Genomic DNA, 144,179 nt, shown 5'->3' on the forward strand with positions numbered 1-144,179 from the left:
ATCCCAGAAGTCATACAACAGCTAACAGCTGGGTATGAACACAAGCATAGTGTGCACGCTTCATTTGAGGGTCAAAAAGCGCAAAGTAACCACAGTGATGAAGAATCGAGATGTGTGGTTTTAATAATCACTTCTGGCTGAGACCAGGGTATAGGAATTTAAAATCATGGAGTTTATGGAGTCTTGCTCAGACTGAACAAGTCTTCCAGTCTAGAGAAAACATAAAGCTTCCTAACAGGACAGTCAGGAGCTCCCTGTAAGAGTTCCCATTCCCACCACAGCTGGTGGTGCTGGGGCCATGCTGAATGGATGGCTCCAGTTCTGCACAGAGGCATCAAACATTGAACACTTTGGTGACCCTGAGCAGCTAAATGGAGCTATACCTCAGGGAGTCTGGCATTCCAGAGAGAAGCCCCTATTTCAAACCAGCCCTGTAAAACTGAGGACCACTCACCACTGTGACTTAGTGAGCGCATCCTCCTGTGACCATGAAACAAATGAGCCTGGATGATCCTAGACAGAAGTCAGTTGGTGCTAATACTGGGTGTGGGATTGTACTGGAGCTTGCTCATAGCCTGCTGCATGGATACTGCTAAATCAGGCTAGGGAATGGTGGCCAGAGGGTGCTGATAGTGCAGCATGTGACAGGAGGGCAAGTTGTGTAGCACTATCATGTCCACTGATATATGCTTCTCAAAGTATTGAATGGATAGAATTGGGTGATGGATGGAAAATTCTTTCCCCAGGAATTCACAATTCAATCAACCATGCTTACATTCTTTTCATCTACCTTAATGCAATTGTTTGTATAGATATTTGTGAACAGTCTTTTATTTATGAATAGGTATTGTTAACAGAGAAGTTAGTATATTGACAGCTGTACAAATGAGTTCTCAGAAACACAAGCATGCTTTCTCTGGAAGTGACTGCCCTGCCACCCTATACATACACATCTACTTGATGATAGTGTGACTAGAGAAACAAAATGTAAAGCATACAGGACTGCCAATAAATGTCATTTATGTGTCCTGGTCAGGAAGGAAATCAGCTATTTTTAAAACAGGGTTTTATAAAAATAGCCAAATGCAAGGCATGGTCTGAAGAGGACAAGCAGGAATCAAAAATGCTCAGTAGCTTTCCTGTAGTACATAGCTTATTCACATCTCTTCTACAGGCTCAGATCCAAGTAGAACAGAGCCTTTCTAACTCCTATTAATGTGCCTTCTCCTCTTTTAGCTAATAGCATGAGCACATTAAAAAAAAAAAAAAACTGTGAAAATATGCAGGACAGGGCTTAGGACTTCTGTGTGGCTTTGATTCAGATTTCTAACTCATTATCAGAAGGGTTGAGAGCAGATTTTTCCGTGTTTCTGCCTCATGGTGTCATTAATAGATCTTCACTCTGTCTTGTGGCATACATGAGCCCGAAGGTGGTTCTTCAGAGGGGCCAAAACAGCAACTCTTCATTTTTTTTCTTTCCTTTCTTTCAGGAATTCAGAGAAGACCCAGGTGCCTGCATGGGTCCTAAATCCCCATGCAGGCACCTGTGCCTGAAGGCTCATACAGCATTCTCCTGTCTCCAGCAAAAACTCCCCTGGAAGACCCTGCCCTGCAGCCCCTGGTAAGAAGGATGTCCTCTGGAAAGGTACCAAAACAGGATCCTTGGATGGGCATGTTGTCTGAGACTCAAGAAGCTAAGGAACTCAGTGCCTGGAAAAGTCTGTGTCTCTGTGTTAAAGCACAGGAATGTAAATAGTGCATCAAGATCTTGTATTTGACATCTGTGATCTCAGCAGAGGGGAGGAGAAGGAGGAGGAGGAGGAGGAGGAGGAGGAGGAGGTTGTCATGAAGAAAACATCAATGCATACTACCCAAAGGTTTCTGTTTCAAAGATTTTTCAAAAATGTTTTATGTGTTATTTGCAAAGTTGTATACTATGTAAACATGAACTGAAATATTTATGAAGACACTGCATATCCCTCTTGGCTCCCTCTCTCAAGCTTGGAACTATTATATCAGCTTTGGGAGGCTTGTGTACAACAAACAGCCCAGAGGCTTAATTTTGTGCAGCACTTCCCAAACTGCTACAACTGCAAGCTCTGCTTCAGCAGAGTGTGAGGCTGGAATATAACAAGATATTGCCATTTTAATGCTCCTGTCACATGGGTATATGAGGAATAGGGGGTAAACAGGAGATGGTTATTAAAAATCAATTTACTCCAGTGTGTAGTGGAGTCTAAAGTGCAGATATCCAGCATCCTAAGTAATGTAAAAACCCCCACCAACTTTATTGTGAATCTTCTAGTACATGAGTTACTTTTTTTTTTCTTGGAGTTGTAGTTCCTGGGAAAAAGGAACTCATTAGTGAATTCACTTTCTAGTGCATTTTCAGGTTTTCCTGTTCCACTTGCATAGACTTCATGCCATAATTGCCAATTACCATGATACTTATGTTTCAATGTGATTTTTTTCCACTCTTCCAAAACTTGAAGTCTTGATTTTAGTCTCTAAATTCATTCTAGCCCATGGTGTAAGTTTTTACTGGGACTATTCAAGAACTGTATTTTTAATATCTGTTTTCAGTCGTTTTAAGGACTGTTGAATTTCAGTGAGTTTGGGAATGCTATTTTCCAACTTGGGAGTCACTTTCCCTGAACAGTCTGGAAGAAGAGAGGAATTGTTTGCTTGCCTCACTGCAAAAGGATGATGTCCTTCAATAAAACTTATTGCCCTCATGCTTTGAAGTGACAGCTTACTTTCACACACGTAACCCTGCCATGTTTAAATGGCATTATAAAGATGACAATCTCCTGCCTCATGCCACTCATGTGAAAGGCCAGAAATGCCAGAATTATATCAACATATATTCTTGGGGGTATTCTTTGCGTGTTGTGATGTTGACCCTATGTGTAGGGTCATGTGCTATTTCTTTGTAGATGCTACATCTTGCCCAGCAAGTTGCTTTCACATGACTCAAACACATCTGATTTAGTGATAAATACTGAAATAGAGGAAGAGAAGCTTCTATCTTTTCTTCTGCAATGCACTGGACATCCCTTTTCATTATTCTTATGACTATCCAGTAGTGTTAGACCTTCATGTGTCTCCATTTATTGTGAAATCACAGATGTGCATTTAAACAAACGGATATTCAGTATTATAAGACCCAGATCATAACAAAGTAAAATTTCTTTCAAAGTCATTCTAGATCCACATTGGTGATAGTCTGAGGAGAGACAAGCTACAGGTTCCTTCAAGGCATCCTGAAAGCCCACAGCTTCAGAGGTCCTTTGGCTCGTGTGCTCTCCACAATTTTCTTTTTCAGACAAGGAGCAGGCACTGCAACCAGTGGCCAGATATTCTCCCCCTTCCTCTGCACTCCCAGCACACCACCAACCTGTCAGCTGAGCAAGAATTGCTGCTGCACAGGAGGGGTTTAGTGGTCAAGCGCCTGTTTTTTTCTCCAAAAGCAGTCTCAGACTGATCACGAGTCTGAATAGCAAAACCAAAGCAGACAAATTAATGCAGAAATGACAGGAACCTCACTCTGAGACAGAGCTCAGATTTTGAAAAGCAGCAAGCCCCTGCCTCCAGATTGAGGACTCTGTGGCTGCATGTGCATACTGGTTTTAACTGCACTCCTTCACAGAGGATTTTTTGCTGATCTTAGTTAAATGGCAAACAAAAGTCAAATAAGTGAACATTTCAAAATGTACCAAAACCCTACTATTTTCCAGATGCCTTGTGATTAGAACAAGAAGCAGTAGCAAAGGAAACAGGAAATTTTTTCTTCACTTTCTGCCCGTGAGTCAAGTACTGTAGTATTAATGTGGGAGGCTGTGGAAATGCCATCCTGGAGCATTTAAGGACAGGTTAGGAAAATCTTCCAGAAACAGGCTAGGAATTGCAGATCCCACACGAGGGTAGAAGAGCCTTCTGACCACCTGGGCAATGTTGGCTCGCGTTCAGCCACTGTGGACTTTTCACACAGAGGTACTTTTCAGAGGGCAGTTTTCCAGCCACCCAAGACTGACCTAACACTTGGCCTCGTTGAACTTCATAGCATTAGCCTCAGTCCATCAATCCAGCCTGCCCAGATCCCTTGGCAAATCATTCCTGCCCTCCAGCACTCTCACCCAACACTTCCCCCTCTCCCTGATTAACTTCCTGCTTTGTCACCTGTGCAACTGTGGCTGTTATGTGGCACACCCAAAGAGTTTGGAGACAATTACACCATGCTCAATTGTGTTCAAGAGTATTCAGCATCCACTGCTCTGCACAACATGACTGACTCATCACTGGAAAGAAACTTTGGAAGAGTGAGGTAAATCCATCTCACTTTGCCTGCAGACTGCACTGATTGTCTTCCCATAAGAACAACCAAAACTCTCTTTCAGGAGCTGAATTTCAGCAACTTCTTCCATCACTCTCCATCATCCCCACAACCACGGAGATAGCTGGTGGTGTAAGGAGGCATAGAAGCCTTAGTGCAGCTACTGTGCCACGCTAGAAGTAGACACAAGTGAAAAAGAATAGCTAACAGATTTTTTAACTCTATTAAGATCTCATTTTAAGATTTCACATCTCAACAGAAAAAAACAGTGAGAGTGTGGCTCACACCGTCTTGAGGGGACAAATGAGCTTAGACAACTCGGCAGCCAACGAGCAGAAGATGGGGAGCTACCGAGCAGGACAGCTCGATGCCAAGAGCAAGCAGGGAGCTGATGTGCCACCAGCTTCATCTGAATATTCAGGAAAGTAAGTTAAATGGTGACACCTTGTCCTGGCACGTATCCTATCCTCTCCTGTAAAACAAACCCTGGCACACAGCACATGTCGTGTCACTTTCTTTTTTTCTTTTGGAGGAAGAGTGAAAAAATTCTGCACATTTGTGAGACATCTGCACTTAAAGCCACAATAGCAGGGTATGTAGATGACTCTGCCCTTAAAAAAAAAAAAAAATCCTGGGGCATATTTTCATGGAGTGCTTTGTGCCCTGCCCTTGCTAAACCATGAAGTCTTAAGACTATGGTAACAAGGATTAAGGCAGAAGCATTGCACAGACTGAAGGTATCCACCACATTAGACAAAGATTTCTAAATTAAGGTAAGTAAAACCAGTGGTACCTGAGATGTCAGAATGCTCCTAAAATTGGCTATGTGAGTTTTCTGGCTGTTCATGGCATGGAGGAAATGCTTTTGAGGACCAGGGTGGTGTGTGTGTGAATCAGCAGTTCTTCCTGCCAGAGAATTTGAGGGGGGAACTCTGTAAAAGTGGGATGCATTTGGCAACCTATGGGGTGAGGTGGGAGGCAGCAATAGCTGATGGAGGAATGGTTGCGCAGCACACAGGGAGGCTGGCAGACGAGACAGGCTCCTTTTCAGAAATAGCTCTGAGGTGCAGGTCTTGGTGGGGCAAAGCAAGCACTTTGTTCATGCAAAGCGAGGGCTATGGGGAGGGAGGTAGCTTTAGGGGAGCTCACCCAGGCCTCAGTCCCCTTTTGCCTCATCCACCATTTTCTCTTGCAAATCTAGAAAGTGCTTGGCAGTGCCCTGTTGCCCCTCCTGCAGCTGCCCTGGGAGAAGCCCAGTCAGCAGCCACTGAAATGCCCCCCATAACCCCTCCCTGTCACTCTGAGTGCCCATGCATCCCCCAGTGCAGTCCAGCCTGCCCAGCTGGCCTCTGTGTGGCTGCACCCTGCGCAGGATGCTCAGTCACTGGAGCCTGTCACTCCACAGCAGCAGCTGCCCAGCCAGTGTGGACACCATCAGCAAAGTAGACTGAGCTCAGGAGCAAAGGGCCTGTTTTCCAAGGTTGTTATTTGGCACTTAGTGGTTTGCCTCTCAGGTGACAATATTGGTCATGGTATCAGGGACTGTGAATTAGCTAGCTTCAAACAACAATTTGCAAGTTAAAAATGAAATCAGAAAAGGTGATCAGAAAGAAAGACTCTTCAAAACTTAAAGGTCATGTCTCTGTCTTGATGGAGAAGTGGATGTTTCTCTGGTTGTAGGAAATTATTCTTCTCTGGAGTATATATTTTGTGAAACCTCATGAAACACGGGGTTCAAGCTTCCCCTAGAAATTTGTACTTCTGGCTCTTTATCCAGGCCAAATCCAAGCTGAAGAAATGCCCATGTCAATACATTTAAGAGGGAGGATCACAGCAAACATCTCATGACAGCAGCTGACCTTACAAGAATGCCCCTTCAGTGTGGCAGAGACTTGACATACATCCTTGAGCTTGCAAAACATTTGTTATTTTGAATGACTGCATTGGGACAAGGCATCCCCAAGCCTTGTTCTCTATTTGCTCTTCAACCTGAAATCCAGTCTGTTCAGAAGAATTCAAGTGGATGTTTTGTAGTATATATTTTCAAATATTTGAGCTGGCTTGAGGAAAGTAGGATATTTTCATCCTTACAGTAGCCATTTCTCAATGGAAATACAAGGAATTTACTTTTAAGGTAAAGGAATAGATTGTTTTCAGCTTGTTAATAATGAAAAGAAATTACATTGAAGAGTTTGCATTATCAAATCCTTCTATTAAGCATAGAGAGGGAAGAGTAACAGAGTACAGTTCCAGGCTGGGATGGTAATATAGCATTATTCCTATTCCCCCTCTTAAAATGATCCGCAGACTGCACTTCAAGAGAGCTTAAGACAAAGGGTCTCACAGAGCCTGAGATAAGCACCAGGTTTGATCACTGCAAACTCCTTTGGTCCCCTTGGCTTAAATAGATGTAATCTAGACTGGGAGCCTAATGCTCATGTACATTTTGATATCTTTCTGACTGTATAAAGGGACCACAAATGCAGCCTAAGTATAATTTATATTATGTAGCATATACAGCCTCACTTTTCATTGCCCCAGGGAAGACTTGCTAGCTATGAGGCTCAGGCCCAGAAAGCTCGCATTATTTCATCCATTTGTTGTTTCTTCAAAGTGTAAAATGGCAGTTGTGTACTGAAAATACCAGTGGCTGCGCTGTAGCTTCATAATGGGAAACAAAGAAAGCATTCAGAGTTCAGCATTCAGAAAATATTGCAAGGGCCTGTCTTGGTGAATCTGCTGACCACCACAGCATTCATCAAGCAAAGTCTTCTCAGAGAAAAAGCATCTGTGTTTGAGGCTTCTCATACATCTGGCAGCTCAGGAGGTGACTCACACACGGTGGGATGGGGGGCTGGTGTAGAGCTAAGCTGGCCAGCTTTGGTCAAAATCATCTCTGAGAGCAGACACATGAGTGGGAAGAAAGAAGAATGGCCCATTGTTAGGGCCATGCCCATGCTGGGGCTAAGGCAGCAGAGGGCTACTGCCACTTTTTGTGCCTCCCCCAAGAAAACCTGGGCTCCATATGTTTTTGTTTCCTCTCCTGAGGAGCAGTCAGTGCCACTGGGCTCTGCGAACCTCTGAGTCTGCACATCCAGGGAATCAGTGGTCAGCAAAGCAGGCACTGACCACTCACACCTCACAAAGGCTCTGCCAGGCGGTGTAAGGGATCGTGGCACTTGGTGATTTGGTGTCAGAAGAGGTAGGATGTATTTGTAGTCACTGTGCCCAACCTGTGCTACCTGAAGCAGGGACAAGGAGGTCCATGACAAAGGGAAACCCAAGTGACAAAATGAGGGAGCCTTCTGAGGTTTGATACTGCTCCCCTTAGAGCATCCATCTGATCCTTCATAGTGATCTGTACCAGAAATGTTCTCATTTAAGTGGTTCTTAAAGGCATGCGGGCTAACTCTGCTGTTTAACATTTGTTAGTAGCAACACAACTTCTCTTTATCTTCTTAATCTCATATTAATCCAGGAATGTGTGTTTACATTTAGGATTTCTAAGTATCATGCTTCTCATGTGTGCCTCATTGTTAATGACCTTCTGAATAATTCATTCTAAAAGCCTCTTTTTATTTTTTTTCTCTCCAGTTTAATTAACCTCTTGGTGCAGTTAGTGGGATTTCACCATAAAAGCATAATGCATTTTGCATTAGTGTGTAACTCATGCTGGAAGAATCTAAGTCTAACTAAAGAGTTAATAGCAGATTCTGACTTAATACCATTTTATTATGGATGATGAATAATAACAGATAATTTTCTTTATATGCCTGAGCACTGCCTTAGGATACCAAGGAAGGCATACTTATCCTGCCCAACACCCTGGCACACGTCTGCCACCTTGCACCGAGGCAAGGGCAGTATCCTGCATAGGTTTTTGAGAGAGTTATCCCTGCCCTTGCCAAAAGGCTGAAGAAGGCTCCCAAACATCTGCTGATCCTCTGCGAGTGCTTCAGGGCTAAATGTTATGAGTAACACAATGACAAGGTCAGGAGTCTCTTGACTGATGTATGAGTTTCCAGGTAGTGCCATTTCAGGTGCCTACCAATAGGCCTCATTGACCATCCCATCCAAAGACTTGGAATTCATTAGCAGAAAAGAGAGTGTCTCCTTTGTGCTGTAAGTTGGCAGTGCTTATCAAGAACTGTGAGCTAAAGCTCCTTGTCCAAGGATTTAGACTGCTTTCTTCAATAAGAAATCCTTTTTAGTTTGCAAATAAAAGTTGTTGTAATGTGGTAGTGCACAAGTCTTTATTAATGCCCATGTATGAGGTATCTTATTTCCAATTTGTTATCTATTCTAGGGTGTCTAACTCTGTGACTGCCTGCAAACTCACCTGCCTAATTTCACAAAGTTTGGGGATATTATACTCTCTCTTACAGAAGTTAGGATATGGTGATACAACAGTGAACAAAAAAAAAAACAAAAAAAAAGAAATTGTCTCCAGTTCTGTCATCTGGGTGGGGACTCACAGAGAATCCTTGCTTGCTCACCCTTCTCCATGGTACTTTACCTGCAAAGTAAGGTTTTCTGCAAAATGTCCCCTGTGTTCATACATGCTCTTAGCAGCTGCAGGGGAGCTCTTGTCTGCGGCTGCTTCAGTGGAAGACCTTCCTAATGCCATTTATCCCATCTCTGGGCAACTTTCCGTATCTATTTAAGCATAGAAAGTTGTACTTGGCCAAGTCATGGCTGGGTGCTTTAGTGCAATAATTCACAGTGGACCAGATAAGCATCACTTTTGTCCTGTGGTGAGGGATGACGCCAGGGCACATCAGGCTGTGCTGGGCTAGAACCCAGGAGGTGTGCAAGAGGTCACGAGGGCAAGGATCTGTGCTTTCCCTTGGGTTTGTGAAAGACAACCAACATTAGATAAATAGGCTAATGATTTAAGCCCCAGCTGGTTGGTCTGGACTAATTAATGCTGAGTCTTAAGCTGGAAAAAATGACACTGGATTAAAATCAGCCGTGCACCGTTTCAGGAAACAGATTCTCTCATGCTGCTTTATTTTGCCCCTAACTATTGTCCGGGTTCAGATCGTCAAAACACGCAGTGGCAGTTATTCACTGTTAATTATTTGATCCTTTCTTAAGACCTTATGCAACTGCTGCGTTATGCAATAAACAGCAGCAGGTTGGCACACAGCAGCCGGCGGGCCGCGAGGAAGCCGCCGTACCTTAGATAAGCGCCGGGGGTTGGCGGCCAGGGGCTCGGGGGCTCGGGCAGGGCAGCGCTTCCTATGCAGAAGCTGCTCCAGTGCTCCGGCTTCCTGAGCATCTGCGGCTCACGGGACACGCAGCCCCCACCGCTTTCCCAGTAAGGGCCGTTTGCTTCCTTTCCAGCCAGACAAAAATATAATAAACCACCTAGGTTTTGCAATGGGGCTAAACTGAAACCGCCTGCTTCGGGGTGGTTCTCTTCTTCCTCTCTCCTTGTGTACATGTGTGCGTGTGTGTGTGCGCACAAATGTACTCGGAAGAGCACGCTGTGGCGGTGATTTTCTCAGTGGTGGGGTATCATTTTGAGAAGAGATAGTCCGATTTCTACACTGTTTTTCTCAGTTTGAAATCTCTTGTAATTCTCTACACCAGACATTTTAGACCTTTATTCTTTCCTCACTGCACAATGTAGCTCAAACTTTAACCAGAGTGGCCACCACTGCCTCCATAAGAGAGGAGGCATTATTTTGCTCTACATTATTTTGCTCCCAAGGGTTTCTGAAGACATTTAAATGATTTGCATCCTGGCTTCTTCTGAACATGGATGGAAAGCCAACATTTTTGGAGTCTTTGATATTGCAGGCTGCAAAATGTCCCACATATGGACCACAGAGACTCAGAAAGGGACAGAATTGGCACTCTAGTGGCTCTGTTCCCTGGGATTTAAGGGAGCTCAGAGAGGGGAACACGGAAGCCAAAGCTGGGCTACCTTTTGGTGCTCAGGCTCTCAACACAGGGCTCTTTTACCTTGCCCTGGAAAGCAGCTGGCAGTGACACCCCAGGGTCACTGCCAGGAGATGGGGAGAGCCTGACTGCTTTCTGTCAGGTGCTCGTTCCTGGCACGTAAAGCCTTGTTTCCAGCTCATTTAAGGAGAACTTTAAAGGATAGCTTTATCTCTGAAGCCTGATGTGGTCTCTGGGCACCAGTTCCTGCCTCGCTCCTCACAGGAGACAGCCTGGGCACCTGTGGCAACCACGTGTTTCACGGGGCCAGCAGGTGCATCTCCAGTGGTCCCTGGCGCTTGTTCATCACACCAATCTGCCCCAGCCTGAACTTGCACCTCTCTGCCCTTCTGAGAAGAGAGGAGAGCCTAGCAGGCAGGGGGCATTGCCTAGGGGCAGTGTTTTTAGACATGTGCATTTGTCCAAATGTTTAATGCCAGGGTTTAGGTTGTTAGGATACCTATATGTTTAAAAAGGCATTTTATTTCAATATATTTTAATATTCATCTAAATGCTCGCAGTTCCTAAGATTTCTCCAAAGACTAACTTAAAACTTTTTTGCATTGCACATGAAGGTGATCATATACTTCACAGAAGGGAATGTACTCATGAGAATGTTATGATGAGCTGTCTCTTGTGGTGTCTCAAATAATTTTTGGTAAAACATTTTCTACTAATGCACATTAGTTCAAAAAACTGGTGTCCTGTACCTGGAGTTTCAAAATTAAGAAAGTATTGAAATACTATTTTCCTTTGAGAGTTTTATAATGATCCCAAGCAACGGTTCTCTGAGAAAAGAAACCAGAAATTTGTATTTTTAACATTTTTTTATTTTTATAATTTAAGGAAGTACAAAATTTAAGGGATAAACTCATTGACTCAACAATTAAAAGCTGAAATAGGCATAAGAAATATAGATGTTTTCAATTTTTTCCCTGTGTAATGAAGTAAACATCGTGCAACCATAATTCAATCTGATTGTGCTTTTGTCTTGTAATAAGATTCTTTTCTTTTCCCCAACATGCTAGCATTAGAAGCATATGCCCAAAGTATTGTTTAAATTCCAGCCAGTCTAGATTGCTTGTTATTTGTTCCAAAGCTTCATTCTCAGTCAAGAAAGCTAGATTTCTATGTCCTAGTAGATTTTGATTTTTTTTTATCAAAATTATTTGCACTGAAGGAAAACATACGGGAAATGCAAATAGCTCGTGGCTTTACAGATCAGTACGGAGGAAATTCAACATGCAATCTGTCTGTCCAGCTGTGACTTGCTATGTGTTGAAGCCTTTATATGCTAAACATACGGTATACGGTTGAAGTCTCCTCATGCTATGGATAGCACATCTTTGAAGGAGTGACTTTAAAATGTTCCTTCGCTTGGGGGATTTACCAGAGTGCAGCAGAACTCTTTGAGCCGATGGTCATCGAGTCTTTACCAGCAAATGAACTGGGGAGGGGAGCAGGCTCAAGCACTGCATTAGGATGGTTTACATGCTGCAGGGAAAGACCTATAGCCCAATCAGGGTCTGTTTTATAGAAAACCTCAAAAGCTGAGCAGTGCTGTTGTTTACATACTGAAAGTGTGAATTTTCAAAGGAAAAAAGACACTCAGAAAGTTTCCATTGCTGGAAAGCAAGTTTTCCTTACTGACGTATGTGTGCCAGCATAAACACTGCTGTGTTGTGTATTTAGAGGTTTTCCAGATCACCCCAACATGAACCTGCTTGCTGAATTTTCTGGCTGTAGATCAGCTTCCAAAATCTCTGACTACCCCATGCATTTCTTTATGGGGTAGTGTTGCAATGCTATAAGAAATGTCATATAAAGAGAATAACGCAATCCTCCACCATGAATTATCTTAGTCAGTCTTCTGGAAAACTGAATTGCCAAGGGCAAAACATCTCCTCTCTGCATCTGTCAAACTGGGGTAATAGTAATACTTACCTATATCACAAGGGTGCATTTAGGATTAATTACTCCTCTTCATGCCAAGGATAAATTTATCCCATGGCATTCGGTGCTGCCACCCATTAGTGGTAATTTGTATAACTAATTATTGTGATGCCTGCTTGCCTGCCAATGTTTTCACACACACACACACACACACCCCACACACCCCCCTCTATACCAACTTCCTTCTAGAAGACTTCTTGGCACTAGCACAAGTTCTGAGCAGATCTTTCCCAGCTAGGTCTCACTTATGTTTTCTTTATCTTTAAAACAGTCTTGACAGATGAGTTCCCAAGCAACCTGGGCTGTTTTTCCATAAGGCAAAAGTATTTCCTGGTGACATTTCAGGATACACTTTCAGCCATCTTTTAGAAAAGGAGTTAGAGCAGGATCCAGAGAGAACCTGTCCAAAACTAGGTTGTGAATCTTTCTGTTCTAGCTGGTGACATTAGGTTATGGCGTGCAGCTCAGTAAGAACGTACGTCTCTGCCATGTCAGGGCTGAGGTAGCACTCGGCTCCTCAAGTCAATTGGAAAACTAATTTCCATTTCCAAAAGTCATTTACAAACTGACTGAAACTGTTAATGTTTAACGGATTCACCTCCCACAGCATCAGCAGTAAAAATGCCTTCTTTGTAAGCTTGAGTGATTCATCCTGTCACAGGGTAAGCATCCAAGACAGGTGAAACAGGCTCTCTGCTGGCTGCGGAAATAAACCGGGGCAGGAGCTTGGCTAGGATGCCTAACGTTCAGACAACCAAAATTAACTGAAATTAATCCCACTTTAAGATGCTTTTGAAGATGGGAATTAGTTTGTAAAGTCACGGCAGCCTAGAACAGCAAAGGTCAGCGAGCACTTCTCTTGGGCTCTTCTCTCAGCTCTGAAAACATTCTCTCTGTATCACATGAAACTGGTGCTCAGTGAAAAATGCCTTCCCAGTTGTATATCTGAACATGTAAATACAAAGTCCTGTATATAGCACAGTACACTATACTGTTTGCATTTATTAAATCCTTTTCCACTGGAAAATTGGCTCTCTGGCTTTGGATATGCATGACACATAGGAAGGATGTCTGTAATCACTTACACAAATGTCCATATCCTTCTGTTCTTCCTGCTCCCTCCTTACTGTCTCTCATGTCCAACCAAACTGCACCTTAAACTGGAAAATGAAAAAGCCATGAAGTACTTTCAGTCAGCTAGAATTACGTCTGGGTCTTGAGTATCATAAAAGCCAGAAAAACTGCATTTACTGAAACCTTTTTCTCTGAAAATGTATTAATAATGTATGATCATACTTTGTAGATAATGCAGTAATTGCTTGCTTGATTATGTAGCCAAAATAATCATTTTCAGAGATGCTTGGTGACTGCATTTTGTAACGTTTTCAGGGTAACAGATGCTCAGCTATTTGTTCTGGTTCAAAAAACAGCCCTAAATTGAAAGTGAATTACTGTAAATCTTCCACAGATATCTAATTTTACTTTAAAAATACATGCAACCTAAATAGTCTTATACTCAGGAGAGGGAAATCCACACACAAAGCCCATGTTCAAAAGAACTCAGCACACTGCAATTAGCGTCACACCCTTCCAATCCAGACAAAATACGTACCCAGAGAGCACACACTCACACACACACACATGCAAAAACATGTGCTGTCTTTCAAACCTTGCTTTTAAATGTTGATTCTGCTTCTATGCCCCAAAATAACAGTACTTTAGGTAAGTTTGGTTTTTTTTAAGTATGTGCCTATTTCATTAAATAAATACATGGATATGTAAATAAAGGAAAACAAATACATATAAGTAAATAAATTACTAAAGAAAAGTTAATAAATAAAAGCTGTGGTCTTGGCTAGGCTCAAATGCATTTGAAAACCTGTTTGGGTGGGTAATGCTTTGGAAAGTAACAGACTACGCAAAACCTGGCCTCCAAAATGGAACCAGTCCAACATACATCTAGGGATAAAAAAAATTACTATTTAAAAAAAAAAACACTAAAAGAGCAAAACTTATAAGAAAATGAAACTTTGAACTGACTGTTTCCACCAACTTCATAGATTCAGAGTCATTTAGACTGAAAAAGACCTTCAAGAATATCTAGTCCAACCATTAAACCAGCACTGCCAAGATCACCACGAAACCACGACTCCATGTAGTCTTCTTTGCCATGATGGTAATTAATAAGGGATCATCATCCTTTATCTCAACCTTTTAGCTTTTCCATCTTGATTTGCTGCCCTTTGCCAGTACCGCTATGACCAAGGCTTTGTGAAGGTCCCAGTTCACAGTCTGTGCAGACCAGCTTTCTTACTAAGTACATGGTATCCTTTTACTCTGCAAATTCAAGAGCAAAACTCCCTGCAAAAGGAGCTTTCCCACCTCTGGTGGGGTGCCATGCAGCAGGAGTGTCAAGGAGAGCATGGTGGTGGTGGGCAAAGAGAGAGGGCATCCACTCTCATGCCAAGGGACAGCATGGCTAGCATGTCACCTGAGGAAGCTGAGCCTCCCACTTTACAGCCATTGCTGCCCCAAGGAGGAGGCTACTTGGAAATCAGATCTCCTCATGGACTGCTGATTTTTTGACTGAATTCTGAAAACTCCTGTTCTTGGTTTTGCCAGCTACTTTTTATTAAACAACAAATTGCTTTATTTCACTCTCTACACTCCCTGAAAGGGGGTTGTAGTCAGGTGGGGGTTGGTCTCTTTCTCCAGGCAGCAACTGACAGAACCAGAGGACACAGTCTTAAGCTGCATCAAGGAAAATATAGGTTGGAAATTAAGAAAAAGTTTTTTGCAGAAAGAGCGACAAAGTTCTGGAATGGCCTGCCTGGGGAGGGGGGGGAGTCACCATCCCTGGATATGTTTAAAATAAGACTGGATGTGGCACTCAGTGCCATGATTTGCTTGAGGTATTAGGGCATGGGTTGGACTTGATGATCTTGAAGGTCTCTTCCAACCTGTGAAGGTCTCTTCCACCAATTCAGTGATTTTTCACAAAGATGTGGGTACATTGTCTTCTCCCTTGTTCACACTGTCACTATGGCCAGGCCTGAGGTAGGAGACAATTAGGAAGAGAGCTGTGACCAGATGTAGCCAGTAGTGCAAATGGGCTCCCCACTACTCAATCCCACATATCATATCCTCATTCAGGGTGCTGCAATTAGATGAAGTAATGTCTGAGACTAAAAGGGAGAATGATCTTTTCTATGGTTAGTTTTGCAAATAAAACATTGAAATAAAATGTCTCACTGAAGAGGAAAATAGAAGAAAGAAGTGGCCAATCTGGTTAGTGATAGACTACTTCAGACCTGTTTTTAAACAGGAACTTGGTCTGGAAAAGCAGAAGAAAACATCCCATAAGGTACAGCTGGTCATGGCATGCAGACTAAAGATAAGGGCATCAAAAAGACAATTTGTGCTCAGCGTGGAAGAGGTCAGTGCTCAGAAATTACTCTGTATATTTCTTGTGGGAAGCAATGGGGAGACACTCTCACCCCTTTTCCTGTGGGTGTCTGTCCCAGCCTGGTGGCATTGCCCCCTCCTTGTACTGCCTCTGCCCATGAGGACATGGGAAAGACTGCAATAAAAATGCTAAATCTTGGAAGATAAGCTTAAATAAAAGAAAAGTAGAGGCACTCTACATGGTTATTAACCACCTCATTTAAGGGGTAATTTTGCAGTCATTATCTATCTGATTTTGAATCTTAGAGTACAATTAATATGGTTAAAAAATATTCCTTGATTGATCTACCTCCAATCACAGCCACAACTCACTGTACCCTGAACAACAGGCAAATGCAGATTAGGGAGCAAACTGGGAGGCAAGAGCTACGATATTCTTAATTTCAGCTGGTTCTTCATACCACGCAGCACAAAATCCTACCTGCTCAAGCACCAGATTCTGGTTTATGTGGTGCCTAAGCATGAACTGAAACTTTCTTTAAACAAAACACACTGGGAACTACCTTTGTTCCAATAAAGCCCTTAATGGAATGGCACAAGCATCAGTATTAGACCTGGGCTTATTTAATATATTTCATAATTCATGATGCAGAATTTTACGAAGTAGTGAATTAATTACAGCTGAAGAACAAACAAAACTGGAAGTTATATACTATGTTGCTGCCAGTAGTTAAACTGTTTTTCTGGCAGGAAGATTTTTTTCCTTCCAGCCAAAATTAGTTGGGCAATTACCCCAAATTGCTCTCTCTCCCTGTCCTGGGAGCAACTCCTCCAGGCAGTAGAGCTGGGTGCCATCAACCCTCCCAAGGGAGATGTGTGTCTGACGGTGGTGCCTGTGCCAGACTCTTTCAGGAGCTTGCTCAGATTGCGTGGACAAAATAGCACAGAATCCATGCCTTCCACACTTTTAGCCTATCTACTTTTATCCTTTCTGTATACTTCTTCCCACATACTTCTGTGGTAGGCATGGAGGAGAAGAACAGCTGCGCAATGTCTGCAGGTGGTATTGGAATGCACTGGTGAGGATGTCATGAAGAAGATGAGTTGGCAGGAGCTATCCTGGTAACAATGAGTATCTTCAGAAGCAAACAGTTAGTTTAGCAAGTTGCATCTGCAGGCACTTGGTAAAATAGTTTTCTTGACAGACTTGTCAAAAATAATCAGGTTTTTTCTCATGACAAAAGGCCTCTTGACAGCAAGACTAAAAATGCTGCACCTAAAGGGCAGGTGAAAGAATAATGCAAATTCCAAAGTATTTCTTCCTCTTGTAAAGTCTCAATGGTTAGCCTTCCATGCATAGTCATGTCATAATATGCATAATATGCATAAGTCATGATGCATAGACGTAGAGCTGGCTGTCACAGCAGCCCTGTAGAGCCTGCTTTCTACACTTGGGGTAAAATGCTAGCATCTATTTCGAAAGAGTGATATTGAGTCTGTCTGCTTGGAAGTGATAGACTTTCTGAAGCTCTACGGATGTTCAAGAATGGTCTTTTCAAGTTCAGCATATACTTAGTCAGAAGAGAGGTTTTGGGCTTTATTAGACAAAATGAACAGTATTCATATGGTGTTTATAAAATACACTTGGTTGTTATTTCCCATTGCAGCAGATGGTACCCAAAATAAGAAATGACCTGGAACCTCATTACCAACTGCATCAAGTCTGCACAACACTGCTCCGGGGAGTAGGGAAATATTTGACTAGTTTTAATTTGAAGAAGGCTTTTCTTACTTTCAGACTCTGAAAAAAGAAATGTAGTGGAAGAGATTAATCACAAATATTCACCATGACATTTGGCAGGATGGAAAATTAGAAGAAATATCCAGCCTTGTGGTGCAGAGTGCCAAATAGTGGCCACTGCTTTGGGTTAAGAAGATACATCCCTGCCATAAGGCAGCTATTCCCAAGGTGCAGGTGATGGACAACTTGTTTCCAACCTCCCCTGAAGCAGGTGATGGAGCTGTTGTCCAAGACTGCAATGCCAAATACCAGAAATAATTTTCCAGGGAAACAGATGAAGTTTCTATAGATGATCAGCTTTGAGGCTGGATCTCCCCACGTTTGGGATCTTTGTTGGGTGTCTGACACCACATTCTCAGGATGCCTCCTACAGCTCAGTCCTTACTGCAAGACTCCTTCACTCCTGCAAACTGCTGCTGTCTTGCCTTCCCCTTTCATGCCAGTTTTCAAAAAGTCTGTCCTAGCCTTCCTACTGGAGGAATGACCTCCAGCTACACTGGATTTCACAGCAGGTACAAGTGCCCCCTGAGAGGCTCAGCCCAGCCAGTCAGCTCTGACATCACAAAGCTTGGCTTTCCTGCCTCTTCTCCTTCCCACTTTTTGATGCATTGAGCAGTATCATATTTTGATATTAATTTGAACCTAGCAAAATGCATGCTAGTGTGCAATTCATGTTTAATCTCTCACCAGAAAAATTACTCTTTTTAATTAAAAATAACCATTTACTTGATGGTTGTGCTCTTCAGTTTTTACTGGAGGAAAAGATATGCCAGAGGATAATAATGCTTCAGTGTAGGAAAGCTGGTTTTAGCCTGTTTTCTAAAACTTGCACTGAGCCCAAGAGGCTGTTTACTTGTCATGAAAGAGAAACAAAACAGTTTTTTTCAAGTTCCTTGTGCAAAGGAGCAGATACATTTTCTTCTCCAGCTGATATGCTGTAGATCAGCTATAACCATATTTGCAGGTATTGCTGTGGTTAGGCTTGTATGAAACCACAGATTACAATTTGGTTGCCAAAGTATCTAGATAGCTCATCATATGACTGCAACGATCTCACAGCACAGCACAAGAGGGGTCTGTGGTTCTTTCTGCCATCTTTGCTCTAGAACTGGCTGCATGCACGTACAAAACTACAACTTCTTCCTATCTGTTCTTGACTGGAAGGAGAAGGCTTGGGTAGGCAGGCAAGGTGTGCAGATACTTGTCCACAGTTTTAATTTGTGCATATCCATGGGCTTGGGCATAAATCAGGCTCTGCTTCTGAGAGGCTTTTGATATCAGAAGAAAAATCTTGACAAGATGATGAATCTGCACGCGCTCTCTGGGCTGGTGATACCAGCCACATGTGTTGCTCGACAAGACACGTGGGCATCAGGCCAGGAAACATCCTTGGTGAATTTATTTCTGAAAATATTTCTCTTGTCACATAAGTGGTTCCTTGGACTGTCCAGTTACTAGATGGTAAATGAAAGCATTGAAATTCTTACTTTCCAACTGGTTAACAGATATTTTCTTCATCATTTGTAACTACATTACTAACATATACAGTATTTTGCATTCTATAATGCAAAATACTTTGACTTTCTATCAAGACCCTCATTTTTCTCTCTCTAACTCTGAACTAAGGGCAAAGTGTAATGAAGCAGGCATATCTTCAGTGTGAATTATTTTACTGCCATGGAAAACATGACAAAACATGGTTCTTCTTCATCCCTCCCTTCCCTCCCCTCCTTCCATTCAGGGAGGAATGCTCTTTGCTTTGCACAAATGACAAGAGCACATCCAAACCACTGTCACATGGCTGTTCATGCAGACATTGCTCAGGGCAGAGCTGACAGCACCGCTCTGATCCCAAGGAAGTGGATCAATCTATTTCTTGTGATTGGAAAAGAGCTGGGGTGGTGATCGACACACATGACTATCACACGGCCTCAGGATCCTACGTAATTGCAACAATAGCTTACAAAGATGATTAAAAGCAGATTTGTTCCTAAAGCTGTTCAAAGGAGAGGCCAGAGGGGCTTGGGTCAAACAAGCTGTCTGCCCTGGCAGTGCGTTTGCCTGCGGGACAGTGCGTGCTGCAGCTACAGCCCCACACAGCACACACACCCCAAAGAGAGAGCTGAGCCTCCTCCTGATGGAGGAGCAGCTTGCCTAAAACCAGGATCTTCCCCAGTATTGTACTCCTTCACAGAAAAATCAAAAATAGGGAACCCAGCAAGAGCTGAGGGTGGCAAGGCAACTTTATAAAGGAGCAATAAAAAAATCAAAGCAAACCAACCAAAACAAAACAAAACAAAACAAAAACCAAAAAACCAGCTAACAAAAACCCCCAAACAAACAAAGAAAACCACCAAAACAAAAAAAAAAAAAAGAATAAAAGATCCTAAAATTATTTTTTTTTCCATTCCAGCTCTTTGGGGCAGAGGCTGTAAAGAAGCAGACAATATGCTTCCTGCTGGGATTAACTGACAAAGTAACAGAGACTACCTGGGAAGCAAATCCTCTGGGTTAACTCCTCTCAGTGCTAGAGAAATTCCTGCTCCCTATCAAGTGCTGGTGGCATGTTTGCAAGGGCCAAAGACATACAGTGCAGATGTTCTTCTTGACCCTGGAAGTGCCACATGTGGCTCCACAGAGAAGCTGACTGGTGAGCGCTGGTGGGGATGCTCAGCCCTGTGGTGGAATCCCACTGCTCTTGCTGCCTCGGTCCTGCTGGTGCCTCCCAGAAGGAGCCACACAGCAGAGTGCAGGCAGTGCAATGCTACTTGCAGTCAATGGAGGAATCTTGAAAGAATGTTTTTTTGATGAAAAAAAAAGGTTTTGCTTTTTTATTCCAGTCGAGTGACCAAAATCAAATCATCTTTGTTCTTTTCCCTGCAAACTTACATGTGAAACTCAAAACTGCTGCCATTCAAAGGAGTCTGAGAAATGCTAGGAAATGTCTCAGGAGCAGTGGCCACATGGGATGCAGCAAGGTCAGCCATGTCCTCTGGCTCCTGAGGGAGCTGCCTCCCTGTAACCCAGTGCTCTACTTCTGAATGGCAACTCCCCACTACCAGGCTCAGGTATTCCCTGGTATTGCCCCAGGCCTCTGAAGTCTCCAGTAGTTTAACAATAAACTTCTGAAAGGTAATTACAGTCCTTGTATTCTATTAATTTCCTGGGGAGGGAGGGGTACTGCTCACATTTTTCTATTTTCTCCATGCCCCATAATGCTAGAAGCTCTGAAACGAAAAAATAAAACTTCAAATTTAGATAACTGCTTGTAGTGAAGCTATCAGATTTTATCCTACTTAATTTATTTCATCAATATAGTACAAAGGATGCTGACAAACATCCTCTACAAACATTTATTTTCATTATTAAAAGAGAAGGTACTGTAAAATACACTTAATTCCTTACCACTACTACCCTTTTTAGCATCAGTGTTCTGAGACTGAATAGCTGAAATGTATTACACCAGTCATTTCTCCCTCTTCCTTCAAAAGAGAAGCTTTGCAAACACCAGGATTAGAGAGGAAAGCTTTACATGCCTGGTTTCTGAAGGGATAAGGCCAACATTTCTTCTGCTTCAGCCAGCCTTCCCCATGTGCTGGTACCAGAGCAAGAGGCTTGATGGGCTTCTGCTTCTCTCAGCAATGCAGCAATTCCAGACTGTCCCCAGACAGCAGGGGCTGTGCAACTACTTACTGCTTTTGGCGCAGCATTTGCTACTTTTGATCTGTTGTTTCTAGTCCAACACCTTCCCTGGGTCCTTTGCTCAGAGACATCCTATTGACCAGTGACTTAAAACCCAAAATACGTTACACAAGAATATAGGAAATTTCAAATAGTGCTAATTTCTGGAAGTAACTAGCTAGTGTTTAATCCTAGCAAAAGAAGAAAAATGCAAACAGCTTTTGAATGGCTGAAGGGGAAAATACAAATATGCTTTAATCTCATAAATAAGTTTGAATCGGCTTTGCTATTTTAACTCAAAAGAGAAAATGCCAAAACCAGCATCTGTGAGGTTGTAATTGCCCTTTTTTATTACACTGCTGTGAGGAACTGATTTAATTTTAAAATATTAATGCTTCAACATTGTTTAGTTTCATTTCTTGAACTGTGGGTTATGAATCTGCTATTTGATTATCAAATGGAAAAGTACCAGAAGGACACACGCCTTGGCAGTAACAGCACACGCAGCACATGCCCAGAAAGGCTCTGTTGCCAAGAAACCCCGCCAGAGGGGAGGCAAGGAGCTCTCTCTCTAAGTGGGCACCCTCCTTTAGGCCATAGAGAAGGGTCCTGATGGCCACACCAGCTCCACCCACAACCACACATTAAGAGCAAGGCCTCCTGCCCAGTAATGGTACTTGAACCCGTTAAAAATACATGCAGTATAATTCACAGTAGAGCAGCCAGCCACTGGCATGCCTACATCTCAAAATGTACAAATTTGGCACTTTCTACAGCTGGAGAAATTCCTGGGGGTAACTTGTGCTACACACTGATGTTTACTGGTCTATGAGGGAAGCTACATGATGTGCCTTCCCGTGTGGGGACCTGATGGTTGGATAGCACTAAATGTGCCATGCAAAGCCCTTATCTGATGTTGCTGACAGCGCTTGGGGGCACCGCACACACAAAGCCCAGCGGGTCCTTTGGGTTATACTGGTTTCTGCTGCCTGTCACAACCTAGCTAAAATGATTTCTAGGGTACAGACAGAAAAATCAAGTGACTGGTGCTACTGCTGCTAGTAAATAATCTCTGCTGCCTGGCTGGTAGCTGACAGATAATGATTCTCACCAAGAAGAGTGAAAGATAATCAATTTAAGAAATATGGACAATCTTTCATGAAACATAGCTTCAGAGCAATTTCTGGACAGAAAATTACTAGTTACAGCATAATCTTCTAAGAAATTAGTGGACAGGAAACATGGCAATTGAAGGTCATCTTTAACCATTACTCATAGTTACAGAAGTTTCTTTAAGCCACAACTGAACTGCAGAATATAGTATCACATTTTTGTTACATCTTAGGTTCTAAACCAGAAGCTAAAAAGTCTGTGCAACTGTTCCTTCTCCTCTACTGGGACTCAGATCTCCCTACAGGACAAGTAAGAAGCTCCCTAATCCATATACAGGAAGAGGGAAACATTTCACTCTCTGGGTTTCAGCCTACAACACCTAGAATTAAGGATGCTGTTGTCCAACTTCTCCAGTGATCAGTGTGAACATTTTGGTCCAGGGTGTGAATGGTCATTCCCTGGTGAGTCAGCCCAGGAACATGTCTCCATTTGCCTTCCCAAAGACCTATGTAGAGATGTAAAGAACCAGAAACAAAAAAATACGTGGTGGTGATACGTATGATACTGATCACTAACTGCATGTACACCCTAGTGTTTCCATGATCTTTCCTCTTTCTCCCACAAAGCCTACAAGTATTTTCTTTTCTAGCTAGTAAAGGGAACAGAGGACAAGTCATTCTATTGTTCAGCGCAAGGGAGGGATTTTCTTTTTTACTCCTGACCAAGTGCATGTTACAGCTGAGATTCTCCAAAGTGCCCTTGGCTGACTGCAAAATCACAGAAGGGTTGAGGTTGTAAGGCAGGTCATCTGGCCCAACTCCCCTGCTTAAGGAGGGACACCTAGAGCCCCTTGCCTGCGACCATGTCCACATGGTTTTTGATTATCTCCCAGCACAGAAACCTCATAATCTCTGGGACAATCCATGCCAGCGCTTAGTCACCCTTACAGTAAAAAAAAAGGTGTTTCCTGATGTTGAGGGACACTTACACATTTCCATTTGTGCCCAGTGCCTCTGGTCCTTCCTGTCACTGGGCACCACTGTGGAGAGCCTGAACCAGTGTTCTGCACTCTCCCTTCAGACATTTGGTCCATGATAGTACATGGCCCTGATGGTCCATGCTGATAACATGGTGCTGGTTGCTCTTTATAGCTGGGTACAACAATGCTTTGAAGGGCAGATAATAGACATATTAAATGTCAGTATGTGCTCTGCCATGAAAGCTATTACTTAGAACTGGCAATAAAATAATTCAGAAGGAAATGGGCTGTTTGACCATGAGCAGCAATGGGAGTGGTAATCACTGCAAGCTTTGTAGTAAGAAAATAGGAGCAAGATTTTTTTTCAGAAAACAGAGATGTAATATCCTAGGGTGTTTCAGAACGGGAAACATTTCAGGAAAATAAAATTAATGATGTGCTAATCAAATAAATACATAAAATAGCTCCTTTGGCTATGCTAAATGAGAATTCACAAATTATGTGGCTGCAGGAATCCCTCAGTATGAACTCTACTCTGCTTGAATATGGGGGTGGACAAGATAGGGAAAAATGGTTCCATATCAGACACCATCTTCGTATCTTATGAAGCATTATTAAAAACAATGACAATGCCAATTGTAACAAAGCTTTTACTTCATGGCTCCTGACAAAACTAGGTTATAATTTCCTTAATTAGTTTTAAATAGCAGAGTGAAGACCTGTGTGGAAGAAAAAAGAAAAAAAAAAAGGAAGCTGTTTTACAAAGGAAGCTGAAGAAGGGGAGCTTTTCAAGGTGGTCTGCTGACAGAACAGGAATGTTTACGGACCAAAATGGTTGAAGACCTGTCTCTCGTATAAGTTAGTAGGGGTTTTAGTAGGGTAATTCTAGAGACTTATAGGCTCTGTAACTGCTATTAAATCACATACCAACCAGGCCAACCCTTAGGCAGCACAGGAAATAGTGTGAGCAGGGGAGTCATAGATTTCAAACCTGGAGTAATTACATCAGAGAGTGTCCCACTAAGACACAGAGTACCTGCTCAAGCAAGGGCAGCTTCCCCTTTACAACCCCTCCCACTGCAGCAGCCCCATGTGTCTCCCAGCCGGGCTACACTCGGCCAGCCCAGCCAGAGTTCTCATGCCAGCCTCAAAGAGGGACCAAGAGCATGTACATTTTTTTAAGCAAGGGTGAACATTCAGCATCACTGCAGCCTTTGAGTGGCTCCAACTGCCTCTGCAACCTTAGCAATTTCCTTAGCAATACTGAGAGATCTTCATTTTAAATACTAATCATGACATGCAGACTGCACCAACAGTCTACAAGATCAATCTTCTAACTGCAATTTTCTTCCAAAACAAAGCTGCATTGGAATGTTCAAGTATTTGTCCCACATATTCACAGGTAAAGAACTTACACAGCAAATAAAATTTTTGGCATGTATTTGCAAGTGTTTCAGAATGCCAAACTTGATCTATGTTTGGCCAGACACTGAGGTTTTGCTTCAACCCAGGAATTTATTAAGACTTACTTACATGAAAATATTCAGTTTTAATGTAATACACATAGTTAACATTTGAATATGTATTTACAGATTTATTTGAACATTTCTTAACTGCAATTCTACAACTGAGCAACATATCCATAAGTGTTTCATAAACTTTCAAACACTTACATATTTATACATATAGTTTTTGCATATATATATATATATATATATAAAAAATATTTTTGAGACTCAAGGACTGAGAATAGTCAAAAGGACATTATTGCTACATTTCCATATTTACAAAAACAATGCATAAACCTATTCAAAACACCAAGCCATTGCAAAATAAGTTTCAAACCCCCCCAAATTATAAAAATATAAATTTCATTAACGAAAAAACCCAAACCTCTTTCAGCTAAGTGTCTGTAAAGTACCGAGACATCTATAACAACTAGTTTGTCTACAGTTGCTCCAAAAGCCAACACGTTACAAAAGAGCTTTTATAGCATTAAACTGAAAATGCTCAACAACTAGTATGCATAAGAGTGCATCCAAACAAATGGCTAACTTTGGAAAGGTGCAACAGCCTAAGTAAGTTCAGTGCAAATGGCTAATTTTTTTATTAACTCTGAAAGACAGATTCCTGGAACAATAAACCAAATGCACAGTCATAGAAGGAGCGCGGTATTCAATGTAACCCAAAATATACTACCAGCGTGTGTATTTACAATTACCTTGTATTTGGGCAGTTAGTTATACATGTGAATTGCATGTAAACTCAACCAAAATCCTGGTAAAGTAAGTAACAGAGTGCTTAAGTGCATTGTAAATAAATAGGTACTCAAGTAGTACTCTGCCTCTGAGAAATACTTCTCTCATTGCCTTTACTTATTTTTACGGGTCAGAAACAAAGGAAGAAAAGAACCAGCAGTGTTCCTGGTGGGAAGAAAAGGGGTTAGAAAACACTTTTAGGCACAACCCTGGGCTCAACAGATGCTGACCCCCAAGCTTCATCATTTCTTTCAAAGAAGAATGAAAGGATTCTTTCTTTTATGCCATTTGTAAATTTGGCACTTCTCAGTTAACACTATTCTTCATTATCATCTCTGGACTACGAGAGAAACAACTTGGAGTGGAGGAGAATAGCCCTTTCCAGTTAACACTATCCAAGACTGCCTGTGGGAAAGATTCACCTGGGTAGGACAAGATAAAGAAAGGGCCCCCCGGAGAGCATTATTTTTCTCTGGTCTCCCTTAGATAAGATGACTCGTTAAACGGCCTCCTCTCCAGACACACAGTTTACTGGAAGCAGCCTTCCTCCTCTTTTTTGACCAGTTTAGCAGGGCCCACCTATCTTTGGTGAACACTTTTAGATGCAACTATTAGCAAAACAAATGTCAAAGTCTTTGGGCACCCCAGGCAGAGGGCCACAGAAGCTGTTCAAGTTCCATGGTGGAGTGAGACCCAGCAATGGGCAGCTTCATCCTGGCAGATGAAGCTGCCGGGATGCACCAGTGGAAAGTAGTGAATATATCCATGGAAACAGTGCAACTGGTCTGCAAGGGTGACAGCACAGGTGGGAAATAAAAATCCATGCTCTTCCTCCCTTCTTCTCTGGTTTAAATCCCAGAGCTCCCAGGAGGGTTTCCAGCTGTGCTGATCAGCTTTGGAAGGGCCTTGGTTCCTTCACCTCTTTTTCCTAGGTAAATACAGCACCCTCACTGGCCTCCAAAGTAAAATACCTACCTGGGAAAGCCTTTCAGGCTTGGCTGGATGTGGAAAGGGGTTTACAAAACAATTAACTTAATACTTGTTTATTTAATAAATTCAGAAAAACAAGATTAACTAGAAAATGACTGTATGCATTCCAGGCACAGATCCAGAGACAAATCACTGCAGATTTGGTTTGATCTACAGTCATCTAATTGCACACCCTGGCTTAGGATTTCTTTTGTCGGATGTTTTTTTTTCTTTCACATCTGGCTCTCTACTGCAAATACACACAATACAGCAAAATATATACAGCTTCAATTAACACTGCAATGATGCCTGTAACCGTGCTCAGCAGATTAAGTTTATGTATAACAGTGCATGGTAAAGGACAGTATTACAACAACGTTTCAGCTACACAGTGGTAGTAGTGAGTAAAAGAAAGAGAAATTACTGAAGTTGTCCCTCTCTCAGCCCCTGCACAATACAAACAGCTAACACATCATCTCCTCTTCTTCACATGCCACTCAAACATCTTTGCGTACCAGGAGAGGCTGAGTCGAGGAAGCACTGCTGCCCACGGAGTTAATCCTCACCGAGTGATCTGGAGCATTTCCTTGACTGGAAGGTGGGGTTGAGAAGTTGGCATAAACCTGCAGAAGCCAAAGACTGGTGTTTATATTCTGCAGACTGCTCCCTTCACACATTCTTGAAAAGCATTCCTTTCTTAGCCTTTTCCCACTGTGTACTATACACTGCTGTGGAAGCGTTCCAGCTCAGGAGCTTCTTTGCTAATCAAAACAGTGTCAAAAGGTCTTGGGGTTAACTACTATTTTAAAGAATCATGAAGCTCAATCTCAGTTACTAAAAACACTGTAGCTTCCAACTGCATGCCAAATTTCAGCTGAGCTCAAAAAAAAAAAAATTAGCTCAGGTTATTACTAAGCTCCCCCAGAAATCTCACTAATAATTCCTTCAGATTCTTGCTTTTGTTTTAGTAATGCCTGCACATGCCAAAAATACACTACAGGATGCAATCGAACACCAGCAGCTTTCAGTTTCCTCTTTTCTCAAATTGTCAGGAAGCCATGTACTCTGCCCAAACAAGGCATCCAGAAGGTAAAAGGAAGCTTTATTTTTAAATCAGGTTTAAACATACTTTCGTAAACCCTAGTAACACACAAAGTTATGGAGAGAGAAAATCCAAGCTTAGGATGTGCCTCCAGTTTTTCTTTGGACTGTTTTTTCCAGTTGCCTGCTCAGAATAAGTTTTCACTATGGAACGGTTGAAAGAGCAGCACACACAATTTGTCACAACGTACCTCCAAGGTTAGGTAAATGGTATTAGGGGAGGGAAGTGAGAAGATACAGAAGAGTGCCAAAGGCTCCACCCCTTCATCCAATGGCTTTCCTAATAAAAATTAATTATACTTTATTTCTGAGATGCTTCCCAGAATAACAGAATTTTTCATAGTTTAGGATAAGATGAATTTATGCAGTACCATTGCACTTTGTAACATCAAAATTGTTGTGACAAGTCTATTGTGAGTGAGACACATCAGTAATGCAAAAAATGTTCTGCAGCTAATAAATTTTGGGTATGGGCCTAGATAGATACTGTCGAATGGAATAGCACAAACATCATCCCTACTACCCAGACTGATGTGCAAAGCTACATAAGTAATACTAGAAATGCAGTGCCTGGGCTCTCTTTCTCACAGCTCTAGTGTAACATCCTGCTTGATGTTACACTAGAGCTGTGAGAAAGAGCTCACAGCTCTTAGTGTAACATCAAACTGCTTAGTCCATAACTTACCCGGGGGGCATTATCTGAAAGCTGCTGCTCTATCATCTGTACAATTTGTTTAAATGTGGGTCTCTGTAAGGGATCAGCATCCCAGCAACTCTTCATTATGTCATACCTGTAAAGATACCAAAATTAAGTATGGCTCATGAAGAAATCCTTAAGAGTTTTTATCTCTCCTGCATTATTATTTGAAACAAAAGTGTCACATCTTCTTTAAATGACTTTAAGAACAGGAATGGTGCTGCTAACACCTGTGTTTGTGACAACAGAGAACTCACCACTAATGGGAGGCTCTGGACACAGTGTTCTTTGACAGCTTGTTAAATGCCAATTCATTTACAAAATACTGAATTAGGAATGTCTCATAAAGAAGATCAGTAGCCAGTCCTCTTGCTGTCAGGAAGTACAGCACACATGCAGATGCTGTACAGTCTGGTGATACATCTCACTGACTTCTTTATCTGAAGTAAAAATGTTTAATTATGTTCTGTGATCTGTCAATAATTTATTGACAGAGAGCAGGTGCCATGACAAAGTGATCAGATGGCACAAGGCATGAGCGTATTTCATTGCTTGTAACAACACAGGCTTGTATTCTGCCAGTTAGAGTACATGAATTATTTAAAACATGAAAAGAACTTCAAGAAATTACAATAGGGCAGTGCAATAAGCCCTAGTGCAAGAACAGAAACTTCCTTTTTTCCACATCTTTACTGATGTTTGGATGATTGGAGGTGCTGGTTACTCACATTTCAGGCGGTGCACACTCAGGGCTGAACATCCTGTATCCTTCTTTGATCATTTTATAGAACTTGGAGTCCACAGGTATCCCTGGATAGGGGCTGCTTCCTGTTGAAAGAGCAGGTAAGCAACATGATTTCTGCATCTACAGTAAACCCCAAAATGAAGCAGATATGAAGTACAGATCTTGAAGGAGCTTACCTAAAGAAAAGAGCTCCCAAAGCAATATCCCGTAAGACCAGACGTCACTCTCAAAGGTGTAGACGCAATTGAAAATACTTTCAGGTGCCATCCACTTTACGGGAAGACGAGCCTTTCCAGGGAAGAGGGAATAAATTAAAGACAATGGACATAAGGAATAAAGAATTGACAAGGTAAAATCTACTTGTTCTGGGTTTTTTATGTGCATTAAATATTTTTAAAATCAAGAAGTATCCAATCAAAAAAGAAACTTTTAAAAATTTAAAGAGTCTCCAAGTGCTGCATTGCTAGCGATCCATTTTTTTGTGGGTCTACAAAGCTAATATTGTTCCTTGCACTCTGATTTTCTGAATACTGTTTGACTCCTTCCGTCTAGTTAATAAAGGATATCAGTAAGTGAGAGGATAATAATGTAAGTGATGCTTCCTTAAGCAAGTCTACTTTGGTGGACTGGCTGTCCCAGACAGCCAAATAAGATTCACATGGTTGAGATGCTTCAAGGCTTTAGTCAATACATCTGCATTAACTCCTCAGTCTACCAGCAGAAAAAATTAAATTCAAATTGAAGTAATATATATTTGTATGTATATTTTGGGCAGAAGTGTTGATCTCCCGGAGGGCAGGAAGGCTCTACAGAGGTATCTGGACTAACTGGATTGATGAGCCAAACCAATTATATAAGGTTCAAAAAGGCCAAGAGGTGGATCCTGCCCTTGGGTCCCAACAACCCTATGCCTTGCTACAGGCTGGGAGATGAATGGCTGGAAAGCTGCCCAGCAGAAAAGGACCTGGGCGTGCTGGTGACAGTGTCTGAACATGAGCTAATGAGTGCCCAGGTGGCCAAGAAAGCCAATGGCATCCCGGCCTGTATCAGCAATAGTGTGATCAGCAGGACCAGGACAGTGATGACAATCACTGTACTCAGCACTTGTGAGGCTGCATCTCAAATCCTGTGTCCAGTTTTGAGCCCCTCACTACAACACTGACATTTAGGTACTGCAGTGTTTCCACAGAAAGGCAACAAAGGTAATGAAGAGTCTGGAACATAGAGCCCTACAGGAAGAAGCTAAGGGACCTGGGGTTGTTTATCCCAAAGAAAAGGAGGCTGGGGGAGACCTTAGTGCTCTCTGCAGCTACCCAAAAGGAGGCTGTAGCAAGGTGGGGAGCTGTCTCTTCTACACAACAAGTGACAGGACCACAGAAAATGGCCTTGAATTGTGCCAGGGGAGGTTTGGACTGGATATAAGGAAAAATTCTTCACCAAAAGGTCTGTCAAGCATTGGAACAGGCTGCCTGGGGAAATGATGGAGTCACCATCCCTGGACATATTTAAAAGACATGTTACATGTGGGGCTTACAGAAATGGTTTAAGGGACTTGGTAATGCTGGGTTAGCAGTTGGAGTGAATGATCTCAAAGATCTTTTACCACCTGAACAATTCTATGATTCTGTGATTTTTCGTAAGTTTGTGTGGGAATAGAAACCTCCTTTATGAATGCTAACTGGAGCAGAAGAAAGGACACAGGAACCCTTTGCATTTGCTTCCACCTTCCTCTCCCTGGTTTGCCTTTTCCTTGTCTGATTGTAGGAGCTGGTCAGACCTCTGTCCTAAACCCTCTTCCTGCTTTGGAATAAACCAAACCTCTTTCTTCCAACGATCAGAGGGCTTGAACACTTCTCATGTGAAGAAAATTTGAGACAGCTGGGGTTATTCATTCTGGAGAAGAGGAGACCTCACTGTGGCTTATAAAAAGAGGACTTATAATAAAGATAGAGTGAGACTTTTTACTGGGGCCTGTGATCATTGAACAAGGAAAAGTGCTTTTAAACTGAAAGGGCATGGATTTAGATTGGAAACATGGAAAAAATAATTATGATGAGGATGGTGAGACACTGGAACAGGTAGTCCAGACAGGTTGTGGATACTCCATCTGGGCAACATTTCCAACACTGGAGATGTTCAAGGTCAGATTGGATGGCGCTCTAAGCAACCTGACCTAGTGAAAAACGTCCTTGCCCATGGCAGAGGGGACTAGATGATCTTAGAAGGTCCTTCCAACCCTAACCATTCTATGATTCTGTGATTCTATGAACTCAGGAAACTTAAAGGATAATCTAGACAAATAAAACTCAATTGCACACTTCCCTCCTAAGCTGCTGGTCTAAGCTTCCTACTCTCCGGACCCTTTATGATCAGGCAGCTCTTGACCTGACCCTGAGCCTGAAAGTAGCTTGGTTGCGCTAAACCCTACTCAATATTTTGTCACAGCAGACATTCACTAATTATTTCAGCTCTTATTGCTCCCTAACCTGAACTTCTAGGCAACTAGTGGCTGGTACTGACATTGTTTTGAAGAAAACCAATAAACCTGTCTGTCTCACAGCCTAAAATAAGGATGCTGTAGATACCTGAGGCATCATGGCCTACTGGGTAACAGCACAGCAGCAGAGTTATGTCATACCTGAGCTACCATGGATTGACTGAAGTTAATTGGGAGGCAAACCCCTTTGGTGAGAGATGATCAGGTGTGGCATTTTCTCTCTCTATCAGCTTGCCAAAGCCAGGACAGGTAAGCTTTAGTTCATGTATTGTCAAGCCCTAGGTAATGACCAGCCCCTCATGATCAGCTGAACTGGACACAAGGGCTGCCATGCTGAACAGGGATCTCCTCCTTTGAAAAACTGTGCAAGTGAAAGCATGTGTACTCTGAAGGCAGCAGCTGGCTGCACCTATCTGACACAGACTTAAAACACTAAGCTAGGCAGCATAAATCAGTTTGAGATGCAAAATATCTATACTTCATAAACACTTCCCCAGCTTAACCACAGAGAAGCTCGATTTTCTTTTGTAGTAGGGCTCTTTTTACTACACTGGCACTTTAAAGGGGACTGCAAGTGCTGCCAAGGTAATCTGCATCACTTCAAAGTGCCTTTGTACCCCTCCAGAGGTTTAATAGGTACTTGTGAGGTCGGTACTCTTCTACATGGGAGGTTTTAAACTTTTCTCATCAAAACATAGTGTCTTGTTCCAACCCTGTTACAGGGTTAAAACTACAGCTGCAAGCTAAAGCTGTGTTTGTTATACATATGAGGTCAGGATGTCTCTACTGAATCAGAGAAAACCAAGATGTTTTTGCCTCCCATTGATGCTCTAATCAGTAAATTCACACTTCAGTTTTCATTGTCTAAGTGCTCCCTTACAGAAAAGGAGAAGCTGCAAAACCCTGATTATTTAGATATTTTTTAAATAAGCTATTTCAATAATGGACAAATAGTGCAATGCCCAGGGAAAATGTTTCCAAATAATTCCAAAATTTAGGACTTGGATACTAGCATATTTCCATGTCAAAACTAGCAATTACTCACAGAGCAGTACCTTTGAGTACATTCTTGTATAATAAGAAGATTGGACATTATACTGGTGCAGCAAAAACACTTCTTCCACTACAACATACATTCAGCTATGAGCACATATTTTCCAGTATAACAAGTATAAACCAAGGATTTTGTCAGCACACACATCTATGTCAGAAATTTCCCCTTCTAGTCAACATGGATATATATATGTATATACCAGACCTGGAAAATCCAGACTTCCATCTAACTAAAAAAAACTTTTATTCGCACATCAAGACGACAGGAACTTGCCTAACTTAAAACAAGTGCATTAAGTATCATGTATACTTACATTTCCTTTGACCACATAATTTGAGTCATTCCTTATATCTCTTGCCAGGCCAAAGTCACAGATTTTTGTAATTCGACCATGAGTTAGAAGAATATTTCTTGCGGCCAGATCCCTATGAATGCACTAAATAGTAGAAAAACAAACAAAACTAGTTGATAATATCCCTAACAGGCTTGGTTACATGTTTACTTAGCTGTGTAACTTACTGTATTATGCATTTTAAGGCAAGCTGTAAATCACAATGAAGCCATGTGCTAATAAGCTTACTCAGATGAGTAAACATTCTGATCTCGTGTCTTTACAATAACTACATCAATCCACAGTAATAAAGTTGTCTATGCATTTAGTTTAGAAAATACCAGTCACAGTCATTGAATTTTGCAGTGTTTCACATTCTCAGCTAAAATTTAATGTACTTTTTTCTGGTTTATCAAAATCATCACTGGCTTGTTTCCTAATACAGGATAAAACAGAGGGGAAAATGTGGTTTGTTTCCAAAATATTCCCAATATTCTATTAAGTAGTTATTATCATTGACATAAGAGTGCCGAAAATCTGAAAATAGGGGAAATTATGGTAACAACTTCAAAGCATACAAACACAGAAACTGAATCCTGTAACAGAAATACTCATCTGGAAAAACTGAATTATTAAGTACCTACAAGAGCTTAAGCAGACTTAAGTATTTTAAAACAGTGGAAATTCTCACATGCCAGTATCTTTCAACGGATGGTCATGCATTCAGCGACCTAACCACCTTATATTCCAGGTTTTACTTCAGAAGTGGACGTGTGCTGGTAACTGCAGCTCCAGGAGGGTGCCTGAGTTTACCAGCAGCTGTGTTTCTTTGTATAAAACTGTGGAGCCCATGTGTGTTTGTTAGAGAATAGAGGTGACTTTCTAACAAAATTATTTCTTCTTTCATGGAGATGAAGAGTATTAAGCTTCAGCTTTATTGATGGTATTTACCATGGAGGCCACAGCTGTCTAAAAAAATAACTGAAGACAGTTCAATTTTTCTTTTTTCTTTGAAATACAGAACTTTTGGAACTTCTAACCAAAAAATGACCTAAAATATCAAAAGTTATGAAAATCAAGCTGAGAAAGTAACTGCAGATTGCACAAGTAACTTAATCTCTGTCCCTTTAGCATGGTTATACAAGGAATGATTTTCAGTAGTTCCACTGTTTTGGTAGACTCTTGTTCACATCTGTATACAATGCATTCTGCACTTTGCATATGTGAAGCTGTCATACAGCACTGGAGTAAGGCTAAGGAATGGCCAAGAGTCAGTATGGCTCTGCCTTGTTCCTCCAGAATCAGCGCAGTCTGCATTGAATAGAGATTTTGTCCAAGGGAGGAAGTTCTGATGAAGGCACCAAGTGCTTAAGGCAGTTGTGCTCCCACAACAAGCTCCTATCCCAACTCCTGCACAGCCCTGACAAGTTGTGGAAGAGCAGCTGGGCACTCTGTGTGCTGGTCTTCATGGACTCTCCTGCCTCAAGGATGTGAGGCAATCTGAGGCACCTTATCTACCAGCCCACCAGCCTACCGTTAACTATTTAATTGCTGGAGTCAAAAGGGTGTAAGTATTCAACAACTGAAGAGGACCAGTAACACATTAGTGCACTGCAATTTCATTCTGTGATATAGGTGTTAACGCAGCGCTGCCAAAACAATACCGCACATTACTTCCCATCCTCAAGGTCAGGTGATGTTACATTCTTTACTGCCTTTGCTATTTAATGCCACTGTGTCTGTAAAAATGGAAGGACTGTAAAGAAAAAGTCACCAGAAATAATACACAGTGGATCCAGGGGCTACTCTTCAGGAAAACAGAAGAAATAGAGAATGTGTGTGCTAAGCACTGCATGTCCTCAACAGTGAAGGATGCAGGAGTGTGGTGAATCTGTGTATCATCTGTAATATGATATGTTTACATGTCAGGCCTGTTTTGAATGTGTTGATAGATGAAAAATAAACTAAAGGGAAGCTTATGCTTTGGTTTGGAAGAAAGAACAGTGGGAGAAAAAAAAACAAGTGCAAAAGCAAGTTTTAATGTGCACTTTCTTCAGAGCAGAATTCAAGATACATTTCCCAGTAGTAACAGGACTCCAGGACTGTCTTCCTTTCCTTGAATTGCCTAACTTTGGTTTTACACTTTATTTAAGGTGCACCTGTAGTAGCTACATTAGTTATAATGTTTACATGTTAAACGGCACTTTTGCAATAAAATGCAAGAATAACCACAGGGAGATACTAATTATGCTGTGCTTAAGACTTCTTTATAAATCCCCTTCTGTTATGCAATACCTCTCCTATAAAACCCAGAGGAATGTCTATCATGTTCAGTGTAGCCACTGAAATTTTTTTGTGGGTCTCTCAGCTGATTTCATCTTTCCAGAAACTAAAAATCAAGACATCTCCTGTGAATTAAGCCATGCTTAAAAAAAGAGCATGCAATGTGGTATCTCCCCCATTTAAGGCAATACTCTGCATGAGAGAAGTAGCAAGTGCAGCGTTGTTGAAAACTGATGCAAATAGACACCTTTGCACTGATTCTACTACCCCCAGCAGTGGATATACAGTAACACTGCTTCAAATGACCTCTGTTTTAGGGGATATAAAACATCACTTTTGGCCAAAAAGCACAGTACACAATTCCACCACCACATAAAGCTCCAGGTATGAGAGGGAGCCTATCAGTGCTTGTTGAAAAGAACATAGAAATATTCAGCACTTAAGCACAGATCACTTTAAAACACTGAAAGTAAAAAAAAAAAAAAAATCTACTGATTCTGTCCCTCTCTGAAAATTCTTAACTTACGTTTTTGGAGGCAAGGAAGCTCATGCCCTTTGCCACCTGGTAAGAAAAGCTTAGCAGATCTTCTACATCTAAAGCAAGTTCATCATCTTCTGGCATAGAAAGGGTAACATCCTGATCAGTGTAGGATCCTACACAATGTAAACAACAACAGCTTTTGAGTCAAGCAAGTGTAATCATGTAGAAATCACGTAGAGTTGTTTTGACATTAAACAAAACAGTAATTTTAGTAAGTACCTGCCTAGAATCACATAAATAGCCCATCATCAAAAAGTAAAAAATAATCCTGATACTCCATTTAAGTGTGAAAAAATACAGGACACTGTAATTTAGCATATTGTTCTTTTCCAAGCCTTCTCACATCAATTACTGAGTTTTAAGTGTCCCCATTTACAAAAGACAAATATGCTAAAACTGAACAAATCCATGAAGCCTGTCTTCCTGCACTCCCATCAGCAAACAGAATTCCTTGTCACTGAACTCACCAGACTTCACAGGTCGTTTTTTGTCAGCCTTTGGTGGGACTGCGTATGACACTCCTGGTTTCATGTCCATGTATTCATTGGCAACATCACTGTAGAGGCAGCAGAGCAAAACAAACATAGTTTAGTGAAAAAGGTCTCAAAAGCTATCCAAACAAAAAGCCAACATCAGGTCAACCTTCTGAATAATTGCTTTGCAGATGATCAGTTCACTGGAAATTCATGGGTGTGTGAAAAAAATGAGGAAATGCCTGTACAGAAAGAGAGGTTTGTTGGTACAGTTAATGGTACACCTCAAAGTTTGGAGTTTGGCTCAGGTGAGCAAACAAAATCACTCACATAAATACTGTTTATACAGACTTCATTATCTTTAGATTAACATCCAGATGTTTCACAGGATCTGCTAGTGCTTCCTTTTTCTGCTTAGGCCAACTTCTACCAGACTATTTCAGCAGCTCAATTGGCAATTGAAATGCAGAAGACAAATGGTAAAAAATATGAAATTCAGAAATTCCCAAGTTCCATAGGGGATTCATATGTATTTCAATAAATCAGCCAAGGCTTGGGACAGCCATCTGCTAGATTCTCTTAAGTTTAAATTTTCTTATTGCTACATATAATTCAAATGTACAGATTTTCATACTATATGGTTTATAAATATACAGTTAGGCACCTTTAGAAATGATGGATGTACTTTGGCATTTTTCACTTCATTACCATTAGAATTCATATACTTCCTTAGCCTGAAACATCTGTTTAGTTTAAGAACAATAAATGCAGCCACAGAGCTAACATGGGAAGGAGCAATGAGATCACCAATAGCTTTAGCTACCACCAGAAAAACATCTGACACATTCAGCAGTAGTAAATACTAACACGAGAATCTTGTAAATACCCTGCTGTTAATAACTCAATTTACAATTTGCAGTTTGTAAACTCAATTTACAATAACTCAATATGCTTAAACAGCAAGATCCCTTCGCTGAACAGAGGGCACACCTCCAATGTCAAATCACAGCCTAACATTTATCACCCCAGTGGTCCCAAGCTCTCTGGGGCATGCCCAGCTACCCATTTATTGCCATGGCACAAACAGATCCACCAGCACGATGCCTTGCTGGGATAAAGAACTCTTCCAGATCCTTGGGTCTGCCTGCTTCTGTCGTGACTGCCAACACAAAGTAATGGGCCCACTGGGGCAATAAAAAGACTAAAATTTAGCATGGGCAGGTATTTTAATAGCCCCTAGGTTTTGGTAAGCTGTCTCTCATTTTGCAAACGGAAGGAAATCTGTTTGGAAACGCCCTTGGAAAGAACTCTGGGATGGTATATAAAATACAGCAGTTAAAAATATACAGGAGAATTAAGTACAAGAGCAATCTCAGAGTCAGACACAGGTTGTTTCACCACAAAATGCAGTGAGCTGTCAGTGGCAGCCTGCTGCTGACATTTTAAGACACTGGTTTGATTTTTTAAAAAGTAATTTCTGATGGAAGGAATTTGAGAGAACTCAGGGTATTAACGGCCTGACATTGGAGAAATTGTCATTAAAGCTGCAAAATAAGCACTACCAAAGTTTACTAACAATAAACACAAATACGTACAAAAATTGGAGCCAAGGAGGTGCATGAAATAACTGCAGAAAATTTGATAAAGAACATAAACAAAGACTGCATACAATCCACTCTGTATATAATGACACTGTTAGAATAAACCACCCCCTGAACAAATAGCCTCTTAATTAAATTGTTTTCTTGTGCAGCTGAGAATCTTCAAAGCCTGCTGCATTAAGTGTTTCTCCACACCTCTTATCCCTAATAAACTTTGATTTCTCTTCCTTCCCAATCTTCGAAAAACACAAGCACATTACAGCAGGTCATACTTACACTGCAGGCTCTGACTGATGCAAAAGGTTCTCATAAACAGCTGCATCTGCATGTTCTTCATGTTTTGGACAAATAAATGAATCTCGTTTCCGTCTCAGAAAATTTAACAGATCACCATAACAGCAATATTCTGTAATGACCAGAGTGGGACCTGTAGATGCATGTAAGGTTTAGAAAGCTGGTGAGTATTGTTTTTAAAGCAGAAAATCCTACATAAAGCTAGCATTCAGTGAAGCACAGAGGCTGGACTATTAAAAAAATCACACTGTCTAGCACTGTCTAGACTTGAAAAGTTATAGAAAAGTAACCCAGCATCTTCCCTTTCAAAGATGAACAACTATGGTCCAGCTAAAGCTGTGTCCCAATTAATGTTCAGCCCCTCAATAGCATTGCATTGTATAAAAATTAAACAAATAAGTCTTTTTCTCTTTTTTCATGTGATAATGTTTCTGGCCAGACACATCTGTTTGATTTTGCTCACTTCCTGAAGGAAGTTATTTGTTCCAACGTTAAGAGTAACTCAAGCTTCAAACATTAATCCTTTTGATTCACTTCTGTTTACAGTAGAGCTTCACACTCCTTCAGTAATGTTTTGGAAATGATGTAGAGTGTTATATTCTGCAGTATAATAGGAAAAATCATTCAAACAGAACAGCCTGCTGTGACAGAAAACTACACTGCACAAGGTCTTAGAATATTAAAATGAAATCAGAAAAGGGAATCAAGTCATCTTCAGCATGGATGTTTATAGATCAAATTCATGTCTTTTGAGTGAATGACTCCAGCTACGGACCTTGAATATGTAATTACACTGTATGTTACTTCATCTCTAAGTTTACTCTCTACCATAATTTCCTAACCTCACTGCTTTATTTCCATTTTTCTGCAGTTAAAAATTATAGCTTTCACAATAGCAAAAGAAGTGTTTGTGGTGTGATTTTCTTACAGACATCACATTTTTTCCACTGAGAGAGACATGCATTCGGGCCAGTGAGCTGACTTAGTTGGATGCTTGAACAAAATTTTTTCATCTTATTTTTAAATCATTAATTGTGAGAAATGTTTTGCCTTTGTCTAAAACTAGGAATTTTACAAGCTCCTTTTCTTTGAAAAATGTGTAAGAATCAATACCATCTTTCATATTAAAATGCACACAAATTAAAAATACAGGTTTCTATCAGTCTATTGACACTTCAGGAAGTTTTGTAGCTGTACGTTTTGTAGTTTTATTGTGTAAGAAAACAAACTTATGAAGTTAATACTAAATATAAAACATTATGGTTGTGCAATGCTTTTTTTTTTTTTAAATTACTTTTCTCAACTTTCTGCTGCTTAGAATTTGTACTTTTAGTGTTGCCTTAACAGATACACTTGCAGTTTAAACAGAAGGCTGGAAGACTAGACAAGACAAGCTTGTTGACTTCACCTTGGATACCAACAAGGAACCAGTTCTCATTAATGAGGAACAGTGTGGTGGAGGTAAAAATTTATACCATACATTCTGTCATCTCTCAAGAAGAAAGCACCCAACGGTTCACATGAAAGAGAATAAAAGAAACCTTCCTGTTTAGCTGCAGCCACATTGGTCTTACTACTGGTTTTACAGTGAGTGTAAAATCTAGATTCAGTAAATCACACGTGATAATAATGATGATCTGCAACCTGTCTAAGCATGAAATGTACAATTTTAAGATTAAATGTATCATTTCTACACTTAGATCTGCACCTTGGATTCTTCCTCAAAAAGTTCATCCTCCCGGCAATTAAAAAAGAACAGAAATAATCAATAATCTATAGATAACCCCACCTCCAATAGTGCAAGCTCCAAGCAGATTCACAATATTAATATGGTTTCCAAGGTAACTCAGCACTTTGAGCTCTGACATCAAGGCCTCTCTCTCCGTTAAATGGGCACTCGCTGCAAGGCAAAGCACAGCGCTCAGAATGTAACACACCAACCAGATGGAAGAGAGAAAACACGGTGCAGTATACCACAGCAACTTACTTTTCAACATCTTTACTGCTACCGTCATAGCAGCATCAGACTTAAATAAACCATAAGCTGTGGCTTCAACAACTTTCCCAAAAGCTCCAGCGCCAAGGGTTTTACCTAATAAAGCAAACAAAATACTTTGTAACAACTTTGAGTACTTCCTCCTGTAGGGCTCAACATTTTATTTTTTTATATCAAGGAAGCTATTGCAGACATGCCTGTTTGCCTTTTGTCCCAAGGCAAGAATGAGCAATTATCACTATCTGCATTATTGCGCAAGATCTTCGTGACAAAACCCTGCTGTTTGACCAAAGTCTCACATGAGACCTGAAGGTTCCACCTTGCAGATGAAGTTAAATAAATCTAAACTAACCAAAACTCAAACGGTTTCTAGGAAATTCCCATTTGTGATCATAAGGAAGTTGCGTGGGATCTATGTAAACATAGTTGTTTCCATTTATTTCTTCAACCACTTTCCACTGAACTTCATACTTGGGTTTCTGGAAAAGAAAGAGAATGGCTGTTACTACTGAAGACTCAACAAGTAGCTCATACACTTTTTTAATTCAGGCAAAGGTGTCTCTAATTTTACCTGCAAATATATGTACACCAGGATCATGACTATGATGCACATCAGTCCTGCAGCAACTCCAAATGCAGTTAGTAAAGGGGTGAAAAGGGTATGTGTACGGATTTGCTCTGAAAAGAAACAGAGAATTCTCCTAAAAATACTGAACAAGAAAAACTAAATTAAAAAGATGCAGGTGAAAACCTTTCCTTGTCTCTTCTTTGTGAAATACAGTTTGGGGCTTTGACTTTCCTAGATGTGCTTCAAGTATATGAGAATGTCTTTCCTGAGCGAGCTGTGGGAGATGGAGCTGGCACAGAAACCATGCAGTTTGATGCCTTCAGAGTCTCAGCTTCATTAATTCAGGAGGTTTGGCACTAAGTTCAGTTAGTGCAAGGGCTTTACATGATCTCAATCAAGTTAGGTTAAAGAAAGAAGCTTTTATCTGAAGTCCCAATTTCTTCTCCTCCCCTTTGCCCCCCACCGAGGTATGATCACTACAGCACAGTCTTTACAAGGAGAGGTTGTGCCAAGTAGAGAAGAAATATCATTCTACTACAACCCATCTGCCCCAGATCTGGCGTATTTGTTTGTATGTCATATCTGGGTGTAATAGAAAAAAAAAAAGAAGCAGAACATTTGGTTTTGCAAAGATAAGCACAGCTTTACAAACACATTTCAAATCATTTATGTTCTAGTGGGTTTTTCTTCTCCCCCACAAACCTACAAATACCACTACAAAACTCATAAGCCCTTTTGCAGTATGTTGTTGTTACTTCTTTTATAGCAGCAGGACACTTGGGCTCCAGGCAAGTTGGAGACCACATTTTTCCTGAGACATTGTAAAAACCTAAAATAAAATGCAATCTTTCTTTGAAAAAAGAAGTGATGGCCTAAATAGTCAAAACAGAAAAACAGGAAAACAAAAGGGAGAGACGGGGGGAAAGCCAGGGTAATGCTGTAGGTGGTTTTCCTCTGTGCTGCACAGACAAAAGAAACCCACCTACCTACTGCACTGCAGAACAGGTGCCATAAAAAGACAGTACCAAAATAGTAATTGAAAAATTAAAGCAAGACTTTGACAGGCAGAACATGCAATGTAGTATGTTATCATGTGATCAGCCACAGTACTGTACACCTTCTTACAGCTAAACCACTTAAAATCCTTTTCCAGAAAGAGCCACACACCACCCACGTTTTGTGGACATTACCTTTAATAGCAAAGTTGAAGAAAGCAGAGCTCCTGTCCCCGTTGCTGGAGGCCTCACAGCACACGGTGCCGGTGCTCCTGAACATGCTGGCGTTAATGGTGCTTTCAACCAGGACTCGTTCAAATGACGGCGCTGATGAATTTGTGTAACCAATCTTGACATCCATGGGGGATAGTGTTGGTGAATCAAAACACCTGGAGAGACAATACTGACAGTTACCTGCAATGGATTGCTACCTCAAGTGCCAGACCAACAGAGAACTGAACAGCTCTGGTAAACAAAGGGATTCAGCTGAAGATCTTAACCCTGAAACAGCCTACTCATGGTGACTCATGGTCTTGTATGTAGTGGGAGAAATGGATACATACACTTAGCCTGGCCCAACTGGAGACCACCATGTCTTTGCATTTGCTTTTGGTTAGACATACCTACACATCTGTAACTTCTCTATGGGTTTTACAGCATTCAACACACATTTTAAATTTAATTGTCAAGCAGTTGTCTATTACCCATTTCTGAAAATGTTCCCCAAACATCATCTTATTACAGCACAAAAGAAGTCCATGATATACATAAACACCATTAAGCTTATATGCAGTCAGAAAACAGCCAGTTATTTTCTCTCAAGACGTTGCTTCTCCTTCATATGTCACATATTACTACAAGAGCACACATTTAAGATTTTAAAAAAGGTACTATTTGAAAACATTACGGAAATAACAATTATTTTGACATACATTTTAGCCATAATAGTTTTATTTAGGCATAAAACAAATTACAGCAGTGGGAAGGAGACCATTGATTGCTAGTATGATATCTATAACCATGGGGGAAGTCAAGCAAAACCTTAAAACTTGCTTCACAAATGCTCACTCACTTCACAGTGAAACTCTACAATCTTCTTATAAACACCTGGTTTTAAAAACATCCAACTTCATCCATAACACTGGACTTGTTTACTTGTCATATGTTTCATGTGAACAGAAATCTAATTACATTATGTCTGGAAAAATTACTTCACCACACAATAAAACAAATTATAACAGGCTTATTCACAAGTGATTCTGTGATTGCCATTCTGTGAAATTGCATATAGAACATGTGTCATTTGGGACCAAGCTGATAAAAGCCATAGCTAGCTTGCAGCAGAAACTTTGGCTTTTACTTTTACACAGCAAAAGTGTTGGTTATTCCCCTTGCAAGGACAGAATACAAAGGAGAAAAATGAAATGTATCCCTGCATTCCCACAAAATACTGCAAATAATGCAATGCCAAAAATGATGAAAACCACAATGTAACATTTGAATGTAACTATTACCAAGTAATTTCACTTCATTAATTTGCAATTAGCAATTGGATGTGTTGCACCTAAAACAACCTTTGGAGACTCTTGTATACTTAACTTACCTCTGCTCAGTTCCTGGGCAAAAATACCAGTATATGGTAGGGGCTGGGAATCCAGCTGCTACGCACTGGAGAACACCATTGCTAAGTATATCCAGAGTGAGAATCTCAGGCTTTGCTGCAATAAAGAAAAGCAACAGTCACCCACTAGGGGAACACAGAATGTACACTGCTATTTGCTCTTCACACCAGCAACCTGTGTGCCTCAAAATCCATGGAATCACTCAGGTGAGCAAGACCTTCTTATGCTTAAGGATGTCTGGGTCTGAACTGGTGTCCTGCAAAAATCTAACATTAGTGAAAATATTAGCTCTTACACTGAATGCTTGGACTGGACATTAGAAGAATACCTTATCTCACAACTATCTGATTTGATGAAAGATCCTAAACCACCAAAGCTAAGAGCTTAAACAACCCAAAGAAGTGTGTCCTTGGAACAACAGTAAAGTTCCCATTCCTGCACAGCATGACTTTACCCATCTGTAAAAAGGACAGTTTCTTCCCAGTTAAAAGTGTACTAAATCTGTCAAACCACATCCTTCCTACATCTGCCCTGTGTATTCAATATTACCACTGCAAAGCAACCAGTGCAGACCTCCCAACAGAGGACATACGTCCCTCTAAGATACTGAACTGCCCAACTGCCTGATTCTCTGAAACATTCCAGGTAGAGGAAGCCAACACTGGGCTGAACATATTAGCTTTCCAAATGAGAATTTGTGATTGCTCTGGTAGTTTAAAAAGCAATTAATCTAGCCAAGGCCTTCTGTCACATCCTGCACAGGAATTAGTCCTGCAGTTGGTTTAGGAGCCCCTGTTTCAAGTATGGCAGGAAACCAGTGCAGTCAGGTGGACTTCAGAGTCATTAGTCCAATGTCATAGGCTTCAGCCAAGAGTACACCAACACAACACAGCAAGGTTGTTTTCCTGACCAAACTGAAACCTCAGTATTCCCTTAACAACCTTAGCTTCCTTGCCAATCACCCAAACAGAAGTTAATGAAAGAAACTATGAAAAACTACATTGCAATGATTCTGCTCACCTGACAGATACAAGTTCAGAGCCCATTATCAGTTACTATGGCTTTACAGAAATGTAAGATGAACTCCTAATTCTAGAAAGCAGTGAAGCTGTATAGGCTACAGTGGGAAAACAGATTTATTTCAGATGAAACCCATGTACAAAGACTGCACAGCCTTAGTTTTTAATGAATATTCTACTCTCTGATTAAATTAGAGTCAACAAAGCACACGTATATTCTCAATCACATACCACCTCCTCGTGACTCATGTTACAGGAACCGAATGTTCTTTCATTTCTAAATCCGCATGTTGTGTTTTATACAAAACACCAAGAACCAAACATTGTTGCAAAATGTTGAGACTGATTTTCAGCATTACTCATTTGGTGAGGAACTTTCTGAGAGTACACAGCATCTCTCCCAGCCTCAATGCTCACAGAACACATGTAATTCACATTTCTGAAATTCCAATCAAAATGGCTGGATTGTGAAATTGTAATTAGTTAAACTACAACCCATGTGCTAGTTGTTTAGGTATATGCTGTGTTTTAGGCAACATTACACCACAACGTAACTCAAGAAATGAGAGAACTCAGAAGTCATAAGAGGCATCTGTGCATTAAGCCATGGAAAAATACTGGGCCAGAGTTGGTCTCTGTGTAACATCTGAAGCTGAGTGAGGGAGATGAAATGCCCATATTAGTTAGGCTCTTTCCACTGTAAAAACCCAGCGCAATAAAAGACTGTCTACATGGCCACGAGCCCACATGGACTCACCCTGCCAGAGTGAGGAGATGAGAGGCTATGCAGCTCAGGCAGAGTGGTCCAGCCTTGCTTGAGCTGCAGCAGCCTCTGAGAAGTGCTGACCTAAGAGCAGCTCTGCCTGTCATGTGCCTAGTGAAGCACTTTCATATGGCAATTAGCACGATCAGCCTCTCCCCACCAGCACTGAGGGCTCCCAAGCCTCTCTGGCTCAGAGACATTAAGGAATGCATTTCACTTGAGGCAACAAAGAGCCCCACACCAGTACCCAAGGGGACTGAGATGGCTGCTCCTGCAATCGCCACCGGCTGCTCCTTTGCCAGCTCAGGCCACGCGTCTCAGCACCCTCGGCCCTTTCTGGCAGCCAGAGCACCTTCCTCAATCACCAGTGTAGGTACTTCAGGGGATGCTGGAGCAAAGATGGACTGGCTTTTGCAAACAGATGCCAAGCTGTCACCACGCCTCTTCTTTTAAAAAGGGATTTTACTGTACTAGATTCTATGACTTGCACTGCCTAATTACCCCTCCTGCTATCAGACTCCTAATGACTAGATGTTGCTAACTGTTCTGACTTTAACCCCTTAAATATTTAAGATTTTATTACACTGCTCAGCATATTTACATACTGCCTTCTGTAATCAGGCATTAAATGTCTTAAACTTCTAATTTCACTAAGTTGCTTTCTAACTTTTATTAATGTTGATTCTGAATATATCAAAGACGACTTATAAGAGGCCACTCCTATTTTAATTCAATGTTCTGTATAATAAAATTCTGTATTTAATTGCTTTCTATTGCCAATTTCCCTTCCTTCATTGTTAATGAAGTAAATGTCTAAAAAGTAACACTTAATAGGTATTGTCAGTCATCCCAGACAAAAAGAGAGTTTTTTCCTGCTGGAGCTACATTTTCTGGATTGTGACAAATCTTTTTACAATATCATGGTGATTCCTCATTGTTCACTACATAGTCCAATGACAGGAAAACAACTGAGCTTGGCTTCATGGGATCTATATTACCATGACTAGTTTTCTCTTTGCAGCAGGAGCCCTATCTACAAAGATAGTATTTTGTTGACTATAATTAAGCTGAGATATTGTTTTGCACTAAATTCAGTTACTAGTTGGAAGATCCCTCTGCTAATTGCTAGATACACAATACTCTGCCACTCTGGAGATTTCTACAGATTCCTAATTGTAATTGAGTACAGTATGCTGCTTGTCAAGCTGTAATTTTCTTTTTGGTTCCTAATTTTAGAGCTGCTTACCTCTATACATTTATTATTAATTACTACACTATTTTAAAAGCAATTTAGTATTGTTTCAGATTAGCATATGCAATTGCTAAATATGTTTAAATCCAAGCCAAGTACTTCTGCACTGGGTTTGTCATGTCTTTTAGCAAATGCTTCAGAATCAGTATTTGTTTACGTGAAGACATTCTCCTGATTATGAATCCTGTTTTACCTGTTTGGTTATTTTCTGCTGATTACATGCCCAAGCCAGACATGTAAACATCACGAGCTACATCTAAGCAATTTATGCAAAATCCTTGACAACAATGTCAGGTGAGGATACACCATTAGCTCAGGATCTGACCCAGCCACATATGACTCACCTTTGGCAGTCACTCTACTATGTCAAATAATATGGTACATTGTCATGCAGTTTGTGTTTCACAGCTAAATGATGAGCATTTTACAAGCCAGTGAAAACCCCTTTTCTAGGGGTTGTTGTTAAAAACAACCTCTAGAAAGACCAATCTATTAATCTCTCTTTTTCAAAATGAAAGAATGTTTAAAGGAGCTTAGTCAAAATGCCAAAAGAAACTTTTTGAGTTAAGTGCATTGCTTCAGCCATGGCTGCAATCCACCCAGGGCCACAGTGCAGGATAGCGTGGGATCTATGAGACTGCCTTAGTGTCCTCATGACATCCCAAGACTGATCTTACAAGAACAGCAGTTGAAGAAAGAAGGAAACAGACTAGAATGCTGCCAGTTGTATGGACAAGCCATTCAGAAGAACAAAAGTGTCTATGTTCCCTCTTGCCCTGTCCATTCCGCTTCTCTATTCTCTCTTCCTGGTCTGGTTTCCTAACCACGAGCCACAGGGGTTTTCAGCTTTTATTAGGTAGCACATGCCTCAAAAGAGGCAACATGGAGATCTGCATTGAGAACTGACACCTGATGATGCCAGAACTGTGAGATAGTGTTTTTTTAGTTCTTGTGCCCAGACTACAGGCAACCTGCAATATCTCCCATTCCTTCAGAGAAATTAGAACTTCTGGCTCAACATTTTGCTCCATTAATCTTTTAAAACTAGAAGTATCCCTCATGACTGTGACCCATGCTCACTCACTGAGACACAGGACATCTGAGATCACCAGTGCCCTCATCTCAGAAATCAGAGCTAGGAAACATAGAAGGTACAATGCAAGTGTCAACATTCACAGATGAAGGAAGAAATACCATGTTCTGAAAGGAGCCCAAGTGACATTTCTAGATCCAAACTATGTCACTGCTAATAGAGATGCTAAAAATGTTGATCTTCAATGATAAATGAGAAGAATTCAGAAATTAACAGCAAGGACTTGATGCATTTGTGGGAGCCTTGACAATCCTCTGTGTAAAACTATGCCTGAAAAAGGACACATTGCTGCTAAAGCATAGCAGCAACACAAAACTGCATTTGCAGCACATTCACTTACTTTCGATACGGTTCCTCCTGCTGGGCTCAAAGTCCCTCTTGGCTTAATTTTCCTTAAGCCTGGCCTTTAGCAGCAGCCAATATCTGTCGGCTGAGCGCATGAAATGCTCTAAGAGGATGGCTCTGCAAAGCACAGGGTTTTCTGAAGGTTTCACTGAATTAATTTTGAAGTTTGGCTTTTGTCTTGAAGAATGCTATTTGAAACTGAAGCCAGTGCTCTGTCTTAATAAGCATGTCCCAAAGATGACAACAAACACATTTGTAATGCTATGCAGATTTCTTTAAAACAATGGTGACTTATACTATTATACAGAAGTACTTAGATGCCAAAAGGCATCTAAATGTGAGTAATTCTCCTGACAAGCTTTCAAACTCTGCATCCAACTCAAACAAATTAAGGACAATTAAAAGCTTAACTTGGTTGCCAAAAATGCAAATTATAATCCCTGTGTATCCTGCTCCACCTGAAATTATAAAAGGTTTATGATATATACTTATTTTTGAGATCATGTTTTCAGGTGCTGCAGGTTTTTTCTATATAAACAACCTAGCTGCTCTCTGGTAATCTCTGGAATACATTCGCTAGAATATAAGGTCATGCTGGATAGTAGGTGGATTTGTGTGAGTACTCTGCACTTTTATATCTTGACATTTAGTTTTCCAGCATGTGCTTCACTTCAGAAAGCCTCTCATATGCTGAACCACACTGTGACATCTTGTGCATACATTATGTTGTATAAAATACAATGACTATGATAATGAAATATTTCAGACTGTTCACTTTACTTACTTTTCACATAGACATTAAATGTTACAGAGGAACTGGCATCAGAGTTGGACACAAAAAATGTGTAAATGCCTCCTTCTGTTCCTTTTAATCGTGTAAGGTGAAGTTCACTTGTGTAACTGCAAAGAAAAAATTTAAGCATTACTAAGACACACAACTTGCTCTGAACTGCTGCATGAAAAAGGAGGGAATTTTCTGCAGACATCATCCATGCAAACACTCCTATCTTACATTATGATTGCCATTGCACTTCCAACATCCAGAAGTCTGGCCACTTCTAACACCCAGATGTGAGCCTGCGTGGCAGCTGAGCCTCAGACTCAGACCATGCATGCATCACCACCTGCTCCTCTTCTCACTGAGGAAGGAACACAGATTGTCAACCCAGGCCACATGTTCTAGGTGCTTCACTGGATTTTTGGAAGACAAGGGATCAGGAGAGAACAGTGCTCAGTGGAAATAAAAGCATAAGCTTTTTTCCAGAGCACTGGGGTCTTCTGTGGCAGTGAAGGGAGTTTCTGCACACAACCAACCTTAATTCTCTTTTTTGCTTATTGGACAGGAATGTAGGTGAGTCGTGAGTAAACAGCATGCTGGTCCTCAGATGGTGCAGCTGGCTCCACGCTATTCCAAATGTAGGTCGGCAGACTGCACCAGTTACTGTGGCAAGCCACATGTGCTACATCTTTTACGGTCACAATTTTCTCACCATCCCCACTTTCCTCTTCCCAGAGCAGACCCTAGTCTGCTGTTCCAGAGTGAAATCGACACTACAGCCATGCACATTACCTGTTATTGCCCACAGTCTTGAACTTGACATCATGGTCTGAGGAATTCTGTAATGTTTCATTCATGTACATCCAGACTTCTTCTTTTGGTTTTGGATATGCTTCATATTCAACTGTTAAGTTTCCATTTTGTCCTGCATTTATATCTATTGTGGTATTCATTGTTGCAAACAAACGAACAAATCCTTTAGCTGATGGTTGTAAGAGGAGAAGAAAAACAATTTCAGGGCCATTTAGAAGTTTGTGAGTACTCTAACCACACTCACATGACTTCAAGATCAGTGATCAAACATCAAAATGTGAAACAAGAGACCTCATCTGCAAAGCAGTACTTAAACCCTCACCTGCCAAAACTAACATTACTAGCTACATATAGCATGAGGCACAGAACTTAAAACAGCCTTGAGTGCCTTAGCACCAATAATTCCATCTTCTGGTGACAAATACCTTCTATATGCATTTGGAAAAATGCAAGCATGTGTTTGATTCTGCTCAGGTATTTCTATTTTTCCAAAAATTTGACTTGCTAACTGTCTGGTGTGAAAGAAACATTATGAGAAAAGCACACTAAAATAATTTATTACAATATATTAGAGTATTAGAGGCATCTTTGTCAAGTGTAATTAAGAACAACATTACAAATGAAGCTATTAAAAGCTGTAATTAGAGAAAAATGTGCTAAGTCCACAGGCCTGGATACCAATCATCTTAAACTAAGGCATTTCTGTACATCTGCTGCTGGGTCTTAATCTTTCATTTGGCAGATAGCATTTATCACTGCGCAGTTCCGTTCCAAAATATCATGTCTAACAACATCCTTGCTGTAGTGGTTTTAATTTCATTAATAAACTCATCAGATTGAGGATTCACTTAAAAAAGACAAGTTTTTAGTCCTATTACAGAAATTCATAAGGGAATCATCAGTTTGACAGGCAGATTGCAATTACAAGGAAACACATTTACTGAGAGCTTGAATTTAGACCTAAAGTCAATCTCAGAGCCCTGTTTCTTCCCACTTTCTAGTAATCAAACTGCTGTGGCCAGCTGGGCACCCGAGCTTGGGAAAGCCAGAGCCAGTGGGGCTTGGTGAAAGCATATGGATCTGGCAGAGCGCTTGACAGATGCTTTGAAGAAGAAAGGATGAAGTAAATTCACAGCAGACAGGTATGCTCTAAAATAGTCTCCATCATTAGAAAAGAGGAAAAGATTTCATATCTGGAAACTGAAGATTTGCAGTTCCTTTGCAGTGCTTTTTTCAGTTTTCTGTGTAAACACAGGATGCCCTATGCAAGCTATATTCAAAATCAGACCCAATTCCCATCAAATAAAATTTTATTATAATGCTATCAGTCCCTATAATGCAGTTCTAGTACCTTCTACAGTTAAATTATCTGATAGAAAAAGCAATTAGGAATTTTACAAAAAATACACATTATTTCTTGTAAAACTTCTGGCTAATGTTAAAGCCACAGTGATTTAGTATCTATTGCAATCCCAGATCTCTATGCACCACTTCCTAGGACCCTGGGAGCTGGCACAGTTCAGGTAAATATAGTCAGTTTGACAATAAATAGTGAAAGGCATCCAAAAGTTGGAGCTCATTTAAGTCAAATTTGAGAGGGTGGAGAGAGAAAACTATCTCAGAAAAGAAAGATTCCACCTTTTCTCTGGCATTTTTTATTAAATACAAACTTTATATTTTACTAAAGAGAAATTTTATTTCCTACTTTTTATAATGCCATGCATTATTTTAAACCCCAGACTTTCCAAAGTCAATCCTTTTTAAAGCTACATTTGCATATGCAGTAGCAGTAAGAATTTCTGTAGTGAAGAACTTCCCTCCTCTTATAATAAAAGCTTTCACATTGATCCCCTTGGGGAGAAGATTTTCTTTCATACTTCACACTGTTTCATCTTTTACATATGAATGTAGTCTCTCCTGTAAAAAAATGAGGAAAACATCCCTTTCATTGTGAGCCCTACCCCCTCAACCAGCACAGCAAGGTTAAGGGCACTCAAACCTCTGCCTGTTTGCTGAAGGTCTGACCCACACGGGTCAAACACTTCTGTTTTCTTACGTTACCAGGGAAAGCAAAACAAGCAGTGTGGCTGGAGTGCGTGTCTGTGCAACAGAAAAACAGATTTGAAAAGGAAAAAAAGAATCCAGGGCTACACTTCCCTTAGTTACTACACCCTTGAATGGAACTGAAACAGTAGTAGCAACTACACAGACCAGAATGATCTTATTAACTATACCAATATGTCCTTAATTGTACTCAATTTATCAAATGAGTAGGTTTCAGCAGCTTTAACATTCAAAAGGCACTGTGCGTCACCCAAGTTAATATATAGCAGACTCTAAACACATCTGTTATTAAACAAGAGGAGGAAGGGAGTTTGCTCATTGTTTAGGGACATGATCCAAAATCTGTAGAAGTGATGGATAGTGGCTTTAACAAGCGGGTGACCTCTGAAACAATTTCATGCTGTCTTTGTGCACCACAATGTTGCTCACAGCATTATTTTAAATCGAGGTCCAACTACAGCTTGTATGTAAAAACCATTGACACATTGTCAGTGAGATTCCCCATGCTCGGAAGGCAGGTATTGAAGATGTGCTTTGCCCTTGTGCTGCCTCATTACTTGGGCATAGGGACAGTACCAGGAGCAGGTAAATTAGTTTCTTTGTCAAAACAGGTTTAAATTTTAGATTAAGCCAGGAAGGATGAGACAAACCAGAGGGACAGTGTTGCAGCGTGCCTTTATACTTTGTAATACTTTGTAATAGTTGGATTTTGTACCCCCTTATTCCTAGTATCACTTGCCAATAACAAGCAAAGGGCTATGGAAATTAAAGCAGTCATACACACAACTTCCTGAGCCATCCCATATTGTACCAGTCAGCAATAACCTTTACAGAAAACCAACTTAACTTGCTGAGGTTTGGGGAAAAGGAGAGAAAAGGAAGGCAAGACTCCCCAGTGTTCTCACTTTTCATCTCCTGCTCTCAGAAATGTTAAGATTTCTATAAGAAGTATTTACCTAGAGCTTTCAAGGTTACTGTGGCGTTGGTTTTTCCAAAAGAGTTTTCTGCTTGGCATGTAAATTCTCCAGAATCATTAACTCCCACTGAACGGATGTTCAATGTTAATTTCCTTTCGTATCCATAATCACCCAAATTTCTGCTTTTTCTTGTAACACTCTGTCGGTAAAAAACAATTAACATCTAAAACACTGTGTATGCATCATCTTTCCTAGATAAATTAAAAATAGAAGTAATTATAACTTTGCCATATTAATATTCATAACTTTAAACCGGAATAGTAAGCCAGCACGACAAACCTGTCACTAGAATCTCTCCATGCAAAATAAGTGTGTGATCAGCTGCCTTTGGGAGATAATGTCCTCTCTTAAGTCCTATCCCCTCCCCTTCTTCCTTCTTTTTTTTTTTCTTTTCTCCTCAAGCTCCCTTCTCAGGCAAGAATGTGGAAGGACAAGGGGTGGGGGTGGGGTGAATTTGGGACTATGTTCACCTGCCCCAAGAGAGTCAAATGGAGGAGACCAACCCAAGACAAAAAGAGCTAGACCTCTAGCTTCTTCAAATGTCCCCATTACCTGATGACAAAGCTGTCACGGCCAAGGTAGACCCAGCTCATTCAGACTCGATTTCCAACACTAAGGTGAGGATTGGTGAGAGGGTAAGTAACCAACTGAAAGTTTTATTTGCACAAACAGCACTTCTAACTCTAGGGCTTGATGCAAAATGACCACTGAGTCCTGACTTTACTAATGCTCAGAAGCTGAAGCTCTTGCATGAAGTCTTTGAATCTCAGAAGTGTGGTTCACCCCTCAAATGATGCCTGAAGTTCAGCAACTCTCTAATGGTTTCAATGCTTCCCAGCAAATCACAAGAGAGGATTTAACATCCTGGGGCTTCATTTTAATCATGTTGCACTATGTTCCAAGGCCACAGCATCTCCTGATTGCAGGCATGCTGCACGAGCTTTGCTGGCAGCAGACTATACACAGCATCCTCCCACTGGTACCCACTCAGATTCTAGGTCCACAGCAATATAAATTTATTAATCTTAAAGGAAACTGGAAACTTCATTCTCTTAAATATGTCATGATTCTATAGATTTGCACAGAAAAAATAAATGCTCTGAGATGCTGACTCTAGTCTCTCTGAGAACTTTCGGTATGGTTGGAAAGACTGATAAAATTTACACTGATTAAACCAAATGCAGACCTGGACATGTCAGGATTTTCTAACTGAATTATTGCAATTTTTGGATGTTCCAAGAGCTGCTAGACAAATTAAAGCTTCTAAATGCAATTTTGATTCCTCTTGACTTATAATAATCACAAGAGAAGTATATTCAGTATGGATGTGCTTGCTAATAGCCAGTCTCCTAATTTTCCAAAGCGGTGATAACTTCAGATACTTGGACAAAGCATTTTGGGTTTTTTTCTCTCATCTATTCAGGACAAAATTCTGAATCTACTTGAAGATGAAATTTATGTGTTCTCTTTCAATACAAAATTAAATTTGATAGTCAGTATTTCAAAGACAGCAGCTCCTACAATTTACTAGAAAGGACAGAAAAATCAAACTTATTGGGAAAATACTTTCCTTGTGGCTTTTACACATTAAATAATAAGTTATAAAGCACAAAAAATGAAGGGAAGGCCTCAATTCCATCAGTCTGTAACACAGGAAAGAGAGGGGAATGAGAAAAGAAATTAAATTCTCAGATGAAGGTCCTGAACAGGAATAAAAGCAGATCTGCATCTCCCAAGCCACCTTCATGTCACTTAGACCTTCTCAACATTCAGAGCTGTGGGGTGGAATTTCTGGAGCAGCGAGCACTTCCCCAGAACAGCTTTGCCAGAGCTGGTGGATTTGCTAAGCACAGCATGCCCAGCCCCAGGGAACAGGACTCCTGTTTATTATGTGCCTGAGGAGATGTGATTTATCCAAATACCACAGGAGTCTTCCACATACATGGACTGAGAATTACGTATTCTAGTCACTAACATTAGCAGTAAAAGATCAGTCAATTAGCATGGGAAAGTATATGGTAGGAGTTACTAAAAAGTCTTCACAAGGGCTTTTAATTAATTTAAATTTCAAGGTACACCCAGAAGATCAAGGAGCATTCTGAAGAACAACCCAATGCCTGCTGCTCATTTCAAAGCTGGCAGCACACTGGCTTACCAGGGAAGGGGATCTCTCTGCCCCTTTTCTGCAGAATAGCTGCACTGCCAGTATCAAACTCCTGGAGCACTGAGCCTCTCAATAATATAACTTGGTGATGCCAGTCAGTAACTTCATCTATCACTGGCAGACAGAAGCCAGTTCACTGGTTCATTTTTCAGAGCTTTTCCAGTTAGTGAGGCACACCATGTAATTTAAATGAATTAATCATTCCTATGAATGCCTACTACTATTCCTGTCACGCACAACCCCATGCTAATTAGCAGGTATTTTACTGTTAATGATAACAACTAGAATATGTAATTTGTAGTCCATGTGTTGATATTTGCAGCTCCCATTGATTGCAATGTGATGTGTAGGCACTCCACGCTTCCGTATTTAGGAAGCCCAACAGAGGTCACCTAAACTTCACATTGAAGAGCCTAACTTTAATTTCTTTTTGGGAAGAGAAACCCATGCAGATGCTTTTCCTCCCAGCCATCCTCAAGGGCACAAGACAATTGCTACCCTCTCACCAGTCTGTGAGATACTGAATCTTTGTAAATGCAACAAATCCAAATCAATACAGCATCAGGTACCCAAGACAAGCACGTGAATGTCTACAGAGAGTCTGTGTACTGTGCTGAGGCACACATGGTAGAATTAAAGGAACTTACCTCACTTTTGTGAGAAATCCAACTAGATTGTACACTGCTGTCCACATCTGTGATTATGCATGTAACTTCAAAATCTTCCCCTTCTTTGAGAAGCTCATAGCTTTTTGATAAGGTGATGACAGGAAGAGTTTTGTGAACTGGAAAACAATTTAGAAGTTTATTACTTTTCATTAGTCTCAGCTCTTCCGGGGGGGATAAAAATCAACAGTCATTAATTAACTTTCCAATAAAATCAAGGCTCTGAGATGTATTCAACATTTTTAACGTATTACACACTCGTTCATTTACAACAAGCACATTTCTGATTCAACCTGTAGGAATGCGCCCCCTTAATATCAACCTTGCTTCAAATTACACTTAAAAGTTAGATAATACTTGTTAGAGCATAGCAACTTGCATGAAGAAACCTGATTGATGTTGAACCATCAATGAGACAATTAATTTTGTGACAGTGATTAAAAAGTAGCACTCTGGAACTGAAAACATGGTGAGGATCAGTCACTGAAGAACAGCAGCCCAGCACTAACTGCAGATTTTAATTACAAAACATTACAGACAACAGAAAGTACTGTCTGACAGGTTCCTGAAAAGCTCCTGATGGACAGCCTAAGAAGGACAGGTACAGCTCAAGGAATTCTGCACACCTGTGCCTGAAAGCACCACAACCTCTGCTTACAGTGGTGGCTCACAGTTTGTCACTCAAGAAGCAGGTGGTGACATGCAGACGTGGGGTAGCCATACCCTGTTCTGCTTCACTATGTCTTTCGTCAACAGTCAGGTGAATCTGAGGACTATGTGTCTCCTGCTTCTGCAAAGTTCTTCAACTCTTCCTCTGTTCCCCTCACGGTTTGCTTTTCTATTTTCTTTATCCTTTCTTCAAATTTTCCTCTTTTATTAAACTCCAGTTAACTTTGCTCTAGGGCTTTCACACAGAAGACAGACTGTGAATGCTGTGAATGTAGCATGTATCAGACAAGGTCTTCCAGACTCTCCTTCTGCCTCTGACACAACTTTTGTAGTTATCTTAGGTAAATTGTACAAAGCTTAGGAAAACACCATGCTTCTCAGCCATTCGTACTCTAACAATAATGGTTTCCTCATGTTGCTGAAAGAAGCTATAGAAGAGAGCAAAGAAACATGTTTGCTCTCTTTAGATATAAAGGCTCACACAAAAATCCCCCTCAGCACTCAGCAGTACCCAAGTGACAGAAGGATGGCAGCGCAGAAGGCATTCTGTGTTCTCATCTGCCAGAAACATCTCTGGACATCCAGAAAAAAGCCCTAAGTCCATAAAGCCCCCCATTGTTTTGAGAAGGGCTGTACATAAACACACCCTGTGCTATCATAGCTGCTGTGTGTTTCAGTCCTCCTGCACAGCTCCCTGTTTCATGGATGTCTCTTCAGTCTTTCTGTACCAGAAGCTCACATCTGAGGGTCTGAGTGCTGTGGTTATAACTACAAAATCATTATCCACCAAAGCATCTCCAATGCATTTAAATGCTGAGCCAAGGAGAAAGTGAGAGTTTTACTTGATGAACTCAGCAAGGATCAAACTCTACAGCACAGTAATTACAATACTGAGAGTGACAATGCCGAATTTCCAAATGAACAGAACAAAAAGACTTAAAGTTGCCAAAGTAAAATCACACTTGAGACGGTCCTCACTCCTCAACCTCTTGCCCCACCTCCAAATAGAATGGGCAGGTCACAGAGACCCTGCCATGGAGCAAACACCAGCGTGTGTGTGCCCTCATCACGCCACAGGGCAGCCTCCCTCACCAGCACAAGGGACGTGCTGCTGTGGCCTGGCCTCAGCTCCCAAGGCCTGGCACGGCGCAGGCAGCGGGGATGAGCACAGCAGCCTGCTGGCCCCAGCTCTGCTCCCCCTCTTTCGGCAGCAGCCTCAGCTGCAGCACGAGGTGGCTTCATTCCAAGTGTCCAGAGCTACACGGAGAACAAACTCATTTACTTGCCCCTGAGGAAATGCCAAGCCAGCCTGGCTGGCTGAACTGCTCCCTCCACTTCCCTCCTGGGTATTTCCCCACCCAATAATGACACACGGGGCAAGTGCAGGCTCCAAACTGCCCAGACAAAACCGGCCTGTGAAGTCCAGCAGACAGACATCAGGCTTCTCCTCCTTCCCAAACCCACCTAAGCACCCAACCCTAGGGCACAGGCTGTGGCAAGGTCAAGTGTAGGGCAGCACCAACAGGTTTGCCAAGCGTAGTGCTGCATGTAGCAGCTCAGCCACAATGCACTCCCCATCATCATCTGTGCACACAGCTGCTGCTGTGACCATCTTCACTCAGTAATATGAAGACAAAAACCTTCTCCTTTCACAAGCTCTGCATCTCCACCAAACCTCTATGCGTCGATGCCATTTATCAGTTTCTTCTACTGTCACTTGTGTGCAACAGACACAGGAGTCAGGCACTAAAATAATTTTGCCTGCATAAACCTGTACAAACCTCAGGATGCTGGTTTGCCCTCAAAATTTAACAGCATAACCACACATCTTATAATGATGAAAAAAAATGTCTGGAAATCACCAGGAACAGAAAATAAAGCTCATCATGGCCAAACCTTCTGAGCAGAGCCACAAGCCAAGTGTCACGAGATCAATCTGTGCCCTGACACAACTTGCCCAAAACAAGCTTTCTAAGCTCACCACTTTCCTTTGGACAGAAGTGGGGTTTCACAGGTCTTCTCTATACCTCCTGGGAATCAAGTTCTCTAGAAGAAGGCAAAAATCCTGTGTTACCTGGTCTCACATTCAAGAAAATCTTCTCTGATATCTTCTGAACTCCATTGTGTTTGGCCAAGCACTGGTAGCAGCCCTTGAACGACCTCTGTACGTTCTTTATAACAATGCCTTTCTGGGGATTGGGAATGAACGTCATATTTTTGGGGAGACGTTTGCCATCACATCTTTTCAGTGTGAAATTCGTAACATTTGGATCTGTTAGTGGGCACACTAGCAGGATGTCACTGTCTTCTTTTCCATAGATCAGAGAATCAACAAGGAAGAGCACATTTGGATCTGTGAAGAAACACAAAGATCTGTCAGACAAGCTGGCATGGGAACTTCTGATTATCCTAACTCTACAACTGGGCACTTGTCAAAGAAAGTTTTACTTTCAGCCAGTAAAACTGAGTATTGCCTAATTCATGTTTACCAAGAGAGAGAAAATTTTCTCCTAAAAGAGCAGCATGACAGGAGACGTGCAGTAGCATTCAATACCAGATACACTAAAGAATTATGTGCACTAAAAATAATCTTACTGCTTTTTTATTTGGAGATGGAGGGCATTTTTTTTGCCTTGTTTAGGTCCAAAATATCCCCACAACAGTAAACAGATTTTCACAGACCACTAGAAGTAATTTGCTTTTAGCTAGTGGCAGGGCTGTAAGGTTTCATGCCCATGGGAGGATTTAAAAGAAATTTATGAGCAAATGGAAGTTGAAAAGCACCTAAATTATGGTTTTCACTTCTGTAAAACACATAATCTGAATGAACACACATTGCTACCAGAGGAAGCAGCAAACAACTTCTCTCTTTCTCTCCGCTCCCTGAAAGCAGAGATTATTTTTAGCCTCCTTAGAAGAAAAACTGGGCATACAAACAGCACATCTGATTGAAAAATAATCATGCAATCTTTTACAAGGTAATTTTCCTATAGCATTTCATCTCAGCCAACACAGCACACAAACATACAGTACTTTAAACACTTCTACAACCAAAGTTGAAGCCTATGTCCAAGCCTAAGCCATGCCATATGTCATGACCTTGAAATGCTAAGAAGCTGGCAAACACACAAATAAAGGAACGTGTGATGACAAACACTCCGTAAAGTTTATTTGAGATTCCATCTGCCCTCTCTACAGAGTAGAATGAATTTGAAAAACAAAAACAGAGATAAAAGTTTTCTTTCTTTTTTGCAAACATGCTTACAACTTGAATGATTAGAGATCAACAAACCATGGCTTATCGAGGAAGACTGAGAGAATTTGTTTAAGATGATGGACAATGTGCATTTGGTTTAAGACAAGAAGTACCAGACTGAAAATGAAGCCTGGGATGTTTATGTAAGCAATTCACTACATCAGTAACAGAGAAGTTACTGTCTGGTTTATAGCCTAGCATGAGGGCGTAGCTTTAGCTGAATTTGATATTACCACTCAAGAAAGCCTCCACAGGTTTTGAAGCATCAGTTTAGAATTAGAGGATGAAGATTACTAAGAAATGAAAAAAAAAAAAACCTAAATAATTTCTGAACAGAACCAAAATCTGACATTTTGCACACAGAGATCTTAAAAGAAATGCTATGATTAGCTGTCACTTCTGAGCAGGAAGAGCATGGATTAAAAGTACTCATCTAAATGTCCCTGCTAACACACATAACTGATTGCTCTCTACTCAGTGCCCCTTTCTCCAGTATGGACTGAACCAAGATACCTTCATTAGGCAGAAAGTATGGCTCCCGACAACTACCAAAAAAAAAGAAAGAAATTTTTGAAAATAGCAGGAACAAAGACCTGTTTCACTAACAGCTGAAATTGCAGGCAAGGCCTTGACTGGAGCAAGCAGAATTGCTGAGGTGCTCCCCTTGCATCCTCAATCCCCATCTGGAAGGGAACAGCAGAGAAAGAAGACATGAAAGGACTTCTTATAGAGTATCCAGTCAAACAAGGCTGCTCATGGTCATGTTCTTCCTTTCATGGCCTTCTACCCCATGGATGTCTTGGGTTTTACCTGCCTTCTGGACATACCACAGGTTTCCAACACAGTGCTTATCAGTGCTTCCATCTAAAAAATTTGAGATCAAAATTAAGAGATTTTTCTCTCTTATGAAGGACTCTGAAGTAGGCTTGCTTGGATCAGGAAAAAATATGCTTTTTAGATACAACACAGGTACTTTCTGCCCAAAGAGAAAGGTGAAGCAGGTACACATCCACAGTCTGTCATTGCTGTGTCATTCTGGGTCACAGAAACAGGAGAAATTTGGATTTAGTATGGTCAAAGAACATAAGATAGATGCCACCATTTTAGATGTCACTATGTAGATCAAGGTTCTTGGTCCTGCCCTCTCTTCACTCCACTTTACAAGCAGAAAAGTATAATGGGGTGTTTGTGGCAACCCCACAAGCAGCAGAGCATATGGCAGCATCTTACAAGTGAGGCAAGATGTCATTAAACCATGCCTGATGCAAAATGATGGTCAACCTCACAAACATACTTATTTCACTGCCAGGAACTTGACAAAGTTAAGGTTGCACATTTTGTACACAACTGAGAAAGAAGATAATAACGTGTTGCATGAGGGCCACACAACTTCACTGATGCTTTGGTAAGCTTGCTCAGGAGAGTTGCCTGCAATCCTGAAGTGAAAGAGTCATGAAGGAGTCACTCATGAAAAGGAAGGCAAAAACATCTCTATGACCATAGCTATCTGAGATAATTACCACAACCTTCCAGAAAAACAATCACGGTAGGTAAAGTGAAGATTGTTTACCACATGTAGGTAAAATACTTGTCAGATTTCCTTTAGTCACAGTCTCAGAGAAAAACAGAAAGTCAAGAAAACTTATCCATGGTAGCTGAATGGCTATTTGGAGAACTGAGGAGCAGTTAAAGGAGCACTCTTTAAATTATGTGGCCGCTATGCCAGACATCTTCCCTCATGAAAATAACCTGTGCTGTGCTTGTATCTCCCTGTCTTGGAGAACAACCTTGCAGTAATTCTCAAAGGACTAGTAGGGTTCAGAGGGGGCTCTTTGAGACAACCCCTGCTGATCAAGGAATGCTGTCTTCAAGAAGGATGCCGTAGGACTTTTTTCCATCAACAGGTTAGGAAGACCACCAGAGCTATGCGAAGGAGAAGCGAAGTAATTGTTTTCCTGGAAAAGTGCCAGGAACGGTAGACTGTGAGCTCTGGGGCAGCTGATGCAGACATACATCAGCAGAGAAGAAATCTGAAGAAAACACTGCACAAAGAAGAGCAATAAAGGATGAGAAATGTGTCAGAGCAGAAGGACTTTTTTCCCTGTCTGAGACATTTCTGATCAGTCACAAGGTAGATCAGAAGCTGAAGGCAGAGGAATCATCAATGTTTGCTAGCTTAGGCCTGGGAGCACAGTCTCCAAAGACCAAATCCTTCAGGCTGACTGCCTCAGTAAATTAAAAGCTTAGGACCAAACTTTACATGACTCCACAGTGATGGACGGCATAGAATTAAAAAGACATTTCTACGTATTTCTTGCTTCTTCACTGTATAACTGACTCATACAACAGAATCAGGTCACTTAGGTAGTATCTAGAAAGGGAGCTTGGATAAGCTTTACCACAAAATTAATGGGGATGTAAAGAGGAACTCATCCAGAACTTTGTGCTGCTGATAAAGACCATTGCAAGCAAAGCAGAGAATGAGGTTTCTTCCTACTGGACAGGGAGAAGGATTTATTCTACTAGATTTTGTTCTCCTGCTGTACTTCAAATTCAGCCCATCCTCCAACATTTATTGTCCTATTATTTTGGGAGTGGAGATGGAAGGGAGGTGGAGGGAGGGGTAAGGGGAGGGGTGAGAAACACAAATAATGCCTTCATTGATATTTACCTTTAACAAAAACATAATAAGAGGAGACAATACTCCCTTTGCTTCTGCATGTGTATCTGCCTATGTCTCTGACTGTTGCATTTTTGGTGTACCACTCTTTCTCGTTGGAACTCCTTGCTTTTGCTGATGGGTCTGAGTTCTGGAAATTCCAGGTCACAGGTCCCTCCTCATTGCACGGCAGCCTTAATTCCTCCCCTTTATTCACAACCCGTACATGGGACAGTGCACCACCTGGAAAAAAAAAAAGGCACAAAATAGAGTGTCTGTCAATACAACACTCTGCTTTTTTTCAGCAGTTAAATTATTATTTATAGCTGTATATGTGCAACTAATACTTTGGATTTCTTTCTTAAAAATACTAAGCTGCAATGGCACTGTGCAATTCTACAGACACCTTTTGGCTTGTAAGACCTTTGGCACACAGAGAAAATAACAGTGCAGGTGGAAACTGGCCTCTAAAAAACCTTTGGAAAGTAAAGTTTCAGATGCATCACTTTCTGCAATGTTTTGGCTTTTGAATGGGAACAGACCCAAGCTATTTAAAAATTAAATTCAAGAACATATGAGTCTGATCCTACATGGCAGCACTTTTAATCATTCTTTGTCATTTACTCAGTATGTTGCCAAGAACTAAAGTTTCCTTGCTCAGTTATCTTTTTATAACTGCTCTCTCATATATTCAGATGCTTCACTCATACTCTTGAATTAGAAGTGTCCAGTTTAATGAAGGCATCAGAACATGCTTTCCATACTTGTTTGTTTCTTTACCTGAAGTGCCAATTCAACATTTCTTACACAAAAAACCATGCAAAATGTTCTTCAAGTTTCCATCCCAATGCTACCAAATTAGTTTCACTGAAGCACCAATCTCCCAGTCACCAAAGCTGCTCTAATTGACTATTTAGCTTCTTTTTCACTGAACACCCCCTAACACAATGTTTTAAATGTTCTCACAAAATAAACTCCTGTAAAATTAGCAGCCCCAGTTCACAGCTCCCAACCACTTCCCAACTGTCTACACAGAGAAAGGAGCACATTTAGACTTCCTTGGCTCTACTGTCAGGGCAAACCAATCAGGGGGTTGCTGAGTTAGCACACCCATGATTTCAAAGTCTTAATGAGCCTACAAAAACGGAGTTCAAAGTCAAAAATCCAGATAAATTCTCACTGTTTTGGACCTACTTGAATATCAGAAGAACACAGGCAAGTATTGAGGTGATCTTGCAGTAACAAACCCTTCCCCTTTCAGACTAGCTCTTCAGTGCTACGAGTAATCCTTAGCTCACAATAACTGTGCTGCTTGCTCATGCCACACAGTCGTACAAGACTGTACAACATTTGTGTGTAGTAGCAGAGTCACGCCAGTGAAAATGCTACTTGCATGCAAAAACACACTCTGCAGCTCCATTCAGAGGCTGAATTTCCCTACCCACACAGATAACAACAGACATTCAGGAAAAACAATCGGATAATTAACTTGGCATGAGGTTATACACTCCAGACTTAATTCACTCATCTCACAGCTTTAGTGGTTCTTAAGGTATATACAGGATTAAGACCAGGTCAGGTAACTGCTCCTCTTCCTGACAAATCCACCACAGAGTAGGAAGCAAAGGATGGCCAGACCACCTGCAGAGACTAATTACTTTGTTTGTTTGTAGTCTGAAAGGACCACTCCTTGGAATTAGAATTTATCAGTGTTAAACTCAACTGGCATTGATTGTTCCAGTGTCACCAAGCAATTTTCCACATGAGATCTACTAATCCTGCAAATATGCTTCCATGACTGAACGCATAAACAACCATCCTAGAAATAAAAATTGACAGAAAAAAGCAACTTTTAATTTCAGATCTGCTACCTCAAAGTGCAGGTGTGTGTCTAAGCTGTGGTAAGTAGCTGAAACAAGAAGAGTGGAAGTCCACGATCTCAGAAGAACAAGTCCCAGTCAGCAGTGGAATGGTAAAGAGGAAAGTTGGAAAAACCCTTTGCCCTAGGCAAAGAGGTGCCTCACAGCAGGGCTGAGGCAAGAAGACCTCTGATTTTCAAACCCCTCAGATCAGAGCCAGGAACTTCTGGAATGTGAGAAGACAGAGGGCAATGACCTCTGATAAGGGCTCCTCAACAGGTCCTTCATGGGGACCTCTTTGGAAGACTACTCTGCTCACTCCCCACAGACCACAGGGCAGTTCAGGTGACAAATCACATGAGCTGCATAAAACAGCAAAAGCGTGGTGTGGTGTAGCTATCCTGGCACTACCTTAATGGTGAGTCAGGATCGAGAAAGCAGAAGATGTGTGTTGCAGTTCGTTTGGGGGGGCTTCCCGAAGAGTCCCCCCTAAGCTGAGTGTTGGCTGATGGCAGCAGGCAGGCAAAGAGATTCCACACAGCTTCCGAGGGTGCTAATTAGATGAGGGTTTATTGGGGGTCCCACCCCCAGTGTGGACAACCTTCACTGTCATCACTCCATGCCTGCAGCCAGCAAGGTCTCAGCTTGGGCCCTGCCAGGGAGGTGCTGGACTGGGATAGCCCCCACTGCCCAGTGTCTCGAGGAGCACAGTCCTGGGCAGGTCACAGAGACCCTGCCATGGAGCAAACACCAGCGTGTGTGTGCCCTCATCACGCCACAGGGCAGCCTCCCTCACCAGCACAAGGGACGTGCTGCTGTGGCCTGGCCTCAGCTCCCAAGGCCTGGCACGGCGCAGGCAGCGGGGATGAGCACAGCAGCCTGCTGGCCCCAGCTCTGCTCCCCCTCTTTCGGCAGCAGCCTCAGCTGCAGCACGAGGTGGCTTCATTCCAAGTGTCCAGAGCTACACGGAGAACAAACTCATTTACTTGCCCCTGAGGAAATGCCAAGCCAGCCTGGCTGGCTGAACTGCTCCCTCCACTTCCCTCCTGGGTAATAATAACACACGGGGCAAGTGCAGGCTCCAAACTGCCCAGACAAAACCGGCCTGTGAAGTCCAGCAGACAGACATCAGGCTTCTCCTCCTTCCCAAACCCACCTAAGCACCCAACCCTAGGGCACAGGCTGTGGCAAGGTCAAGTGTAGGGTAGCACCAACAGGTTTGCAGAGGAAAAAAGAACCCATTAAAGGTAGCAGTGTAAAGATTAAAGTCATAATTGACCTCCTGAGGATGGATTTGTCAAACCATACACATCACTGTGTTGTGTGTAAATGCTGACAGGTTCTGCAGTAACAAACCCTTCCCCTTATGAAGGCCAGCTCAATAGTCCTACAAATACTCACTGCCATGGACAGCACAGACTGGATGTGTAACAGCCATGCCTCAGCCAGGGGCGCCATATCCCTCTGATGGATAGCACAGACTGGATGTGTAACAGCCATGCCTCAGCCAGGGGGAACATTTCTCAAAACCCAACTCCACTTGCATGCAAAACCACACTCTGCAGCTCCATTCAGAGGCTGAATTTCCCTACCCACACAGATAACAACAGACATTCAGGAAAAACAATCGGATAATTAACTTGGCATGAGGTTATACACTCCAGACTTAATTCACTCATCTCACAGCTTTAGTGGTTCTTAAGGTATATACAGGATTAAGACCAGGTCAGGTAACTGCTCCTCTTCCTGACAAATCCACCACAGAGTAGGAAGCAAAGGATGGCCAGACCACCTGCAGAGACTAATTACTTTTTGGTCTGGGCTTTGGAGGAAGCCCTTGTTCTGTCCCCATCTCCCTCCAGTGAAGATTTACCAGTGCTAAACCCAACAGACAAGTCCAATACTGCATGTTTTTCCAGCACTACCAGAATTTTTCCATAAATTCCACTAATCTCCTACATAAACTCACATGACTTAACAGATGAAACAGTATCCTACAAAAAGTAATTGCCAGAAAGATTAGAAAAGCGTAATTTCATATTTTTATGGAATGCTTATGACTCTTATGTACTCTTTCCTCTAGCCCTCATCCTATCCATTCCGGTTAGGAGTTCAAGTCTTGGCAACACTTACTAGCAGGACTGTCCAGCAAGTTATTGGTAAGTTTTTATAGGTAGTAAACAACACAGCCTGACCTGTCTAGAGGCATAAGAAATACATTATGTAGCAGAGGTGAAAAAAAAAAAAAGAGAAAACTAGCACAATGTGAAGTATCACTCATATTTCGAGATTGTTTTGCTATTGTTCCTTTTGTGCAGTCTATGATTTCTCAGCAAAACGACTTACAAATTCAATAATGCCTTGTGTAAAGGATTCCCAGAGTGTAAAGGGTTTTTTTCTCTTGCCTTCTGAAAATAATGTCTCTTCAAAAAAACTATGACAGTGTAGGGACAACCGGTTGTAAACACAATGACTATTAGATTTGCTTCATATTACGCACCAAAATATCATCTGTCTTTAAAAAGAGAATTAAAATGGTATTTAGAAAGATGAGAATGACTTTGTACTTCTTTTTGGAGGAATAATTAAGTGACAGAAATCTGAGAGTTTAACTAACAACTTGTAATCCAGCACTAATCCCCACAGCATGTGTCCATCTGCTCTCTGCTCATCTTTTCTCAGACTCATGTCTGAGACTGCTCCATTTGCATGGCACCCAAGTGATGGGGCTCTTCCCAGGCCCCCTGTTGCTCTTATGGACTCCAGTAACATCAACCATGTAATCACAGCCACAACACCAAGATCCATAATTCAGGAATCAGTTGTGTTGGCAGTATATATGCTAGAGGTGGTAGGGATCTCCAAGTGTATCCATGGGATACAGTGAACAGGGAAGCAGTGGGTATGCATCCTTACTTTGTTATCTACCCCACACCTAGTAGGGATCTCCAAGTGCCAAACCCCATGGGATACAGTGGACAGGGAAGCAGTGGGTATGCATCCTTACTTTGTTATCTACCCCACACCTGGGCATGCCCCCACCCTCTCTCCACCTCAGCACACCTTGGAAAGGAGGTGGAATACTACTTCAATATTCAACTGAGTGTCCCCATCTCAGTGAGGCCCACCTGACCACAGGAACAACTCAGGACAAGAAGAGAGGAAACCTGTCATCTGATCATATGAGTCCTGCGGTCTCAAGTGGTGCTGATGATCCCTCTGTTGATCACAGATTGTGGATCCCACCGTGACACATTCAACATTCCCCACACACTGCACAGCCAGAGTACCACACTGGGATTCTGGATGACCCTCTAGAGTTGTCCTCAAGGACAACTAGAGTGTGTAGTTAACATATGCTAACAAAAATACACTGATAATGGCAAATAAGTCACAATTTTAAGAAAAACTAAAATAAACTAATAAGCTCAGAGTTGGACAGCCCAAGTTCCATTTTGGGTGTACTAAATTTGAGTCCTACAGCTGAAGAGCTTCACTTCTACAACCCTAACTTCTCTTTGTAATATAAAAAACTTAGGTTAAAAACTACAATGCTGGGAACAATCACTTGAGAACAAGGCTGTGTAACTGAAGAAAGAATATATAAATATATTAAAATTAAGGGAGAGGGAGGAAAGAGGAGGAGTACAGCAGTTGTGAATTCTGCATCCAGAAGGAACATCTGGAAAACCAAGCTGGAGGAATTAGAAAATCAAACAGCTCTAGATAATACTGATAGGAAATGCAGGTCAAATTGCAGGGATATGATTAAGGACAGCAGAATGTTCCTGTAACAATTAAGGGATGTGCAAACAACAAAAGCTCTGGCTAAGGAGTGAACCATCCTGGGAAAAAAATACAGTTTATGCTGGAGCTTTTCAGCCTCAGCACATCAGGTGCAAGTCCACATCAAACTCGCAAGCAACTGGAAACTATACCCAGCTGCCAAGCGAACAAAGGATGTGGGACTGCCATGGAATAAGATGAAGAGTCAAACACTGTGGATTTTATTCCCAGCGCTGCCACAGATTTCCTGCACAACCTTAGGCCAACAGGTTAGTGTCTCTGTGACCACTTCCTCTTTCAACTCTTATCTAAACATTAAAAGGAACAAGAAGTTTGTGGCAGCTCTATAACACAACAGATTGCTTCCAAAGAAAAATAAAACAAAAAACCCTGTGCCTTATCCCACGCCCTTCCACTTTCAAGTTGTATTGAACATCTCCCAGGGCAGAGGCACAGTGCTGCTTCCCAGAGCAGTCACAACCTGCTCACATCCAGTACCAGCCGCTCTGCCAAGCCCACAGGACTGGCAGCACCCTGCCAACAGGTTCACTGCTGCTCAGCAAGGGCAAATCCCTCACCCTGCCTCCCCAAGGGCTGGGACACATTGCAAGGGCATGGCAGGCTCTTCTGAGCATCTGCCTTTTCCTCTTGCATTTGTCCATAACTTTCATAGTCATCATCATTTAAGCTGTACAAACACTGCACAACGAAAAACAGTGACCTGACCATGACCTGATCCTGACCATGATTTCTAAAGCAGTTAACGTTTTTCTATCATAAATGCACAGAGGAGCTAAACTTCAAGAGACAAAATGTCCACAACTTTTGTGTAAGATTGTGGGGCTTGGATACAATTGGAGAGAGTATTTTTTTCAGTGTCTATACATTCTGGGCACTGGCTTAATTTCAAGGGCTATCACACAGACCTCAGCCACCGTGGTTTTTCATCTACAACAGCATAAGAGAGCAGAAACAAGAGATATGCTTTATCAGTTAAAGTAGTGGAACTGCTGTAGATGCAATGGTCCAGGGATATCAGCAAGACATGGCTTGCAGCGAAGTAATATCCTCTTTCAGCATACCCAGCACTGCTGGAAAAAATGAACGTGTTTTCAGACACACAAGTCCCCTGTAGGTCTAAAAGAACAGCAGAAGCAAAACCACCTCTCTTACACAAGTGCAGAGGTCCTAGCCAGAAGCCTGCTCAATCCTCTGTAGAGTATTTACACATAGGTCTAATTGAGGAAATCACCTTTCCAACCCTGTTTCTTATTTGTTAAAGCCACTATGACAGTTGACATATGCTATGATGGACATGAATGTAAGATCCTTTCAATTACATTTTCTTTGTCTTGCCATTTTATGCCCCAAGGAAAAATATAAAGTGTCAAACTTTCATGTTAATTGCACTGAAACAACTTGAATTTACTCTGATGTATAAAATCTCCCAGATTTTTCAAAGGAGAGATTGTATCATATGCTTACTTGTTTTGTTCCACTTCACTAAACAGACACTCTCCCTTATGCTAGATGAAAAGTTTAGCAATGGCAAATGTCAGTTTTAAATTATTTGATCTGAAAGCTACATCAGATCCTGTTTCAGCCAGACTGTAGGAGTAAAGGTGGCTAGCAAAAGAAACCATCCATACCAACACCCACACTAGTGCCTTCCTCAAAGACACAGACCAAAAAATACCCAACACGATTGTCCCTGCAAGTGTTACAGACTCTCAGCATATCTGAACAACACAAATCCTTGCTGACTGTCTCCTCTGCCCCAACTTCTTTTCAGAGACTGAAGAATTATCTGTCACTGGACACATACTTAAGTCCAGGCTGATTAGGCTTCCCTGCAAACCAAGCGGTTTGTTTCTAACCCATCTCCAGGATCGGTGCTATCTGCTGACCAACAGACTCTTCAATGCCGTGTTTTCCAAGCAGAAACAAAGAGCTCACGAGCTAGTGCTCACTCTGAAGTCTTGGATTCTTGAAAGCTATATATTACTAAGCAGTAGACCAGGGTAGAGGATTAATGAGGGCTTTGACTTTTACCCAGCTGCATGAGGGCAACCCCTGTCTTCCCAGCCAGCCCTGCTTGCCCTCTCACCCCCAAAGAGAAGGGGGCAGAGGAAGGGCACTCTGGAGAGAAGGAGGCAGGAGCTCACTAGCACAGCACTCAAAGGCACAGCCAAGCTGACTCCATCTGCAAACAGCATCAAGGAGAAATGAAGATCTCCCACACAAAGAGCAAGTGTGGAACCAGCCAGCTGATTCCCACCCATGGCAAACCCAAGAGAGGAAGTGGCAGGAGGTTAGAACAAAGGTTGTCTTTATCATTTGTGGAGGCATGAGCATGACGAACTACAGAGGCTGTGGCTGAGAGGCACCCCCCTTTGCAGTGAGGCCCCATGGTAACCTTTGAGCTCCATAATCCTGGGCTTGCACCTACATGGACCTGTCCCATGACACACCTCATGCCCTGGCAGGGCACTATACAGAACAAGTGAGAGGCACTTGGTGCTTAGCACTTGCAGAGAAAAGCACTCAGGAGAACTGAGGGGACACCCAGCTACACCTGGAGAGAGGTTATACACCCCCCAGACCAAGGTGTGGTAAATCAGCAAAAGCCAGGATCAGAGACAGGTATCAAGAAGCCAAATCCAGCCAGCTCTATAGATCCTGTACATCCCTATCTCCATGAGAAACATTGACAGAATCTTCAGGCAGAATAATCATGGGCACCTGGGACAATCCCTGGCTTGTGGGTGGAAGCCAGCAGGTCTTCCTGCAGGGGGTCTTGTCGCACCAATTAGTGATGTAGCTAGCAGCACTTTGCTTCAGCACTTCAGAAGCAGGCTTAGCAGAGCAAATTCCTCACATGACCATGCGAGAGCTGCCCTATGCACTCAAGTGCAAGACTCACTCAAGGCCAGGGGCTGGGGGAAGCAACTGCACCTTCCAGAGACAGAGACACACCTTCCTCTTCCCTGCTGGCTTTACTTCCCTTGCTGGGGTGAGGAAAATCCAGCCATGCACACAGGCTATTGTTCCTGCCTGCTGAGCAGCTTGCCCTTTCTGACAGGCATCCCTCACTCTGCAAATAGAGCCATTTGTCAAAGGCCGACAAGTAGCTGAATATAATTCTAGTTTAGCACACATACTAAATGGCTACAGCAGGATCAAACACCACGTTTCTTTCCAAGGCTGAGTACAGTACCTCCCTGGATCCTCCTTTTTTGAGAAGTCATGGCTTTGGGGCTTTTTCTGGTTTTTGGGGTTTGTTTTTTGAAGGAGTACTACGTGTACCACAGTAACCCAGTCACTTATCTTGAAGCACTATGTGTGACAACCTACACTAGGTGATTAATTAATTTCATTATATTACATTGATGCACTGTGGTCTCTTATACCTAAACTTCCTACCAAGGAGGGAATCTACAGGCAATGTATTAATGAATAAAACCAAACCCAATGCATGACTGACCTGCAAGGCTTTTTTTTTAAACTAGAATGGTCAATGCTAACAACTACCTGATAATTCTTATTCAAAGAGAAACACAGAGTACAGCTCAATATGTATGTATGTACACACACAAGTAGATTTGCAAAAAAAAAAAAAAAAGAGCAACTGTATGCCACAGCGCTTGTCAACATTGAGATTTATACATTTAGACTGAGTCTTACTCCTACTGAATTATTGCCTTCTTTCCTCTAATTTCCAAAATTACTTATTAACCAGCTGTCCCCATGGTTAGTTTTGTCAGCTGTTAGACACATAAATAAACAAATTATGAAGTAAGTATGGAGAATGATTGGAAGGAATGAAAAAGCACACTAATGCATAGTGTATTCATATTCAGCTGTCATGCGCCCCATCTATTCCTTTAATGGCTCTTTCTTCTCACTTCTCTTTGCTGACATTTACATTAAAAGGTGCAGTGTCTTTCAACTTCCATTTTGAACGAATGTTCCTTGTAATGAGCAACATAGGCTTGAAAGCATGTTTTCTGAAATGCAGTGAAAAGGTAATTTTAATGAAGAGAAACGAGAAAACTGGAGAACAGTAAATCGCTTTGCAATCTGAATTAATGCCTATTTGGAAAAGGCTCAACTGAGGAAGGAGATGTAAGACTTTTGGCTATGCGAATTCTAATTATTTCAAGTCTTGGCAGTAATTTTATCAAACAGTAGCAATTTCATTAAAAGGTGCACTGGTAATCATCTACATAAGGCCTCCAGAGGGGAACATATACCAATAATTGCATAATTATGTTATCACTGCTCTTATGATGGACCACATTAAATACCACAAAGAGGAACACTGCTTTTTACTTTCTCTAGATATTTAGTTCAGTACATTTTCCTAGAAGATTACAGCAATAAACAAGACTTTCAGATTAACATGTTCACCAAATTTTGCAGAAAAGACACAGCTATCTTTTATGTCCATAACACTTTGTATTCTCTTTTCCTTCAATGAAAGAACTGACAGATTAATGAGAAAAATTCTGGGTACAGTAATAAGATAGAGTATTTATATAGTTGTGTTACCAACATACAAGTCATTGCATCATGTCATACAGGCACATGGCACAGGATCCAGGATTTAAGAGGCAGGTTTTAGGATATTTCCACATATAAATTAAGTGCATCTATTCAGAAATTTTTGATAAGCCTGCAAGAACTTAGATTTCCCTTGTCTAAATAACACTTAAACTTTTCTATTAAGATGATTGTAAAAAACTGTTATAAAAGCATTGTTTTACAGACAATACCAAATCTAGTAATTTTTTAGTAAGGTACCCAGTATATTAGATATGTATCTTTTTATATGCCTTCTTAAACTATGACTGGGACAGTTTCTGGAGGAGTCACTGGCACATTTCTCAGAACACCCTCAGGTGAAAAATTTCACCTCAGACAATCACACCACCACCCAGCAACATCTGTCACTGATACTGTCTTAAAAGTGCTTTGAATATAGAGACTTGGATATATTTCTTACAATTCAGCTTCATTTCCTCAGTCATCTGGCAATGAGGTAAATAATTCTCCAATATCACAGAAATCCAACTCATAGTTTTTGCTTTTAAATTGTATTTTATTTTCTAGTTTACTTAAAAGCCTCATCAGAAACTGCATATACATTGCATATATATGGTTAACTGCTTGCTGAAAAGTAGTCCTTCTTCCTGCTCCAGGAAAGAATACACATAGGACTACTTAATGTGAGTCCAGCCTGAGTGCCTGCTTAAACAGAGAATCCTATTCCAGCATCTCTTCTGAATAGATCTAGCTTATAAAGGAGGAGACCAGAAACACAGGGCTTACTTCTGCTCCTTCCATTTGACCTCTTTTATTGCTCTGCATACCTCAAACCCTAGGTATGATAACATTAATACGACTGCAAAGTCAGCAATTTTATGTATAATACCTGGAAGTCAGACATGCTATGGAATAGGAAACTTTAACAGCTTGTGTTAAAATGAACACTAATGGGAGGAAGCTTTTATTTTGTGGAAGGTAACAATTTTTTTTCAAAGCATAAAAGTTATGCTCACCCAGAAAGCACTTGCATGATATAGACAATAGCAAACAAGCATTAAAAGTGAAGAAGAGAGAATCGGCCAGACACTGAGCAGTAAAAAATGAATGCTTCAGGATCAGGTCCTAGCACAGAATTGTATACAAGGCATAAAACCAGAACCATTTCAGGTAAAAATACTCTATTAAGCTGCATATTTAATATTACAAGAAAAAGTAAAACCACAGCATTTTTATAATGTACATTTTCGTTTTAAAAGGTAAAAATACTCAACAGTGATTTTGAAAATACAGAAATGTATATTTAAACTTACAGCTCCTCTAATCATTAAAAAAATAAAAGCAAAAATTTATTCAAGCTGTAAATTTGCTTTCAACATTTTAAAGATAATATAACTACTGGATTCATCAAAGTCAGCTCCTGAGCACCTTCAGGCAGGTTGTGCTGCAGCAACAAACCAGCCTTTGACATGTGGAGTTCCGTAGCAGGTGCAGAGAAAATATTTTCTTTATTTCAGTTCATTCAGTACAACTCAATTAAGTAACTAGTCCATTCAAAGAGGAGCGATTGATCTGGAGCTGAAAAAAAAACATGAATGTTTCTTTCCATTGCTATTCTAAGAATAAGGAGAGAATGACATGGATTAATTCTAATATTTTTCTAGCATAGTGATTAGAAGCCACCAGTTTTGACTACAGATAGGCCTTTCAGGCATTAATTCCTTTTTCAAAACATTTCTCAATGAGTTTTTTCTTCTGAATTGGCTGGCTTCTATGTGGTGCTATTTTTTATCTAACGGAAGAACATTTCGGAATTCTTGTTTCCGTCATTGTAATCGATGCAAATCATCAGCAAAAATCAATTACCTAATACAAGAAATGTCAACATTTTCTATTTTCATACTAAAACATACACATGAAGAATCAGGATCAGTGTATATATAACAAGCTACATAATTGCTTAAATACAGGCACAGTGATTAATCAAAGTAAGTATAACATTAACTGCAAAGGCTATATTTAATTAAAACTCTATCTCAATGGTAATAAAGGAGGTTAAACCTTTCTTTGCAAAATGATTAAGTACAAATGCAAAACAGTTAAAATGAGGCTTACTGTTGGCTGATTTAAATCATGATTAAAATCAGATTTACAATGCTTTGAATCAAATTGAAGCACATAGTACAGGGGGAGGTGACCATTTTATTGAACCTGGAAACACTGCATTTCTCATCTGCAGTCAGGTGTCAGTTTCATACATCATATCTAGAAGAAATGCAAACAAGTCTAAGAGTGCTGAGAAGAGCAGGAGGAGAAGGAGTTACAAAAGACATTCCAAAAGAAAATATCTGAAAAGGTTTATCATGGAAAAGAGAAGCTGAAAGGTTTATATCATCAAAGTGGAAAATATTATTATAAAAAAGGATGTTGATAAGTAGTTCATATATCCAAAAGACCAGGAGAATAAAAGGATGGAGTTAGGCAACCAGCAAGGGAGATTAGGTATCAGAAGAAGCTTTTGACCTTTAATACTTATTTACTAGAAAAAACAGGTGGTAAGAGTCTGCAGCACAAATCTGCCTTAGAGCAGGTTAGAATGAAAGTCTGTGTGGGGAGATCTGCTCCATCTGACTACAAGGAAGAGCTGGGGACAGACCAGATCTCTGCAGGTCTCTTCCAGCCTTACTCATAGTTCTATGGAAGCTTCTGAAGCCTTGCCATGTCTCTTAGAAACCCAGCTGCAGGAACAAGATGAATGCATGAGAAAGCCAGATTTCATGCAGCAAAGTATGAAGTTTCCAGTCCTGAGGCCTGCAGACAAAACCTTCAACATGTGACATCCAGTGAAGCCATTAACTCCTGCACAAAAAACAGATTAAGTAAGAGAGCCAAGAGCAAGTTTTAAATCTCACGATACCCGTCAGCAGGAATCTGGTTAGTTCTGAATGGCCTAGCTATGTGAACACCCAAAACATTTCTATTACACAGCTCACTGGGATTTTCCACCCCTTCAAAGCATGCAGGCTCTGAATGACAGGTTATAATCAACCAAGCTTGATTTCTTTTTCCTGTGTGGCTTTTGTACAATGCCTTTCTGTAAAACAAATCCACTCTAGCCTTCTCTTCTCCAGACTGAACATCCTCAATGCCTTTCTGTAAAACAAATCCACTCTAGCCTTCTCTTCTCCAGACTGAATATCCTCAGCTCTCTCAGCCTGTCTTCACAGGAGACTTGCTCCAGCCCTCTGGTCCCTCATGGGGAGCACAGGTACCCAGCAGGAGCAGAGGAGCACTGCCTAGCTTAACACAGTGACTGACAGGAGATGCAGGACTAACCTGGCATTTGCCATGCTTCCAAAGAACCTGTAAGAGGTGCATCTCTCTGATTTTCACATTTGCCTGCCACAGTTCTCATCTCTTCTTAACTTAAATCAGCCCATGCATCCTCTTTATCACTTAGATTTACAACTGCCAGTGCCTAGTTGACCAGAGAATTCTTCTCCATATCAGATATTTTGATTGTGCTACGTGATTACAGATTCAACTGCCAAGATGACATTTAAAATTGTAGGCACTGAATGAAGTCAGCTCCCCCAGTGACAAAAAACCCTGTAGCTCCTAATGTTACCCAGTGATGCTTCATTTTAGTTCAATTTCAAGAAATGATCCCTATGGAGCAGCCCAGAAGTTGCATAGCATGGTAGCAACATTAGGAATTTTTCTGTTATTTACATGTCTCTTTGCTGGTAAAGTCAAGAGCCTGACACGCTGTAAAAAAAAAAAAATCTTTTGCAATGCGAAAAATATCATTAAAAATCCATTAAATCTAAAAACCAGTGTTTTCAGAATAAATCAATATAATCCCCAAGAGGAAATCCACTGAGAAAATAACATTTACTGAGCTTTCTAATTGGTATCCCCTAGAAAACAGGAGTCACGTTCTCCCCTCAAACACAGATGTTTACACTCTCCTTAGGCTTTTATCACTAACGGCAGCAATCTTGGCCAGTGGACAAACAATACACTTCAGTTGTCATTAGGTTTGGCAGCCAGCCAAGGAGACTGCTCACACGCGTAAAATTACATTCATTTATGACTGTTTGCAGGATTCATTGTGTCAAACAGGGTTCTGTTGGAAAAAAACCTTCTAGTTTCCTAAAAGTCACTGAAAAAGACAAGCACAATACCATAGAATACAGTAATATAGAAGAATACTAGTAATTTTAAAATTCCTTTTATGCCAAGTTCTCAGAATTTCTGTGTGCATTCTCTTCAGATTTTTTTAAATAAATGACCAAAAGATGTAACACACTTTCCTTAGACACCACAGCACCAGCTCTTCTCTCCCGTCTAAAGTTACAATGAACACCTTAAGCCCTGTTACAGCTGAGAAGCCCCAACTAGGGAAGCTGAGTTTCCAAGGGACAGAAACATCTGCAACTTGTTTCTTGTGCATAGGAACAGTCAGAAAGACATTCAGAAATTTTAGAAAGGTAAAGTTATGTACTTAAAGTGAGAGGGTACTTACAATAAATGCAATGCATTAGGATATCAGACCTCATTTCCTCTAGCCATTCTCTGAACAGCTGAAGGAGACTTAAGGAAATGAGTCAAAATCCTGGAAGATGTTTGTACTAGATGAAAAAGAAAACAACATCTGTAAAATCATGTGTCACATCCATAGAGCAAGACAATGTGTAACACTTGATCTCTGCAATGGCATTCATCTTCATGGACAGAAAAAAAAAAAAAAAAAAAAAAAAAAAAAAAAGCTGAAAAGTGGCTTAACCTTGAGCAATTACTGCCTCTCTTCTACAAGACTGATATGAGTTTATATCAGTCATTGTGTATCGTAGATAAACATATATGTTGTTGAAACTCTTTGATGCATGGTTCTTGTTTTATCCAGAAATTGTTGTTCCTTACCTTCAGATTCCATCAGACTGTTTACTGTTCAGACTAGAAAGCAGCTTTCCTTCAAACTACAAATGCCTAGTATTTGGCATTTAGTTTGGCAGCTCCACATAGTCCTTAAAAATCTTTCTAATAGCTTGCAGTAACAACAAATTATAGTTCAGACAGAAATCCAAATACTACAGAGATACCATTAGTCTCTCAGAACAGACCAGAGAGCAAAAAGGACAAGCTTCACTAGGAGAACCTCCTACTGACTGGAATATGACTCAAATGTTTCTCCCAAGACCTGTCCTAGCTCACGTTTACATGTGCTAAAGACATATCCCTTCCAATTCCACCTGTATCCTGGTGCAGCACGTCCCTTCTGGAGGTGACTCAGGATCCTTTGCTTAGTTCAGGCACCTGCAAAGAAGCGTTACTGTTTGGACAATCACTGGGAGAGCTGGAGCGAGATGGAAAACCCACAGAGAGCCAATACAACCAACAGTACTACAGCTGCAGTCATCTGTTGACAAGAGGCTCTCTCTGGCAAAATAAGCACATGGAAATGCCTTCAGTCTCTATGAATGGTATTTAAACAGGATGTAAATGGGAGTCTCACTTCTTGCCAAATTTGTCACATTCTTTATAATAAAGCCTGAACAAAAATCACTCACACACTTGCAGGGAAAAGGTTCCCAGTGGCAGTGCAAGGAAAAAGAGTTGAATATTGAGCAATCTTTGACATTTCCATTCTGCTCCTGGCAGTGGCCTTAGGCTACATTTCTTCACAGGAGACTCTGCACTGCCAGAGGGGAGGGAGGAAAAGGAGAAGGAGAAAGCAGAGATGGAAATGGGAGTAGGGAGGGCAGGATGCTCAGATGGCTTGAGGAAGGTCAAGGCAATGACTGAATGACAGCAATCAGAATCCTCATCAAATTCAATCTTCCTCCTTCAAGCTTCCTGCCTCATGGCTGACAGGTAGCAGGGAGCATGATGGAAACAGACATTCTTCCCTCTGGGCACAGGGAGAGTCTCCTATTACTCTGCAGCTGATTGGGGGAGGGGGGGGAAGGTTTGCATTGATGGATGGATGCTGAAGGGAACCATGTCCAGTCTTTCATGACTACAGGATGGAAACACAAGGGACTCTGCCACAGTACTGGATGATGGGGGACAAAGCAAGCCTTGAGGGAGGACAGGAGAAGAAAAGATCATTCCAGAATATTGCATCAAAATGAGGATGAGGCAAGTCCAAATGGAAGGAAGTATGGAAGCATGTTAGTTTGCAAGAAAAACAAAAAGTAGGAAGGGACTATGGACAGAAAAGATGAGTGATTTACCCTTTGAGAAGCTACACTGAGCTGTTTTCTACATCCTCCTTCCCAGCTTGCAACTGAAGGAAGACGCTCTTGACTAACAGCCAAAAAAAGATACTTATTATAAACCTGTATACTGATAAACAGGATAGGTCTCAACAGGGAGATCATCTCAGCCAAGTGTCTACACTGAGGAAAAACCAAAGTAGCACAGGGTCAAGCTAGCTCTGGAGCAATCCAGAACAGCACATCAGCTCTGTCCTGCCTGTCACTTCTGATGTTCCTATGCTGCTGCCAGTACTGGAACCATCACAATGATACCTCGCCCAGCACCACAAAACCAGCCCAGAATACTCCTACATCTGTGTGATACACAGATGATGCACACACATACCCAAGGACAGCTGTCTTTTGCAGTATCAAGTAATTTCTTACAACATAATGTGGTTTTGTTCACACAAGTTTTTGTCTGATATGTCCCTGAAGTCTCTCACAAGTAAGTGTATAATCCCAGAAGGAGAAGAACGATCATGAGAAAGGTTCTCCTTGGTTCTCCAGTACTCTAGAAATTGCACCTCTGTATTCCAGGACATGCTGCCAGTGTGACCTGTTTCCCAAGCTTTCCTTAAGGACAGTCTAACTAATGAAAGGTAACTTTAAAGTGCAGGCAAGAAATTAATGAAGTAAAAAAAGTTGGCAGGTATCAACCATTTCAACATTTAAAAAATTTCTTTCTAGGAATAACTCATTGGTAGGAGACTTTTCCACTCCTGTGGCCAAAGCATTTTGCAGCCTTATGTGAGTGCTTCTAAACAGGAAAGCCCAAATTGCCAGATACCACACTTACTCAGATTACCAATAAACAAAAGGCAGCAAACACAAAAAGTTACCTAGACAAAACCATTAAGGCATGCTAAAATGTTTTACAACGCAGAAGTGTAAATTGTCGCTACTGTAGGTTTCTGGTGTTTTAGTGGTATTTGCTCGCCTGGGCAGAGGCTGGCGGAGCCCTGCCCGTCTGTGGCACACAGGGTGCTCTGCAAGGCTCCTCTCTGCTGGTGGCAGCAGACGTTAAACACCTATCGCTGTGCATCGCTTCCCTGGATCCTCAGCTCGTTCTTAGATAAGCAGCGAAAGAACCTTTCACGTTAACTCCTTTCAGACTTCAGTGCCCAGGACCAAATTCCCCCGGAAGGTCTAGCAGAGACCTCCTTCCAGCACCTTCTCTGGACACAGCCAAACGCCTCCTAAGCCCACAAACCACGAAAGGAGATGCACGGCGGCTCTGAAAGCCGTGTGCGAAGCTGCCCAGCTCCTCAGCCATACAGTATTTAAACCGTTAGACCCGTGCTCCAGAGCTGAGAGGTCACGCAAATAAACTCCCTTTTTAGAAAGGAGTGGAAGGGAGCCTAAAACACATCAAAGTTTTAGCACCAGCTGACCCCCCAAAGGCCTGAAAGGCTCCTACCGCCCTCCTCTTCACCGCGAAGGTCCGCCAGTGCCGCAAGAGACGAGCCCTGATGCCCCGTCCGGCGGCGAGCCGTGCAGCCGGGCCACGGGCGGACGCAGAGGGCAGCGAGCCCACCTGCCCGCCGGGAGGCTGCGCCCCGCGGCACAGCGCTGGACACCTGCCGCCGGCCGCTCGTTCCTGCCCATTGTTCACGAGCACTTAACCGCGGGGACATTTTGTACCGATCCCCGGATAGTTTATTGCCAAAACAGCCCGGCCGGGGAGGTGGAGGGGGGGCGGAGGGGTTCCCTGCCGGCCCCTCTCCTAGCCCCGGATAGCCGCGCACGGCAAACAAAGGACTTTATTTCCCCCGGCGGGGCGTCCCACAAGGGCAGCGCGGGGCGATGCCGGGCACACCCGGGCTGCCGCCCGACCCCCGGGGCGGCGCTGCCCCGTGCAAGGGGCCGCCAGCGCCTAAGTTTTCCCTGCCGCCGCCCGTTCGGACCCCGGCCCCGCGGGGCTCCGCGCCCGCCCGCGCCCGCGGCTCCCACCTGCGGGGAAGAGGCTCAGCAGCAGCAGCAGCAGCACGGTGTGCGCCAGCTCCCGGGCGAGGATCGCACCCTCCATCCCGGCGCGGCCGCCGCTCGCACCGCCCGGCGCGGAGATGCCCGAGCCCCCGCGGGAGGGAGCGGAGTAGAGCCGGCCCCGCCCCGCCCCGCGCCCCCGCCCCGCGCCGCGGGGATGGGCGCAGGTGAGGAGCTCCCCCGCCCCCGGGGAAGGGCCGCGCTCCGGGCTGCCTCGCGTGGGCTCGCCGTACAGCCCCTAAACGGAGTGGTGTAAGAAAAAAGGACAGAGCCCCGTGGCTGAATGTGCGCGCAGTGCTGCCGTGGGGGAGAGCTCGCTCTCCTCACGGGCAGCATTCTGCCGTGCCGAGCACCCGAGGCATCGGGGCTGCGTAAGCCCGAGTGGAACGTGGACCGGAGAAAGGTGGGGGGGAGCGGTCGGGCTGGGAACGGGAGCTGGAAACGGAGAGAGCATCCCTTAAAGGGCAGGTACAAAGCCATGTGCCTAGCTTTGAAATCCTGACTGATCGCTCCTGGAGGCGTTACAGCAGATTCTGGAGGCACCAAAGGTATCGCCTCCGCCCTGGCTCCCACTGCTGTGATCCACTCGGCCCGCTGTGGGCCACCACCTATTAAGGGCCAGAGCACCTTGAGTGAGAGTTAGAAGTGCGTGCTGTGGCACAAAGCGAAGACTTGAAAGAAGTGGCTGGTTTGGTATGGAAACGAGAGAACTGACAAGGAGCTTAAACGTGGAAAGGATCCTTAAGAAAAGGATTGTGAGCGATTGTTTTTCATGTTCCTCAAGGGCAAGATAAAAAGTTATCTATTTACGTCTCAGGGAAAAAAAAAATCGCTTAAATGTAAGGAAGGCGATTGCAAAGAGCAAGGAGGATTTAGACTACAAATGCGTTGCGAGAAGGGGTTGTGGAATCCACAGAGAGGGTTTTTTAAGCACCAGTGAGACCACTGATGAGGTTCTGGGAGCACTCACTTCTGTAGCTGCAGAGCTGGAGTGGAGCTGCTCTGCAGGCAGAAATAACACAAACTACACAAATTTCTGGCTTTTACACTGCTTTGGCAGTCAGTGTCACACGCTGTTAAGGTGGAAGAAAGGTACACGCGTGACCCAGGCAAAGGAGTCATGCATGCAATCATCAGCCATGCTCTGCCCAAGATATACGCAGGCAGCACCTGAACAAGGTGTGGGCAAAGGACACAGGGAGTGTCAGAAAACCCGTAACAACACTTCTGGGTGTACAGAAAGATGTAGAGGACATATGGCAAAACTTTCACCCCTGGAAAAATATAAATGTAGACTTCTTGAAATATGTTGGTACAGATCAGAAAAATTATTGAAGGTAAAATATTCCCTTTTTTTTTTTTCTTCATCTTCCTTTCTTTTTCACTGCTGTCAGATTTTTTCCCAAGGTTAATAGCGCTGTCCCACATGGTCCAGCATGAGATGAAAGTCTTGTCTTACATGTTTAAAATGGCTCTCTCCATTTCTTTACTCTCTTTCATCTCTGACAGCCAGTCTCTTTTGATAGGTGAATCCTTCCTCTGCTGCAAAATGGAATACTTTTTTGTTAGCACACCAACAATTTCAAAATCAAATAACGTTTTAAAATCATATTTCTTACTAGCTGCTAGCCTCAACAAATTAATCTTAGGGAGGAAAAATTTACTGAAATACTTAATTTATTAGTGTCCCCCTCATTTTCCAGGTATCTCTGGATTTTGTTTCTGTAGGACAAAAAAAAGTGAGCTGGAATTTTTAACTGTAAACACTTGGAGCGTTTAATTTCTTAAAGATGCAAAGGCAGGGCACTGTATACTGTAAGAGGTTTTCACTAAAGCATTATCAAGGAACATGTGATGTTGTTATTGTGGCAGGTTTTTCCCTGTTCTCCTTGATTAGTGCTCCTTCAGTTAGTGGCCTGCCTTTAGGTCCTGCACATCCCTGATCACATGAATCTGAACTCCGCGTGGCTCTGCATCATATGCCTCATTTTCACAAACATTAGCTCAATGTTAGATCTCAAAATCAAAGTGGCAACAGTATTCTCCACGTGCTTTGACTGACTATAAATAGCAACAATAAGTGGGAAACAAAGGTGAATTGCTTTTAACCTTGCCCCGTCATATATTTTTAATAATTACAATGATAAATGCAGTTGCCCTTTCCAGTGTATTGCACTGAATACTGTAAGTTCTCTTGTCTATATCCTGTTCACATTATAGAAGCAAAAGAAAGTTTCTTAAGTGGTGGAAGTTTATCTTAGGTCTTTTTCCTACCTTTGTCCAAAATATGTGAGCATAAACCAGAAAGGTTCTTCTTTTGGCTTTGCAGCCAGCCTCACATGTTCCTCTCTTCAGTTTGACAACTGAAGGTTGACATTTGGGAGAGTGTAGAATGAAGAGAGAGACAAGAGAGATCTACAGCCTTTGGACACGATACAGATTTGGAGATAGGATTGATAAGCTTGGAGAAATATGTGAAATTATATTTGAAAAGTTCACTTCAGCTTGAAAGCCTGAAAGTGATTTAAAATTTGTGGACGAGCTCCTTTGAAAAGTCAATTCAAAATATTGCTTTTAAATATCCATGGGAATGCTTGCTGAAGTAAACATTGAATAGGTCAATAATATTGGTAAGATTAAGCTAATGTCATCAAAAAACTGCTGCTCTAATGAAGGGCTTGTCATTTCTGTATCTGAATGGAAATGCATTTGGAAATGAGCAAGTTTGATGGTTTAAAACAATTTATTTGTCAGAGCTATGAAAACCTTTTTTACAGCATAAGCAGTCTTAGAATCTTTTTATCTATGACAAATGTATCTATTGAGAAGAGAGGAAATACTCTTCTGATACAGCCAATCAATGCTTCCTGATAGCCCATGGTAACAACTTTTTCTATAAGGCTGTAGTTTCCTTTTTCTAAATTGCAGATTGACAGACTTTAGGCTGGAACATGGCTCTTTCATATAAACTGGCAGCCCCAGCAAGCCAGACAGCTCCAGAATTAACTCCTCTGTGATTCCTGAAGGCTTTGAGAAATTACGAGAGTTTGAAACACATATTGATTTACCAGTGTTGCTGTAAAACCTATCTAATCACAGGCATAAAAATTTGTTAACCTTTTAAAAAGAAAAAAAGTGGTTAAATTTCTGCCTTGTGCATTCATCTAAAACATCATTTCTGAAGAGTGACTGTTAGGGATGTCATATGACCACTGTGCAAAAATATATACTCAGCACTCTGCTGTGTCTTGATCCTAATCAACAAAACTATAGCTGTGAATTTTCTCAGCCTCTTGTTTTATTCATAAAAAAAAAAAAAAAAAAAAAAAAAAAAAAAAAAAAAAAAAAAAAAAAAAAGGTGTGTGTGAAGTCTGCTGGTCTAAACTGTTGGTGCAGGAAGGTATAATCCAGCTGGACCTGTTTTCTGGAAACCTTGAGATTTTGGGATATCCCATTGCTTTTTTTTTAATTAATCTCTAGTCTTCTGTTCTTCACACTGACATGTTAGGGTGGGTAAGTGGAGAAAACTGGTAGCATTTGATAGGCACATGTCTTAAGACTTCATCTGTAGATGGCAGGATTATAATGTCTTCATGCAGTTTAACTGATGAAACATCTGTTATGATTAGAGGGATGACACTAAAATAAATTCAGATAAAGTGGACATCTTTATTTCATTCCCCCTGGAATATGAATCTTCAAACTGAATCCATTCAGTATTACTAAATTGAGAGGTGTATCTTATTCCCTTTTAATCCAATTGTGGAGAATACTCACTAAATCCCATTGTGCCTGTGATCTTAAACCAGTATTGCCATCCTAGTTAAATGAAGATTTTTCCAGCATTGAATGTCAATGAGAGCCTAGATGTAGTCATCGTTGGAGCTTGAAATGTATGCTGGCTTTGGAGACATGCATAGGACACTATTGTAAACACTGTGTTATCAGTCCAAGCTTAAGTAGAATATAAAGGCTCTAATCTTCTTGATAGTATTTTTTTGTTAGTTTCTAGTCTGCAATCTTACTAAGAAAAGAGATTTGTCTTTATGAACTGCCAAGTGTAGTCCTTGCCTTTATCACTTGCAGCTTTATGTGCACAGGCCACTGTTGAGAATTGACTTTGTGCAGCAACCTAGGTCTTTTCAAGTGTTGTTTTGTCTTACTTAATGTTGCTGGGTTGTTGCTGGGTTTGGTTTTTTTTCATGAGTTGAGCATATCAAAATAATTGTGGAGAAACAGCTGATGTGGCTTCCTCAAATGCATTCTCCTTTCCCAGCTTGCTGCCCTACCCATTCTTCCCTGGCCTGCTCATATACAGCAGCTTGGGTCTGCTCTGGGCAGCAGACCCAGAGACCTTGTCCTTGCCCTGTCTGCCTGCTCCCCATAGGATATTAATGCCTTGGCTGCTGAAACCATATCCAGGCTCTGAATCTCGTGACAAGAACTAGCTTTGCTTTGCAGTTTATAAAGAGTCCTTCTGTGTTTTCTTACAGTGCTTTGCCATATCTGCAAGCTAAATGAATGGCTAGAGAGCGGCTTGTCAGGCATTTTTCTCTGAGGTGATTAAAGCCACATGAGATCCAGTTGACTGTTTTGACATATTTGCTAAATTGCACTATTTTGCTTATAAATCTGGAGATCAAATAAGAAGAGAACTAAAACAAAAGCAGGGACTGCCTTGATTGAGATAATATATGTCAAACACATGATGTGGAGAAGAGGGTATTTCTCTTGCCTGTGTTCCCTGAGTAGATGAACTAAAAAGCTTGGATTTTTATCATGTCTTGTTTGTCACCTTGCTTCTCAAACTATCTTTCTCGAAGTACCTATTTTAATTTAGCATTCTTTAGGTGTATCATAAATTGCTTTGCTCCTTTTTGGATACAATTTCTCCCTGCAAAGTATCTTCAAAGCTCTTTCGGTACCATTTTGTTTGTAGCTTTGTGTAGTTTGAAGAAACGTGTCAGTTTCCCCATATTCAGCTTTAAAATTTGTTACTAACTTGGGTTGTACTTTATGGGCAAGCAGCCTCTTTTGACTCCCCCTGTTAGTGCTGCTCTCACGTGTCTGTTGTGGAGCCTTCAGCCTCTGTCAGAAGAGCATCATATGAGCCTCCTGCTCTATGCTCGTCCCATCTGCAGTGCCTGCTCTTCCTGTCCCCTTGTATAAAGCAAGGTAGATTTGTCACAACGCTACCACCTTGTCTGGAACAAGGATATCAGTGTTTGGCCTTAAAAGCAGCTGGTATTTATTTGAGAGAAGACAGTTCCTAGAATATTAAACAGACTGCACATGTGCTATTTTTCATAGAAAGACCCAGAAGCCTGGTCTTCTTGGCTGCCTCTCCCCAAAGCTTGTCTCAGTTTCTGCTCAGTTTTGTTCAATTCTCAGGATGACTCTAGGCAGCTGAACTAATTCGAGAGCAAGACACGTATTAGTTAGCATCTCCATCTTTGGGAGGATAACTCCCATAATTGTGAAAGCTAGCCTTGCAGCTTGCTACAGGTGGGTGAAGTATCCACAGAGCTAACTTTGCCTCTCACTTCTGTGCTTGCACGTTTTTTGAGTAATCCCTATTAAATTAAAATGCTGTAAATGCTGTTGCCCCTCTCTCTGGAGTAGCTGACCCTTACCAAGGCAGTGCTGTGGTGTCTTAGGGGACCACACAGCAGGTATGTATGCATTTAGGCTTTCATTGCTATCTGCCTTCCCAGTTCTTGGTAACCAAAAGTCTCCAAGAGATTATTTTCCTATCAGTCTTATTCCATTTTCCTACAGCTATCTTGTACTGCCAGAGGCTTTGAGGTCTTTTTATTTTTTCTCAGCTCTGTGTGTTTGTGAATGCAGTATATATTATAAACCCCATGCCCACAGTGTTGGTAGACATACACAACACTGGTAGAGTTGAGGGTTTTCAAAAATGCCTCCTCATTAAGAAGATCATGCCCATCACATTTTTCATCCAGTCCTCTCTTTTTTTCACCTGTAGAAGGTTTTCCAGTCTTTTTGATAAGAGTTTTCAAAATGGGATGGTGCAAAGAGATGGAAATTGCAGTCAGCAGCCCATTATGTAGTATAAGTGAGCTTCTGCAGACACTTTGCTCCACAATGAATGCTTGCTTCCCAGCACTTGGAAAGGCCTGCACCAAGGGGATTGCACCTTGATAAATTTGCATTTTGATGACTGAGTTTGTCTGGAAAACAAGAAGGAAAAAAAACAGTTAGTGAAGATGCTCAGCAGTAAAAATGGTATTTGTCCCTGTGAGACAGGTATTGTATATGATTTCATTATAGTGAAGTCATCTAGATTTAGACCACTTTTGAATTTGGATATTGTGTTAAATAGGATGGCTACTCATCATTTTTCCTCCTCCTCTTCTGAGTTTAAGGATATTTACTAGGGTCATATCAATTCAGTATGCTCAAATTCAGACAAATGAGTTTCAGAATATGTTTTCTGTGATCTTTTTCCTATTTTATCTCAGTTCTTTTAGGGAGTTGACATTAAAATGATGGTTACTTAGGTCTTCAGTTTATCTAGATGTTTCTAAACATTTCTCCCTACAAATCTGTCTGATATGCAATATAAATATCTGCATTAGTGCAAAAAAATTCTGAAGACCATATCTGTTTTTGTCATGGTATTTTAAGTTGGTTCCCTCTTGTGTGTTGTTTCTGCTTCTGAATTCGAGAGCACTGCTGGAAAACCCCTGATCCCAGTTGTGGACACCCTGCCAGGCTACAAATTGTGTGTATCTTCCCACACTCACCTGTAGGGAGGTGGCCTCCAGCATCTGTACCAAGTTGTATTTTCAAAGCTCACCAGCTTTTTGTACCTGCAGTGGAAAAGCCGTGATTTTGCTCTTGCCTGTTATAAATCTTACAGACATTTATATCTGAAAGTCAGGGTCCCTAATTAACTGCCTGTACAGCCATCCCCTGCTGAAAGGCAGCTGCCTTTGAGGAGGGAGCTGTTGTCACCTGGCAGCACACAGCACTGATTTAGGACCTGAAAGTGTCCAACTGAAATGGAGATTATGGATTCTTTAGGGTTCAGATGGAAATTACAGAGCATGCCTTTGCCATCTGCTCCTCGTTGGAAATAATGCAAATGTAAATGTCAGCGTTGCATCCTGTGAGCCCATTACCCCTCCAGGCCTTTCTTGCTGAGGGGAGGTGCATCCACTGGGATGGGTTTCCACAGCTGATAGCATGGTTTCTGTGTCTGTGTCCATCCCAAACTACTCCTGTGTCATTCAGGCCTGTGTTTGTTACATTGCTTTGTGAGACACTGGCCATGAAATAGGCTTAGGAAGTTCCTGACCTCTCTTGCCCTAATTCTGTCCCCTTTTGAGGCACTTTAACTTGCTAGCTCTTTGTTTTGCTGTCACAGATATTTTGAGGAACCACAGAAAAGGCTACTTTAGACCCTAATCTAGTTTGTGATCTGGTTTACTGTGTGGCTTTGTGAACAAGTCTACTGCCAAACTGAGGGAGGAAAAGCAATGAGAACAAACAGTGAGAAGGAAATTACACTGGCTTGCTGCTAAAGGTAGCATCTCATACAACCAAACAGGTTTTTTCTACTGGAGCCAAAATACCAAAGTAAATGCCATACTTCCTCTAGCTGAAGCCGGGTGTGAAGGTACTTGCAGGTGATTTTCCCATTGCAGGTGCACACCTAAACAGTCAGGGTGGTTGAAAAAATGGAAGGTAGCAGTCAGCTCCTCCTAGGAGCGGTTATTTTGGTTATCTTGGAGCAGTTTCCCTTGCCTCAGGTTGGCTGGCTGGTTGTTTTGTACCCAGTCCAAGTGGCTGCTGCATCTATTTATCCTTACATTAAATGTCATACAAGGTGTCAGTAATAGGTACAATCTGTGAAATGCATGGTCTTGGGTGTGTTACCAGCTCTCCCTGTACAGCCTGCATATGGCCCATTATTAACACAGATGTCAGCCCAGGAGCAGCTTGCTCTTCTTGCTACACCTCATAGGGCAGGCAGCAGTTCCCTCCCAGATTTTGCTCAAGTTCCTGTGTCAGAAGTGGATCTTTTGGGTTGGGGCTTTGAAGATGAAATTAGTATAGGAATTAGGATGTGGCTGTGGCAAATGCCCACTTAATAGTCTATGACAACATGCTCTGGATTTATGACAGTGACAAGAAATCAAAATAACACGGTAGGGTAGCTCCTTTCAAAGGCAAATTTAAGAGGGGCCATTAGCTGAAACTGAGTCAGAGTCTCAACTTGTGGCCAAGTCTTGGGACATTTTTATCTCTAGAACTTTGATGACATGTTAATAATCCCCACTGTACAGCCACTGTTCAGCTGATAAGCAGAAACATGCACAAAATGTAAACAATATTTAGAAGCGTTCTTTCATCTTCTTTAACAGATGATTTCTTGGTTTCTCTAACATAATCATATGATCAAGGATGTGTCATTTTGACCCTTAAAAGCCCGGAAGAACATGAACATGTCAAGTTGCTTTCCAATCACTTCAGGAATCCTGCAAATAAACACTGAGTATATGCAGAACTAGCAACACATCACAGTCCTTGGGTTAGTTTGGCTAATTAACCAAAGTTATACTATCAGTTGTTGATACAGGAGAAAACTGCAGCCTATGTTCAAAGCAATAAGAGGATCCTGGATCAGAAAACCAACTGTCCATTTGATGCCTTTTTGCTGGTCCTAAAATCATGAGCCAGGCACAGTCAGGTGATAAAAAAGACTTACCTTTGTAAGGATCCTTAAGTGCACAGTTCACTGGGTGGAAAAGGCTGAAGATGCACCCGTAGCATAACTCATATACAATTTTTATATGTTTAGCACATTAGCATTTCTGACAAAAATCCCCAGTTGGAGACATAAGTGATGAGGTAATTCCTCCCAGTTCATCCCTCTTTGAATTCACCCTCTTTCAGGTAGGAATTTATCTTTGTTTATAAAAATGTGTCTCAGAGAGGTAGTTTCAACCTTCCCTGAGAATCTAACCTTGGAGCCACTGGGGAGTTTATCTTGTCTTTCTGTCTAATAGAATAGGTAAAATGCTAGCTACTAATGGTATGATAGGCTACAGAGCAACAAATACATGCGTAAAGAATATAGAAAATATATAAAAGAAAAAAATGCAAAAATCAATTTGGCATCACATTCGTTTTGTATTCATGTCATATTGCTCTGTGGTCAGCTACAGGATAAAATGTCTTTGATTCAAAGCTTATTGAGTTTTGCTTCTCTTTGTTACTTAATGAAGGTAGGATCTCTACTGAAATGAGCCAGCTGAGGCGAAGATTCACCTGTGTCTAAGCTACACAACTTGTTGCTGTCTATATCTAGTGCAGAAATGCAGGCACCTCTGGAGTGACAGTCACCCGAGCTGTTGCAGGTGGGATGAACTGTCCTTTGAGATGTCTTTCTCCTCCTCAAAGGGAATGTAGACAACTGGTCTAGACAGATATCTCACTTTGAGGTGGCTTAAATTATGTGAAAGTTGTGTATGCTGTTTAGTCCAAAGGTTAACAGGCGTTTCCTTTAAATGTCTAAAAACAAATAAGGTGGACAAATACAAGCAATGAATTTTCCCTGTAAATAAATCTAAATCAAAACTAACCAAATATTTGGACATGGAGAATCAGTTACAAGCACAGATCTGTCCAGATCTTTATCACTACCAGCTGCATTTCTTAGCCCTTTGCTGTTTTCAGCTGTGACCAGCAGTCTTAAGCAGGTCTGCAAGTCTCCTTGCTCAGTGGGAAAAAAAGGAACCTGCAAGTGCCATATGGCAGTGGGATTTTGGACCCCACTTGCCCTGCCCCACTGGAGAAATTTGGTGAAGTTTCTCTGTGCCATGCTTTGTCCAGCTATAAAGTGTACTGACCTTCTTTGTGTTCTATGGCTAGTGAGGGCAATGTGGAGCTAGGTATTAGCCTCCCAGAACATTTTCTGAGCATCTCCAGTGTGCTACATTCACTTCCAGTATGCCTCATGGCATTTCCTGAGGGCCTCCTCAGCTGGGTGATACATACTCCTCTCTGAAGCTGCTCTGCTTTCTATGCATCCAAACCAACACAGCACAAAGACTGCGGGTTGCAGATGCCCTCTCCCACTGAAACACCCCACTGTACTTCCCAAAGTACATTACCTGAACAGTCATCCTTCCATTAACAGTGGTGTGGGTTGAACAGAATGTCCTGATGGAGGCAGCAAGCCTAGAAACTGTTTGTAAGTTCCTCCACTGGTGCACGCTGTCACAGTTCCCTAGGAGAGCTTGTAACCCAGTGAGACAGGGCATAGCTGGGTGTCAGTAAGCTGCTGCTACCTTGTCTGTGACTTGGCTATCTCCCCTGCCTTGTGCTAGGCAGAGCTCTGTGGGGCCACATTGTGGATCTAGGCAGGGAGCTAGCTGAGCTGAAGTATTGCTGTAATACAAAAAGGGAGGTAGAGAATAGGGTTGATTAAATTTACATCACTGTCAATGAGGAGCACTGTGGACTGCAGCCCCAGCAGTTGTATTCTAGATCTTTGTTGTTTCCCAGTGCTGGCAAATTCTGACCGCTGCTTGTTTTCAGCTTCTTTAGCTAGGCTGTGGTTTCATATAGATTTAATTTCCTTCTGCAGAAGATGTTTGAGATAAATTGCATCTCCTTTTTCACAGACAAACTAAAGGGCAGACAGGGAATCTTCTTCTGAGTTCATATGCACTGAATCTCTTGTCCAGTTGTGGAGCATCATCAAGCAGTATGCACTTTGGGGCAAGAGAAGGTGAGGGGGTGGAGAAGGCTCCCCGAGCAGTCAGAGATAGTGTGGGATTACCTTTCCTGCAAGGATCTGAACTTGGGAAGCTCTGCACTATTATGTTTCAAAAAGGGATTTCCTCCTGGCACTAGCTCTTGAGCGCTCTCCAACTTACTCCCAAAGCTCTCTCACCTGTGTCAGCTCACTGCGGGCTGGGAGCAGAGGATTTGGGCTGCTTGTGCCTTGTCCATGTGATCCCCTTTGCAAGGGGTGCTGCCAGAAAGCTGATACCCCTGTTTGTGACATAAATGTCACTACATTAAACAGCACTGGCAGAAATATACCTGTGTTGAAAGGACCATGGAAACAAACTCTTTGTGCACAAGTTGCTGGTAGACCTGGTTACATTGTCAGGAACTAAATGCTCAATTTACATGTTATATTTCCCACAAACAACTTTAATTCATTCATGGCCTGCTTGCACTATTTGATTGACTGCAGCTGGATAAAAAGGTAGATGTTTGCTAACTCCTTTTTAAACAAGTATGCAACAGTATCTCAGTTTCAACAGCAAGCATATCTTTAGAGGGCATCTTTTTGTTACGCAAATTATAGATTTTCCCAATCTATAAAAGAGCACTTTCAGTTTTCTTCTGATTCTCTTTTACTTTTATGATAATCTGAACATTTATAAGACCAGACATCTTTTAGATGTTCAAAATGGAATAGTATTTTTGGACCGTGACATCAGTTTTTATGCCATTTCACTCTATTTTGAGCTACAATTAAAAGTTCTTTTTTAAACAAACTGTATCTAATTTCAGAGCTGAATCAAACCAGGCAACAGAAATGTTTTTACTTTTAACTAGAATGTCATTAGAGTCAAGACATGCAAATACAACGTGGAATTGTAAGACATCTCTGCCAAAAAAGAAAGAAAAAATCAACTGCAAAGTCTCTGTCTACGTTAGAAGAGGGCTTTTATTTCTAAAGAAATCCTGGCAAACCCTCATGAAGAATCACTGCTTGCACCAAAATAAAGTGATTTCCCACTAGAGCTTGTTCCAGTTTTCTGAAGAGAAGCAGCAATAGCAAAAACAATTTTGTTGTCCCAGCAGCATTTGCAAGCCTGACTGTGTTTATGAGAGCTGTGTATTATTGACTCCTCCTTGACTTCATTATTCCATCAAAAATTTTGGACCCAGCTAAAGCTGTGATTAGGAGCATGAACCAAGAGAGCTAGCACAGAAGTGACATTCTGTTTTACACATGGAAACAGTATGCAGAAAATATGCAACAAGTATATTTTCCTTATAGAATATTAAGTTTGTAAATAGACCAATGTTCCAACTACATGCTGGGCCTAAATTCCATTGCAGTATGGAATACCTTTAAAGAGATACACACTGCACATATATATATATGTATATATACACACACACATACATATATACACCTTTGCCATTTCTTTAAACATATCTTTGTTCTCTGAAAATAAAGCCCATGGCAAAATGTGATGTTTTTAAAAGCAACTTTTAAAATAAATTTTGTAGACATACTAATGGTGTATGACCAGTGACTCTTGCTGCAACCTGCACTGCAGTTTTTTACACCCAGTTGGTGCAGAAAGGTTTAACTGCATTTAACTGAAGTCCTCAAGAAATTGCGCAGATTTTTTAGCCACTGATGGTTCAGGACAGAATTGCAGCCCCTGGAGATGCATTGTCTTCAGAATGATGATCAGCGTGCAAGAGGACTAAGTGTAAAATTCCTCTCCCAGATAACAGTAAAGAGCTGGAGCATTACCTATGACCCAGGGGAGGGCTGTAGAATCTGGAACTTTGATGTTGATTAAAGTCTGGCTTTGAGCTAAATGAGAGGCATATGAGTGTGCTCGGTTAACTGTAGAAAGAGTCAAGTATTCAGTCTGAAACTATAGTCTTAGATCTCTACCTTTAATACTCTCCATGGTTCATGGGGAGACTCACAAGGTCATTCAGCTCCCTCTTGCCTTGCACTGGGTCTCCACAGCTCCTGCTGCAGGAAGATGTCTTTTCCCACCTCTGTCATGACCTGAGCTCAGACTTTGATGTCACTGGTGATTATGAGCTAAGAATTCCTCCTTTACCCACCACCTCATGTTATTGTAATTTTTTTTGTTTGTTTGTTTCCAGCCTATCCTTTCTCATTCCTACCCTCCCATCCACCTCTCCAGCCCCTTCTCCTGTCACACTGCCTCACTGACAAAAATGACTTCTGAAAGCTAAAATAGTGAGTAGGTATTTCAACTTTTGATAATTAGGAACATCTCTGCAGGTGTTCAGGATGGGATGCTGCACTGAGCTGAATGTGAGATTCTGCTCCTCATCCAGACTCTGAGCATCCAAGGAGGAGAAAGTAAATCCCACTTTTTCTAATATGCCCAGGAAATAGCATCTCAGCTAACCCTAGGAAATCTCTCCCAGACACACACAAATTACCTTCTTTGTTTGACCTGTTTCCTATCTATTAAGCAGACTTACTGGGACTTCCCCCAGTTTCCTTTTGGTCTCTTTCATCTTTTCTTTTCTTTTCTTTTTTTTTTTTTTTTTTTTTTTCCCCCTTTGCCTTCTATACTCCATTATAAATAAAAAATTCCTAATTATTTCTGATCTAACCCTTTAAGACTTTCACATGATGATGACACAGTAAGGAAATGAAAGAAGAAAGATGTATTTGTGAATTGATCTGGTCACCCTCAGGCTTTGAAGTGGGAAAAATTTAGGTCTAGGCAATCCATTTCTGCTGTAAATGTTTCAGTCATATATCTGGAGCCCCCATTAGTGGAGGGGCAATCTGTCATAAGCTCTCCCTATATGAGATGCTTTGTGCCCTTGTTCTGTGAAGAAAGAAAGAGTTGTCAACACCGGAGGTGACTATTAAATTGGGAAACTGAAAACATCACTAATAACGTTCATTAAGGGGAAGAGATTTTTTTTTTATTAACCTAGAAGAGAAACAGAGAGATTTGGTTTTATTGATATCTGCAAGATAAAAAGAAACAAAAACCCAGTCTCCAGATAAGCATATTTTTGTGCAACATGAAGTGTGTAATTCCATGGAAACAAATACACAGATATAAACTAAAAATGCTTGAGGGCATCTTTAACTTATCAGCATAGGAAAAAGAGAAAGTAAATATAAATGTCACAGAAGATATAACCAAACTTAAGAGAGCATGCATTGTGTTTAAATCTTACGGGTAATGTGCTAAAGATTAAGTTGCCTGCTAATAGCACACATTTTAAAGTGGTAACACACAAATTGGATGAAAAGAACCAAAACCAATTTATTAACATAATAAAATTACAATCATACGAATACAGACCTGTATCTGGTGCAATTTCTGCTCATGTGTTTAGGAGGCAGTTAGTCAGAAAAATATTACATTAGTCCCACTTTTTTTAATTGCGAGCAAAGCCCAAGGCTGCAGTTTTGTGTGAGAAGGGTTTAACCTCTGTAAAATCCCACTGGGCACATTAGACAGACAAAATTTACTAAAACTGCTGTCAGATTATAGAAATCACTATTCTAGCAGCTGCTGCTCTTGCCGATGCACTGGAGCAGCTTTTGTTTCATTGTTACTATCATATGACAGAGCTGAGGGAGCTTCCCAGTGGGAATCCTGCTGCAACCCCAAATATTGGCATAACCAGCTGAGTTTCTGCCAGGTTTGGTGACCCTGCAAAGCGCTGCTGCCAGCTCACTCGAGCTTGGAAAGCAGCGCTGTCCTGTAGATGGCTTGCTGATCGTTTGTCCTGGCCTTTGGTACTCCTGGTGAAAGGTTGGAATAAAGGAAGCTAATAATTGCATCTTTTTGTCCAGGTGTGATAGTGGAGCCCAGTGTGTGGGCAGGCACATTGCTTTTATGTCCCTTGCTCAAATTGATTTAAATTTTACAGTGTCTCTTTAGCACGACAAGCCAGTGGCTGCAGCCTGTGGTAGAGGCATACGTGGGAAGGTGGCAATACTTTGTACATGGGAACCATGTAGGGTCTTCCCTCATTTTTCTAGTAACTCCTGCACCAAAAAGGCCATGTTTTGAAAAACTTTTCATAATTCCTAGAAAGAAAAAACTGAGGAGGGCCTCTTTCCAAAAGCCCTTCTTGGAGCTTCAGCTCTGGTAGATGCATGTGATGCTGTTCAAGGCTGACCTCTGGCTCTCTGGGTCTTGTCAGCAAAGTTACAAGCCCCAAGTCCAGCATAACACAGGACCTGAGAAAAGCTTGGTTAGCTTCTGAATTCCTATATTTTCCTTCCAGTTAAGAGGTCATACATCTGGGGCAGCTTGATTCTGCAGCATCTAACTGCTCCAGAAATATTCCTAAAGAAACTTAAAGTTACCTTTCTCCTCCACTTGTCTGGAAAAGGCACTGAACTTCTGATTCAAACATGTCCAGCATCATAATGTGCTGGGGAAGATCCTGCGGGCATTCACAGATTCCTCAGGCACTACCTGTTTTATTTGGATTCAGATTGCGATTTAACTTTCCCTCTGCATATGTTGTATGTTTCCAGCAAACCTAGTTTGGTAGGAAAACTTCATAATATGGTTTTGGAGAATGCAAAAATATTATCTCTAAAATATTAAAAGTTTCAATCAAAGAGAAGGGAAAGTGAAAAGGTGGGGGGAAAGTGAGATTACCGAAAAGTTGAAAATGTTTCCTGCAATTCCAGCAGTTTTCAATGTACTTAAGTTGCAGTATGAACTATGTCTTCAAGCAGTTCTTGAACCTTCACAATACAGATTTTCAGATATATTTGTTTATGACTGAGGCTTACTGCATAATGCAAATAATGTAGCAATACAGCAGGCATGAAGCATGACATGAAAAATACGATTAATGTCAAGCTCACAGATCTAGTCTCCCTCTGATACATCCTCAAAGTGCCTTTCGCCTCTGAGTTACACATTTGAAATCAGGAAGACATAGCCTAATTTTCATTATCTTTGGATGCTCACAAGTGTTTAATAAGAATGAAACTTATGCATGCATTTTCTCATAAAGATCAAATCTTGCTTGAGAAACCTGATAGCTTTTCTTTGTTGGCTCTTAATTCTTTTGATAAATTAGCAACTGAAAAAAACATGGTAGGGGTAATTTAAATTAAAACCAGCAACAACATTTGATACAGTGCTTTGAAAAGCCTTGCTCTTAAAATTAATTTATAATAGCTTGGCCATAAAAATTGCTGTGCAATTTGAAAAATGTGAGCCTTAAGCATAGCCGAACCAGAAAGCCTTTCGTCCTCCATGGGAAAAACTTTCCAAAACACAGTAAATCTTTGTTCACAGAGCTGTGGTCCAGACACGAGAACTCAAGTCTTAGAAAATGTTATCAGCTCTGCAACTGTTCAAGACATACAGCCCAGTAAGGTTTCCTATATGATGAAATTCAGCCAGATCAATATTGCCTGACCCCCTGGGAGTTCTAGGCTTGCCAGGATTCTATTGTTTGGAGTGTCTTCAGCTCCCTGACAGACAAGCAGCTTTTTTCCATTAATTTTCCTTGCTGCTTCAAAATCCACTACACCAGATTCCTTTGCTTGATCCTGTTTTAATTGCATAGAATTATTTTTGATACCATTTATGATTAGTATAAATAAATAAGTTTTATGCATAGGGTGCCAAGTATTTAGACATGCTCCCCTCTATTCCAGTCTGCATGATGGAAGAGGAGCCCTAATTTTCAAAGGAAGAGCCTTTGCAGCAACCCCCTTTGAAATATGTTAAAGGTACTTTAGAAATGCAGGTATTATTAATCAATATTGTGTCACTGGACTGTTGAGCATTTTCTGCATTACTAGAGCTGGTGGCAATAAGGCTCAGATGTTCTTCCAATAGCAAGTATACCTTCAGTCACATATGTATTTGTAGTTAAATACACTTTATTGTGAACATATATCAAATTAGATATGTATTTTCAGGTGGCACTGTTTTGGACAGTGATACATTGCAGCACAGTAGTCACAACTTCAGCAAATAAAAGGGATATTCCTCATCTTTGAAAAGTTTTCAGAATTATTCAGTCCCTTCTGTAATGTAAATAAGTAAGGCAAGAGGTTATATGGATTGTGAGCAGTCCATTCTGGTACAGGCTGTGACAGGACAGAATTCCCAATGCCAGGTAAAGGCAAGGTGGCTTCTAACAGTGTTACAATGATTGACATTAACTGCTTCCAGTTAAAGGGGCTTTACCTAGAGAAGGCTAATTGCCTTGTCTTGGGAGGTGAGAAAACAAACTGTGTTCTTAAACAGGCATCCTCTTAGAAAAAAAAAAAAAAAAAAGAGGAAAGGAAGCTGTCAGGAGGACAATAATTTTGCCCTTGTATTGTATGGCCCAGAGACCAAAAGGGTCAACTCTTCCTGAGTCTGGGGACTGACTTTTTGACCTCCAGAAGCAGCTCAGTTTTTTAAGCTTGTCTGAGAGCCCGTCGTTAAGATTTAGGACAAGTTTGGTGGGCCTGGACATGAAGCTGCATTCACCTCCTCTGCCCACCTGGAAACCTCACTGTGAGCCAGCTCAGGCTGCTTAGATTAGGGATGCTGCTTAGGAACATCTCAGGGAATAGACATATCTCAGGAAATGAGACTTTGCCGTGACCAATGGATTTTCAAATGTGGACAGACATTTATTAGTACCCGTTTGAAGTTTGTTCAGCAGTGAGATCTCATGTGAATAAAAGCCAACCATGAGAAAAGTTACCAATATGCTTTATGCCTGTTTTATGAAGCCAAAGACTTGTTATAATCGAGAGTCCACAAATGTGCACCCTTGGGTGCTTCCTATTTTGATTATAATTGATAAAAGGCTTGGTGGAGAGCTTTGCAGATGGACTTTTCTGTGGCTCTAGCATTTATCAGAAGGATCTCATTGCACAGATGCCCGTGGGCTTGCCAGCTAGCAGTCACACACTAGCTGCATCTACACCCAGGGCTGGCAGGACAGAGCCAAATTCAGCTACAGAGGTCACTCAGCTGTCTGCTAGACTTTCAAATAGTCTCATTTGCTCTGGTGCAGTCCTGGCTGTGCTTCTGAGGCTGAGCCACCTCTGTGGCTACAAGAAAGCAGCTCATGGGCTGAGCCAGCATGTATGACAGCAGCCTGGGTGGAGGAGAAACTTGTTTTGATGAGCAAGACAAAAACCAAAGACCCTTCTTCCCACCTTGCTTTCCACAACACCTTTGGTGCTGTTAGTTTGTAGGTCTTTCCATTAACACCTTAATCATGCTCCACTAATTCTGGTTGATGGTCTTCAGCTCCATAACATGCAGCCTTTTTGATGTGTGATTGAATGGCTTGCAAACATAGACAAGGAATGCATTGCTGCTTTGTAACAGGTGACAAACACTCCCTGACATGACAATTTTTTCTGGACAGCATGGGGACAACAACTTACCTATGGGAAATGCTCAATAATACCCTCACTAGACTTCAGCTATGAGACCCACAAATTTACCCACTGCTGATCAGCCACACCTAAAGCCAAGTCTGTGCTGAAAAACTTTCCATCTGATACTTTAGCTGCCATTTTCAAGCACTGAATGAGCACTTGACTGCACTGACTGTGCCTGAGCATATTTACTGCCTGAGATGCGCTTGAGAATACTACCTGAAAAACACTCATCCCTCCCAACCCAGCCAACACTTCAACCATTGTGGGAGTCTCCCTGTACCACAGCATGTATCCTCACTCTAAGATATCTTCTTGCCTCATGTGTTTCCATGAAAATTTTCCATGTTTATGAATCCACATTTTCTCATGAGAAACTGTTTCATCAAAGCATTCCCTGTCAGCTGCAATTTTCTTTCACTTCAAAGGCAAGCACTGTACCAAAGACCTGCATGCTGGGAAATTTCTAAGTCAGATGTCTTGTCTCAAATGTTAAAAGGAGTCATTCGGGGGGGGGGGGGGGGGGTGGGGATGGTGGTTGTGCACAGCACATAATGCCCAGTGTTAAGTATGGGTAAACCACATTGAACTAGAAAACCATTAACAGTATGTAAGATTTAGCACTGCCTGAACTGTGACCCAGAGCCATCTTTTTTTTTTCTTACCATAAACTGTGGTGTCATCAAAGTGTTGACTGTCTAGAGTAGTTTAAACCCATATACTTACTAAACTCCCTGTATTTGCTTGCAAATAAAACGGAGTGTGTGCGTGTGTGTGTGTGGTGAAGGTGGGATGTTATCTGTTGACATGCTGGATTGTTAATGTGTTTATCTCTGTCTGGAAACCTGGACCTCTCTTGCTCTGGACATGTGCTGACTCCCATGTTATGCTGGAAATAGAGGCCTGGCTCCTGGAGAGGCAAAGACAGCCATGTGCAATTTTCTTCATTCTCTTGTAGGAAAATACACCTGCATCCTGATTTAGGCATGGCATTCCCCAGTTTAGTGTTCCCACTGACACACCCCAAACCATGCACTGCTCCCTTGCTCCCTTCTCCCTGCCTCCTGTGGTGGCCGAATTGGAGACACAAAAGGTAAAGATCTTGGGTTGAGAAAGTAAAAATTTACTGGAAACAGCAATGAGATAAGAAAATAAAGAGTTACAGCAACAATACTAATAAAAGCATGTACAAGAAATGAATGGCTCATGCGTTCAGTTCTCACCAACAACTGACTGCTCCTTCCACCAGGCTACCCCGTCCCCTGTCCCTAGAAAATGAGAGAGGTGGTATAGAATAACCTCCAGATCCTACCTATGCCCCCTCCTGCCTACTGCAAAAATTAGCACTGTCCTGGCCAGAACTGGGACAACCTGCCAAGAGGAGCAGGAAGAGAAGGTGAAAACACGCCACCATCAAAAAACAGTTTGTGAAAGTGAGGTACCCTCTCCAAATCACATTTGAAATTGTTCAGCTGTGTTTGCTCAAAGTCACTGCTTTGCTGGTAGGCAGCTGGAGAATGTGCCAGGGGAGAAAGGGCTTTGTGTCACGTACATTGGGGACATAACTCATACATGGCTTATCTTCATAGAAAGTACTGCCAAGAGAGTTCTTAATAATACTCTGACAGAAGTCAAGTGGGCTTTCCTCTTCCAGAGCAAGTTCATTATACATGCTGAGATAAGGATTAGTGTCCCTCACCATCACAGTTCACATTTTATGACAGAAAAATACCTCTGGCTTCTCCAAGTAGTTGTCCAAGGCTTCCTTTAGTTTCAGGCACTCAACCATTTCGTGTTCACAAGATTATTTTTTCAGCTCTTACAGCAAAAGCCTTACTTATTTATAAAAATGAAAGACCAGCTAGATTTTGAGATGTATATATATATTCTGTAGGTCAGTATACCAGCCTAGTCTAAGCTCTCAGAAATACCTCTAAACCTTTTCTCTTGAAACCAGGCTGCCTCTGGTAAAGCCTTTTGGGCCAGTGTGTCTTGAAATTTGTGCTACTTAAAATCTGATTACATCACAGCTCCTTCTGTAGACTGTCATTCCAAGCATGGATCTAGATGATGTTGAACAGCATCTACAAAGATTAAACATTTTAAATCAGCAGGTCTGGATAACCTGCACCTGTGATTTTTAAGATAGCTAACCAAGTAGCAAAGATGGTGATTTTCCTCATACCGGAAAACTTCCAGCAGTGTCCAGAAGACTGGAAGAAAGTCAATGGCATGTCAGTATTTTAAAAACCTGTAGCAGGAAGCTTGGATATTACAAGCATATCAGAACTATTTGGAAGCAAAACAAAATGTTGAATTGTGAGTTTAGGACTTGATTTTAAGGATAGAAAGAAAGCTGTTTCAAATCAAAATTAGTTTATGGAAAACAAACCTTGTCAAACTAAAATATATTTTTGTAATGAGACTGACCATTGCTGGAGACAAGTTATTAAAGTAAAGGGAGACAGCATAGTACTACTACTTTTGCAGAAACTCTACATCATCAGAAATTTTATGTTTAGATTGAGACTGTAAAATTTAAATAAATATTCAAATTTCTTAACCAAAACCTATAGAAAGGGTTCCAAAAAGGCTGAACACTTCTGACAAAACCTTCTCTCCCCTGCTATAATTTTGAAACACAGGAAAAAGTAATACCCATATTGCTCACCCATGCAAATGGATAAATGACGTAAAAAACTAATGATAACAGGATAGTGATGGCTTTAATTGCTGCTGAGCAGCTCAAGTTATGGTTATGCAAATATGCAAATACTGTTCAAACAAATGAGTAAAGGGCAGTGGCAGGTAAGTTCACCAATAAGCCTTTCTTTGGGATATTTCTTTTCACATATTCTCTCTTAAATAGTCCATGGCATTATGCTCAAAAATAAATACAAGTTAGTCGTCTGCTGCACACCAGCAGTATGCACCAGATGTTTGAAAGCTGTGAATACATTTAAAATGCCATTTTACAGTGTCTGATTATTAAACAGGATGAAAATTTGGGGCTCTATGCAGGAAGCTCCAATGACTATCTTATCTGTGAAGGATTCATTTAATTTGTGGCAGAGTGGCTGCATATTCCCCACTGCCAGAGAAAGCAGAGGAAATTAGCATGAGCACAGTCTCACTGAAGAGGATGGGAGAAAGCCTGTGTGCATGCATTCATAGAGATGTTGGGTTTACATTGATCCAACTCACCAGACCTGTAAATTGAGAAAATAGATGAGTTATAGTTCATCCTGTGTAGACTTTCCCATGTAGAATGAAAATGGTCTTATTGCATTTGTATTTAATTCACAGGTGGGTGTAGCAATCACCTCCTCAGTCCCAGCTGAGAGTTTTCACTAGCCGATACCTTTGCTTCCTGCTGTGGATGACTCCATGAAATACAACCACAGTCAAATGGACACAATGGATCAAAGGTGACTAAAAAGGCTCTGCTCCTTGACTGAGAGTTACCACCATGAAGGTGGGAGATTATTTTACTTTTCATGGGTCTGAAAAACCCAGGTTTAGGGTTGGTTACATCTCCAGTTTTCTAACCACTGCCTGACAGCACCTAACACCAGCCAAAGCGTGTATGTCTGGTATCTACAAAGGTACTTGGGCACCTTATATCAGCTTCCCATGAGTATCCCTGGAGACTGGAGATGGAGACAAACCACTGTTTGCTGAGGATCTTTCCTTACATAAGAAAGTGGCTGCTAACAGAGCTACACATGTGTATTAATAAACTCTAGGAAGAGAGGCACAGTTTAATTTGGAAGAGAGAGTGCTTTTTCCCAGGATCACTGAAATGAATAAAATTATCTATTCTATTCAGACTCCTCTGGTGGTCCCAGTAGTTCTGCACTGAGGTATAACCCACGGCAGCTCAAGATGGATCTTCACTAGTTTGGATCAGGGGTCCTTTTCAACTGCACGTCCCAGTTTAGCATGCTTTGGGAAGCACTGTTGGAAAACACAGGCTAGGTTCTTCTGGGATTAACCTAAACCAGACACTGCAGATCGGGAGCACTCTTCCATCCACAAAAGGGATGGTACTACTACAGCTAGTCTGAAGTGAAACCTTCCAAAGCTTGCATATCACAAACATCAGGTCCTCTGCCCGAACTGATTTGCTTTGCAGTTCACTCTTGCTGTGCTGCATGGCTGCTGCTGTAGATATAGTCCCTGGCCAAACACCAGCTTAGGGTGTTCATCATGTCTGAATGTCTCTGTGTTAAACAAAATGGCATTTTCTGTCTTCCAGCTGGAACTGAAAGAGAACTGTGCCCACACCACCAAAAAAAATAAAACACCTCCCCCTGAAAAAAAACCCAAAAAACCAAAACCAATCTATTTGGGACTAAAACATCCTCTTCAAATAAATCTTGAAATGAAATGAGGGAGATAGGGAGTAGAGACAGAGAAGACAGCAACGTAACACCACAAAGTGTTCCTTAGAGAAAAGTCTTGAGCCCCAGCACATTGAGTGTATTCTGCAATGGGATTGCTTATTCCTGTCCCAAACCTTCAGTGTTTCTCTCTAAAGGGAATAATTTTCTAATGTGCCTGAAGAGCTGGATAAGCACGTGAAAGCATAACTTCCAAGTCTTTTTCATCAGGAAAATGGAGTTTTACATAGATTTTTTTTTTCAAAAGTGGCTGCTTAAAAAAAAAGCCAACATTTTTTGGAAGGCTGTAAATTGGATAAAACTCATGAGATTTTAATTTTTCAGAAGTTTCCAGGCTATGAACACTTTAGTGCTTAAAATCAGAGGGAAATTTTAACCAAAAAAAAAAAAAAAAAAAAAGCGTGATGTTCTTTTTAGCCTCTGCATAAATCTTACTGGGAACAGGAACCATGTTAAAAGAAAACACAGAAGGTCTTTTCTAAAGTGCTACAGTTTACTACAACTGCCACAAAATAAATTTATGGATTTTTTTTTAAGAGCAAAAGAGGAATGTGTGAATTTAGATCCAGGGGTGAAACATAAATGGAGAAGAATTTTTATTTCACTTGTAAAAAAGGAATGATTTTTAATGTACCTATTTTTTAAAAATGTATATCTGTTGAAAAACAGAGAAAAGCTATGATGTACTTTGAATGTGATAGAGGTAGCTAAAATGTAGATGCATAAATAAAAGTAAAAATATTATAATGTTTAGAAAGAACAAACTGGTGGAAACCTATAAAAATATTCACATGACATTTGCATTCAACTACATGTTATTGGTTAATAGATATGCAATAAAAATTCGGGTAAGAAGATGGCACTAAAAATCCAAAGCTATCATTTACTGACACTGCTGTCTCCCTTTTTAGCAGCCAGGATTTTGTGCATGGACTGTTCCCTTGGCAGTCAGAGAAATACTTTCTGTTGTATTTTCTTTCTCGCCTGCTTGCTGCTTCCTGTCTGCATGTGATGACGAGATGTCATTTCAGCGCACAGCGTGGAGACATCTGACAACAGCCACTGCACCAGCCCCGTCTAAGCTGCTCTCACTGCCAGAGCCAGGACACCTTGAAGATGAAAACATCCAACCTGCAGTCTGACATGGAAAACGTTAGTGTAGATGCTGCAGGTGTGGGAAAGCACTGCACTCCGGAAAGGAGAGGGTGCCTGGCTGCCAGCTGATGTTGTCCATGGGGCTGTGCCAATGCCATCAGCCACAGAAGTCCTGAGATCTCCCCAGCTGTAAAGCGGAGTGAAAAATTCAGAGTGAGTTCTGGTGCCATACATGCTGCCTCGGAGGGCTGGGGTGATCCACTGCAGAAAGCATTTCTCTGTCACACCACAGAGGTGATGACTTCCACTAGGTTCCTTGTCCAGTGTCAGTAGACACTGGAAGGAAAATCAATCAGGTTGACAACTTGAGGGAAGTGAGTTCTTTGGCCTACTTGTAGCAATGAGATTTCCTGGCTGACCAGAGAATTGCTGTGTGTACAGGGGACAGGGAGGAGGGAACAGCTATGGGCTGAACGAACTGGGAGGGCAAGTGAACACTGGTATGGACTTATCTTTACCTGTGGGGCATTTTTTATGGTACTTTTCTATGGCAACTGACGAGACCATTTTCAGAAGTACTTATCCAGTAAATGTAAAAAGAAAGACAAAGTAAGTCCTTCAGTAAGGACTTAAAAGTGCTCCATCATTTTTGAAAGTCTTTCTCTACATGCTTTTGTCAGAGACTCTTGGAGTGGAGCCATGAGTGCTGCTCATGCAGGATACTACATGAAGGAAAGATATGGCAATGGACTATTTCAAAATATCAAATTCCCCTGAATGAAGACCTCAAAGCAGACTTAGTGTCACCCAGGTCAAGCTTCTGGTGGAGTGGAGATTCCCTGCATTTCATGCACCACAGCACAGGCTCTGACACAGTCACCCCATTCACTAAGACACAATTTTTCAATGTGAACAAGGTAAGCAGCACAAATTATTACATTGTTTTAGTTCACACACTCATCATTTGTTGTTTAAAATAAAAGTTTCAGTGAAAGAGGGTCAGAATGCAACACAATCCAGAATTACACATGCCATGAAGGGCTACAGTATAATTAGTGTTAGGTTGTATTTGATTCAATAGTTTTATTGCAAGATCATTTCAATAACATGCTCAGACATTTTTACTGAATTAAATCTTCAAAGTCTCACTTCAGTATTGGTTTTATTTTTTAAGTCAATAATATATGAGTAAAGCATATGCTGCCATGTTAATCAATTCATTATTTCATGCAAATACCGGCAAATAGATTTAAATATGATTAATTGAATTATGTTAATACTAGCACAGATGCATACACTTCCATTAACTTGAAACAAGGTACGATCTAGTATTTATGAAATAGCCTCTGGATACTGGGAAATTTTTAAAGAACACAAAGACAGTAAAATTCTGGGAACTGAGTGACAGCTACACAGTGCTCAAGTGCAGCAGATCCAATAACAAAACAACCAGCTTCTCAACTTATTTTTGGCTAAAACCAGTGTGTTTCTCAACTGTAATGCAAGATAAGAAGATGGCAGTTATTAATTTCAATGACTCATTAAATAATAGAGAACAAGTGAATATAGCTTTAGCTCATCTCATAACCACCATAATTAATGTGCCCACAACTTGAAGGAACACTCTGTTGGCACTGACTGTCAAAATAAGCTACAGCTGAGAACTGGCTAGGCTTCTGATTAAAATAATCTGTCAAACAGAAGCAAATTAACCCTGTAGTAAAACTGATGCCATCACTTTGATGGGTAAAATTTGTTTACTATATGAAATTCTGTGGTCAGTGCTGTGATAATATTCTGCAGAGCAATGCAAGGAGAGGTGTTACAGTCTGTCACTTTCCTGATGTTTTGAGGAATTGCAGGGGATGAGATTTTGTTTGCTTTTGCACACATACATACACTTGCACAAATAATGCAAGAAATCCTCACTGAATATATTTCAAAGTTGCTTTTTATGGGTGCCATAACATTGTTTTCATTCATTTCATTGAAAAATACAGATATGCCAGAGCACAGCAAATTCTATTTGCAAAGCTTATGGCCTGCTGAAGCAATATGTTAGTATGATTTGTCACAACAATAGCCTAATTTGCCTGTTTTAGGAAGGAAAACATAATCCTCTGGCAACATGCAAAATATTTTATTTTCCCCATGAAAATTAAGGCTGTATATTGAACAAGAAATGTATCCCTATTACCAGAACTCGAAAAACAGATGTGTCAGATTTTTCCTCAGTTTCCCCTTCGACAAATTTTTTCCTTAATCTTGCTGTATCTGTAAAATTGTGGTAGTGCTACTTTCTACTACTCTTTGTCTTGTGTTTAGACTGTAGCTCTGTAAGACAAGAGCTGTTTCTTTTTATGTGCAGTACTGCCAACTTAAGATGTTTTTCACATGTCTCATGATATTTGATGCTTTCCACAGCTCTTGTCATTATGTTAGAATCTCAGCATTCATTAAAAAAAGAAAAGTTCCAATCCTAATGGCTGTAGATAAAAGCTCAGATATGGGCTGTGCATATACAGTAATCCTCAAAGAGTAGAAAAGAAGAGGATAACAAACAGGAGCCCTAATTTTATAGCTCCTGGTAGATCAGTGATTGCTTGTCATTTTTTAGCTGATTATTTGCAATCCCTCAGTTTGAGGGTTGCTTCCTCAGCACATACAGCACAAAAAACGAGGCCATTCTCACCTTCTGGGGTTGATGGAACTGGGGAGGTACCCCTGGCGAGGCCTCAGTCCTGCCTATGGACATGTGAGTGACCCCTGACTTCTGGGGCAGAGGCTACTGGAGTCAGTTTGGTCCTCATGTCTCTGTAGCACTTGGGAATAGGTAATGTTTGTCCTGTGTAATCTAGTACACCATCGGTCAGAAACATCACTGCTTTCCTGGTATTGGGAACTCAAAGATAGCGTCCTCTCAACATCACTTCTTTTTCTTTATAGCAACTGTTTTTCTCTCAGTATGTAGATTTTTATAATCTTTTGTTGTTGAATTATTTTTTTTTTTTTGTGGTAAGATTTGGCACCATACTCACTGTTTGCAAGCACCTGCTTCTGCTGCTGGTCCATTCCTGACAAATGAGTGTGTTCAGCTGATAGGAGACCTGTTTGTTCACCATCTGAAGCGAGTTTTGCCAAGACTCCCTTGCAATGTTGTTCTTGCAAGGGCAGCATCTCTTTTTTGGCTGATGATCTGACTTTGAGATGGTGCCGTTCCAGCTGTACAAAAAATTCCACTTCTCTTTCTATGCTTAAAGTTTCAAGGGACACTTCTCCAATATTGCTGTGTTTTGAAGAAATATACCCTGAAATGTGGTGGAAATCCAGGGAAAAAGGAAAACGAGGCAAGGAAAGTAAACAACATGCTCAGAGACAAGTATCTTTCATTACCTGCTGCATCTGTAACAAATGAGAAAAAAAAAAAAAAAAAAAAAAAAAACCAAAAAAAAAAAACCTGTTTTGTTTTCTCTTAGGTTTAATGACAGTATAGTAGCTTCCCCTGTGCCCAAATCACGTATGTGTAGGTGCCATTTGGACCCTTGTTCAGTTGTAGTCAGTATTTTTCAGTATGGATTTCTCTTGTGGTGAGTTGCTTTTCCCATTAGCACTTAATGACATTGCTTTTGATAGGACATGTGTGTTCTTTTTCCTCTGCTGCTTTATGGAGACTGGTACTACAAATCCCAAACAGTTGCAGTTGCAATTCCTGTGATACTTGTGTTTTTGTACTCCAGTGTAACAGTTGACTGTGGCCTGTGATTTCTGCTGCAGGAGAGTAACTTGATCTTTCCCTGCAAGTTTTATGGTAGATTTGCACTCACACCGCCACCCATGCTTCTGTGACCCCAGTGCAGCACTTCATCTCCATGCAGTACTCAACCTGACATACTGTGGAATCACATCTTTAACCTCAGTTTCCTTAAATTAAATCACACTTAATATGCTGGTTTAAAAAAGCATAACAACCTTTGAGAGAATGCACATCTTAAATGCAAACTACTGTTGATCTGGTTTGATTTCAAGCCGAATAAACTCCTTTTTGCCTTTCCCACATTGTCTGTTCCTTTTGCCCCAATACAAAATTTACATTATTGTCTTAGTGGGTGATGGAAAAGTGTGTTGGATACAGTGCACTAATAAATTAGGTCATGGTATTTGATGACTTGTTCTTTTGCAGAAGAAGCAGAGAGTGGAAGGAGCTTGCACACGTCCCACGGTCATACTATTCACCAAGCAGACAGTGCAGATTACCTGCAGAATGACAGTAACAGTTTTAGGTTATTGAGCTGCAGGCACCAGGGTGAACTGATCTCATGTATCTTTATATCTCCAGTAGAGATGTGTTTGTTTCCTCTAGGAACCCCAAAGAGTTGACTGGGAATACCAGGAATTTTTAGGAGTAATTGATCAGAAACATTGCCTAAACATTAAAAACATCTGCCTAAATATTAAAAAAGCTCATATACCCAAAGCAATTATTTTCTTCCAACAACCAGCTCAGCCATAGGTGTTTTCATTGTAGCTATTTACATTTGATCACGTAAAATCCACACCAGAGGACTCATTTCTGATCTGGAAGGTACTCTAGACCCCATCTTTCCTTATGGATGGAAAGGCACCAAGATGGGCCTGTCCATCCATAAGGTCCTTTCAAAATGGCCTTCCCATCAAATTCATTATCATTAACTCATGCTTGGAATTGCTGCATTATCATTTCTGTTTTGTCATTACTGTCCATATAATGGCTGGATAAATAAAAGATGTTATAAAAAACAGCAGCTATTCCTTTAAGTTTCGTCCTTTGAACTATGGCTGCTTAGGTTATCATTTACTGAGATTTTTTTCTAAAGAAACTCAAGCTTCTCTTTTTCATCAGTGTTTGGCTATCCTCACCATGTGTGCCGTTAACTACAAGTTACTATTTTGTTTTTGCATTGGTACATCAGCTAGATCTGACTTTCCCTTGACTTACACTAGGATTGGACTGGATTTCTGAGGCTTGCTCTAAATAACATTCATAGAAGCGATGCTGGACATTTTCCAAAGTTTAATAACGGTTTCCTTAATTTTTTAAAAACTGAAACCTCCTATGTCTTAAGAACATGGTAGCAAAACAGCAGGAGCAAGGGAGGATGATAACAGGAAATCTTCTCAAACATATTTGAGCAACTAAGTATCTTGCAGCCCCAGGGGCACTGCCATGGGATTTTAACAGGCACAGCATGCAAGCACTACATGTATGTGGTTTTAAACAATGTGAACACTCCCAAAGTCAGGCACTTGGTTGGCCTCTGTGAACAGACAGCAGGACTCAGAGATATCCATATAAACAGCATCCTCACTGCTAGTGCATTACAGTCAAGAACCTCCTCCTATTTCTTAGTCTAAGGACAGAATTCATCTCCGAAGTCCCCCACAGCCTTCCACAATGGCAGCTTGAGTGCCAGCACAACTTCTAAAATAACCAGCAGACCCTGATACTACATCCTCACGTTCTTCATGGTCGTGTGTTGAAACCTGTCTGGGTACATGTGGTTTGATAGAGCATTCTGAGTAAAGGGATTTTGATTCTTCCCGTGAGTTTGCAATTCCCCTTGAGAAAGGTAGGTGAAACCTAGTTGATCTCAACAGTTTCCCATAACAGGTATTTTTCAGTCATAAAAACAAACTCCTCTTGGAGTTACATTAGGACCCAAAGCCACAAACATGGGTGAGGGACAAAACTACTCAAAGCTAGATGGACAGGAGTTTTTCACTGGGGAAGGATGCTTGCAAGTGCAGGAGATGGATGTTCTTCTGGTGGAGCTACATGTCTAGCACAGTAGGAGCCAGAATAACCAAACACTTGTAAAGAAGCCCCCCAAACATTTTGTGTGCAATCAAAAAATCATCAGGAGACACCACTGCACTGGCTGGAAGAAGAACTGGAGTAGCCATCACAGAAACTTTCTGTTGTGTGATTCCTCCATGTACAGCTCCAGGAAATGGGAAATGTGTCTGATCTTTGTGAGAGATGAAGCCATAATACGAAAATATTCTATATTCCATGGTGAGCTTCTTCTGAGGCTGGATTCAACTTTCAGGACTCGGCTTACTGGCAGGTTATGTGTGGGAAAGGAACTAACTCACTGATTGCCCACTGTGTGCTTACACCTCATGTCATTCCTGATTAAATGGCTGGGCATGGAAAGACAAAACTTTCAGCGTAAAGAGACTGAGAAAAAAAGTCCTGGATATTAGGCAATCACAAGATGAAATCAATCAATCAATCGATGTAATGCAGTCAGGAAAATAAAGACATAATTGTGAGGTACATCAGCTCGGAGTTTCTTGTAGTTGGGAGAAGTGTGCATGCCATTGTAAAGGGACTGTTAGAATCCCATCTACTCTGTACAAGCTCATACTCAAAAATATGAATTCCAGGTGGAAGAAGGGAAAAAAGGGTCATTAAAAAGAAAGGAGAAGTGGAGCTCTCATTTCACAGGAACAGAAATAAAGAGCGTGGGTGGTTTAGACTAGAATACAGAGTTACAATCACTCTGTATATATCTGTTAAATGGCTCATCACCAGGTAGTCATTAAAGAATTAAAAGTTGTTTAAGTAAGATGACAACACTGGCACAAGGACAAATGAGAGGAAAGTGACAATGAATAATTTGGAATGGGAATTAAAAGTAAGTTCTCAATGCCTCCAATGCCCTATCTGATTGGAGTAAGGAAGCAATTGGCTAAGGTTTTTAAAATTAACTTGTTGTGACTACTGTTGTTGACAGGAAGCAAATTGGCCAAGGTTTTTAAAATGAGCTTGTTGCGACTACTGTTGTTGACAGAAGTCAGCTTCCCAGTGCATCCTGCATATGCTTTTTAAAATAATACAGGCAAAAAGAAAATCTCAACATTTTGTTGACAAGCAGGTCTTTATCAATGATGGAATAACTAACCCAACAGAGCAGGTTTGCATATTTCGAGCATCAAGACAGGGACACCTTTCTTTACCTAAACCCCAAATTCTGGAGGGTTTTTTGGCTGAAAGACCATTGAAGAAAAACTTGAAGCCAGACAATTCTTTTCTGGCTTCTCATGGCTCATATTTGTCATTTTTAAAATTTGCAGAAACCAATACAAAGAAATTAGTTGATGGCAGAAACACCTAGGGTACATGAAGGATTGTGCTGTGTTCAACAATCTTACCCTCTGGATGACATCTTGGCTTCAGTGAAGTTAAGGTATCATCCTTGATTTCATAGTTTTTTTCCCAGTGTTCTGACTTTTATTGTTGTTAGTCAACACATCTCAGAGAAAGAGGCAGAACCTGGAAGGATGGTCAAGGTGTATTTGTGCTCTAAAAAATGTAAAACATTCCAAAGCAAAAATGATGACATTAGAATGGAGCTCAAGGATTGTATTTTTAGCATCTAAAAAATTCTCCATCTATCTGTGACACTGTAAATGTAATTTCCCTGTGACAGACTAAAACACTCACTGAGAAATGCTTTTTCTCATAGGTGTTCTTTTACTTCGTAGTTCTTCAATCTTCATTTATGCCACTTCTCCTTCAAATGTTCTGGGTTTTGTTTATGTCTTTTACCTTCCTCTCTCCTCCATTTCTTTCACGCAGCTGGATTGAGATGCCCCTAGAAAGATAAAATATAAAGAAAATCACCTAGAAATTCAAATGAGTTTGAATAGTTTAATGTCCTTTCTAGTTTTATATTCTTTAGGGTTGAGCCTCCTTTTTAAAAGACATTTTTGATTCACTTACCTGAGACTATGCAAATCTCTGCTGAACTCAGAGCAGCAAGGGTTATTTCCCTGAATAAAATTAGCAGACACTTAATAAGACACATCTACATTTGTACAGCACATTTTATCTCACTGGATCCCAAAGCACTGCTAAAATGTAGTAGGATGTTGAAACTGAAAAACATTTTTGAGGTGTTAATTCTCCCTTTGTCACTAATGTATCCCACTGACAATTGTGCAGTAATTCTTACTTTGTAACAGTGGAAATCAGAGATGAGCCAATCCATAACTCCTTCCAATCATTTACCAGAATTAATTCATCCTGGACCATTTATTACCTGATCATGAAAGCTTCATGCATGTTTTCTCCCAATGCCTTTTTCAATATATACTCACAAAAACTTAGGATTAAAAAAATACCTGAAACAAGCTTTTTTTCAAAGCTATATTCACTTTGCATAGAGCTGGTAGGACATAACTGCCCACTCTGGACTTAATTTGCCACTCTCCTAAAGTGTGTCCTTCTAAAGTCTTTATTTCCTACTCTCTCTTAAGATTTTGAATGCGTCTGCCTAGTAGTTTTATCTTTCCTCTTTATCTTTTAACAATAGATGAGACCCTTATTATCTAGCCTCTTGTTCAATGGCTATGCTTTTAGTAGTCTTCATGTGTTTAAAATTATTAACAAGTACTACTTTTCTGATTTTTGAGTTCAGCCTCTCTTGGACCGCTCCATTTGTTCTCCAATTCCATGAGCACAGGCTCATCTGAAACTGCCCTTATCCTATCCTGATAGCTGATAGCCCTGTGGTGTGTTTTTTCATAGTTCAAAATGAGCTGTAGAGAGACTCATGTCCAACACACAACAGCACACACACACCCTCTACATCTGCTAGTTTCATGTCTGATCCCATCTTATGGGTACTTTATGTATATATATGCATGATTATGATACAGAAAACTTCATAAATAAAGGCAACAGAAATGTCAAAAGCTGTTGAGCACTTCCCAATGGAGATAAATACTTCCACCAAACTGAGAATAAAACACTGCATCTTGAATAGCTATCACCATTTCTTGGCAAGGTCTTGCTTTTGTTTTCTAACACCTCACTTCAGACCTAGTGAGAACACACAAATTGTTTAAGAATTTGTTTTTTCTTAAGTGTGACAACATTAGCTTCTGGCCTGAAAATAAATGATAATTTGTCATGATATCTAGAAAATTGGCCAGATTTTAAATCTGTTTTTCAGATATTGCAAAGAAAAGGCTAAAATCTGTTGTGTCAGATATTCAGGTAAAAAGACTGAAGCTGGGTCATGGATGTACCTGTCTGGTTTCACTAGCATGGTTCTCACAGCTGTCCCTGCTTTTGGCTGTATTTGTGCATTAGGCTCAAAAATGCTGGCAGACAACAAAGCCTTCTGATAAAGATGTAGGTCTTGAGCCCCAGCCAAATGTCAGCAGGGGCCTTTTTATGGACGCCAGTAGGAATTGGCTCATGCATGAAAACCTAAAATATATTACGCAGTAAACACGGAGCTTGGCTATTAGAAGTCCTGACAGAAAAATTACCAAATGGACTTTATTCAGTGCATCAAATAATAGTTCTGGATGTGTGGCCTTTGTTGTTAGTATGTTCACAAGAGACACCTAATTAGATTAGGAGGGCTTTGAATAAGGCAGTGGTAACCAGCCGGGAGAGCCCGGTGCAGACCAGTCGGCAGTGAGGAAAGACAGTGTCCCCTGCAGTTACCAAGACTACCAGGAGCTTTAGCAGCTGGAACACAAGACATGAAACTGTTCAGTGCAAAGTTTAGCACTGAGGTAAGTGCCTTGGGCAAAGGAGGCTGTATTCAGGCATTTGGAGATGCCCCCCTTTGGTACACTCTGTGAGGCTGTCCAGTGGCACTGGGACCTCATGAACAGGCAGTGGGCATGGAGCAGAAGAAGCCCTTGCACCTGGTGCCACTGGATGGAAAATAAGAAGAAAGGAGAGCATGTCAGAAAAGTTTAAAGCACTATTCATCATAAACAGCCTTCATGTTCAGTCATGAAATTAGGCAGCAGCTCTGAGATGAGAAACTAAAAAGGCTGATGCCATTCATACACCATGAGAAAAATAAATACACCGCTATTTGACTGCACCTAACATCAGCTCACACATGTCCAATTAATTAACATGGCAGCTAATTAACAGGACAGTTTTGATCTGCCATAGCAAACTTTGATATATAGTATCTCGCTAAGTCTTTTATTTCAGTAAAAATTAAAACAAAGTACATTATATTGGTCCATTTGCAGATCTCCATATTACCTTAATGGCATCATTCTGAATCTGGACAGAATAAATCTGAGATGACAAAAGGTAAATAAAGGTTAATGTAAGCAAGGACCAAAAAAGTGGCCATTAAACACTACCAGATAATCTGGGTCCCTGGTAAAGTGCAACTGGTCTCTCACAGACTCGTGTTTGCTGGTTTGGTTATTTCCCTCTCAGAAATCAGAGTAGGACTGAACAAATGAACATCTAGGCCAAGAAGACATTTGGAGCTGTTCCTCCCTAAACATATGACTTGGGATCCTGTATATTGAAGGAAACACAGCTTATGTAGCCACAACCCTTTGCTGGCCCAGGTTCCCACAACCCTGCAGTGGCTAGACAAGTATGGGAAGGACTCCTCCTGATTGCACTCCCAAGACAAGAGTTTACTGCAGCTGTTAAAGTACCCATTTAGCAGTGAAGACCTGATCTCCTACTCTGACCCCCACTGGCACCCAAAAGAGAGAAGGAAATGCACATCACCATGGGATCTGTGAGCCATCAAGATTCAGAGACTGTTCCAGGGTAGGCCCCAAAAAAAAAAAAAAAAGGTTTAAGAATACTTCTGCCCTTGCAAGTGTTTCATGTTGCACCCGCCAGAAGCAGAAAACGGAAGCTCACCCTACATTTTAATCAGTCTTTCTCTCACTTAATTTTAATCTGACCCTGAGTAATACCCCCTAAGAAGATTCATTTAGAAGCAGATTACAGCATCTAATTTGCTAATGATGAGACATCATCCTCAGAATCACAATCTTCCGTTGGGACTTAGTAAATGCATCAGGAAATAAGATAAAAGTGTCCTGAGCCCTCAGCATTGTCTTACAGCTGGAGTGCTTGTCCTCAATTCTTCCCAGCCCTGGCTCCAGCCCTGCTTCAGAGCTGTGCCTGGCTGTACTGCACTGGACTACAGTAAACAAGCAGGAAAAGCCAGGGTAAGGGTATGTTTGGGTTGGATACCTGCAGGGAGGAACGAGGCAGCTCCTGTAGCCCAGGGCTCCAAGACCAAGGGGCTCAGGTCTGCAGGCAAGCATGGATTGCAGCTGGTGCCTGCAGCTGGGAAATGTGTTATGAAGAGACATCATACAGATGAGGGATCTCACAGTTTACAGCTAGGGAAGGGACAGCTGTTTTTTTGTCAGGATTTTTAATGGGCAGGATTTTCTGTGAAAAGCAAAGAATCATGGGACACCCTTGAGGAGTGAAACACAAGGGAGCCTGTACCACTTGCAATGGAAGAAGGAAGGGAGGAAAGGGACTGGAGTATTTTGCTCAGGAAATGTGCTTATATAATACAGAAGCTCTCAGAAAAAAAGAGGAAAGTATCCTCAATATTCTCTGGTTATGAAATTGTTATTACAACCTGATTCTGCTTAAATTCACTGGAAGACTTTAAAGTTTTTCATTTTCTAAAGGGTAATTTTGTGTCATGAAATTAATTCTAACAGCTGAAGAAATAGAAGACATGAATGGAAAGAAGTGCATTAGAGCCAAAAGTGCCATAGTATCTTCAACTTATATCCCAAGAAGAAACAGAAAATCTGTCAGAAAGGTCTCCAGACTAAGCAAGCTGAGTCGGCATCTCAGAAGTCACATGAAGAGAAGCAGAGAGCTCAGAAGTATTGCAAAAGCATTTGATCAGCAAAGAAATCTGTGTTCAATAAAAGGAGTATTGCCAAAAGTCAAGCTGAGTCAGACTTGTGGAGGATATTAAAAAACACAGCAAAAGATTTCCCAGATGCGTGAAAGAAAGAGGAACATGTATGGAAGAAAACTGTTTACAGTAAAAATCAAGGACTAGCTTCCCAAAATTGGCTTGAACACAATCTGTGCACCCATCCCACATGTGAAAACAGAAGGCCATCGAGAAGTGAGAGTGGTCTTCTCATCCAACTTCCATTAGATTCGTGAATGGCTAAATAGAAAAACTCCGTATCCTGGGCACCACTGTAGTCCATAGCTCCTAAGGTCAGGGAGACAATTTTAGAAGGCAACATAGACTGCAAACTGAGAAACAGGGGAGGAGCTGCTCCTCGCACCTCCTCTCCAGGCTTTTGCTGGTCCGTCACCCGGCAGGAAGGAGGTGCTGTCAGCCCTACAGAAACAGGATCCTTTTCTGCCTCACTTTCCCTAGGGTCTCTCCTCCAGCTTCTTCTCCTCTAAAACCCCTCTCACTCCAGCAGTTCCCCCTACAGAATGGACTTCTAGATGTATTTGTGTCATGCCTACTGCAGTGTGTGGGGGGTAGAGGGGCAGAAGAGATTTTGCAGCCTGCTCAGAGGGGTGGAAGAGTTTCTGCAGCCTGCTCTTCTTCACAGAGGACAGACAGACAAACTCAGCAGTACTGCCCCTGTATGATGCCCTTGCCAGCAGCCACTCCCAGTGAATCTCTAGGTGGTCAAGGACAGAGTTTTCTATAGGATTAGTGGGAAAACATATTTTTTGTCAAGAATGGGGGGAATTTCCAGCTGTGAAGAGGGCAACTCTCTAGGACGTGGTATATTCTTTCTGTACCAAGATGACAAAACTGTCTTCTGCAACCTCTTCTGCTTGGCAGGGAATTCAGGGTGGGATGTGGAAGGAATGGTTGTTCAGGGTTGTCTAAGGAAGGAAGAAAGGAAAGGGGAGATCTGAGGCTATGTAGGGAGGATAGAGAGATGCCTCCTTGGCAATTCTGATCCTTTTCTTTTGCACTTATGAAGCAGTCAGGAATCTCCTGTTGCTTCTCATGCTGCAGTGCAGTGGATGGAGTCTCCGAGCACAGCTGGGACACCCCACTGTATCTGCTGTGTGTCTCACCCATGCTGTGTTGCTGGCCTGGGGGCTGGGAATGGTGACAACATCTCACCATATGCCACAGCCTGCCCCATTACTGGACAGCCAACTGGAATTTGTTGATTTAAAATATGCCTCCATGCCACTTTACCCCACACAGCAACATGGCATGTGCAGAATAGCCATTCTCTTAGGTGCAATGTTTGTTTGGAATGTGACAAGAGAGCCCAGTTACAGTAAAGAGCTGATGTCTGGCAGTCAGCAGCATGTAAACTGCCTGTGGCTCCTTATCCTTGTGGTGTCAGCTGTCACAGAATGCCATGATGCTGTATATTCATATTTTCACCTTGGACCAACAATGCGTAAGTGTTATGATGCATTTGTAACAGAGTTTGTCCTTTAGGTTTCTTCTTACACCTCACTTCCTCCTCGTGCTTTTGGTTCCTTTGAGGAACCAAAGCGACACAAAATAAATGGGAACAATCAGAGTATTCACATTGAATTGTACTAGGCAAAGGTGGCCAGTGGAGATGCTAAAAGAAGTAAGAAGAGCTGATCCTTGGCAGAGGCAGGTTCTCCAACAGCCTCTACCAGCAACTGAGTTGAGGTGAAAGAGGAAAGGGGTTTTAAGATGGAACTTTGTACGTTTCTGAATGCAATTTCATGACTGCAAGAAAACTAATCAAATGGTTTAGACATTTCTTTCTATTGTGCATCCTGCATTGGGGTGTACACCAACACCAAATAGAACCAGTATGATCAGCTGATTGTGCTAGTACTTCCTGCTGGGAATTTGCACTTTCTTTGATAAGCCATGATGGCCACTTTTTAGCCAGGGGGTCAGTGGATATTATCTATTTCCTAAACTGTGCTTTCACATAAGCTACAATTTGGTTTTTAACCATTTGGTTCAAGTAAATAGCAGTCCTATGAAAAAAATGTTGCACAGACCTCTATGGAAATTATCACATGGTCTGGAACTGTACTGGATGTAGATAAGAAAACCTGGCTGACTGAAAATAAGTAGGACAGTTTCTAATGTGAGAGAAGGTGTGGTCTGTGGAATTTAACACATTAACAGGTACGGTGCAGCTGTTCATTAGTGTCATGAAAAATGTCACACAAAATTATGGGGTTTTGCTTTAATTTTATAGTTGGAACTACAAATATTATAAAGTACAATTTTGCTAAGTAACAGAGATTGTGCATGTGCAGTAATACATTACTTGAACTGAAGGAGAAAGAGAAAAGAAAAATAAAAATTTATCCTTCAGTTGCAAATAAAAATGACATTTCATATAATAAACTTCAGGACTACATTACTGGGGGAAAGAAAAGGAGGTATCTAAATATATCACATTTATATTTCACCAAAATAATAACTGTGGCTTGATATGGTATCTTTCATACTGAGGAAATTCCTCATGGGTTCACATGATGACACATGGATGTCTGATCAGTTGATCTGTAGCAAATTTAGCTATTACACGTTCATCTTTGCTCACAGACATATTTCAGTTTTGCAGTCTAAGGAAGAATTACAAAGTTGGGGAACATATCAGATTTAGAAATCCGTCTGCTCATTTTTTACCTAAAGCCATGAGCTCTCCACTATTAGTTTTTGTGACTTCTTATAGAGGAAGAAATTCTTGTCTATTGCCAGTAATTGAGATGGACTTTGACTATCAAGAACTGAGTGGAATTTACATGTAATAGGTGGCAACTGATAACCTTTTGTCTTAAGGGAAGGATATGCAAAAGGAAGTGCTGAAGATTTTCCAGGAAAATACAAGCACAATTTTGCATACTTATATTCAAATCACTCTCTGAGTTCACACAGCAACATTTAAGGTGTAAAGAACATCTAGTCTGTAACCCAGCAGAAATATTAAAGTATATAGTGTGCATTTCTGAAAAAATCATAGGGTAACAAGGATTAGCTCTGATCACCTGACTTGGTGTCTTGTGGAACCTACCAGAGCAAACTACCAGATGTTTTAAAGTAATTTTTAGTTTGAACTAGAGAATCCCTTTCAGAAAACAAGTAGTCTTGACTAAAAATGAAATTTAAAATCTTATGCTTGGTTTCACCAATCCTCTGACAAGGTCTTCTGGTGATTAATCACTTTCACCTTTAAAAATTTCCACATTTCAAGATTTACCAAGCAGACCAATTTCCTTCCACTGGATTTTATTACCTATTTATCTTCTAGTTTATATGCCAAAAGCCACATTCCGCTTTTGCCAGTGCCAGTTTTCCCAGTGATCATGTATAAATTGCCAGAAGTTACCTATAACCCTAGTTCACAAGAAGGGCCCAAAAAGAGTTTCTACAGAGCCTCTCCTACCTTGTCTTTTAGATTTTATTGATCCATAACTGACAGCGAGGAATTGAACTTTATTTGCACCACTGGGTCAGTGAATCTCTGTCTTCAAACCCCCACCCTGTTTTGGGTGGGAAACGCGCATCCACCTCTCCACGCTGACCATGAGCAGAGGGTGACTGGAGCAGGCTTTGCTCAGCCTCCTCCACCAAAAGGGCTGCAGCTTGATCCAGAGGGATGTGCAGCCCCATGGTGAGGCTACAGCCTCTGGTGAGGAAGCTGGCTCAGCTCCTAACATCAAGGGTTCCCACAACTGCTCAGGGATGTGTGTGCCAAGCCTTGCAGCTGCAGCTATCATTTCATATATATTGTGATGCTGAGGCAAGCACTGGGAGGTGGTTTAGCTCCTAGGTCCTCTTGGCAGTAGCCCTGGAGGTCCTCAGCAATCACTGAAGCACATGGCCAAGTGAAAAATTGCTAAGGCAGGTATCAAACACTATGCACAGTGGCTTTAAAGAACTCGTTTGCTCTTTAAGCTTCTAAAGAGGAGTCTGATAAAAGCCATCAGGAAATACATCTCCAGCACTGTTCTTTTTTAAAAGCAGGAAGCAGCATGAACATTTCCAAGACCGATCTGTGATGTCTCTCTCTGTCTGCGTGGTTACAGGTGGTGTAAATGGCCCTGGCACCTTGCAAAGCCTCCAGCCCTCCTGCCTCTGAGGTGTGCAGATGGCTGACAAAACCCTTCACCTTAATGTAAAAACAGAAGAGGACTTGCTATGGATCTAAAAAGGTCCCAGCCTCACTGGTAAGAGTAAAGCCTGAGTCATGTCATGGAATTTATTTTTTCTCCTGTGGTTTGGATTTGGCTTTGAGTGACAGTAGAAGATGGATTAATTTTTTTTCTTTCAAATACCACACTACGACAAAAGTAAAGAAATTAGGAAATGGGAAAATTAAGAGTTCCTGTGCAGCCTTCATTTGACTTTGTTTACACACATACTTTATTGCTTTGTCTCTTCAACACTTTCTTTTAATCCCTTGGGGCCCATTTCATTCCCTAAAGATACCGTAAAGACATATCGTGAAGGAGACTGGTTTACAGGCAAGTAGGACAGGCTTATAGTTGAGGCACTTGAATGTGGCTCCAGAGGACTGGGACTGAGTCCACAAGGGATTTAAGACTTGTTTCTTAGTCTAAGACTAAGCTTGTCTGCCATCCTTGGACCATATGCTTGGGGCATCTCGGGATTCACTTAGGGCTTGCAGAATATCTCCAGCCCTCATGCTGGTGGCAGCAAGGACAACACAGGAACATCCATCCTAGGCAGGATTTCCTGTTTTGCCAGGAGTGGGCACTTCAGGTTCCCACTCTGCTGGGCACTTCAGGTTCCCACTCTGCTGATTCATTGCTGCTGCTGCTGTGAGATTGCGCCTCAACATCCCCAGCTTCCCTGAGGCTCATCCTGCCTATGAAGTATAGGACACTTTTTGGACCTAAGGCTAGGCTTTTAAGACTAATCATTTTAATACTGGAGACAGAGATTCCAATCAGAGGTTAAACAGAGCACTGTTCTACACTTAAGAACATTCTCTCTGTACCATTTCAGTGTGTGTCACCACAAAGTCCTCCAGTGTGTCCAGGCTGTGGAGATGGGCAGTAAGCATTTCCACAGCAGTTCATCTGCTGTCCTCCCCTTTCCCTACCTACCTGCTCTCATCTGAATCATTTATCCCCCTCCTTATTCTAATATCGCACTATTTTGTCTTGTCACTCCTAATTTGCTTACACTGCAAGTGTAAATGTAACGACTTGGACTTTATCATCCCCTTTCACCAGAAACCTTCCCTAGGATAATGTGGCATAAAACACCTTTTGAAACCACCATTAAGTTGTAATAGCATGTGGCATATAACTGTGAATCATATCAACTGGACAAGCCTTGTGTTAATCTATGAGTATTCCGAGCAAGACCCATGTGGATCATGGCGTTTTGCCCACACTGCCTGTTCGCTTTCTCTCTTTAAGACTTTGACATCATATCTACCACAGTAAACTGGGAACTGAGGTAATTTTTTCTTCAGGGAAAGGCACTGTATAGTTGTATTCATTAGTATTCATTAATAGTTTGCCATGAGGAAATTAATAATTTCATATTCACTTCAGAGCCTGAAAGGTACACAGTAATTAAAAGGTGGAAAGTTTTGCATAAGTATCGACCTTCCAAAAACTGAATGCATTGTGGGTTTTACAGAAAAAATTATCCAATATCCTACAGACTGTGTCAAGATGCGTACTTGCAAGAAGACATGTTGAGACTGCCTGAGGCCCCTTCTTTCAGTAATTTTCTGTTCTGTATTTGATTACACAACTGTACCATTCCTGTAATTTAGAGGTAGCATTGAATGGATGCTAAAACACTTACTTCCAAGAAAGGAACATTTAAAGAGATTCAGGTGCCTAAATATAAGAAGAGCTGTCTAATGTCATTTTAGATGCTCCAAGAAGCCCGTCTGGCTTGCAGCTGCTGCTCCAGCAGGGCACAAATCCTGCCATAAATCCTGTGTCAAAGCTGCCAACACTTCAGATGACTCCAGCAACTGCCGCCATCTCCAAAAGCATTATGTTTAGGTACCTGCATTTCCCCATTTAAATTACATTTGAACACTGAAAACAGAGAGTCATCAGATAAACTCAGATCTAACTTCAGCTAGGATTTCCTAGCCATGGTGCGTGATTACTCTCATTTCTCGGCTTCAGTCCTTCCTGCTTAGTTTAGAGTTTATTGTCTCTCGAGGTGTGCAGGCAATTTTGGTGAAATGGCTGACAAACCAGATGTGTCTGCAGGAGCCCATTCTGGGGAAATGCTTGTCTGCATTCAGAAATCAGCAGACGTGGCATTTCCACTCAGCCCACTAATCCTCACGTAGCTGGACTTAAAGTTACAAGCACACAAGCACTGCCTCTTCTTACCCTGTTTGCTGGTTTATGCTGGTTTGGGGGTGGGGTTTTTGCCTGAAATTCATCCCTGAAGGAAACATGACTTGCAGTAACAGGGAAGGAAGGGTAAATGCTTCTGCAGTCTTAGGGCAGGAACAAGCAGAGGAAACAACAGGACTGTGGTAAGGTTACACAGATACCCACAGTATTATTCCCATCAGGCAGATTCAGTTTCTTATGCTTTAATAGGGTGCAAAGAAACATACACGGATCCTGCAAGGATATTGCAAGTTCAAAAAACCGATGTTGTTAGAAGATTTAAGGTCTCCTAATGAATGTCCTTAAACTTCTATTGTGTGCTGCAATCTTTATCTTACCAGTATTTTCTGGTTGGAGAAATAACCTTTGGCATGCCTTCTTCAGCTTCTTTGTAGATAGAAACTCAGCTAAACAACTCCCCTGCCTAATTTCAGTGGAGTTGAGTACCTGGACATCTTTATGCATTTGACCTCCAAACCCTGTTTATGTTAGAAAATACTTAATTTTGTTTTGTAAGTCAGCTTGTTCCAAAAAAAGTCTTTCTATCAGTCCAGGTCATACTATTGTGCCAATTAAAATAAGTTGCACTAGCAAAAGAACTGTTTCAATGTGGACTTATATGTACTGTAGAGTTTTCAGTACCATTCCTAAGTTAGGGCAGGATTTTTTTCACATTACTGACAGCAGCTTGCAAGTGCAGTTTAGACCAAACAAGGTGACCTTTGCCCAGCCCAGTAAAATATTAATACTGTAAGTATCAACAGGCATAGGAGAAATACATTCAGAGCTGGTAAACATCAAAACGCTGATGGGACAAGCTGAGCTATTTCAGATTCTCACCTGGGGATTTATTTAAGCTACTCTGAGCATTGCTGCCTTGTGAAAACCAGTTTTACTTAATGCGTCACTCCATTGATACAGGATCAACAGAGAGTGGAGAAATACCCCACATTTTCAACCACTTTGCAAAATATGGGTTAGGTATATCTTAGAACAAGAAAATGTTCTGACATTTCCCTGATTTAAAATGTCTTCTTCAGAAATATTCCTAAATACCATGAAAAGCAAGCATGCTTTCTCCCTCCCAAGTCCACTTGTCTTGTGCATTTAGACCACAGGATTCTCAGGTAGGGTTGATGTTAGAGGTTAGAATTTTTTCTGTTGTCTTTTCTTTTCTTTTCTTTTCTTTTCTTTTCTTTTCTTTTCTTTTCTTTTCTTTTCTTTTCTTTTCTTTTCTGCAGAGTGACCTTTCAGTTTAACTGTTGTTCTGTTGCTATTGCAGCCCAGCGTAAAGCAAACTGCAGACAAGAATATCAGTGTAAACATGACAGAGAATTCTACCACGTAGGAGCTATGATCTCCCCTTCCCTGTCTCAAAAGCTCAATGCATACCCCAGCACACACAGGCACCAAGGCTCAAAAAGAAGACGGCACTCAGTTCCAGATTACATGCATCAAAAACTTTTATTTGTGGTCGCTGTAGTAATTATACACTTAACAGGGTAGGTTATAGTCTGGAAAGTTATGCTGGGAATGAAAAAGCAGCAGCCCAAGGTCACAGAATATAGTGTTCCAAGAGACAGGTGTGAAGCTTTAATTTCTTTTTATTCCTTTGCTCTGTGATATGTTTTTGCACTGGCTGTAAAATCTGCCTGTTAAGACTATCAAACCACATTACAGCCTTTGCCTCTCATTGTACTGTTGCTCCTGGAGCTGAGAAATTAGGGGAAGGACTTGGGAACTCAAACATCCTCTTTCCTACTCTGAAGGCAAGAGGACAAGAGGAGAAGTAGCTCTGCTCCTCTGGCTGCCTTCAAAGCACCTCCTGGGACCTCTAAGAAACCTCATTCTGCTGTATGAAGCTTAGGTTATTCTGAGAAATGATACAAAAGATAATATTTTATGTCTGTGCATCAGATAGTGTTATTTGTATATCCCTTATCTGGCGTGGGTCTTTCACAGAACAGAAAAGGCAGCTGAAAAGAGATTTTAAAGAATGGAAAATACAGAGCCTCATAACATAACAGAGGGGTTCAAAAGGAGGTGAGAAGCTAACAAGCTTAAAATCTGTTTGTTTTAATCTCCCTGCTGCTTTCATGACACAGATCTTTAAATAACAGTAGAATTGAGGACATTTTTTTCCAAGATAAGAGCCACGATTTGGTGACTCGCTGTAAACAGGGCAGAAACCATTACACCAAGTTCAGGTGGAATCATCTTTCTTCTTGTGTGATCTTGAACCTTAGGTGTCCTAATCCAAACATTTACAGTATATCACCAGAATTTCCTCATTGCACCCATATCTCCTTTCTTTCAGGTCCTAAATTTCAAAGATCAGAGTTGGGTTTCATAAGAAAAGCTTTAAACCTGAAGCCTCCAAAACATGCCCAACAACATGACAAAATAGAGACATTTTAGCAGTGTGTGACCTCTCTTCTGAGAAGGGAGACAGTAAAAAAGGTGTATTTCAGGGGCCAAATCTGTCCACATAGTATTCTTTTTACTTCAGACATGCCTCACTGAAGGAGGACTTGAAGTTTGCTTTTTTATAACTGCTCTCAGAGTGTATTTCTTGTATCATAATTCCACTTTACCTACACTGTAAGCTCTTGGGAACAAGAATCCTGTTAGATCATATGCTAGTACTGCATCCAGCTGAGGGCTAGCACAGTATTGGTATGGAAAAAAATGTTGTGAAGTTAGAGGAAAAGATCACTCAAACAGATATGGCAGGGGAGAAGTTCAGAAGAGCCTCTTTTTATACTAAGGACAAAGGGAAGCGAAGCTTACAGAATCTATGTTTGACCTTTATGAATATGAAAAAAAATCTGAGCTTGCTTGCATGAAGAATCAATGCTGATCAAGAGTAAACTGTCTGTTAGAAAGCGAGGATTTGACCTCGATCTGACATGCCAAGCAGAAATTTGCAACACTCACAGTCATTTGACTCTTATAACACACCATGCTGCATTAACACAATCAGCCCAGATAAGAGCAGTCTCCCCCATCTTGTTTCTTCCTTTTAGTTCATTCCTTTCATCTTGTTTTTTGCAAACCTCTCTAACACTCGTGCATATTCCACACTAAAGAAGCTTTGAGCTTTAGTGAAATGGGAAAGAAAGCTGCAAGAAACTGGGGCTGGCTGGAAGATGCTCTTTCAATTACACTCTTTCAGTCTTTCTAGGACTGAATGGAATATTCCTATAGCAGTGTACTCTTTAATCTGCATTAATTTCTTCAGTTACAAGGTAACGGCTGATGCATTGTAGTAATCACTGACAAATAGACTTGGTTGGAGTAGGAAAATTGGATCTGTGGCAGGAGGAGAATAGAAATCTCAAATCCCAGGAATATAAAAGCTTAATTTCTGTCTATGCATTGACAGGATGAACCTGAGCTCAGATCAAAGGTATTTCTCTGAATAAGCCACTTTTGCAAGTGTACAGAGCTTGAGACAGAATAGAAGCAACCAGCTAAGAAAGGCTTCCAGAATTAAAAATTCCAGAATACCAAAGGTATTTTAAATGAGAAATAAAACTTCCCTCCCCAACAGGTCTTACATCACCTGCTCAAGTACAGAACTGAGCAGAGGTACAGAACGTGAGGTACTGCTCTCTGAAAATCTCGTGTCCTTTTCTTCTTACCATAAAAAGAGGAGGAAAATTGAGAGCTAACTGAAATGGACTGTATGAAAATGTGAAACAAAGAACAACTCCATTGTACTTGTCATTGCAAATGTTTCTCTTCATTTGGCTGTTGCAACTGATTTGAAAAAATATAATTGCATCATTGACATATTATTTTTCATAGAAGTAAAGCACAGAATTTCCTTAAACCCTCAGGAATCAGGCCTCCCAGGTCCCACCAGATTAACATAACATCATAAAGCATGCTCAAAGTAACACATTTTGAATTCTTTCTATTTGCCTTTTAGATCCAATCTCCTAGGTAAAATCTCTTCAAGTTTTACATTTTAAAAAAGCTGGAAATGTTATAGAATCTTTATTCCAAGAATGTTAAGTTTTAAGAAATGCATCAAAAATCATGAAACTTGAAATTAAAACATGAGACTTGGCAGCAGCGGTGAGCAGTAATTCACTCTTCCAAGCACTTCCTCACCCTTTCAAATAGAAATTGCTAATCATGAGAAAAAATTCATAAACACACATTTGTAAAGCACAGATCAAGCCAGCAACATATAATTACGTTTAAACCAAATATAACCTTAATTTCACTCATCTATTTCCAGTTCCCCAGCACTGATTTGAAAACATATGCAGAGAACCAGCCCAGCTTAGCAGCACAGCTCCCTCGTCTTGACCAATTCTGTGTGAGTTCAGCAGCAGCAGATCGCTGAGATGTTTGCATGCAAAGTGATCCAAGGCTACTGACTTCCTTCTCTGTAGCTCTCTCCCATGTACTACGCAAAATTCAGCAGGCAGATACTATAATCAGCACATTAGTCATGGAGCAGACACCTCCAATTTCCTTGTGGCTTCTCAAAGTTGTATTCTGCTGCTGCTCTGAATGTTCTCAAGTATTTCATTTGGCATCTTAGTGTGGGTATGAGGAACCGGGACAAAATGAACATGGTACAATACAATGGATAACTTCTGTTGATCCTCAAGTGCACAGGGGTTTATTTTGACCCTGTGCCATCTGCATAAGAGGAGGAATTGCAGGAGCCCTGCAAAGGTTGAAATTACTGTTTACAGAAAAACATCCTCTCATGGCCAGTGCAAATCAGCCAGTCCAATGGAAATCAGTCTTGCATTGGAAAGTCTGCCAAGTATCTCCTAGACTTGCTGGCAGTGGGAAAACTCAGAGACCATCCACAATTTCTACTGAAGGGTTTTGTTCTGACAGAGCTTAGGAGTGGTAGTAGCTAAAACTGCAGTGCTTTTACTACTGCATGATGCCAGCAGAGCATTCATTGGTGACTTCCACACCACATGCTGCTTCAATAATTTCCTGGAGTAGCCAGGAGAACAGCATGCTGTGAGAAGGAGGGTAGGGCACCACAAGGTCTGGGCTGAGCCATCTGGGAATGCGGTACCCTCTCTTTCTGCCTTTTGGCATCAGCTGCTGATCCTTCTCAGTGACATGGCAGAAAACTTCGCCCCATCAGGTGCTTCTAGTGCCCACCCAGGGGATATCAGTAATCAGACTTGCAGCCAGAGTTTTTAGGTGTCAGAAGTGAAATGTCATTCAGTGGTTGCCCCTACTTCTTGCATGATTTCAATTGCTCTTTCTTTTATAGGACAATTCTCCAGATGTTACTGCAATGCTATTTCCCATGGTTTGGAGATGCTTTTCCTCATCTCCAGCTATGACCAATCCTGCCAAGGAGAAAAGAAGAACAGAACCCTCCCCTCCTCTCTGCTTAAAGAAATATCCTGGGAAATGGTGCCATATGCCAGAATTGGAAGGATTTCCCTGGAGGATTCTGGGAGTGTGACTAAGCCCCTCAGGGTGTCTAGAAACACCTCAGTTTTCTTTTGAATGTTGCAAAAGCTGCTGTACTTTGAGATCTGTGCTTGGGGTGTTGGGTAGTCTGGGGTTGGGGAGGCTGCCCCTGCTTTGACAGTGATGCTGTGCCTCTGCCTTGGGGGCTTACTGGGACAGGTGGGAGGGCCAGCAGCCCCGCAGCACATCAGCTGACACCTGAGCAGCCACAATATGATCTTACTTTTCTCATTAACAGGAGAGTAACGTGTTCTGTTTAAATATTTCATTTGAAACTAATTGAATTATTTCAACATTCTTCTATGCAAAAGCAGAGATCTTAGGAAATATTTGTATAATAGCAAGAAATGTCCCCATCATGATTATTTATACAACAAAGAGATTTTTCCGCTCATTATTCTCCAGTCTAGAGTCCAATCCAAAACACTTCATTAAACTTTAAAGGATACAGGTGGGGAACTTTTAAGACAAGCTGAAATACTTAAGTTTAGCCATACAGATCTGAAACTTTGAGTTTGACAAATCTGTCTGGAAATCTCTCATATTCAGACTTTTTTTTAAATCTAGAATTCTGATACTTCCTGATCTGTTCTGAGCAAAATACCAAAAAAACCACTTCTCTTCCCAAGAAGTGTAGAAATTAGAAAATTGCAGTGTGGGGACAGTGAAAGGTGAACTTCTTCTAGGTACATTCTCATCAGAGGTTCTGATTTATTCCTGCATTTAGTTTTTTGCTGTGATTTACAAATTTGCAGAAACTTGTCCTCAAGAAAACTTGTCCTCAAAAATTATCAGATGCCATGTTAAAATGTTGCACTGTGTAAGCAAGTAAAATCCCAATGACCTAAGGATGTGTGAGCTGCTTTCCAGTGTGGATTTCACTGAGCTGTAATTACTCCAAAACATTTTAGATCCTGATAAACACTTATGTATTTTCTTTTGACTTCTGCTCTGTTTTGATAGCATAGATGGCAAAATGTTTTACTGTAGATAAATGTAACTGTGGGTTTATGACTACTAATAATCATGAGTCAATAGGTCTCATGATACCTACAGCAGCTCACTAGATAAACCAAAATACAGATGCTAATGTCTGCAGAAAGATATAATGGTAGAAAGGCTTAGCAATGCTGACTGACCTTCAGTTCTGCATTGCTTATCTCATTGCAGGTCAGTGTAAAGCTAAATCCAAGTCCAGCTACCAATATCTGCAATTTGTTCTGTGTTCTGTGCCCCCAAAAAGTCCTTTCTAAAATGTCCCATGCTACTTTCTAATCAGACCAAATATTGTCTGCTACTTTAGTCCCAGAGAGAAGCAGAAAACGAGTGCAAAATTATGTTTTTAAAGTGTGTTCCTTTTTGATTGTCACTCTTCAGAGGAAAAGTGTTCACTCTGGAAATCTGCAAAATGGACTGCTAAAGAACTACAAATGTACTTTGTTTTATGGATTACTGTGAAGAGTATTATAATTTAGCTCAGGGAGTTTGAAGGAAGCTGGGAGGAGGAGGTATGGGCCATTAAGTAAATCTAAGAAGCTTATACTACCTTTCATTTATTTAGGCATGGATGGGATTAGCTTCAGGCTGATTAAAGGAGACTGTAGAGAAGGAGGCAACAGGAGTTAGGATGTGGTAGAGGAGGAGGTGCTGCAGATCCAGTCATGCTGCAGGAGAGGTGAGCAACATGTTGCTGTGGCAAAAGGCTTGTGCGTGATAATCCTGCAATATCGTGTGGAAACCTGGGGTTGAGGCACTTGGCACTGCTTGGGTTTGGGAATTGCAGCTGAGATGTTCTTCCATAGGGCAAGGAGACACCCAGGCTCACCTAGTGCATGAGCCAACTGTGCCTTGGGGAGCAATCTGATATTCCTTGGTATTCCCTAAACAGTGTGAGGGTAGGGCCAGCAAGGCAGCCTGTGAAGGCAGCAGAAGGCTGGAGAATTGGTGGCCTGTAGCTGCACCACCTTAAAATAACTCACGGGCAACACACCCCTACAAAAACAGATGTGAAGGAGTAATTCAAATCGCTTCTCTGTAACTGATTCCCAAGGCTGCCATCCTCCCACAGTGTAAGAATTTGCATATGGCCCATGTTTTTCCACAGTAACCATCTCTCTAGTTATGATGCAAATCAGATACCCTGAAGCAAAAGAGTACACTGCTGCTGTGGAGTTACAACTATTGTTACAGCTCAGGAAAAAAGCCTTCTCCACATTCAGTGGAGTAACCCCATTGCAGTATGAGGGCAAGGTTTGGTTGAAGTTTATAATTCAGCCTGTTCAGGAGAAGCAGCTTGATAGCTTTTTGATCTGCAGAGCCTGAGCAGGAATAATCTCCATTCTGCTGGACCAAACTGTGAATCACCCAGGAAATTTGGCTGGAGTGCATTGCCAATCAAATCACATAAAATTATTAAGGAGAGAGAAAAGCAAGAAACATTGATTCTGAGCTGACCAGAAAGAAAACCAGCTGGCTTTAAATGGAGATCTTTAATGAAATTTTACAAATATTTCCTGGAAAGTCCCTATAGTGGGTTCATTCTTGAAAATACTGTCATGTTGTTTATTTAAACTGCTCTATCTCAGCACTATTCAAAATGCTTAGACTGAAGTACTGGAAGTAAAGTGCCATGGTTTCCTATTTCCAGAGCTGTAAATTTATTTCCTTCTTAAGGAAATATAGTTGAAACATGTCAGACTTGAGAAATGTGACTGGCAGCTGAGCTGTTGCACGTTTTCTAGGAGCTCAGTTCCTGGCTGCCAAAGAGAAGTCACCTGTGAACCAGAGAAAGTGAGCAGAGGGCAACTGTCAGCAGTTCCAGAAAGGAGATCTTTGGAAGGCCCCAGGGACAATCTTTTCTCTTGCAATTTCTTTGGGTTCCGCTTTCTACAGGCTTGCCTTTTTTAGAGCAGTTCAAGGGAGATAAGATTGGCTTAGATGCTTTCCTTCTGTCTAGAAATCCAGAGGCATATTCATTGCAAAAGCCACACCTTGATGCATTCCTGAGGAGCTTCAAAACCATCTCCTCCTGGCCACCACTTTTGGGTGAGGATTAGTGGGTTTCTGTTGTTGATCCTGCTAAATCTTCAAGGAGAAATTCAGATCCCTTAACAAGCCAAGCATACCCAGTACAGCTTGTTCCTTTACGTGCTCATCTTGGAAGTATTTACCAATATCCTGCAGTTCATAGATCCAAGTAAGACCCACGGCTATAGAAGAAGCTCCTCGGCACAGAAACGTGCTCATGGGTGTGTGAGCACCCACACCCATCAGAGCAGTGCCATTCCTGCCCGCTCTGCAGCGCGCTTCCTTCTCCAGGAAAGAGAGCCCCGGCTGCACTGCCAGGGCAGGGTGGGTTTCGGGGAGCAGCCTGTTTCCCAAACACTAGATGGAGCTGGGTAATTGAGGTTCATTTCCAGCCTCCCGGCAGGCAGAGGTGTCTGGGGAGCTGAGGGAGGTGGTGGTGTTGGCAGTCGTTCCCCCTGCCACCTTCTAGAAGCTGGTTCCAGGGCTCAGTAATAGGGTTTGGTTTTTATTTTTTTGACATGCCACAATAGCCTTATAGAGCAAGGCCAGCCTCATCCTGACATTACATGAAATAGGTCAGTATTTGGATAGACAAATTTATTGTGCAGTTTGCATTTAGGCTTAACAGTTAAAATAAATAGTTCTTTTCTTCCCTTGGGAGCTGATGAGCCAGACTCACTTCCAAATAACTGAAGACTTCTGTACTTTTTGACAAACACAGTTCTCCAATTAAGAACAGTAAATAGGATTATACAGTCTGAAAAGGCTCTTTATTGCCAGAAAGTTTGTATGGGGGAAGTGGGGGTCTCTCTTTAGCATTCATTGTAATTCTTTTAAAATACTAATGATTTTGTCACATCCAGAGTTCAGGGCTTTCAAAGGGAAAAGCTGCTTAAAGGCAGCCAGCCTTCTGATGGAAGAGATCTGCCTCCATATGATTAATTCTGTATAAAATATGCAGGATTAATATATATTTCTTTAATCAAAGTGTCTAAGATGCAATCTTTGCTTTAAGCCACGCAAAGAAATAAGGCATATTTATTTTTCTTTCAGGAGAGATTTTTATTATGTGAGGTTGATATATGGACACATATTTGTCTTTAATTCAGTGTGGAATAAATGATACAGGTCAGAAAAGGCCAAATAATTTAACAGGTCAGGAACTCAGTGTTACAGCTCTCTTGCCAGTTTCTTTAAATATAATGCAAGCCCAGTGCAGAGGAGCTAGAAAATAGCCTGTTAGTCAGGGAAGTTTGATCCAAAACTCCATCAGTAAGTACCTGGGTCATACTGTACAACATGAGGGCTTCCATCCTATGTCACATGGCTGCAGATGTTCATATTATGTATACAATCATCTAATCTCTCTTGACTCTAGAACATCTGTGACATAGATTAATTATGCATTGTGTAAAGACAAAGCATGGTGATTTAATTAGTGTTCTGATTACTGATTTCCAGCTCCATTGGCTCCCTCTCTTGTCCTTGTAATATGAAACAGGATTTACCAGTTTATTTTCCTTTTTTTCCCCCTTCCTCTACAACCCAGCTCTCTCACCAGGGCAGTTTTCCCTGTACTCTTCTAATTTTTTTCACTTCCCTATGTCCCTACCACTTCTGGTGTTTCTTTGAGATTAAGTGTCTAGAAATGTAAATATTAATCTAGGTGGAGGGAATGTCATCTGTTTCCAGTTTGGTATCCTTGGGTTTTTTGCATTCCAGATGCAGAATGATGAAATGAACTGCAATATGCAGAGAATACAGTTACAATGATATTGTAAGACAGAAAAACGATGCCCTGGACTTGCTACAGTGTAATTTATACTGATGTAGATTATATTTATGTCCTTTTTATTCGTATCAAATATATCCTTTTTTCTCAGTGTTTTTGGGTTTTTTTCTTAGAGACTCCTTAAAAGCTCGAGTAGTATCTGCAATTTTGCCACTTAGCCAAAATTTTGCAAGATTTCTTTTGACCCTCAGTTCTCTTTTTCTCCAGGGACAGGTACACCTCCTAGAGCCTGTTACTAGCTGATTTTGCAACCTCCCACACTTCTAATTTACAGCCAAATTTGAACTGCTTTCTTCTGCTTGTGATGTGCCTGTGGTCTGCTGGGCACTGAGATGGCATGGTAATTCCTATCTTTTCCATACAGCTTGATGCTGAGCTTGCTCGTCTTCCCTCCTGCTCCCAGTTTCTCCTCTCAAGTTGTTCTGGGGGCCATCACTCTCATCAAATGATGAGAAATAAAAAGTGAAAAAAAAAGGGCTTAAAATAAAAAAAATTGAATCACGTCGCTGTTTAATTTTTGGTGCTTATGTACTGCTCTTTGCATTCTCTGCACTTTTGCACAAACAGGGAGGGATCTGATGAAAGATGCTCAGGTCTAAGCACTTTCATAGCTCATTTCATATGTGGGAATGTGCAGATTTAGAGCACCAAAGAAAGAATTTGCACACGCTTTAAAGGAGATTATCTTTTCATTTTTACTGTAATTCCCCAACTTGCTTGCACTTGAAACATGCCCTCTTTCTTACATAAAGAGGAAGCCAACCAGCCAGGGTAGGAGAGTGGAGCTCAGTGTGGAGTAAGGCACACTGCAGCTGCAGTTGTTGGAAATAGTCTTTTCACGTCCTGGCTTGATGCCCCTGCTTTCTTGGTGCCCAAGGCAGTTTCACACATTTCCTAGCAATCCATCTGTGAACCATAGAAATGCAGCAACAATGCTCAATGCACAAGCATCAGCGAAGACAGAGGAAGAGCCTTTGCTCTCAATGGCTGAGCCCAGTAAAACACTGAGAAATTCATTCAGTTCAGTTGACACATGCTGCAGAGCAAAAGGATGTTCAGGAAAAAAATCTTTACAACACACTATAAAACACACATCTGCAAGTGACTGTAATTGCCAAGGTACCTCCTTCCCAACACAGATGTATAGAATATTAATATTTTGGTCGTGACTGTCTGCAGGACAGGTTTTTGCTAATAGGTAACTGGTGGGATTATAAAATTACAAAATTGCATTCTGACACCATGAAATGCCGCTGATACTCTCTTGGAAGGTGAATTTTCAATAAAAATGTCCTCAGAGACTTTCAAGTAGAATATTTCATTTTTACCTGAAGTGTGTGTGGTAAAATATTATCACTCTCAGGAACATAAGATCTTCCTATTTTAAGTAAATAAAAAATATAGCTGGTTTGCTTAGCATGCAATATTATACATATCCTTTTAGTCTCTAATTAATTCCTTTAATGCCTTTCATTTTTGAGAAACGTTGCCTGTAGACCAGGATGCTTAGTTAAGCTGGGTGGTTCTCATGGAAGCAGGAGTTAGATTTACCAGTGCAGGAATGTTTTGAGAGTACATGTGTAGGCCACCTGTACATGAAGGCCAGCCATTGCTTTTCTATATAAGTCTGGCCTTTTCAAGCTCTACCTCAAAAGCCACTCAAGGTACACCTCTCTTTTCAGTGGCACTGACTATTCATGCAGTATGTGATGTATTCTAGTGGATGTCTATTGAGGCTAAGATCCTGAGCAGGAGCCTCAATGCTTACATTGAGTGTTTTTGCCATGTGCAACATGACACAACACCCAAAATCCTTTGGCTTCTGCTCACAAAGGGAAAGCTTTGCCAGCAGGTGAATGCTGCATGAACCACCAGAGCTGTTACCGTGCACAATTTCATGGTAGATCATACCCTGTGGTGTAACCCTGCAAAGAGGTGTAGCTCAGAAAGGAGAGGATACACAGCTGCTGCTAAGCAGCCTCCCCAGCCCTGGAACCTCTTTGTCAGAAATAAGCCTGCTGCAATACATTTCTAGGCTGAGTGGAAGTAAACACAAAGTGCCTCGTGTACACTCACCACTCACCCTTGCTACTTGTTCAAATGTCAGCAATGAGGTATATTATCAGAAGACTGTCAGGACAAGCACTCAAAATTCACAAATGTTTCATTTGCTTTAATTAGCATGAAAGCTGATCTGTAAAGATCATCTTCTGACAAGCCAGAAGCTGTGTGCTGAAAGAGTGCAGCAGCTCAGCCAGTTTGTACCAAGGCTCTTATTGCAGTGTCCAGCGTGAAAACGTGACCAAGGCTTCCTGGTCATAAGTAAGAGCTGGCATTATTATTATTATTGGTGCATAGAATGCATTTTAATATTGCTCCACATCAAAGGGCCTTGGCTAGATATTTGCTACTTGACCATGAAGATTCAGGAATGAGCAGAACATGCAAGATTATTAACTCCAGTGAACCCTGAAATGAGACGATATTACATGGTTTACAATCTCTTTCTGAGATGGTAGCATGGCTTTCCTCTATAACACTTTCCCTTTCCTTTTGAATTTCTTTTTCTTTTTCCTTTTTACACCCCAAGGTTTTTCTCATTTTAGTAATATTGTCCCAGTAATTAACACTGTATTTGACAAAGATATTTCCTTATTGATGTGGAATTATTGATTTTAAATGTCTGCATTCACATTTTTGTACTTGCCACAATAGGATGCTTTGAAGCAGAAATGATAAAGTCATTCACATTAACACCTGGACTTCCTGAAATGTCTGTTTGTCTCCCAGTTCAAAACCACTGCTTTCTGGGGAGGGGAAACAGAACTTTTTTTTTTTTTTTTTCTCATTTGTCTTTTTAATGGACTAGAAAACCCAATGGATTTATTGTAATTACAGTGCATTTAGCTTCACAAAATTAATGCTAATGCTACAAAGGATAAAGTTAATTTAAATTAGAGCTGTATGATTGGGCTTTTTATGCATTTCAGACCAGAAGTGTATGCAGGTACAGAATCCCATCAGAACTGCTAAAACACTTTAAATTCTAAGTTAATTTGACTGTGAGGAGAAATATTGGACTCTATAACGTATTGTACATATTCCCTGAGCCGGGTTGTGTGTACCTGAGTGTGTTGCTGGCTATCTTTACCAGAAGATTTGACAATGAAGTCAGAGAGGGATGCCAAACTAGCAGCTAACACAGTCATTAACTTGTGCATTTGCTGTGATTTCTTCATTGACAAACATGTTTGTTGGAACACATATCAGGCAGTGTCATCCTAGGAGGGAAGCAAGAACAAGGAAATTAAGACAGTTTGCTTGACATGCAAATTATCATCTCAACTCCAACCAGCTTGTGAAAAAGATATGCTTTACAAGAGTGACACACACAAGAGAATACACATCAGCCTCATTTTATTTTCAGGAAACTGCTGTTCCATTTTTTCACAGTATTTAAGGTAAACCCCCTCCTTTCCTAAGTATATTATTCTGGATTCCCTTTAGAGAGAGAAGCTTTTCGCTCTGGCTGCAAGTTTCCATCTTATTCACCTTTCTTCTCTCAGGCTGTAACTGAATCTGTAAGGCATGCTTCTTATGGTTCCCTAATCCGGTGTCATGGAAACTTTGGAGTCAGCCAAAAGGAAGGCAATTCAGAGGCTGGCAATCATTACATAGTGCACAGGATATTCTCTGAAAACAAAGGCTTCAAAATTTTTGACTTCCATGAAGATAGAGAAACAAGTCTCTATTGAGCAACACCTGGCACATGCACAAGCTCATATACTGACATCTTTCCTTAGAGCATTGCAATACTGGAGACCTGGACCAAAGCTACCAGCACTGGTAAAAGGGTTCTCATGAACTGAAGTTTTCTAATACTTGAGCAACTTAAAATCTATTCAGGCCTAACAAGAATGGTCTGAAAAAATACTTGTTTGGGGCTAAACTCATTACTAAAAAAAAAAAAAATTAAAATTAAAAACGAAAACAAATTGAAGATGCCTAGATGTTGAATATTTCAAGGTAAATCTATACTGGAGCTGTAATAAAAATGCTGCACACGTGTGTAAAATCTATTGTTTCACAAAGAAAATCATTTGATTAGCATTAATGCAATAGATGAGACTACAGCAGAAGAAAAGAGTCACAAATCAATGGCTATGCTTCTCAACAAATTGAATCTTCCATAGCAGCACTTTTTGTACATACATATATTAGATATAGAGACTTAAAGAAGTGAAACTGAACACAGAAAATGAAAATTTCTATAGCTTTTTGCTATGATCTTAGTATTGCATTGGTACACTGAACTGCTCAAAGAAGGCAGCAAACTTGTCCCTTCAAGAGTAAGAATAAATAACACCCATTGCAAGTGTGACATTATTACAAAATAAATATATTTTTTCATGAAAAAAGTACACTGAAAGTTAGGATATCAAAGCTAGACTGATCTGTACTGAATGAAATATCTATTAATATCTATCCTTTTCTACCTAACAAGAAGTGTTCCCAGTTCTCTGTTCTGGAGACAGCTGAGCCCAGCAGCACAACTCAGAAATGCATCTTAATGCAGCATTTCATCTGCTGGACCTACAGCAACTTAGTAAAAAAAACTTTTAGCAATATCACAGTGAGGTAACAGTGCGTGAAGAACCCAGATTTACTCTGGAAATGATTTATATTCACCTATTTCCAACACACCAGACCCCTGAAGTGGCACCATGGCCTAATAGCTGAGGAACAAAAGGGCAAAAGCAAATTTTTGTTTTCCTCACTTTGCCTTAAACAAAAATTTTGCATTTAATAACTAGAAAGACATTGCAAAGTGATGGGAATCAAATCTGAATAGTTTGGTAATGCTAATACAGTCTACTGGAGAGCCTGTACTCTACTCCCGTGGTTCTGGTTTTTAAAAAGCCTAATTTTCTTTGTGAGTAAAATGAAAAGGCCAGTTATTCAAACTAGTATTGCACAGGCAGTCTCATGAAAATAGGGCTAGCCCAGCAGATGAGCAAAAGCTTCCCTGACAATCAGAGCCAGCCCTCCTGAACAAGGGCACTGCTCCCAGCGGGGAGTGGGGGGCACTGAGGATTTGGGGAGCATCCCTAGAGCCAGGAGCTCACTCTTTACAACATTCAAATTGCCATCACTACCTGTGGCTGCATTTCTTGAGCTGATCCTTCCCTCAGTGAACTTAGAGTGAGTTTTTACCACATCACAGGAGAAGTTTCCAGCTTTATATGATTTTTTTTTTTTTTTGCAGTAGATACCACTTTAAAACTCCAGCTCACATTTGGATCTTTCCATTTACAGCGTTTACTCCTCTTGGTGATGATTTGACCCAAGTCCACTACAAGCAAGAAACACTGGCACTGATGGGGCTTTTCTCACTTGTAATTCTTTGAAAGAAATGAGGCATGCTGTTTGGGCTGCCGTGGTGTTGGCATCTGATTTGCTTTTTGGGTTTTAAGCACTGAGGTATAATTTCCACAGCCAGTATTTATGACCTGGTGTGATTGATATAAGTAACCATCAATCATCTGGTGGTACCCACATATCAAGCACTGAAGGACCTAAAGGGAATTAACTCCTTAACACTTAATTGTGGACATAACATTTTTGCCTGCAACTTGTTTACCTGCAAATGCTGTGCAGAAGGTATAGTGTAGGACTTGAAGGTCTGGCTTTCAGGTTTTTGTCTTTTTGTTGTTGTTGTTTCTTTTCCTTCTCTCAGCTTGTAATTCTGCCTTTTTCTGTTAATGTTCAATAGTGTTTTCTTAACAGCAAAACTGACTTTTCAATCTTTGCTCAAGTTAGTAATTTCTGTGCAGTGTCCCATTATTTGAGTAAGTATTCCTCACAGGTTGGAGACCTTGCTGGTTTGGACTCCTTTCAACAGAAGAGAAGGTACCAGACAGCAGTAATCTATTTTCCAGCACATGGCAAACACCAAACACTGTGAGGAAGAATGTGTTTACTCTGGAATATGAAAAACAACTAAATGAAATGAAGAGGCATGAGGCATCCATGAGACAACAGCAGGTGAATGTTGTTTTCTTCTCCCCTCTTTCAAAACAAAAGGATGATGTCCAGGAGAAACAAAATCATGATGCCAAATGGTGTCTCAGGGAGCTGTACCTGCCTGATGCTGTGGTCAGCACAAAGGATGACCTGCCATAGCAATGGCCTATGTTTTCCCACTGGTGTTTTATTATAAGTCATATAAAAGAAGAAAAATACCTGTAGCAAAATTTTTTTATAAAATAAGGGTTTCTCTCTCTTACTTACACTATTAAACATACTATCTTTTTTCTAAGAAAGACACAGTAGCATGCTTTGTATTTTTGACATGTATAAAATGTAAATATTTTAACCAAATTGACACAGCTGCATGGCAGAGATATGCTTGGTATGGTTACCTTGCTTGTCAGTGGATTCGCAGCTTCTTTTTAATTTGTTTTCTGCTGTGGCACCATGCACATCCTCTCTCATTTCCCTGGCAAGCAAAATAGAGCTCTTCGGGCTCTTAGGGATGGTCCCAGTTCCATGGTACCTGGGCTGACCTTCCTGTCCACGTGTGCTGGCTGAAAGTTGTTCTGATAACATTGCTGTGGAGAGTTTCTGCCAGAACAATGTCACCCTATCACTGTATTTGAAAGTAATTGAAGCTGCCAAGAGAAGCCTCTGAAACATGCAAGCTAAAGCATACTTTATTTAATATATTTTCTTTAATTACTCTTCATGGTCAAAACTGAGTTACAGATGCTGAAATGTCTGTGTTCATTCCTGTAGTCCATCCACAAAAAAAACTAACCATACACTGTGCAAATAAACTTCGTGTGTGCAACAAATTCCAGCTTAAATAAATTAATAGCTTGCAAACTGATTCCCTGCTACTCTTGAAGACATTCTGGCACGTAAGGATTTGCTAGGCACAGCATCTTGGCTGGTGGGCAGCTAAGCCACAGGCCCCTTCCAACACCCACCAACCCTGCCAAGCTACCAGCAGCTCAACTCCTGGTGCCTGGAGTGTGAAAGCTGCAAATGGCAAACTACAATCATAACCATGAACCTTCAGCACCTGCAAGAACAAAGGGCTCGGGGGCCACACCCGTGCCCCACACCCAAGGTCAAAATAAAGGGGCTGTCCTAATTTTCCCCTCTGCCCATGGAAAATATTCACAAATTGGCTCATCTTCTATTTGATTAGCTGATCTGCTCCACATGTGCATGCGTGGGGAAACAGGGAGGAAAGGAATAGCAGCCAGATCATTGAGCAGGTGAAATTGTTGAAAGCAAATTTGTCCCTGCAAGGCTCTGCACTTCAGACCATAGCTATGTACTGCAGGCCACTGGCCACCCCAGCACTCATCTGTCTTTAGACAATTAGAAACACTCCCTATCACCTTTTTGATTAAGTTCTCAGTCCTCAGTATAACACTAAAAGTAGTAGCATTCTATTATTTTAAGAAGATTTTTCATCAATGAATAAAGAATCTCTGATACATTCATATCTGCAGTAACTCATCCCAAAGGTTAACTAGCTGCCCACTTTCCTTGGACTTCATGCTGTCAGTGATAATTCTGTATTGTATAGGATAATGGCTTCAGATTTACTGCGTTAGAGGCAGAAGTGTTGCTGGGGTCACGGGTGCAGAATAAATATGTTTGTATTTTGTGTATGCTTGGAGAAATAGCTGAAAAATAAGTATTGAATAACAAACCACCTACTCAAGTCAGGCTCTCTAGATGTATCCAACTACTTTAAAAAGTGCAGTGTGGAAAAAAAAAGTTACACACCAAATACACTTTCCAAGTGAGTCTCTCTGGTATATCTGGCTTTTTTGCATACACTAAATCATTTGGGGTTTGTTAGGCAGTATTATTTTTACTAAAATGATACTTTGCATTCCACAGCTTCCCATTTCCTGTAAAGGAAAACAGTCTTAAAATACATGGCTAAGCCACAGGAAGACAGGAACAAGCTAATGCATAGATTGGCTCCACCTGTATAAGCTAGAATTAAAAAAAAAAAAAACCCCCCAAAAAAAAAAAATTCCCCAAAAAAAACCAAAAAAAACAAAAAACCACCCAAAAAAAAAAACCCCCCAAAAAAAAAAAATTCCCCAAAAAAAACCAAAAAAAACAAAAAACCACCCAAAAAAAAAAACCCCCCAAAAAAAAAAAATTCCCCAAAAAAAACCAGCAAAAAAATTTAAAGTTACAAAGGTGAAATTAAATCAGGCAGCCTACCTTCTTAAATGTTGCAATTGTATTGAATTCCAAGTATTGAGAAGCACAGGGCAATACTCTGTATACGCTTTTGAGCTCTTACCTTACTAGAGGCAGCCTTTTATTCCCTCCACAGGCTTCTTGACTCTGAAATAACTTCTCCCAGAAATGTGGTGTCTCTCACAAGGGTGCAAGACTGAGGGAAGCTGCTAATTGCAGGTTACCAAGCAGCTGCTCTAGGAAAGCAACCTGCAGGGATATAGAACTGACCTGGTCTGGACAGCTTTGAATAAACTCTACAAGTGACCTTGCTTCACCCCAGTTTTCACAACAAGGTTTTACCTCTTCCCCTGCTGACACACATTTGTTAGCTCCTCCATGCTTCACAGACTTTGTGTGGGCACAAGCAGATAAGAAGGCAGAGAAAAACTTTTTGCCAGAGTCTGCAGTCACAGGACAAGGGACAACAGTTTTAAACTAAAAGAGGGTAAATTTTGATTGGATATAAGGAACAAAATTTGACAATGAGGGTGGTGAGACACTGGAGTAAATTGCCCAGAGAAATTGTGGATGTCCTATCCCTGTTAGTGTTCAAGGCCAGGCTGAATGGGGCTTTGAGCAACCTGGTCTTGCGAAAGTGTTCCTGTCCACAGCAGGGAGTTGGACTAGATGATTTAAGGTCTCTTCCAAACCAAACTATTCCATGATTCTGTGTAGGATGAAGGACAAAGGCCACCCTGACAATGAAACCGGGGCAGATGGCTCTCAATATTTTGGCTGTGCTTGGAGGCTCCTACTTCCCAGTGGGGTAGATAGTGCAAAAATGTTAACAATCTGAAAATCTGCCTGAAATTAAAAATACTGTCACTGCAATGCAACCTCTAATTCCCTGAAAAAGTGTATGGGCAAAACCACACCAACACATGGAGGAACTAGGCTAGTGAAGTGGCAAAGCCTTGAAGCTCCCTCCTCACTGGGAGCCAAACTGTGGCTCCCAACACATTTGGCAGAATCTGGAGGATGCGCATCAGGCAATGGAGGCACCTCCGAGCCTTCCCGGCTGTGCCGGGAGCAGCGCTGTGCTCGGTGAGTCACACTCGTCACCAGCTGCTGCAGACATCCAGTTACACGTGAGCAGCAGCTGAAAGATTGCTTCTGACTTCTGCTGCTGCTTGGGTTTATTAGTGTTCAAATGAAAGTCCTTCCAAGGCTGGAACTTGAGTGTGTCAGACGTCTCCTCCCCATCTGTGATAACTGAGCTCGTCAATGCCGTGATCCACGCTGGAAACCAGGAGAATGGTATTTTCAGTGTTAGATTGTAGCCAAGGAGAAGTCCTGGTAGAGAAACTGAGAAGCTAGAAGAAAAAAAAACCAACTTGAGAACAGGCAAATGCCAAAGCACTGGAGTCTGGTTTTGTGTCATACCTTTGACTTTCCTGTGTCTTTTGCCTTCATTGATTATGGAATCAGCCTCTTGATTTTTCTGACATTTAGTTATTATTTTCCTTGTTTGAGGATTCTTATCCATGGTTTCCAGTTCTGAACCTGTCAAGCAAAACATCTCAGAAATCTTTTTTAATGTCAGTTGCAATTTCTTCTTTGTTGACCATTCTCTTCCGGGTTTCCTTACTCATGGCCTTTGCCCATGCCCCAGGATGACAAGAATCTGCAATGTTCTCATTTCCCTTTTCTCAGATACTCATTTACGAGGGATCTATCTAGTTAGTAACATTTTTTCTCATAACAGCAAGATAAAAATGTAGCATTATGTTTTCAGAAAGCTGTGACTCCAACAGAAAGGCTTCCATATGAATTGAACATCCAGACTAGTAGATTGTGTGAGGTCTCCGAGCCTTTTATTGTGAGGACAGTTACCTCTGTAACTGCTGTGCTGGGACTGCAGCTTGCATGAGGGGTGAGGAGAACCACTGCAATCCCTAGAAACACATGAAACCCAGACAGCAAGTAGCACTGCAACTCTGTTAAATCCAGTGTCCTCCAAAGTCAATGAGGAATATGAAAAATCAGATGGCTTTGGATCAGGCCCCTGGTACCTTCCTGCTGGTGTGCAAGAAACAAAGAGGGCCAAGCGGTTACATGAAACCCATTGTTCTTGCTGGGGATCTACACACAAAAATCAGAGCTGCACATGCATGTGTGTGTGTGTGTGTGTGTGTGTGTGAAAGTACCATTCTGCCATGGGAAATTAGTTTAAACTCTTCAGTTTTTCTAACAGAATTAAAACCAGAAGGTTTTTCGAACTTCAAATATTTATACGAACAGGAGTACTGTACTATATCAATCAAACATTTGTGGACTGAAGACACATTGAAACCTATGTACCTGCTCTCCGAGAGAGCTCTGTGAGCTTCTTGGAGCCAGTTTATGTTATGTTAAAAAAAGAAAAAAATCCCTATCCCAAATGACAATACCAGAGCTTGTTAGTTCTCTGTTTACACTGTGTGAACTTAAGTTACCAGCACGACAGGAGAGGATGTATATTTTAGATAACACAATCTGGTTTCTATCTTTTGTATTTTTAGGTTTTAATCCTATCGGTCTCGTAGTCAAGAAACTGAGTATTAGATTTAACTATTGTTGTATGGAGGGAAAAATCCCAGCTTATCTTTAAAAAACAATAGTTTTGAGTATATATATATATATATATTTTAAAGTTAAACCTAATAATTCCCCTTGGAAACTGAGTCAAATTGCTCAGACTCCTCTTTTAGTTCATGAACTTAGCAGTGATAAAACAAAAGGAAATGGATTTGCAGAATTTCTGATTCTGGTGCACGCCTTTCATGAACAGAAATAGACTCTGAGAACTGCCTTCTGCAGGCATTATTTCTGAACGATTTCCATAACATTTCAAGTAAAACATCCATTTTTCCTCTGCCTGCCTTGTAAACACCAATCTGAGAGTCAAGCCAGATACTCTGCTCTTTCCGTGCAGTCGCAGAGCCCAGCCCCACAGCCAGAGCAGTTCCAGGAGCTAGTGGACCTCCTGGGAACCTCTGTGCCTCATGAACAAGCCACCTTTGTTTTCTGCTCAGTTACTGAAAACTCAGTTACTACTGCCTCACCTCACTCTCCTGCTCCCTGAAATAACATTTCAAGCTAATAAGTCTGCTTCTGCTTTAGTGAGAAAAACTGGGGCTTGGAAGATTTATTAGTATCAAACAAGGTAGCCGAACAATGGTGCTGGAATTGAGGGGGAATACTTTGCAAAGATCTGACTGCTGTCCCAGGAGAATGGACGGGTCTCCACGATGGCCTTATCCAGCCGTGCCTGAGGTTCAGGACATGGCTGTGTCCAAGTGGTTTGTCCACACCCTCCCTCACTGTTACGTCCGTATCTGTTGTGATAACCGTATCTGCCTGCACGGGATGAGCAAGGATGCCTTGGTCAAAGGAGGTTAGTGTCCAGCTGTATGTGTAGGTCAGGGAATCATGCAAGTTGATTTCTACTAAAGCTAGCAAAGCCAGGACACAACAGGAGCCAAAGCCCTGGTAAAAATAAAGTTTTGCCTGAGTAAGGTTTGTAGCTCAGGACTTTAATACAAACCAAATCAAGAAAAATATGTTTGACTCAGCACCAGACTAGCTATTTTAAAAGCTTTGAACAAAACCTCTGATGTGAGAGACC

General features: G+C 41.2%; 1 protein-coding gene across 2 annotated transcripts; it reads right to left on the reverse strand.

Annotated features, from left to right (window-relative positions):
* Nucleotides 1-24,691: 24,691 nt before the first annotated feature.
* KIT (KIT proto-oncogene, receptor tyrosine kinase) lies at nt 24,692-80,301 on the reverse strand. Of its 2 annotated transcripts, XM_041403041.1 has the most exons (21): nt 80,160-80,301; nt 61,766-61,996; nt 57,913-58,191; nt 55,152-55,288; nt 52,320-52,479; nt 49,279-49,468; nt 48,493-48,608; nt 43,218-43,332; nt 41,810-42,003; nt 40,623-40,729; nt 40,404-40,530; nt 40,043-40,147; nt 39,845-39,955; nt 38,038-38,188; nt 36,155-36,243; nt 35,673-35,800; nt 32,846-32,968; nt 29,158-29,269; nt 28,965-29,064; nt 28,225-28,330; nt 24,692-27,061 (listed from the first exon to the last, which is right to left on the reverse strand). In XM_041403041.1, exons 1-21 carry the CDS (start codon nt 80,233-80,235, stop codon nt 26,936-26,938), a joined length of 2,883 nt encoding a protein of 960 aa, XP_041258975.1. In that variant the 5' UTR covers nt 80,236-80,301; the 3' UTR covers nt 24,692-26,935. The 2 variants fall into 2 exon arrangements, with proteins under 2 accessions (XP_041258975.1, XP_041258976.1); XM_041403042.1 differs by lacking the exon at nt 40,043-40,147.
* Nucleotides 80,302-144,179: the final 63,878 nt, after the last annotated feature.

This window comes from Onychostruthus taczanowskii, unplaced genomic scaffold (assembly GCF_017590055.1).
Source record: "Onychostruthus taczanowskii isolate IOZ18803 unplaced genomic scaffold, ASM1759005v1 scaffold2, whole genome shotgun sequence".
Taxonomy (NCBI): Eukaryota; Metazoa; Chordata; class Aves; order Passeriformes; family Passeridae; genus Onychostruthus; species Onychostruthus taczanowskii.

Bases quoted from the DNA above. Each gene is read 5' to 3' on its own strand.
- KIT (XM_041403041.1), bottom strand. From the start codon at position 80,235: ATGGAGGGTGCGATCCTCGCCCGGGAGCTGGCGCACACCGTGCTGCTG. The intron at 42,004-43,217 runs GTAAGTTAAGTA...TTGTCTCTCCAG, and splicing joins TGCCCAGGAACTGAGCAGAG to GTGTTTTGATTCACCAACAC. The intron at 28,331-28,964 runs GTGAGTAACCAG...GTATCTTTACAG, and splicing joins GAGTGTGCACCGCCTGAAAT to GTATGACATAATGAAGAGTT.